The 144179-nt window shown below is 35.9% G+C and overlaps 4 protein-coding genes across 9 annotated transcripts in view; 2 read left to right on the forward strand and 2 right to left on the reverse strand.

Annotated features, from left to right (window-relative positions):
- The window catches only part of LOC106086991 (uncharacterized), a 176036-nt gene extending 125363 nt beyond the window's left edge, over positions 1-50673 (forward strand). For 2 of the 4 annotated variants that reach the window (XM_059370560.1, XM_059370561.1), the window contains exons 8-15: positions 9082-9177; positions 35506-35655; positions 35768-35844; positions 36198-36509; positions 39077-39171; positions 39305-39393; positions 39832-40148; positions 42924-50673. In XM_059370560.1, coding sequence (XP_059226543.1) covers positions 9082-9177; positions 35506-35655; positions 35768-35844; positions 36198-36509; positions 39077-39171; positions 39305-39393; positions 39832-40148; positions 42924-43059 — 1272 coding nt within the window. In that variant the 3' untranslated portion in view covers positions 43060-50673. The remainder of the gene's footprint in view (positions 1-9081; positions 9178-35505; positions 35656-35767; positions 35845-36197; positions 36510-39076; positions 39172-39304; positions 39394-39831; positions 40149-42923) is intronic. The other 2 variants (XM_059370562.1, XM_059370563.1) reach the window with 1 other exon arrangement.
- Positions 50674-57983: 7310 nt separating this feature from the next.
- LOC106086989 (uncharacterized) lies at positions 57984-66292 on the reverse strand. 3 transcript variants are annotated; one of them, XM_059370319.1, is made up of 8 exons: positions 65989-66292; positions 64975-65934; positions 64790-64912; positions 62344-62562; positions 62053-62271; positions 58574-58699; positions 58463-58506; positions 57984-58345 (listed from the first exon to the last, which is right to left on the reverse strand). In XM_059370319.1, the coding sequence occupies exons 1-8, from the start codon at positions 66175-66177 to the stop codon at positions 58114-58116; spliced, it is 2112 nt and encodes a 703-aa protein (XP_059226302.1). In that variant the 5' UTR covers positions 66178-66292; the 3' UTR covers positions 57984-58113. The 3 variants fall into 3 exon arrangements, with proteins under 3 accessions (XP_059226302.1, XP_059226303.1, XP_059226304.1); XM_059370320.1 differs by having other exon boundaries at positions 58256-58345; positions 58429-58506; XM_059370321.1 differs by having other exon boundaries at positions 58258-58345; positions 58426-58506.
- Positions 66293-70783: 4491 nt separating this feature from the next.
- On the forward strand, positions 70784-79900 carry LOC106086993 (large ribosomal subunit protein uL14). Its single transcript, XM_013251856.2, has 4 exons — positions 70784-70891; positions 71044-71127; positions 71201-71328; positions 79641-79900. Exons 1-4 carry the CDS (start codon positions 70879-70881, stop codon positions 79836-79838), a joined length of 423 nt encoding a protein of 140 aa, XP_013107310.1. The 5' UTR covers positions 70784-70878; the 3' UTR covers positions 79839-79900.
- Positions 79901-79981: 81 nt separating this feature from the next.
- Positions 79982-102838, reverse strand: LOC106086992 (inactivation-no-after-potential D protein). Its single transcript, XM_013251855.2, has 12 exons — positions 102579-102838; positions 97375-97445; positions 97199-97288; positions 95444-95645; positions 93205-93374; positions 93033-93123; positions 87080-87435; positions 86852-87004; positions 86009-86080; positions 85691-85921; positions 80365-80661; positions 79982-80296 (listed from the first exon to the last, which is right to left on the reverse strand). Exons 1-12 carry the CDS (start codon positions 102604-102606, stop codon positions 80108-80110), a joined length of 1950 nt encoding a protein of 649 aa, XP_013107309.1. The 5' UTR covers positions 102607-102838; the 3' UTR covers positions 79982-80107.
- Positions 102839-144179: the final 41341 nt, after the last annotated feature.

Raw genomic sequence — 144179 nt, forward strand, 5'->3', positions numbered from 1 at the left:
CGAATATATATAATGAGAGCTATATCCAAATCTAAACCGATTTTTCAAATTACAGTAGGTTGCAAAAATTTATGTGCCAAATTGGAAGACGATCGGATGAAAATTGCGACATGTAGTTTGTATACAAATTAACATGGACAGACCGACAGACGACAGACGGATAGACAGACAGCCAGGCAGACAGGCAGACGGACACATCCAAATCATATGATAAAGTGATTCTGAGTCGATCGGTGTACTTATTAATGGGCCTATCTTTCTTCCTTCTGGGTGTTACAAACAAATGCACTAAGTTATAATGCCCTATACCACAGTGGTGGTGAAGGGTATGCAAATTTTTGATTCCATTTGGAAACCCAGCTAAGTGGGGAATTGCGCCCTCTAGAGGCTCAAGAAGTCAAATCGGGAGATCTGTTTTTTATATCAGCTATATCAAAACAAAAAAAAAATGGAGGCCACCCTGGCGCAGAGGTTAGAATGTCCACTTTTGACACTGAACGACTGGGTTCAAATCCTGGCGAGAACATCAGGAAACAAGTAAAAGTTCGGCCGGACTGAATTTTATATACCCTCCACCATGAATCGCATATGTCGGGTTCTTTTCCCGGTATCTCTTTTCAGGCAAATAAAGGATAAAAGAAAATAATTTCTATGCTACTGGAAATATATCAAGCTTTGGTCCGATTTGGACCATAGCATAGAAAAGAGTGCCAGTCCTTTTACAGACTCACTTAAACAATTTGAAGTCCATTGTGATACCACAGTAGCGACAGACCAAGGCTTCTGGCGGGAATCGACCGCTGCAATGGTAATCCAATCACGCTACCAACTCGGCTACCAGGGCGCCCCCATAATCGAATTTAATGTTGGAGACCATCGTAGAAGTCGTTGTGTAAAATTTCAGCCAAGTCGAATGAGAATTGCGTCCTTTAGGGGCTCAAGAAGTAAAATAGGGAGATCGATTTATATGGGAGCTGTATCAGGCTATAGACCGATTTTGACACCATATTTGACACGTATGTTGAAGGTCATGGGAGAAGCCGTTATAGAAAATTTCAGCCAAATTTGATAATAATTGCACCCTCTAGAGTGTCAAGAAGTCAAGATCACAGATCTGTTTATATGGTTTTTGGACCGATTTAAACCATACTTATCACAGTCATAAAAAAAACACATCATGCTAAATTTCAGCCAAATCGGATCGGATCCCGAATTGGATTCAAGAGGGTTCAAAAAGTCAAGTTTCAAAATCGGTTTATATGGGGTCTATATCAAAGCATGGACCGATTTGAACCATACTTAGTACAGTTTTTGGAAGTCATAACACAACATGTCATGACAAATTTCAACCAAATCGGATAGGAATTGCGCCATCTACAGGCTTAAGAAGTCAAGACCCCAGATCGGTTTACATGACAGTTAGATCAGGTTATACACCGATTTCAACCATACTTAGCACAGTTGTTGAAAATCGTACCAAAACATCTCATGCTAAACTTCGGATAGGAATTGCGCCCTCTAGAGGCTCAAGAAGTCAATGATTCAAGATCGAATTATATGGCAGCTATATCAGGTTATGGGCCGATTTGAACCATACTTAGCACAGTTATTGGAGGTCATAACGAAACACATCGTATAAAAATTCAGCCAAATCGGATAATAATTGCGCCCTCTAGAGGCTCAAGGAGTCAAGATTCATGATCGGTTCATATAACAACTATATCTAAACATGGACCGATATGGCCCATTTACAATTCCAACTGACGTTAATAAATTATAATCGTGCAAAATTTCAAGCGCCTAGCTTTACTCCTTCGAAAGTAAGCTTGAATTCGACAGACGTACTGACGGACAGACGGACTGACATGGCTAGATCGACTTAAAATGTCATGACGATCAAGAATATAAAGGGTGATTTTTTTGAGGTTAGGATTTTCATGCATTAGTATTTGACAGATCACGTGGGATTTCAGACATGGTGTCAAAGAGAAAGATGCTCAGTATGCTTTGACATTTCATCATGAATAGACTTACTAACGAGCAACGCTTGCAAATCATTGAATTTTATTACCAAAATCAGTGTTCGGTTCGAAATGTGTTCAAATTTTGACAAATTTTGTTCAGCGATGAGGCTCATTTCTGGTTGAATGGCTACGTAAATAAGCAAAATTGCCGCATTTGGAGTGAAGAGCAACCAGAAGCCGTTCAAGAACTGCCCATGCATCCCGAAAAATGCACTGTTTGGTGTGGTTTGTACGCTGGTGGAATCATTGGACCGTATTTTTTCAAAGATGCTGTTGGACGCAACGTTACGGTGAATGAACACATTTCGAACCGAACACTGATTTTGGTAATAAAATTCAATGATTTGCAAGCGTTGCTCGTTAGTAAGTCTATTCATGATGAAATGTCAAAGCATACTGAGCATCTTTCTCTTTGACACCATGTCTGAAATCCCACGTGATCTGTCAAATACTAATGCATGAAAATCCTAACCTCAAAAAAATCACCCTTTATATTGGGTTGCCCAAAAAGTAATTGCGGATTTTTTAAAAGAAAGTAAATGCATTTTTAATAAAACTTAGAATGAACTTTAATCAAATATACTTTTTTTACACTTTTTTTCTAAAGCATGCTAAAAGTAACAGCTGATAACTGACATAAGAAAGAATGCAATTACAGAGTCACAAGCTGTGAAAAATTTTGTCAGCGCCGACTATATGAAAAATCCGCAATTATTTTTTGGGCAACCCAATACTTTATGGGATCTTCGGCACATATTTCAAGGTGTTACAAACAGAATGAAGAATTTAATATACCCCCATCCTATAGTGGAGGGTTTAAGAAAAATGTCCACCTATGACGCTGAACGCCTGGGATCACAGCCTGGCGAGAATACCAGAAAGAAATTTTCAGCGGTGGTTATCCTCTCCTAATGCTGGCGACATTAAGATGTACTGTGCCATGTTAAAAATTCTCCCCAAAGAGGTGCCGCATGCCGTTTAGACTCGACCATCATTGAGCTTATAATTTGAATTAGACAGCACACAGTGATATATGAGAAGTTTGCCCCAGTTCCTTCATGGAATATTTATGAGCAAATTTGCATATCAAAACATTGACCGATTTGGCAGGTCTGTTAAATATGACAGCAAAACTTTACGTGAACATTTCTGCCAAATCCTATAATAATTACGCCCTCAAAGAGTCAAATCTGAAGATCGGTTTATATGGCAGCTGAATCAGGTAATGGACCGATTTGGACCAACTTGCCTATGTTAACAAAAATCATAACACAACACCATGTGCAAAATTTCAGCCAAATGCAACAATAATTGCACCTTTTAGAGGCTCAAAAAGTGCAAACGGGATATCGGCTTTTATGGCAGCTGTATCCAAACATGGGCCGTTTTGGCCCATTTACACTAACAAGAAATATTTGTGCAAAATTTCTAGCTTTACACTTTCGAAAGATAACGTGCTTTAAGCAGCAACACAACGGATGGACGAACGTGGCTAAATTGACTTAGAATGTCAAGACGTGATGTTTTTTAATTTACATTTTTATAATGTATTTTTGGATTTTTTTTATAAAAATCGCTCGATTATTCTGCAAATATTTAAAATTTTTTATATAACGTATAGGAATGCGCCCCATGTAAAAAAAAATCAAATACCGTACGATTTTTTGACCGAAAGCTCCACAAATGAAGAACATTTTCACGCTTCACGCTTGTTTGTTTTGATATTTTCCAATTGTTTGATAAGTCAGAACGCGCCACAGGGGAAAAAATTTAATCAGTAAGTGTTTCTAAGCCTATCACAATACTTAAAGTTTTATTGTTGTTCTCCATATACCCCTATGGGGAAAATTTTCATTTCAGACTTCAGGTGTTATTTCATGAGACCAAACTTTATTGCGCCACTTTAGCTTTTGTTTATTATATTAGCAAAAAGTAATTGATACAGATAATCTGCGAACTATAGATGGGTCTTTGTCAAATTTTATTACGAAATATAATAACTTTTTTCATGTGTGCAGCAGTTCTTATCATTTTTGATTTTTCCCAAAAAGTAATTGATACAGATGAACTGTGAACCCCTGATGACTTTGTGGCAAATTTATTTCCGAAATACTATAATAATCTTCCCTGTGTGTGCAGAAGTTCTTATCATTGTTTATTTAATTCAGGAAATTTTCCAAAAATTTAATGAAACTGAAAAACAGTAAACAAGTGATAACCTTTTTGTCAAATTGGTTTTTTGAATAGACAAACTTTGACCATGAATATGGTGTTTAATACTTCTTATAGGAAATAATTTTTTTTAATTTTTCAAGTTTTTTGCCTGTTAGGGCAAGATCATTAAAAATTACAAATTTTTGTTTGTTTCTCTTTCGAGACGAGCTCAATGATCGGAGATGCAAATGGCTTACCTTTTCCATTTGCATCTCCCATCATTGAGCTTGTCTCGAAAGAGAAAAAAACAAAAATTGAAAAAATGTAATGATCTCGCCCCAACAGTTGTATTGATGGCTTCAACTGTTGATCTTCCCCTAACAGGCAAAAAACTTGAAAAATGAAAAATTCGGCAGATTTAGGCCAGGATTCGAATCTGGGCACATGAAGCAACAGCGAGAGCCATTGCCGTTGTCTTAGCATTCGAGGCCATCAATACAACTTCCAACAGATGAACAAAATCATGTGTAGTATGGAAGAAGTGTAATTTGTCACAGAAAGAATGTCTGTCATTACACACAGATACATGCATTGGGAAAAGTACAGCTAATAGACAGAGTTGTCGAGTGTGGTTAATGTGGTAATTGTATCATAGATGCGTTTTCGCTATTAATACGTTTCAAATGCAACATACCAACGCACGGGCCTTGAAGCCATCACACCTAATATGGTTGAAAAGTCTTCTAACCAAAGACGAAACGCGTCCCATAGTGGTTGGTGTGTGTTGATATTTTTTTTTATTTCAAAACTTGTTTATAAAAATTGCAAAATATAATTGATGCTGATAAACTGTGACCCAATAATGACTCCAAGTCAGTTTTTTTGGAACATATAAATCTTTTCCACATGTGTGCTAGTGCTCTTTAACATAATTTCTTTTTTTTAATTTCAAAAATTTTGAGAAAAGTGATTGTTATTGACAATCTAAAAATCACTGACGTCTTTATGTCATATGTCGCCTTAGAATACATAAATCTTTTCCCAAGTGTGCAAGCCCAAAAGGTTATTGATAAGGCTAGGCAGTAAACAACTAAGGATTACATTATTTTCACAAAATTTGTAAATTTTTTCCCTGGGTGCCATTGTTTACATCAAAACTTAAAACTTTAATAAAGTAATAGATTTTAGGAAACTATAAAATATTCAATCTTTAGTGGTAGATTAGCTTCTTAATAATGTATTCCATGTCTATGTGTGCAAGCGGATTTTTTTACTATAAAAAAAAATTTAAATTTTAATAGAAGAAAAAAAATTTTTTTTTTTACCAATGAAACTTTGTGAAGTCTCGTTATGACCAATCCATAGTTAAGAGGATCTTTCATTAGCCTAGCTTAAACTTTTAGCATATCCCTATTTTCAAGGACTATGCCATAGCATATTATATAGGGTGACTGATATAATATCATAAACAGCTTTCTTCGCTTTACACCAAAGGTGTTAAATTGTTCAATTTCCAATTATACCAACTTTTATTTTTTTACTTCAAAAATCCTAAAAAAAAGTTATCATTAAACTTTTTCACTCATTCACCACCATGTTTTAATCCAAGAACATTTTTAGTTTTAATATAAAGCAGGTTTTTTCTCAAAAATTTTTTTTTTATCGTTTAATTTCTTTGATTTTAGAGATAGTTTTAAGTTCATTTACTGGCTTCTTTTTCGATAGCAACAAACAGAAAGAGAGCAATCCATTACATAAAGAAGAAGTTATACAAAAATGTCATTTGAAAACAAATTATAACACTTAATTGCAAATTAATACAACAAAAATTAAACAAAAAAAAACACACACACTCAGAAACCCAAACCGGGGAAAAAAGAGATTCATGATTTTGTTTTTCAAAAAAAAAAAAAAAAAATGGAAATAACCCACAGAGGTTACCAGATATGAACATTTGTTTGTAAGCTTGATTTAAAGCCATTAAAAATTGCTTATAAAACTATCTACAACAATGCTGCCTTATAAATTACCGACGCTTTTATTGCTAATTTTCACTATTTTTTTTTTCATATTTAACAACAATTCAAAATTTGCCTTTATCAACGAGTTTTATCAAATTTGCCCTTTCATCAGATTCAAAGTATCATCCATGGTGTGGCCTATGACCCTGTCTTCTTGAAACTAAAAATCAACTCAATCTTTTAATTTAAGCAAAATGTCAGTACTGACCCAAAAATCTTAGGTAACTAATTTTGGCTCCCAACTCTAGCTTACCTGCCTTTGTACTTAAATGAAAATTGCAAAAATTCCCATCCAATTTATGGTTGAGACTCAGTGGTGGCCCCAGGCTGCACTTCCTTAACTTTTTTTGCAACCCAACCCATCTCTACACCTTTTTCCCATACTGAGGCCCCATTATCAGACTATGGCCTTGTCGCTTCCTTCATTTAGATCCGAAAGCACACTTTCTTTCGTATCATGAAACCTGATAGGGGTTTTATAAACACCCTATTTGAGGTAAGAGTGGCAGTTCTTTACAGACTCACTTAGACAATTTTAAGTCCATTGTGATACCACAGTAGCGACAGACCAAGGCTTCTGCCGGGAATCGAACCCACGACCCCTTCACTGGTAATCCAAGCACGCTACCAACTCGGCTACCGGGGCGCCCTACACCCTATTCTTTTTTAATAGCAAAAACAATTAGCAATTGGACCTCAAATTATACCAGACTGCTAAACTGCAAGGCCATCGTAGCGCAGAGGTTAGCATGTCGGCCTACGACGCTGAACGCCTGGATTCGGCTCCAGGCGAGACCCTCAATACAATTTTGCCAATGAACATTCCACTAAGGAACAGGGGCAAACTTCTCACATATCAATGAGTGCAGACGGATTCAAGTTTAAGCTCGATGATAAGGGGCCTCCTTTTTATAGCCGAGTCCGAACGGCGTGCCACAATGCGACACCTCTTTGGAGAGAAGTTTTACATGGCAGCGTCACAGGCGGACATGGTAATCTCTGCGCTACGGTGGTCTCCTATGTATATAGGAGATACACCTAAATCTGAGCAGATTTTTTCAAGTTTGAGTGAGTGACTGGCAGACAGACAGATGGACGGACAGACAGACAGATAGACAGATGGACGGGCAGACAGACAGACAGACGAACAGACAGGCAAACAGACAGACGAACAGACAGACGGACAGGCAGATAGACAGACAGATGGACAGACATATGGACAGACAGACGGACGGACAGACAGACGGACAGACAGACGGACAGACAGACGGACAGACAGACGGACAGACAGACGGACAGACAGACGGACGGACAACGGACCGACAGACAGATGAATAGACAGACGAACGGACAAACAGACAGACGGACAGACAGACGCACAGACAGACGGAAAGACGGACGGACAACGGACAGGCAGACATGTCAGCAGGTAGAGCATCTTCATGACTACATGAGTTCACTACTTATAATTTCTGAGTTTAGATGCATCCCAAACTGGCCGAAAATTAGTCGAATGATTTATGATTATTTTTGCGAAAGTAGATTTTCCATTATTTAACACAAAAAATCAAAATTTCCCACACACCTCCCATTGAGGAACAGCGGGAAAACGTATCTTATCTCAACGAGTAGTGCCCAAATCAATTTGTAACTTAATATTCGAATCAAAGCTATGTGACTCATAGCGACTCCTCTTTGTAGGGAATTTTTACTTCGGCTAAAGACCTCAGAAACAGCATAGGCATTATTTCCAAAGGGGTAACCTCGGAAGAAAGATGTTTCCCATGGGGATTTGAAACCTAGTCATAGTCGGGCATGCTGACTAATGCACCCTATAAATCAAATAATTCGTCTTATCATCGGGCCATTTGTATTTCAACCATAACAGTTTTACTTTATGCATATTCTTCAAAACTATTAGAAGTACATGTTGCGTATACGTAACAAAACGAGAAAAATAACGTCATTACTTATACGTACCATGGTACAAATAATTCTATGCAATTTAAAGCCTAGATGGGCAACACACACAACCGCACATGGGAACATACAACCGCGGGCATAGAAAAAAACGAACAGAGCACACGGACAGTGTAAGCATCTCATTTGCTTTTGTTCGGTCGACGCATTATTGTTATTTTACATAGCATTGTTGTTATTTTACACATGGTTGATTGGTCGGGATTTACTATCCCTCATATAGAAACAATTAAATATTATCAGTAAGAAAGAATTATTATTTCAAGTAAAAAAGAAATCTAACACCATTATTCCCAAAACTTAGAGTAGATTTGAAAAAGGTTTATTTGACAGATTTCCTCTCTAAAACTGTCTAGTAAACCTATTTGAAGGCTGCATTAAGTTTTGTGATCCTTTAAAGTTAAGTGTAAAATTCCATTTGCAATGTCGATTCATTGATGAATCTCACCTGGCAATTGGTCCAATTTCTCTTACTCATGAATCTCCTTTTCCAAGGTTTTGGTCATAATATTATTATTCTGAGTTTAAGCAGAACTATCAAAACTATTTGTTTCATTTCGCCATTGGTTTTCATTTTTTTTTGCGTTATGTTGTTTAAACGTAAAACTGTATTTAAAACTGTGTTTGTGAGAATTTTCTATCCTTATTCCCCGCCCCCCGCTCCACCCACATATCTATTTTAATAAACCATTTATATATATATATATACGTATATTCGATAATGTTTCATTTTTTTCTAAATGAATGTGTGTAACATTTTTTAAAACAAATCTAAAACAAACCTAATATAAATTTTATAAAAAAAATTAATTAACCACCAAACCAAAAAAAAAAAAAAAACAAAAAAACATTTAGTTGTGATCAGGGCTTTTAAAAATAAAATCAAATCATTATGGTTCTAGATTCTGCAGAATCTACAGAAAAAAAGTGCTGATCGAAGAGGGAGAATGCACAGAAAAGACAAAGATGGCATAACTAAAAGCAACCTAATTTTAAAGGTAACCCAACAAAACAAATTCAAATCAAATTCAAACAAAACTACTTCATTTCAAATCAATTTAAAAAAAAAAACCCAAAAAATATATATACAATTTTTTTCTTTGAAAAATTAAACAGAAACAAAACAAAAACAACAATTTCTTGTGTTTAGTTTACTTTAATTTGATTTTTTTAAATATTGTCATTTTGTTTCAACTTTTAAGTTTTTTAAAGTTTTGTTTTGTTGTACATTTGTGTGACATTACTTGATTGAATATTGTGAATGATTAATTAATTGCTAACTGATTGATTGATTGATATGATATATTGATAATGATTGAGTAACCTATAATGATTCACAATACATACTTACAACAACAACAACATATTAACCAAAAAAGTAACAGGAATGATATAAATTCAATAACATGTTCACCACGTCCCAATGTGTGATTTCTCGTTAAATTAATTTCCAAAAAAAATAGGTTTCATTTTGTTTTTGTTTTTAAAAACAAAAACTTATATAAAAGGTAGATTTCTATCCCACTTTTAATTTTTTTTAACATAATATTGTTTTAAAATCTTTTAAATATTTTTTTTTTTAATACTTTTTTTTTAAATTTTTTTTTAATATTTTTTTTTAATATTTTTTTTATTTTTTTTATTTTTTTTTAATTTTTTTTATTTATTTTTTTATCTATTAAAATGATATTTTAATTTCTATTGATAACGTAATTTCTTTCATTAACTCTCTCACCAGATTTTACTTATTTAAACTTTAAAACAAATCTTTATACATATGGATTTTATTTTGTAAATTTTTTTATATATTTTGATTTTTCTTTTATTTCCAATAAGTTTTATTTTGTAAAATTTTTTTGACTTGATTGTTGTTTAATTTCTTTTAATAAAATTATTTCATATAGTTTTAATTTTAAGTTAATTTTTTTTTAATTATTAAGTGGATTTTTAAAATATATATTTTATTTGTAGTAAAATTTTTTGTTTTATTTTTTAATCAGTTTTATAAACTTTCTTAATTTATTATAAAGACAGACAGGCAGACGGACAGACAGACAGACGGACAGACAGACGGACAGACAAGCAGACGGACAGACGGACAGACAGACAGACAAACGGACAGACAAACGGACAGACAGACGGACAGACAGACGGACGGACAGACAGACGGACAGACAGACGGACAGACAGACGGACTGACAGACGGACTGACAGACGGACAGACAGACGGACAGACGGTTGGACAGACAGACAGGCGGACGGACAGACAGACGGGAAGACAGACGGACAGACAGACGGACAGACAGACGGACAGACAGACAGACGGACAGACAGACGGACAGACAGACGGACAGACGGACAGACAGACGGACAGACGGACAGACGGACAGACGGACAGACAGACAGACAGACGGACAGACAGACGGACAGACAGACGGACAGACAGACAGACGGACAGACAGACAGACGGACAGACAGACAGACGGACAGACAGACGGACAGACAGACGGACAGACAGACGGACAGACAGACGGACAGACAGACGGACAGACAGACGGACAGACAGACGGACAGACAGACGGACAGACAGACGGACAGACAGACAAACGGACATATGGACAGGCAGACAGACGGACAGACAGAAGGACAGACAGACAGAAGGACAGACAGACAGAAGGACAGACAGACAGAAGGACAGACAGAAGGACAGACAGAAGGACAGACAGAAGGACAGACAGACCGACAGACAGATGGAAGACAGACGGGCAAACAGACGGACGGACAGGTAGACAGACGAAATTCTTAAATTAACTGTAACAATTTAGTTATTAATTTGTTATTTTTAATAATAAGTTAAAACAGACACAACGACAGACGGACAGACAGACGGATAGACAGACACACAAACGGACAGAGAGACAGACGGACAGACAGACAAACGAACAGAGAGACGGACAGACAGACGGGCAGACAGATGGAAGACAGACAGACGGACAAACAGACGGACGGACAAGTAGACAGACGAACTTCTTAAATTAACTGTAACAATTTAGTTATAAATTTTTAATATTAAATAAATTTTTTTTTGAATTATAACTATTATTTTTAATAAATATTTTTTTTATTTCTTTATATATTTTGATTACTTTTTTTAATTAAAAAAAAACATTTTTTTTGACTTGATTGCTATATAACTTCTATTAATAAAATTATTTTATATGGTTTTTAGTATTTCGATAAATTGTTTAAGTTATAACGTATATTATTCCCTCCACCATAGGATGGGGGTGTACTAATCTCGTCATTCTGTTTGTAACTACTCGAAATATTCGTCTGAGGCCCCATAAAGTATATATATTCTTCATCGTCGCGACGTTTTATGTCGATCTAGCCATGTCCGTCCGTCTGTCTGTCGAAAGCAAGCTAACTTTCGAAGGAGTAAAGCTAGCCGCTTGAAATTTTGCCCAAATACTTCTTATTAAAGTAGGTCACTTGGGATTGTAAATGGGTCATATCGGTCCATGTTTTGATATAGCTGCCATATAAAACGATCTTGGGTCTTGACTTCTTTAGCCTCTAGAGGGCGCAATTCCTATCCGATTGGAATGAAATTTTGCACGACGTGTTTCACTATGACTTCCAACAACTGTCCTTAATTAGATTCAAAACGGTCTATAACCTGATATAGCTGTCATATAAACCGATCTGAGGACTTGACTTCTTGAGCCGCTAGAGGGCGTAATTCTTATCCGATTGGATGAAATTTTATAGCTACCATATAAACCGATCTTGGGTCTTGACTTCTTGAGCCTCTAGAGGGCGCAATTCTTATCCGATTTGGCTTCAATTTTGTACGACGTATCCTCTCATGACCATCAACATACGTGTTTATTATGGTATGAATCGGGCTATACCCTGATACAGCTCCCATATAAATCCATTTCTCTATTTCACTTCTTGAGCCCCCAAAGTGCGCAATTCTTATTTGAATTGGCTGACATTATACAGGTCTCCCACATATAATTTAATTGTGGTCCAAACCGAACCATATCTTGATATTGCTCTAATAGCAGAGCAAATTTTTTCTTTTATCCTTTTTTTGTCTAAGAAGAGATGCCGGGAAAAGAACTCGATAAATGCGTTCCGTGGTGGAAGGTATATAAGATTTGGCCCTTTTACTTGTTTTTAATATATATTTTATTGATATTAAAATTTTTTAATTGTTTATTTTTATTGTTTTATACGTTTTTTTAAACTTTCTTTATTGACTTTAAAGCGAATTAAAACACTATAAAGTTATTTTTTATTTTTTTAAGGGAACTTTTTAAATTAATTGTAACAAATTAATTAATTATTTTTTATTTTTATTATTAAGATAAATTTTTGGAATTTCTACATATATTTTTAATAAATACTTTATTTGTAGTAATTAAAGTAACAAAAAATTTTTTTTTATTTTTAGTTATTTTAATCCGTTTTTTTAACTTTCTTAATAATATATTTTGTTGATTATGCTTTGATTATAGAGTATATAGACTTACAACAAATGTATTTTCATTTCTTAAGGGAGCATTCTTAAATTTTTTGTAACAATTTCGTTATAAATTTTTTTTTCTATTAATAAAAATTAATTTTTAATTTTATTTTAGGAAAAATTATGCAAAATTAAATTTTTATAACCTTAACAAACCCAAAAAAATTTTTTTTTTAAATCAAAAGATTATTAACAAAATATATATCAAATCATATTTAAAGCTAATAAAATATTTTTATATCCTTAAAAAATACTTAAAAATTTTTTTCACAAATATTAAAAAGAAAAAACAAAATATATATCAAAATCTTTTTAAACTTTCAAAATAATAGTATATTTCCTTCCAAAAATATTTTTTTTCAATAATTCTTAAAATATTTTTCACATCATATATAATTTTAAAGATATATACTACAAAATTAAAATATAAAAACAAAAATGTCAATATTTTCATAAAAATACTTTTGTTTATTTTTTTAATATTTTGCCCTTCCGTAGGTGATTTTTTACTTAATTAAATTTCATAAACTAAATTTATTTAAAATTAATCAATTTTAAAAAAAAAATTATTTATATAATTTAAAACACTTAAAAAATATATGAAAATTTACATTTTTAAACATATATAATATTATTTTTTTTTTTAATTTATATTTAAATTTAATTTCCAACAAAATTTTCACTCATTTTTTTAAACATAGTACTACATTTGTTTAAATATTTTGTTAAATAAATTGTGTTTAATATTAAAAGAAGTTTTTTTTTTAAATAAATAAATTAAAAAAATAATTAAATAATTCAAAAATTAATCTTATTTAAATTCATTAATTAATTTTTAATATTTATAAAACTAAAAAACAACAATATTTAAAAAGTATATAAATTTAAATCAATAAAAAAAAAAGTTTTTTAATATTAAAAAATAATAACCATGCGAGTTAAAACAAATAAAAGCGTTTAAGGTTCGGCTGAGCCGAATCTTATATATCCTCGACAATGGACAGCATTTGTCAAGTTCTTTTGACGACTCAAAATGGAAAAACTAAAAAGGGATAATGGGGAGTCATAACGAGAAATCGCAATGGATTTTTATATGCTTAGATAGAAATTCGGCCCTCCTGAGGCTCAAGATGTATCTTCGGGACATCGTTTCATATGGAAGCTATATAAGGTTTTGGTGGAGGCCAACGTGGCGCAGAGGTAAGCATTTCCGCCTATGACGCTGAGCGCCTGGGTTCAAATCCCGGAGTGAACATCAGAAAATTTTTAGCGGATGTTATCTCCTTAATAAAAAGAAACAAGTAAAAAGGCATTAAGTTCGGCCACGCCAAACTTTAGATACCCAGTACCCATCGGGTATATATGTAAACCACCATTCGTCAAAATCCTGTGAATAATGCACACCTTATGCCTCATAGCAGCTATATCGAAATATGTTCCGATTTGGATCAAATACTAATAAGTACAAGTAATTGTTGAATTGTGTATAACAAAATATTGGTCTTTTTAGTACCATCTGAACCACGTACGACGCGGATGTGGAAAAGCCTAACATAAGTCACTGTATCAAATTTCAGTGAAATCGTCTTTTATGAGGGCCAACACTTTAAATCGAGATAACGGTCTATATGGAAGCTATATCCAAATCTGGACCGATCTGAGCCAAATTGAATAAATATATCGAGGGGTTTAATTTAACTCACTGTCCCAAATTTCGAAGACATCGGACAATAAATACGCCTTTTATGGGCCCAAAACCTTAAATCGCGAGATCGGTCTATATGGCAGCTATATTCAAATCTGAACCGATCTGGGCCAAATTGAAGAAGGATGTCCAAGAGCATAACACAACTCACTATCCCAAATTTCGGAGACATCGGACAATAAAAGCCCCTTTTATGGGCCCAAAACCTTAAATCGCGAGATCGGTCTATATGCTATATTCAAATCTGAACCGATCTGGGCCAAATTGAAGAAGGATGTCGGTGGGCATAACACAACTCACTGTCCCAAATTTTGGCGACATCGGACAATAAAAGCCCCTTTTATGGGCCCAAACCTTATATCGCGAGATGGGTCCATATGGCAGCTATATTCAAATCTGAACCGATCTGGGCCAAATTGAAGAAGGATGTCGAAGGGCCTAACACAACTCACTGTCCCAAATTTCGGCGACATCGGACAATAAATGCACATTTTATGGTCCCAAATCCTTAAATCGAGGGATCAGTTATATGGCAGCTATATCCATATCTTTCTAAAGCAAGCTAAAAGTAACAGCTGATAACTGACAGAAGAAAGAATGCAATAACAGAGTCACAAGCTGTGAAAAAATTTGTCAACGCCGACTATATGAAAAATCCGCAATTACTTTTTGGGCAACCCAATATATCAGATTATAGACAATTGTTGGAAGTCGTAACAGAACACCGCATGTAAAATTTCAGCCAAATCGGACAAAAATTGCGGCTTGTAAGGGCCCAAGAAGTAAAATCGGGAGATCGCTTTATATGGGAGCTATATCAGGTTGTAGACCAATATGAACCGTACTTGGCACAGTTATTGGAAGTCGTAACAAAACACTACATGCTCAATTTCAGTCAAATCGGACAAATATTGCGGCTTGTTAGGACTCAAGAAGTCAAATCGGGTGATCGGATTATATAGAGGCTATATCAGAATAGGGAGCGATTTGGATCGTACTTGGTGCAGTTGTTGGAAGTCCTAACAAAACACTATATGGAAAATTTCAGCCAAATAGGACAAAAATTGCGGCTTGTAAGAGCTCAAGAAGTCAAATCGGGTGATCGGATTATATGGAGGCTATATCGGGATAGGGACCGATTTGAATCGTACTTGGCGCAGTTGTTGGAAATAATAACAGAACACTATATGCAAGGGCTCAGGAAGTCAAATTGGGAGATCGGTCCTAGACCAATTTAGACCATAGTTAACACAGTTGTTGGAAATCATAACGGAACACTTTGTGCAAAATTCCAGCCAAATCGGGCAAAAAATCGGACAAGAAGTCAAATCGGGAGATCGGTTTATATGGGAGCTATATCTAAATCTTAGCCGATATGGCACATTTGCAATCCCCAGGACCTGCATCAATAGTAAGCATCTGTGGAAAATTTCAAGCAACTAGCTTGAAGCGTTCGCCCTTCTATGGTGATTTCGACAGACGGACGGACGGGTGGACATGGCTAGATCGAATCAGAACGTCGATCTAGAATATATATATACTTTATGGGGTCTAAGACGAATATTTGGAGGTGTTACAAACGGAATGACTTGATTAGTATACCTCCATCCTATGGTGGCGAATATAAATAATTATTTTTCTTAACTCTTAATATAAAAAAAAAATAAAAATAAATATATTTAATATTTTATAAAATTAAAAATTTATTAAAAAAAACAACAAAAATTTAAAAATTATTGAAATGTTTGGAATTAGAAAAAATATTTTTAAATTTTAATTTTTGTTTTTTTCTAATTATGCATTAACCTTAATTTTTATTTTTAAAAGTTTTACTTTAATTTCTTTTTTATTTTAAAGTAATTTACCTTCACTTAGCTATAATTTGAGTCATTTTAAGTTTAACTTTAGTCCAACTTTGATTTATATTAATTTTTTTTTCGTAATTTTTAAATTAAATTTTTTTTTAAATTTGTCGAAATTTATTTTTTACTTTACTTTATTTTTATTTCTTTTCAATTTAGATTTATTATAACTTTTATTATTTTAATTACTTACATTTTTTTTAATAATAATTAAAAATTATTTTTTTTTTCATTTTAATTTCAATTTTAATCATAGTGTTAAATTTATTAATAGTTCAAAAATTTTATTATTTAATAATAAACAATTCAAAAACTTTATTCTTTTTTAACTCAATACAAAAATTATTTACATTTTATTTTTTTTTTTTTTATTAAATAAACTTAATTTAATTTTATTTTTCATTGAAATTATACTTTTAATTTTAAATTAAATATTAATTTATTTTTAAAAGCAATTTTATTAATTAATTATTTAGAACTGTTAGTTTCTTATCCAATATTAATAACTTAAAACAAATTTTTAATATGTTTGTATTTCTATTTCAACTTTTATTTTTTATAATTATTTTTTTGGTTTTTCTTTGGATTTTTTGTTAATATTACAACTGATTGTTTGATAGATTTTTTTATTATAATTTTTTTAGACTATTTTTTTCTTATTTTTGAACAATTTCCATTTTCTACCCACTTGTTGCCTAGGCTTTCATTTCTGTTTTTTTTAAATAAAATTTTTTTAAATACAACCAAATATCAGAGCCTGCATTCCTTTTTTGTATTTTGATTTTTCTTGTTGCCTTTTTGGCTAAACAAAAACCACACTTATTTTACAACTCTTTCAACTTAACCATAAAAAAAAAGCTTTCAACAGCAATAAAATGCAATCAATACAACTTTTTTCTAATCACTTTTCAAAACTCCTCAGAACTACAACTTTTTTTAACAAACTAAAATTTTTGATTGAATACTTGAAATTTGTTTTGTTTGAATCTATCGATTTACGCTAAAAGCTCCAAAAAAAAATCAAAAACTTAGTCAATTGGCATTGTTTCACACCCACTCTTACATACAATCACATACCATTTCCAAGGCTTAGCACCTTCTCCACCGGCCTTGGAAAAAAGGTAACAGAGGCAAAGCCATTGACTGAGTACACTAAACTTGGGCCCCATCACTCCCCCTATCAAAAGGAGAAGTGGTGCGACCTCTTTTTAGTGTTTTAATATTATTTTGCTTTTGTTACACGTTTTTCTTTGTCAAATCTAATAATAATTAAGATAATGCGCTTATATCACCGTCTTAATGCAATGCAATAACAATTGTTAATGGGTGTAAGGTGGTGTTGCCCACCAGCCCCCTCTCCACGGTGGGAGGTGCGAGCTGGTGGCCAACACCCATGTGCCATCATATTAACAATGATCCTAACAATGAACCGCAAAGACGCTATACAAGAAAAGTGTGCTTGGTTTCTTTTTCGATTTTTCTCAATGCACTTTTGATGTTTGTTTATAAACGACAGGGGGTCTTCACGATTTGTTGCACCACAGCCTTTGCTTGCCGTTACAGCCAGGATGGCAAATCCAATCCCAAAGGATTTGCCGCCCCCTGTGCGCCGACCATGCAAGAGTTCACAAATTTTTCCTCACCTACAAATGCTGAACACCCCTAACGCTTTTTATTAACAAATATGTTTACAATTCTGCCCAAAACAGCAACCACAAAAAAAAAGAATTTTTAATTAATTCAAATTCCAAAAAAAAGCACTGACATCAAATTAAATGTTTCTCCTAAATGCATGCCAGAACCAACCATTCGGGTTTGCACCGCCACACACACAACGTATTTTGGGCGTTAGTGTGTGTGTGTGTGTGTGTGCGTGAGAGAGAAAGTTTTTTTTTTATTAAATTAAAAGAAAAAACTCCCGTTTTTAGGCATTAAGGACTTAAATTTATATCCACCTAGAGTTCCATAGGCCCCTAAAATTGGCTTTATAAAGCTTACGACCCAATCTTAGTTAATATTACCTTTTAATTATATTTTATAGCCAGGCTTAATCATTTTATTTTTCTAGTCTTATAAGTCCAATCTTTTTTTTTCAAAAAGAAACACACAAAATTACCTCAGTTTAGTCCATTCATTTTATACTTATATGTATCCTTAGTAAACCAATCACCTTATTAACTTATGCTTATTTCATGACCCATTCATTTAGTGATGATTTATAAAAATCACAATTTGAAACTAATGCAAAAAAACACCAAGAAGGAGCATTAACAACACATCATTTCTAATAACATTTTTAGAGGATCGAAACTAAAACAACAACAAAAATTTAAGATTTATTTTCTTTCGTTTATAGCTAATTAAATGTCATATTCAATCAATTATTAATATAGACTATGCAGATAAATAAATTTTTTCAAATTCTATTGAAAAATGTTTGCATACTTTTAGGGTCAAACAAATATTTTCCGCAGACATTTCAAAATGTTTGTATAATATACATATTGTGCTTTAGCAGATATTAGGTCTGTTCGCGTAATTTTCCAGTAAAAATTTGCAGGAGAGTAAACACAGCTTTAACCCTCTTTTGCTATTTATTTGATTTTAATTTAGCTGTTCGATTCTGCAAATTTCTGCTGGGGAAAAACCTCCAGCAGAAATTTGCAAGCTCTCATTTACCAAACTCTCAAAATTATGCTCGCTCTCCAGCTCTCTTCTGCTGACAAATTGTATAAATTTGCAAAAAAATTTAGTTGCGCGAACACACATATTGTATGCACAGTATTTTAGTGCCGCGCACAAAAAATTGCTATTTTCTAAAAATGAGGCCAAAACTGTTGGATACCTTGAAAGGGCTATGAATCAAAAACATATTACATTTGGTAAAAATTTTTAAAAATTCATATTAATTTTTGGCAAGCTTAACTGGAAGCAATTTTAACCTAAAACTAAGTCAAACTTAAATCAGAATTCAAAATTGTTGCATACCTTCAAGGGGCTATGAATCGAAAACATTAAACTTGATGAACCATTTAAAAAATTCACATTAATTTTTCGCAAGTTTAACTAGAAGCAATTTTAAACTAAAACTAAGGCTACTTTGACAATGCTGCATACTTCTAAGGGCTTATGAATTTATCTATTTATTTACTTTAGAAAAAATATTATATGAAATGCGATAAAAAAAAATTGATAAGGGAATATAAGGTGCATTATTGGCCGGTTTAATTTTTCTACATTATTGCACAATATGGGAGGCAGGAAAAAATATTGGTTAGAATTAACCATCATATTATTCGACGATACTGCATACTTTTAGGAGACACGAAAATTTTTTGCATATAACATTTTAACAAGCAAGCTAGTGTCTAGTTCGGCAGAGCCTAACCTCAAACAACCAAAAAAAAATCTCATAAAAAATACTAATATTTCAGTCTCTCTCCTAATATGAAGCCATGATCACCAATTCCTTCCACATTCAAGTGAAATTACACCGAATAAAGAGAAACATGAATACGAAAAAAGGCCTTAAAAATTGAAGGGATATTTTAGAAAGAATTAAAAAAAATAAAAAAAGTAAGAGCGTGCTAAGTTCGGTCGGTCCGAATCTTATATACCCTTCACCATGGATCCCATTTGTCGAGTTCTTTAAGCGGCATCTCTTTTTAGGCATTTGGAGCTATATATTAATTGACTATAATTTAATTGAATGCTGAAGACCGTAGTAGATGTCATTGGGCAATATTTCAGTCCATTCGTATAAGAATTGCGCCTTGTAGGGGCTCAAGAAGCATATTCAGGAGATCGGTTTATTTGGGAGCTGTATCAGGCTATAGACCGATTAAGACCATATAAGACACGTATGTTGAAGGTCATGGGAGAAGCCTTTGTACAAAATTTCACTCAAATCCGATGAGAATTGCGCCCTCTAGAGGCCTAAGAAGTGAAGATCTCAAATCGGTTTACATGGCAGCTATATCATGTTATGTACCGATTTAAACAATACTAAGCACACATGTTGCAAGTTATAACAGAACACTATATGCAAAATTTCAGCCAAATAGGATAACAATTGCTCCCTCTAGTAGCTCAAGAAATCAAGATCCAAGATCGGTTTATATGGCAGCTATATCAGATTATGAAACGATTTGAACCATACTTAAAAGAGTTGTTGGAAATTATAACAAAATACCTCAAGCAAAATTTCAGCCGGATCGGATAAGAATTGCGTCCTCTAGACGCTCAAGAAATCAAGATCCAAGATCGGTTTATATGGCAGCTGTATCAGGTTATAGACCAATTTGAACCATACTTAGCACAGTCATTGAAAGTCATAAAAAATACTTCATGCAAACTTTCAGGGAAATGGAATGGAAATTGCGCCCTCTATAGGCTCAAGAAGTCAAGATCCCAGATCAGTTTATATGGCAGCTATATCAAGTTATGGCCCTATTTGAACCATATTTAACAAAGTTATTGGAAGTCATAGCAAACCACCTCATGTAAAATTTCAGCAAAATCGGATAAAAATTGCGCCCTCTAGTGGCCAAATCGGTCCATGTTTTGATATAGCTGCCATATAAACCGATCTTGGCTCTTGACTTCTTGAGCCTCTAGAGTGCGCAATTCTAATCCGATTTCATTGAAATTTTGCCCGTAGAGTTTTGATATCACTTCCAACAACTGTGTTATGCTTGATTCAAATCGGTTCATAATCTGGTATAGGTGTAATATAAACCGATATTGGATCTTGATTTCATGAGCCCATAGAGCGCGCAATTCCCCTCTGATTGGGCTAACATTTTGCATGAGGTATTTTGTTATGACTTCCAATAGCTGTGCTAAGTATGGCGCAAATCGGTCTATAACCTGATATAGCTGCCATATAAACTTATCTGGGATCTTGACTTCTGGAGCCTCTAGAGGTTGCAATTCTCATCCGATTTGGAAGACATTTTGTACAACGGCTTCTCTCATGACCTTCAACATACGTGTCTTATATGGTCTGAATCAATCAATAGCTTGATATACCTTCCATGTAAGCCGATCTCCCGATTTTGCTTCTTGAGCCCTTACAAAGAGCAATTCTTATCGGAGTGAACTGACATTTTCAACGATGACTTCTATAATGTTCCGCATTCAATTCATTTATGGTCCGAATCGGACTATAACTTGATATAGCTCCGATAGCAAAAACAGTTCTTATTCAATGTTCTGTATTTGACTAAAAAGAGATACTGCGCATAAAAGAGAAATGCGATCCATGGTGGAGGGTATATATGATTCGGCCCGGCCGAAATTAGCACGATCTTACTTGTTTTTTTTTTTAATGTTATTAAAAAGGGGTACTTTTGCATTTATGAAATGACTAAGCATTTCGTTAAATAATGGAGTGCCACAACATTCGTAGGGCGAGAAGAAAACCCACTTTTCAACTATTTTCGATAGCATGGTCCTCTCGGACTTTGATAGCCCCTTTATCTACACGTTTCAAATCATGAAACGTCTCAGAATGCCTTTTTATTCGTTTATGTCCAAAAAATAATCCTACGGAATCAAAAATATGGACCACCCTATATAGTAGTAATATGATCATGCGGAATTTAAAACATGCCTTGTTTGACCACAATAACAGCAGGAGCGGGAAGCAATCCGCATATGTCTACCTATTTTATACAGTAGTTTTAAGTCTCGCCTATTTGTATTGGAAATGGTGTGTTACGATATCTCCATGGATGTGTCAATTGAATAAAATTTGTTTTAGGACAATTGATTAGGACTCACAAAGTAAAGAGGCCCTCAAAAATATCATCTAGCTTACTTTAAGAAAACATACTAAAACTAAATATTGAAATGCGAATTTTGATAGAGAAATATTTAACAAAAATACACACTTTTCTTTCTAACATTTCAAACTTTGCAGGATTTTAATCTCTTTCATAATCAAACGTTGAAATATCGTATTGCGTTTAAAGCCACAAAAATGTATAAACTGACAAGTCTATTAATGATTTTTTAATGATTTAAAAGGAATAAAAAAATCTATACTAAACCTAGTTAAACTTTTAACAGAGATTACTTCATTTCGAGTTTATTTTGCAATTTATTGAAGACTAGAAATGAACTAAACCTCAAATTTTGGTCAAACAAAAACAACATTATAGTAATACTATTATCGGTCAAACATTATGCATAATCCATATATCTTTTATGATTGAATTTAATTTAACTGCATTATAGATAAATCTAATTAAGCGAAGGTCCTAACAGCTCATCCTTGCCTAATAACATACTATTAATATTTAAATATGTTTACTATCGATAACTCTTTTATTGGCTATATCGAATATCGACTTAATGAATCTGCTGCTTGATAGCTTTATCAAAATAAATGTCAACTAATCGCTACAGAATTATGAGCTGTTCCATAACCTTTTTATCGGCGGATGGAGTTGTTAAAAACCCGATAACTCATTAATCCTAAAATTTTAACAATCACTTAATTTATTTATTATTTGCTACTCTGTTATAAACGCAATACATCGAAATGTCAACTAATCGATATAGAATTATGAGCTGCTCAATAACTTTTTTTTTATCGGCGGATGGAATTGTTGGAAACCCGATAACTTTATGGAAACCTTTGTCATCAGTCACTTGATATATTTGATCGATATCTTATCATCTACTAACTGATAGTATTATTGATTATTGATAATTTTGTTGGATTTTAGAAAATGTGCAATTATTAAATGATTGGTTATAGGTAAATCAATCAACCTAATATCAAGTTATCTATATACATATAGCTATCGGTAACTCAATAACTATTTTATTGACTGGTAGAGTTATAGGCTGCGGCTAGAGTCATCAGTTCATCTATTGGGTTGCCCAAAAAGTAATTGCGGATTTTTCATATAGTCGGCGTTGACAAATTTTTTCACAGCTTGTGACACTGTAATTGCATTCTTTCTTCTGTCAGTTATCAGCTGTTACTTTTAGCTGGCTTTAGAAAAAAAGTATATTTGATTAAAGTTCATTCTAAGTTTTATTAGAAATGCATTTACTTTCTTTTAAAATATCCGCAATTACTTGTTGGGCAACCCAATATATAAAGCTACCATCCAATCGATATAGAGTTCTCAGTTTAGTATCGGCTATTCTATTATAACTGTGATATTTCACAGTCTACTAACAGACAGCATTATTATTAATAATTTTGTTGGATTTTAGAAAATGTGCAATTATTTATCACCTGATCGGTTATATATATATAATCAACCTAATATCAGGTTATCTATATTCGAGTATATAGTTATCGGTAATTCAATAACTTAGTTATCGGCTGTTATAGGCTGCGGCTAGAGTCATCAGTTCATCGATATAAAAATATCAGCAAATCGGTATAGAGTTCTCGGCTAACATTCGATGAACATCCGATAAAAAAAAATAAAGACCATCCGATAACAAAATTATCAACCAGCATTAAACTCATTATCGATTTCCAGCTTGTTGATAATTTTGTTATCGGATGTCCTATATCTCTTTTATCAGATGTTGGAAAACCTTATTGTCAAATGCCCGATGACTTTATCTATGTATCGTTAACTCAATAACTCTGCCTGAGTTATCAACTCATCGATATGAAGTTATCAGCTAATCAATAAAGAGTTCTCAGTTTGACGGTAACTTTGTTATCGGATGTCCGATAAATTAATTATCGAATTTCTGATAACTATATTTTTTATAACCGATTACTATTTTCTCGGACGTCCGAAAATTATGCTATTGGGCGACCGAGATCTTTGTTGGTGTCCGATATACAATTACTGCAATATTGTTTTTTTATATAATATACATGTTATTGATTTCGCTATTACAGCTATAATATATCGATAACAACATTTTCTATAACCATAATTTTACTTCAATACTCTTTAGGTTACAGGCAAATGTTTCGTAGGTTGGTCAATAAATGTAATATGAGCTACAAGATTACTTTGCTGTCGACAACACGATAACTTTTCTTGAAAGCAATAACACGATAACATTGATATCGACAACGCTATACCATTGCTGTCGACAAAGCGATAACATTGCTATTGACAACGCGATAACATTTTTATCGCCAACACTATAACATTGCTATTGACAACGCGATGAAATTTTTACCAACAATGCGATAATATTTTTATCGAGAACATGAGAACATTTATATCGACAACCCGATAACATTTGTGTCAATTTATTTTCTTTGGCCCTTAAAAAAAATTGCTAACCTGTTCCAGGCCATCTAATTGTATTCTCGAGAACAAAACTTTCCCAATATTTACTGAGTTATATTTTAGGACTGTGTATAGTGGAACACATGATTAATCGTTTTTAAGTATCTATTATCGAATCATATCGATAAGTTATTAGTGCAACTTTGTATAAAATATTAGTCGCTGACTATCAGCAAACTGATAACTTTATTGTCGCTTCCTTTTTTATAGGATTTTTTAAACATCCTACAATTAGCTCAGTTGTGTGGTCATAAATCCAATATTGGTAACTCAAAACTTTAATATCGGATGGGGGCAGTAAATCTGAAATTTTGTTATTGGCTTGTCAATAACTTTTACATCGGCTTGTCTATAACTTTATTGTCGGGGTTTCAAGAACTTTTTTTATTGGTTTTCGTTAACTTTTTAACATGTTGGTTAATAAACACATTAATATTAGATAGCTTTATCATCGATAACTCTATAAAATTTCATATGTTATCAGCATTTCGATAACTTAGTTATCGCTATGTCAAAGACTTTGTTAACCGGGGTTTGATAACTTTGTTATCGGGCTTTCGAAAACTTTGTTTTTGGGTTTTCGATAATTTCGCTATCGGGGTTTTCATAACTTCCTTATTGACTTGCCAATAACTTTGTTATCGGCTTATCCATTATTTTTTATCAGCTTGTCTACAACTTTCCTGTAGGGTTTTCAAGAACTTTGTTACCGGGTTTTCAAGTACTTTTTTTATAGGTTTTTATTGACTTTTTACTTGCTGGTTAATAAACATATTAGTTTTATATAAATTTATCATCGATAACTCTATATTACCAGCATATCGATAACATTGTTATGGGTATGTCAATACCATTGTTATCGGGGTTTTGATTGTTTTGTTACAAGTATTTCGATCATTTTGTTATTGAAGTTTCGATAACTTTGTAATAGAAGTTTCGATAACTTTTGATAGAAGTTTGGATAACTTTCGATAGAAGTTTGGATAACTTTATTATCGGTGTTGCGATAAGTTTGTTTCGATATTTTTGCTATCGAGGTTTTCGGCAACTTTGTTATCGGTGTTTCCACAACTTTGTTATCGGTGTTTCCACAACTTTGTTATCGGAGTTTCGATAACTTTGTTATCAGGGTTTCGATAATTTTGTTATCAGAGTTTCGATAACTTTGTTATAGGACTTTCTTATCGGCTTGCCAATAACTTTGTTATCGGCTTATCAATAACTTTGTTATCGGCTTATCAATAACTTTGTTATCGGCGTGCCAATAACTTTATAATCGGCTTGCTAATAACTTTGTAATCGGCTTGCTAATAACTTTGCTATCGGCGTACCAACAACTTTGTTATCGGCGTATCAATAACTTTGTTATCGGCTTGCCAATAACTTTGTTATCGGCTTATCCATAATTTTTTATTGGTTTGTCTATTACTTTACTGTCGAGTTTTCAAAAACTTTGTTATCGGTGTGTCAGGAACTTTTTGTTATCGGTTTTTCATCAACTTTTTACCTGCTGGTTAATAAACAAATTAGTTTTAGATAGCTTTATCATTGATAACTCTATTATATGCCATGTTTTATCAACTTTTCTATTTTAACTGCTATATGTCGATAAGTATAACCAATTATAAAGCCATGAGTTATCGATACCGTTTACCCATTTATGGATTTATAAACTAATCAAACTTAAGCCTTTTGTACAAAATATTTTTGAAAATATAAATTATCATGATGACTTGTTCAGTTTAAAATTTCCCCTCTATTGATTATGAAACTATATGAACAATAATAATAATCAAATTTTTCCTTTAACAAATTTTGAAGAAGAACGACGTAAGGTATGCGCATTAAGTAGGCTCCACTGTATTTGATAATAATATTTAATTTATTTATGTGTTTGGTTTTTTATTTCAAATATTGAAAGCTTTTTTTAATTTTTGGTTAATTTAAGCAAAATGTAAAAAAAACCGAAACTTACTACTAATATCTAAATGATGCTTCGTTTTCTGTTTGATTTTTATAAATAAATTTTTTTACCTTTCTATCTCTTTGCACTTGGAACAAATTTTAAATTAATACAAAATAATATTCAAAGAAACTTTTGTAAAATCTGATATGGAATAAAAATTCCAATAAACGAAGAAAAGAAGAAAAAAAAAGAAGTAGTACAAAAGACGATGGTGTCTATGGCAAAAACTGTAATTGTAATTCTTAGAAAAACAAAAACGAACAACAAAAACAAAAAACACACTATACAAAACAGAAACTAACTAACCATATACTTTGTAAATAGCTTACGATTTCGACGGTAATCGAATATATAGAGCACCTATATATATATTTTTTTTTGTCTTTAAACTTTTTCTTAAGACGATTTTTTTTTTCGTTGATTTTTAGTTTTTCTTTTAGTTTTATATAGATTCATATAGAAATTGTTGTAATTCTGTATAATGAAATTAATTGAAACAAAAACCGCTACAACTGGCAAGTGAAAACCCCTCTTTAAAACGAAAAAGTCTTGTAAAACTTATGAAAAAAAAAAAAAAGAAAACACTTTTTTGTATTCTCACTTGTTTTCAATGTATTTTGAAGCAATCGAAAAAAAAAATCATACTCTGATCAAAAAAAAAGTGAAACAACAGTAAGCAACCATTAATAGATTGTGCAGAATCGATGAATTGAATTAATTAATTTTGTAATAACACTTTTGTGTTGAATAAAAACAAGCTTAGAGCTAAACTAAAACCAATTTTAGAGCAAGACCCATCTAGGGGTCTGAAACGTACGTTTTTTGAACGATTAGTAGTAGCCTTGAACTTTAGAACTCTCTTTTGATTTGGTAGATTCTTGGGTTCTTGTTTATAAACTTTTCTTTTCTTTTTATTCATTCTTTTTGTTGTAGTTATTATAAGATTTTTATTTCTTCAATATTTTATTTTTACTATGTAATATTAGTGTATGTATATGTTGTCCCTCAAAAACTTACTATGCAGTCTATACTATAGAGCACCAACTCTCTTTTTTATATACAAAAATAAAAAAAAAACCAAACAAGGGTTCTTTAAACCCTTTAACCAAAAAATTTACAACTTTTTAAGCAATCATAACTTTTAACTAAAAATCCTATCCTTCTGAACTCTATCTTGCTAATAAATAATAAAAATGAGAAGAAAAAAAAAGAACTGAAAAATGCCAACTCTGGCATTTAAATGGCTTAAAACAAATCAACCAAAGCAAAAACAAATTATTTTGTATTAATTGTTTAATTGTTCCCACCCTTCCCCCCTCAAACTACAAACAAACAAAAAACCATAGAAAAATCAACAAATGACTCATTTTTCCAAAAAAAAACCTAACAATGCCGTAGTTTAAGCTGTAGCATTGATCTTAACAATGACAGGCAAACAGCAACAACCATAGAAAAAATAAAACAAAACCAAAAACCTAGATGTCTGTTAAGAATTGTGAGTTGTAAATGTTTAGCGGCTAGTTGTTGTATTATAACCAATACTAACTAATTAATAGTTTAAAATCAGTTTTACTGTTATCAGTTTCAATTTTGTTGAAATGTGAAAATTCTTTTTTTTCCTTATTTTTTGGTTGTTAAATTTAAATTGAAAAAAAGAAACAAGTACAAAAAAATTGCAATTAATGGTATGCTTTGTTTTATAACAAAAAATGAAAAAAAAACAAACGTTCTAACCCCAAAAAAAAACAAAAAAGTTTTTTGGCCTGGTTTCAGTTACTCAACTCAACTCAGTTTCCGTTTCCTGTTTCTTGCGTTCCGTTTCCCCTGTGTTTACAGTTTCTGTTGGTGTTTGTATTCCATGTTTGTTTGTTTGCATATGTTTCTGTATATGTCTTTCTGTTTATTTTACAACAACAACTTTTTTGTAAGTGGCAGCGTCTAATATTTGTTGTAAAATTGCAAATAAAAAAAACCCAATTGTTTTTGATATCCTTTGTTTTTTTATGAAATTTTGGTGGTTTTTCATGTTATATTTTTGGTATTCTTTTTTGGGTATGTTATGTTTTTTTAATTAATTTTATTTTATTTTTATTTACATGTATATGTCTCTACAACAAAAAAAAAACAAAAATTTGTTTCAAACACTAATGAATTTACTTGGTGTTGTGTTTTTGTTGTTTTTATTATTATTATTACAATGAACCCCAATAATTTTATGTTACTACAACTTTATGTACTTACTTCCCCCCTTCTTTGTTACACTCACACAAAAATCGCTTTAAAGTGTATATTACCCTTTTTTACCAAATCTCGGCTATGTATTTCAAAAACCAGGAGAAGAAGAGAGAAAAGAGTCAACCAAAAAATCGATGTTTAAGGTCCTAAAGGGGAAAAAATATGGAATGATAAAAAAATATTGGAATTTTTTTTTAAATAAAAAAAAAATTGTTAAACATATGGAAAAAAACTTTTATAAAATTTTTGCCAAACAACAATAGTTTGACATTGGAGCAAATTGTCCTAGAAACAAAAAAAAAAAACAAGAAATTTTCCCATTAAAACATTTTTTATGGTTTGCCAGAGGCAAGGTTCACCAGAGGCAAGGTTCGCCAGAGACAAGGTTCGCCAGAGGCAAGGTTCGCCAGAGGCAAGGTTCGCCAGAGGCAAGGTTCGCCAGAGGCAAGATTCGCCAGAGGCAAGGTTCGCCAGAGGCAAGGTTCGCCAGAGGCAAGGTTCGCCAGAGGCTAGGTTCGCCAGAGGCAAGGTTCGCCAGAGCCAAGGTCCGCCAGAGGCAAGGTCCACCAGAGGCAAGGTCCACCAGAGGTATGGTTCGGCAGAGGCAAGGTCCGCCAGAGGCAAGGTTCGCCGGAAGCAAGGTTCGCCGGAGGCAAGGTTCGCCGGAGGCAAGGTTCGCCGGAGGCAAGGTTCGCCACAGAAAATTATTTGATCAAGGACTGAGAGAGTGAAATATTGGTTTTATAGATTTTTATACCCTCCACCATAGGATGGGGGTATACTGATTTTGCCATTTTGTTTGTAACTCCTCGAAATATTCGTTTAAGACCCCATAAAGTATATATATTCTTCATCGTCATGACATTTTAAGTCGATCTAGCCATGTCCGTCCGTCTGTCCGTTCGTCCGTCTGTGTGTCGCAAGCACGCAATCTTTCGAAGGAGTAAAGCTAACCGCTTCAAATTTTGCACAAATACCTCTTATTAGTGTAGATCAATTGGGATTGTAAATGGGCTATATCGATCCACGTTTTGAGATAGCTGCCATATAAACCGATCTGGGATCTTGACTTCTTGAGCCGCTAGAGGGCGCAATTATTATCCGATTTGGCTGATATTTTGCTTTTTAGGCATTTTTAGGCAGACGCTGATCGTCTGGCGAATCTTGGCGAGAAAATCGAAACAAATTTTTAGCAGTGGTTATGCCCTCCTAATGCTGGCGACATTTGTAAGGCACTATGCCATTTGAAACATGCAAACAAGTGTTTAGTTTGGCAGTGCCCAATCATATACAGACAAAAAATCTCAAAAAAGACTGATTTTTAGTCCCTCTCCTAAAATGGCGCCACGATCACCACACCAGTTCCTTCACCATTCAAGTGACATTACACCGACTCAAGAGAAACATGAATACGAAAAAGGATCTGGATGCTGGAATACAGCTCACCAGAGGCAAGGTTTGCCACAGAAAATTATTTGATCTAGAACTTAGGGAGTGAAATGTTCAGAGGCGAACGGTAGGTCGATTTTGGGAGCGGACACACCCTAATACACGTTTAAACACTGGTGTTTGCCAGCCAGTAGGGGTAGGAGTAGTAGTGTACTTCGCCAATGCATACTATTTGCGGCCGTCGTAGGTGACATGGGAGGTTGGATAGAAAATCAAAACAAGTTTTCAGCGGTGTTATCCACTACATGTCATACTTCGGCACGTCGTTCGCACAGGGCTATAAAATGCAGACCCCTTACCATTGAGTTTAAAACATGAATCGGACAGCACTCATTGATCTGTGAGAAGTTTGCCCCTGTTCCCAAATGCAATATTTATGGTCACATTTGCGTTTGCAAGGTAAGTGACAAAAAGTTACACCCTAATATACGGTAGGCAACGCATTTTGTTGGCTAAGAGGCGCATCCTAATACTCGGCACTGTTCGGGCTCACTTGGGGCCACGACACGAGGAGGCAAGAGGGCACTCCGTTGGTAAACTGAGATTCGTGCACTGGGAACAGATGAGTTGCAAGGAGACACACCCCAATACACGGTTCGATACACTAATTGACGTCTAGGAGGCACACCCTAATACATGGCCTTGTTCGGGATCAATGGGGATGATGGGACCACGAAGCGAGAGGGCACTCCGTTTATACAAATCGAAGTTTTGAGTGCGATGGCAAGGAGGCACACCCTAATATACCGTACAATACGCGAGTTGGTGGCTAGGAAGTACATCGTACACTGCACTGGGGGGTTCACTGGGGCACGAGGAGACTAGGGAGTGCGCACCGGCATGAGAGTGGCAAGGAGTAAATTAGTACTTACTTTACTTTAATTGTCTATGACAGAACATTTGTTCCACTACCCTCACGTAGAATTGTTTTCCAAGAGCCTAATTTTCTTCGCTCATTTTTTGTAATATCTGATACCGTGTTTCGACATGTCTCTCACCACTTGATCTTTCAATCGGGCTTTCGGTCGTCTCGGTTTGCGTGTACCACCGTGTTTGCCTCCAATAGACTTCTTTGCTGAAGCTTCTTCATCCATTCTGACAACATAACCTAGCCAACGCAGCAGTTGTATTTTGATACATGCAACTATGCTACCGTCATCATACAGCCCATACAACTTGTGGTTCATACGACACCTATTTTATCCATTAACGCAAACTGGTCCATATATTTTACGAAGAATCTTTCTCTCAAATACTCCAAGTACTGCCTCATCTGCTTTCACAATTACCCATGCCTCACAACCAAATTGCAACACGGGTAATATCAGTGCCTTGTATAGTGTAATCTTCGTCTGTCGAGAGGTGGCCTTGTTTCTAAACTGCTTACATAGTCCAAAGTAGCATGTGTTTGCCAGTATTATTCTTCGTTTTATCTCAAAACTGGTGTCATTCGGTTTTGCCTAAGAAGAGATGCCTAATATAATTAGGCCCCTGTTCCTCAATGGAATGTTTGGGGGAAATTTGTTGTTGTTTTGTGAGTAAGTTAGTGATAAAAGTGATTAGTTATTAATTTGAGACAGCTTAGACGAAGGAACCTTCGAATCTAGATAGGAGGAGAATTAATGTGAAAGTCAAGCGGATGAAAGGAGAAGGTAGTGCGATGAGTACCGACTCACTGGGGCTCCATCCTGGCAGGTAGTCGACAGGTAGGTAAGGGGAGTAGGAGTACAGTGCTTAGGTCTCCTCCCTTTGGTAGTGAGAAGGGGCGAGGTGGAGAGTTTTCATCTAGTAGTGGTGCAGCTGGCGATGGTGCAGCTTGTATCAGGGCACCTAATGTGGTGTCAGTTGTTGGTAAGTTGTCAGCTGATAATGGTAGGGTGGTTGATGGCGCCGCTGAGGTGTCCGAAGTTGCCTGTGGCGTAGTGGTTGGCGCTGCTACTGTTGGTGGTTTGCTGTTGGTATGAACGAATGCTCTCAGACTCTTAAAAGAGGGGGTGGTAGAGAGAATAGGTCTAGGATTGGTTATTTAAAGGCGCCAATAGCTCGACTCGTCACATCGAGCATCATAGGCACTCAGTATTCAAGCAAGATCCAGCACCACCAGGACTTCAACTGAGACTCACCACTCAATACTGCTGATGGTGGAGCTCCTTCATACCCGGTAACTCCACAACTAAGTTTATTGTGATAGCGATTATCCGTTATCCCATTATCCCGTGTCCCGTGGCAGTGATGGTGAAGGAAGTGGCCGACGATCTCGTTGATTTGGTGTACGATGCGGATGTTGGTAGTATGATGGCTAAGAAAGTAGTAAAGCCTGCTGGAATTTATGAAGGGCTTCCCATGCGACTTATATGAGAAACCCGGATGAAGGGAATCCTTGGTGCATAAGAGTCTCTGCTCGCTCGCGGCGTTTTGCTGGGTGCTGACAGTGTGGTTGGGCGTCCTAGTGTACAGTCGGTGCATTTTGCCCCTGATGCCGCAAGCACCCGCACGTTTGTTGTCCCCGCACACCCTGCTGCTATGGCTGGTTACTATGTGCCGATTACGAAGCCAATAGAAAGGTGGTCAGTTATAAAGAAGGGGAAGGCGTTTTCGATGTCCGCAGTGGTAGTGACGAAGGTGGTAGATGAGGTTGATCCCATACTTCGTCTGAGGGTTCCCTCTGACTCGAGATGGTGGGGCGGTGATTCGCACTCCCTCAGTTGCTGAGAGGTAGAAGAAGCAACGAGAAGTTCACTGAGGTTATGCTGGAGGCAGTAGGCAGGTCAAGCTTGTTACGTAAGTTGTGGTTCAGAGAGTTCATAGCGGAGTTGTATGAGATGAACCTGAAGGTGGCTTTGAATGCTTAGGTGTTCCGAAAATCCTTCCGTCTAGCCAATGCGCTGTAGGAGCGTGAGGGTGGGGCCGTATAATCGGAAGTTGGCGCACAGGCCTGTCGAGGTGGGAGTTAATGTGAAATAGATCCGTTTTATGATTGACGCAGAGTTCTCGTGTCACAGCTGTATGTCCTTCGACCTCAGGGTGCGGGAATGATTTATCGAGGAGAAGGTTCGCCGTCGGTGGGGAATGGTTGGGTATTTGGTATCTGCTGTCCTAACCCAGTGAGATGTAGGAACTAATCCAGTGATATACAGGAACTGCGGGCTTAAAATTCTACCGGCGGTTCATATGATAATCTCCACTGCGTGTCCGATTTATACGGGTTTGGCGACTTGGGCGAAGGTTAGGCATTATCATGGACGTTAAATGGTATCAACTTAATTTCCAGAGATCCAGAGCGATTATTACAGAGTTTGGTCATGTCAAGCGTAGCACTGGTTGCTGGGTCGCGCTGATACAGGAACCGTATGTCGTAGATGGTGTCGTTATAAAATTACAGGGACAGATGAGAGTCTAAATTGACAGCGGCGGTTCAAATGCAAATGTTTCCCATGAACATTCTATTAAGGAACTGGGGTAAACTTCTCACTTGTCAATAAATGCTGTCCGATTTAAGTTTAAGCTCACTGACAGGGGCCTCCTTTTTATAGCTGAGTCCAAACGGCGTGTCGCAGTGCGAAAACTCTTTGTGAAGAAGTTTATACTTTGCTTCCATACCAAATAGTACAGTACCCCACAAAAGTCGCCAGCATAAGGAGGAGATAAACACCGCAGAAAATTTTTTCAGAGGTTCTCGTTAGAATTCGAGCCCAGGCGTTCAGCGTAGACGAACATTTTAATAGAGCTGGCAAACTATTGATAATCGCAACATTCGATATTTTCTATAGTTTTAATAATAAATATCGATACTATCGATAACTTCTCATCGCATATAATTCAAACGAAAATTAGAAGTTAAAATCAGGAAATTAATTTATATAGAAGCAATATCAATGCACAGACCAATTAAAATCAAGTTTAATAAAGTCAGTTGGAAGTCGTAAGAGAAATCATTGTACAAAATGTTAGTCTAATCGGATGAAAATTGCGCCCTCTATAGGCGCAATATATGTTAAAGGATACATTCAGTGTCGGATTGCTTATTTTTGTTTAGTTTTACAAAAATTTGACTTTTGCGATAATATCTATCGGAAAAATATCGATAGATATTCAGTCAAAAAATTAAATATCGATAGTGCAATCGATATTTTGACTGCTCTACATGTTAACGTCGGCGCTACGGTGGCCAATGGGGGTGACTCTGCTACAATTGTAAATGATAGCCACATTGGCTGTATGGTGGTTAGATATAGCCAGTAGGAGTTTCTGCATTTGTGCAGAAGGGTGGTGTAGGAACATGTTTTTGGCTAGCATAAGCCATAATCCAATTGATATTAGGGCCACTGCCAGGGATCTAGGGATTATGGTTAGTACTAAGTGGTCGAGGTGCTGAAAAAATCGTGACGTGAACTGGGACCTTTATTCGGCGTATCTTAGGGAGCCAGCATCGGTATTGTCTTTAGGTTACCTTAAAGCGCTGATGAAAGATGACCAGATTCTTATGATAGACAAATGGATGAGTGCAGTGAATAATGTAGTACCGAGTAGTTCACGCGGTGGACCCGTGAGCATTAAACAACGCGGCGGAATGTCAGGCATCTGAGAAGGAGATTCCAAAGAACCGGAAATTTCAATTCGGAAAATCTTGTCTCACGCTGACAAGACAACCTTAGCAATCTGAAAACGTAGAAGCGACTGTTGATTAGGAGTAAGGAAGTTCACTTAATCAGATTTGTACTAGACAACAGAGATGAGCCATGGGGTGAGGTATACCGCATGGTGGGCAATAGGCAGGATTGGGTGGTTTGCAATTTTCTCCGCACTTTTCAAAGTTTCATCGTTCAATCGTTGAAATTTGATTTTTTCGGTAGGCCTTCAGACATTTTAAAATTTTTTATTTTATTTTAAAAAAGTGTAAAAAAAGTATATTTGATTAAAGTTCATTCTAAGTTTTATTAAAAATGCATTTACTTTCTTTTAAAAAATCCGCAATTACTTTTTAGCAACCCAATAGTTCTCAAACACTTTTGTCCTGTAACCCCTATGGTCCTTAACATTGAAATTGAAAAAGCTATAACTAAGCTACTCAAATATGCCATATATAAATATTTTAGAATCCAATTACAAATTTTCTCTAAAAAATCTCCTTATTTTGGAATACATTGCCGAGTGTGTAAATGTTTTATGAAGAAAAAAAAACAATAATCAATCATCCTAGTTAAAACCATGCACATTTTCTCGAAACTCGATATCATTGGACTCTCTTTGTTTTTTTCTTTTCTTTTATTTCAAAATATGTTTTTTACAGTTTCTGAATATGGCTTCGGTCTTTATGAGAATTTTCAATTTGATATGTATGATGTTGTTAATCGGTCATTGGAGTGGTTGTTTACAATTTTTAGTGCCAATGTTACAAGGTTTTCCCTCGAACTCATGGGTATCGATAAATGAATTACAGGTACAAACTAGATATGCATACAAAAAACAATAATGCCCCTTTAAAACTTGCACAACAAAAAATATCGAATAAAATATTAACCATAATTCAATTTTGTTTTCCACACCTCAAGGAGTCATATTGGCTGGAACAATATTCATGGGCTTTGTTTAAAGCCATGTCACATATGCTATGCATAGGTTACGGCAGGTAAGTAAGCCATTGTGCGCTTAAGCTGCTATTACACGATAAGACATGTCATATGTGTGTGATACATACGAAAAATTTAATATATTAAATGGATTTTGGAATAAATATGCGACTTTATCGATTAAATCGAGCTTTTATTTCATCGAACATAGCTGTAGACACATTTCTACAAAAAAAAGTATAGTACATATGAGAATAAATGCCGATTATTCGTATTTGACGTATATAAAACAAGTATAATGAATACAGAATGTGACAGCTCTGTGACAGCATGTCTGATGGTGTAGTAGGAGCTTTAACTAACATTTCATCATGTGTCAACTGACGCTGTTTGTTTTTGTGATTCTTTTTAGATTTCCGCCCCAATCGCTAACCGATATGTGGTTAACAATGTTATCTATGATATCGGGTGCTACATGTTATGCTCTGTTCCTGGGTCATGCTACGAATCTCATCCAGAGTTTAGATTCGAGTAGGCGTCAATATCGTGAAAAGGTCAAACAAGTCGAAGAGTATATGGCATATCGTAAGCTACCACGCGATATGCGTCAACGAATCACAGAATATTTCGAACATCGTTATCAGGGTAAATTCTTCGATGAAGAGTGTATTCTAGGCGAATTGAGCGAAAAACTAAGAGAGGATGTTATCAATTACAATTGTAGGTAAGTTTCAAACAAAGAACAAGTAAAAGCGTGCTAAGATCGGCAGGGCCGAATCTTGGGTACCCACCACCATGGATTCTTCTAAAAATTTATGCAAACAAAATTGAGTTGAGGGTATAATTTAATTCTACATACCAAACCAAACTTCTGTCAGCAAGAATTAAAGCTTCTAGAAACCGAACAAGGATAATCGAGAGACCGGCATATATGCGAGCGCTTTATCAGGATAAAGACTGATTTGGACCGTACTTGGCACAGTAGTTGGAATTTGTAACGAAACACCGCATGCTTGATTTCTGCAAAATCGGTCAAATATTGCCGCTTGTTACGACTCGACAGATCGGTTTATATGGGAGCTATATCAGGTTATAGACAGATTTGGTCCGTACTTGGCACAGTTGTTGGAAGCCATAACAGAACGCTATGTGCAAAATTTCAACCAAATCGGACAAAAATTTCGGCTTTTAAGGACTCAAGATGTCAAAACGGAAGATCGGTTTATATGGGAGCTATATCAGGTTATATACCGATTTGGACCGTACTTGGCACAGCAAAATTTCTGCCAAATTGGATAAAAATTGTGGTTTGTTAAGGCTCAAGAAATCAAATCGGAAGATCGGCTTTATAGGAGCTATATCCAAATCTGAACCGATATGGCCCATTTGCAATTCCCAACGACCTATATCAATATTGAGAGTGATAATAACCCATATTGCAATGGTCAACAGATACGTCCTATTTGGGGGTGTTATGGGGGTGGGAAGGCCCGAATTTTGTTATCAGATTCGTTCTCTACTTCCAAATACCATTCTTTTGAGCCCCATATTGCCATGGTCGGAAAATTTGTCTCCTTCGACGTTTTTTTGGTGGAGGGGCGACTCCCCAAACACTTGTTCCCAAATTTGGATATCAGATTCGTTTTCTACTCTCAAATATCTTATATTTGAGCCCTATATTGCCATAGTCTATAAATATGTTCGATTTAGGAGTGTTTTGGGGCTAGGGTGGTACTCCAAACACTTTTTCCTAAAATTGGATATCGCATACGTTTTCTACTCTTAAATATCTTACATTTGAATACCATATTGTCGTGATTGGTCTATATATATATTCAGCGGGTTTTGGGTGTGGGGCCCCCCATCCCAAATTTGGATACCAAATTTTGGTTTTAGGTTACTATAAGAGGTCACACAAAATTTCGCTTAAATCGCAACACCCTTCTACGAGATCTGGTGTTTTTGAAAATTAGTGTAAGGGGGAGAGTCCGCCCCACGGAATTCCTGACATAAATATATCCGGATTTGTTTCGTTATCTAAAGCGCACAACATGCTGATTGTATGATTGTACGCTCTTATTCAACCTAAACTAATTTAGTACATCAGAAAGCTGCTAAGAGTTGAGTAGTTCACTACCGAACTACTTCAGTTAAATGGGTCACTGCAATGAACGAAGTTAAGTATTGGGTTTCCCAAAAAGTAATTGCGGATTTTTCATATAGTCGGCATTGACAAATTTTTTCACAGCTTGTAACTCTGTAATTGCATTCTTTCTTCTGTCAGTTATCAGCTGTTACTTTCAGCTTGCTTTAGAAAAAAAGTGTAAAAAAAGTATATTTGATTAAAGTTCATTCTAAGTTTTATTAAAAATGCATTTACTTTCTTTTAAAAAATACGCAATTACTTTTTGGGCAACCTAATAGTTGGCACCGTCAGCCCAATCAGTCATCATCAGTTTTTAATCTGGCTCAGTAATCACTTGCTGTCGTTTCATTCATTTTGTACGGCCCTCTTTTGGTGTACCATTCAGCTAACCCCATGTCTACTGCACTAAGGAGATGGTACTGGTGGCACTTGCACGATTTTCTATCAACCATTATAAAATTTTATTCAAATCGAGTTTTATTCTTAAATTGCTATTTTGTTTATTACTTCATTTGTAATCAGAGCCTTAAATGTTTGACTTGGGAGGAGACGAGGTTAATGATATTGACAGCTCACTGAATGAACTGAACTATAGAACTATCCAAAGGAGTTAGTTAACTTATTGAACTAACATAAAGACCTAGTACGCTGCCTGAATGAACTAGCTCAGTAAGCTGAACTCAGGGGCCAGTTCAATGCAAATGCAAATATTGTCCATGAACATTCCACTAAGGAACACGGGGCAAACTTCTCACATATCAATGAGTGCTGTCCGATTCAAGTTTAAGCTCAATGATAAGGGACCTCCTTTTTATAGCCGAGTCCGAACGCAGTGCGACATCTCTTTGGAGAGAAGTTTTAGGAGCATTAGGAGGGGAAAACCACCACTGAAATGTTTTCTGATGGTCTCGCCAGGTTTCATACCCAGGCGTTCAGTGTCATAGGCGGACATGTTAATATCTGCGATACGGTGGTTTCAAATAGTTAGGCAGCCAGTTCAATATTTAGGTTAGTAAAAACTTTAGGTGTTGCTCTTGGCTTGCTTGTGGATGCCGTTTTATAACCTTAGGTATCTTCTCTGACTTATATACACTTGTAACATACACATACTAATTTTAATTGTACTTCTTATATTCCTTCTTTAGATCTCTCGTTGCGTCAGTGCCTTTTTTTGCAAATGCTGACTCCAATTTCGTTTCCGATGTCGTTACAAAACTAAAATACGAAGTATTTCAACCAGGTAAGCTATATGTTAAGCCTTCATACAACCATGGTAACACCTCAAGAACCACACGTCATCCTTTAAACGATGACATAACTCGAAAAACTCCCAAACAAAAGTTCATCAAATAAATTTGTTTACAACTTTTCAGGTGATATTATTATAAAGGAAGGTACTATTGGTACAAAGATGTATTTTATACAAGAAGGAGTGGTGGATATTGTAATGGCAAATGGAGAGGTAAGTATTAACCCAAAAACTCAAGAAAATTTATGCTTTCGCATCACTAACAACGAAGTCCTGAGGAGAGTGAATGCAGACCGACAATTAGTTAAAACAATCAAAACTGGGAAAATTACAAATCTAAGGCATATAATGAGAAACTATAAATACCGATTCATACAAACAATAGCTAAAGCAAAGATTGGAGGAAAATCCGCCAGAGGCTAAAAGAAAAACCTAATGTATCAAAAATATTTAAGACTGGACCAGCTATCAAGACGATATAATCTTACCTAGAGCCGCGAGACATCGAGAACTCTGGAATCATAGTTTTAATTAATTTGAAAAGAAAATGCTTATCGCTTATATCCGAATAACGGATGGGCAAATAAATGGAGAAGATGTCCTCTAACTTCCTCGATATAATTTTCTCTTCTTCTCTCTCTCTCTTGCCAGGTGGCGACATCATTATCCGATGGCTCATACTTTGGAGAGATTTGTCTGCTAACGAATGCCCGGCGTGTGGCCAGTGTGCGAGCCGAAACTTATTGTAATCTCTTCTCCCTTAGTGTGGATCACTTCAATTGTGTGCTAGACCAATATCCACTAATGCGTAAGACAATGGAAACGGTGGCAGCGGAGCGTCTCAATAAGATTGGCAAAAACCCGAATATAATGCAACAGAAGGATGAACAATTAAGCAATCCAGAATCAAATCAAATTACAGCAGTGGTGAATGCTTTGGCGGCGGAAGCCGATGATTGTAAAGATGAGTAAGTAAATAAGAAAAAAAAAACCAAAAACTAGGACAAGACCCATAAGAGGGGTTAAAAATTTAAAATTTCGTAAAAACATGTTATTAAGGTATCTGGGGTGAATTTGCATATATCAATGACTAGCATATGCCCCGATGGTACATGCAATATTAAGGTGTCACTGTATCGTAATTTAAATAACTTTAGCCAAATCCATAAAGAAAGTAAATTTTTGAAAATTTTTGGGCTTAAATATACGAATTAAAAAAACTCTAGTCGACCGATATACACTGTCAAGGTGTGAGTGTATCGCAATTTTTAGATCTTTAGCTCAATCCGTAAATAAAGTATCATTTTGTACGTTTTAGTACCTGAAAGTTCCAAAAAAAAAATTATATTTATCCGGTTCATACTGCCAAGATGTACCTGTATACCAAATTTCACAGCTATAGCTCAGTCTGTAAAGAAAGTAGTATTTTGAACGTTTTATTGGGTTGCCCAAAAAGTAATTGCGGATTTTTCATATAGTCGGCGTTGACAAATTTTTTCACAGCTTGTGACTCTGTAATTGCATTCTTTCTTCTGTCAGTTATCAGCTGTTACTTTTAGCTTGCTTTAGAAAAAAAGTGTAAAAAAGTATATTTGATTAAAGTTTATTCTAAGTTTTATTAAAAATGCATTTACTTTCTTTTAAAAAATCCGCAATTACGTTTTGGGCAACCCAATAGTACCAAAATGAACGATTGTCAAAAAAGATCTTCTAGCCGTTCGGTACATAGTGCCAAGATCTACCTGTATTCCAAATTTCAGAGCTGTAGCTCAATCCGTAAAGAAGGTACTATTTTTTACGTTTTAGTACCAAAATGTACGAATATGAACAAAATGTTCCATTCGCCCGGTACATACTGCAAAGATGTGCTTGTATCCCAAATTTCAGAGCTGTAGCTCAATCTATAAAGAAAGTACCAAATAGCACCAATTACAGTACTTAAGTACGTTTTCTTCCACTACTGGTACGATTTCAACATTTGGTAAAATTTATCATATTTTTGTCAAGACTACGATAATTTTTACCAAATTATTTAATTTTACACACCTCCTTTCACTGCAATAGTAAATAAGCTATTTCGCACTATTTAGTACTTTTTAGTACCAAAATGTACGATTTGTGAAAAACCGAGTCAGCCAAAATATAAATTTCATGGTAAATGTCAGAGCTCTACTTCAATCCGTAAAGAAAGTACGAAATGGTAACAAATACAGTACTATCATTCATATTTTTATACCCAAAACCATAGGATGGGGTCATACTAATCTGGTCATTCCATTTGTAACACCTAGAAATATTGATCTGGGACCCCATAAGGTATATATATTCTTGATCGTCTCGACATTCTGGGTCGATTTAGCCATGTCCGTCCGTCCATCGGTATGACGAAATCACGATTGCTGTCGAACACATAAAGCTAGCCGCTTGAAATTTTGCACAGATACTTAGTATTGATGTAGGCCGTTGGAGATTGTAAATGGGTCATATGGGTTAAGATTTGGATTTAGCTCCCATATAAACCGATCTCCCGATTTGGCTTTTTGAGCCCCTCGAAGCCGCATTTTTTGTCCGATTTGGCTAAAATTTTGCATGTGGTATTCAGTTATGACTTTCAACAACTTTGCCAAGTACGGTTCAAATCGGTCAAGAACCTGATATAGCTCCCATATAAACCGATCTCCCGATTTTACTTCTTTATCCCCTGGAAGCCGCAATTTTTTTACCGATTAGGCTGAAATTTTGCCAACTACGGTTCAAATCGGTCTTTATCCAGATTTAGCTCTCATATTTTAGCAGAATCCATGGTGAAGGGGTTCCAAGATACGGCCCGGCCCGAATCTTTTAACTACATAGATATGCAAATTTGCCTATTCCATTTAGGAACAGGGGCAGACTTCTTACATATCAATGAGAGCAGTCCGTTAATAGCTGAGTCCGAACGTCGTGCCGCAGTGCGACACCTCTTTCGGGAGAAGTTTTCACATGGCAAAGCACATTACAAATATTGCAAGCATTAGGAGGAGATAACCACCGCTGAAAAATTTTCTGAAGTTCTCGCCAGAATTTGAACCCATGCGTTCAACGTCATAGGCAGACATGCTAACCTCTGCAGTGCGGTGACTTCCATCAATTATATGACACTTTCTTTATATTGTCAAGTCTGATCGGAGTGTCGCTGAGAAACACCTCTTTATAGAGACATTTCATAAGGCTGAAGGTGCGGCTATTCCTTCTGTGTTATCTCCATGATGAGTGGCCGCCATTTTATAACTGAGTTCGAACAGCTATCAGTTTTACTTGTCTGTAGACCTCCCACATGTCACCAGCGCCCAGTGGAATGTAATCGAAAAAAAAACTATTGAAAAATCTGTCATTTCAAAACGGGCACAATTATCTGTGAAATGTTGTATAGTTAGAGCTAAAGTGTTACCGATATTTTAGAACCCTAAATGTTGCGGGGACTCTTCGTAGGCCTTTGAAGTAGGCTTCAAAATTTATTGTAAATTCAAAAATTTTGTTTTGTTTTGTTTTAATACGATCCCACTGTGCAGTTTTAGTAAGAGATTACCCAGCACTTAAAAAATGTTCTGATGTGTTCGCCAGAATTCGAACCCATCGTCAAATAGAGACAGCTGCTGAGTTCCATTAAAGAACCCCCATAAACCCTTGTAGATCTGACTACTCTCAACCATTATTAACAATTTTCTCACAATTAATTTCCTACTTCTATTTGTTTTTTCCAGCGACATAGATGCCAAAGAGAATTTATTACATGGGTCCATGTCAAGCATAACGGAGCCCATACAGACCATACGTGAAGGCTTACCCCGTCCTAGAAGTGGTGAATTTCGTGCTTTATTCGAAGGCAATACTCCATGACACTGAGAAAAGCTTTCGTCGGCCTCCACACCCACGCTACAATTGCATCATTATCACAAGCAATTGTTGGCTATCAGTAGTTGTGGTGTGCGCAGAGCTACACTGTGAAAAAATTCCAATATTCGCACACCATCTTCTCTCACCAACTATACTAATTTTGACATTTATTTTCAATTCAACATTCATTGCGCGATCATTATTTTAGGATAAAAAAAACCCACAACAACTACTCAACAACAAAAAAAAACACAAAACAACATCATTAGCCATCATCAGCCGCAGCAGCAAAAAAGCATTAGTGAAACCAACAACAAAACTAAAACAAAACGCAGCAAAAAGTAACAAAAAAAAAACATGTTTATATTAAAAAAAAACAAAAACAAAGCCTCATTAGCTACTAAGCAGCCTGAAAAGAAAACCTATTAACAACTACAACAGAAAATCTATCAAAAAAATAATTAAAAAAAAAAACTACTAAAAACAAAAAAATGGGGAAATTATAGCCATTGACTGAGGGGGATTTTTGCAATCCCAGTAGGAATTTATTTTCCCTAAAAAATTGGAAAAATTCTCAAAAAAGGTAAAAATTTAAAATTCAAAAATAGCAAATTTAGAGATAAATTTAAAATTTAACATTTTAAATCTTGCCCCCAACAATGTTCAAAATTAAAAAAAAAATTAAAAACTGCTGAAGAATTTATGACTAAATTCTAAAAACAGCCCTTTTTGGACCCAGAAAATTTCTTCTGAAATATTTGGAAAATTTACCCCAGTTCACCAAAATATACCCCAAAACTAATTTAGCCCAAATTAGAAAAAGTTTATATTTTGTAGAGACACAAAATGTTCTTAAAATCATAATTGGAAATTTTATTAAAAAAGACTAAAAAAGCCAACGATAGAAAAATTTTAAAACTTTATTTTAGCCCACGAAGGTATTTTTATGACCTACATCACCACTGTTTTATAGGATAATCGGTTGCAACGGCGAGTAACCTAACCTAATCAACCGAGAACTGATCCATTTCCAGGGTGACCACTGAGCAGTATGCATCCCCTTTCACCACCTTTGCCGTAATCGCTTTCTTGGCTGTTTTCCCAAAAGCGTTAAAGCGTCGCTAGTGGACCTTACTCTGCGATAGCTGTAATCTAACACTCCATGCAGAAAATGGTGTTCAAACCCCTAACGACTCGAAATAGCCTTTTTGCAGGAATTTAAGACAACTCCCATTCCCAAAATGTTGGATTAAAAGTTTAATTCCTTGTTACTTTTTAGTTTTTAGACCGATGACTTGTTTAGGTGTATGTCTGTAGTGGCATGGGGCAGATTAATATCTGCACCCTCTTTTTAACCTAACCTAACCTCATTCCTTGTCCAGCTAAACACCCAACATTGTTTTGTGCTTTCAGAAAACGAAACTCCCTTTCCTCCCAAGGAAACAGATACTGGTAGTATCTGTTTCCGCGGGTGATTCTTATAAAACCTGCTTTGAAGTACGTGGAAGTTTGAGCCTTTCCGAAATCACCATATCGTCATCATAGGGAAAAAGATATGGATACAAAATTAAAAATGGTGAAAAATTCGATAAAAAAATCGAAAAATTAAAAATGGTAAAAAAGTCGATAAAAAATCTAAAAAATAAATGTGGGGCAAAATTCTATAAAAAATCTTAAAAAATGAAAAATGGTGAAAATTCGATAAAAAATGGAAAGAAAATTAAAAACGGCGGAAAAATCGATAAAAAAATGGAAAAAAAAATTAAAAATGGTGAAATATTCGATAGAAACTACAAATTTATAAAAAGGATAGGAAAAATCGATAGACCAATGACAATTGCTGTAATCGACAATGATGAATATGTTGATTTTTTAAGGCTGCTCTATTTAAATAGATTTCCAGGGCACTGCAGAACTGGATAGTTATCGATATCAAGCGAAACCACCCGATAACTTGTGGGTATTTTGAATAGTACTAAAATAAAACAGGACAGTTAAATGATTTTTAAAGTTGCTTAACAAAACTAATCGATAAGTTTTTTATTTAATTAAAGAAAATTAATACGAAAGAAATCGAAAAAATTAAATATGGCAAACAATCGATAAAAAATGGAAAATTTGATAGACAAAATTAAGTTAATATTCCCACAATAACGGCGTGTCCTTTCAAAGGCTTTAATTTTTCGTTTTTAAGGCTTGCGGACCTAGGCATTTTCTTTTCGATTGCATTTTAAAAAAACCAATGAAAACTGCTGTTATCGATAACAATGAATATGTTGCTTTGTTTATGCTATATCTGCCCTATCTTATTGTATTGTAGTTCTATACATTTAAAGTCAAATTTACTAGATAGATTTCAAGGGCAAAGTTGTACTCCATAGTTATCGATATCATGCGATAACACTCCATAACTATTGAGTATTTTGAAAAGTACTAAAGTAAAACAGGACAATTATGGGATTTTTAAAAGTTACTTGACAAAACTAATCGATAATTTTTTTTATGGAAAACAGTTAATACGAAAGAAATCGAAAAAATTAAAAAAGGCAAAACAATCGATAAAAAGGTCGTTAATTCGAAAGACAAGACTAAGTTGAGGTAACCATATTAACGGGGTTTCCCTTCTAAAGCTCTAATTTTTCGGTTTTATCCCTGTGGACCAAGGCATTTCTTTTCTGATAGCATTTTAAAGGAGCTTTGACAAACTCTGCAAACGATAACTAAGAATGTGATGAATTGTTTATCCCATATCTGTTATCTTATTGCAGTTCTATACATTGAAAGTCAAATAGATTTCAAGGGCAAAGCTGTACTCCATAATTATCGATATCATGCGATAACAATCGATAACTTGTGGGTATTTTGAATAGTACCGAAATAAAACAGGATAATTAAAGGACTTTTAAAAGTTACTTGACAATACTAATCGATTAGTTTTTTTTAACGAAAGTAAGTTAGTACGAAAGAAATCGAAAGAATTAAAAATGGCAAAATAATCGATAAATAATCGCAAATTCGAATGACAAGACTAAGTTTATATGACCACATTAACAGGGTTTCCTTTCTAAAGCTTTAATTATTCGTTTCTATCCTTGCGGACCAATATCTTTTTAAAAGAGCATTGACAAACTCTGTAATCGATAACAATGAATGTGTTGATTTGTTTATCCCATATTTGTTCTATCTTTTTGAAGTTCTATACATTGAAAGTCAAATGTACTAGACAGATTTCCAGGGCAAAACTGTATTGGAAAGTTATCGATATCATGCGATAACACCCGATAACTTGTGAGTGTTTTGAATAGTTCTACAATAAAACAGGGCAATTGAAGGATTTCAATAACAAAAATTCATCGATAAGGATTTTAAGGATAAAAAATGTTTTTGAAGTTAAAAATTTAAACGATAATAATATTTAAATTGGACAAAACAGTTGAATTTTGAGCTGTTCAGCCATCTCATAGAGATGCAGTCAGAAGGCTATACAACTTTTTTGAGAGCCACCCTATAGCTGTCTAACACAAAAATTTCTTTCATATTTAAAAATAAAAATTAACTCGTACTGTTGAGAGTTTTGCAGAAAATGCCATCGAACTCTTTTTTTATTATTCAATGAAAAATTATTTAAAACTTCCCCTCCAGTCTAAGGTTACAATTTCCCCTAAATAAGCATTAACAAGCGTATAGAATAACTTAACACCAAAACAATTCTAGTGGTTGCATTATAAAACAACAACAAAAAAATACATTTTATGTTCGTCAAAATGCAAAAAGCAAAATATCCACAATCAAAAAATTTGAAAAATATCCTTAAGCCTTTCCCAAACAAAAACAAAACAAAAAAAAACAATAGACAAACGAAATAGAGATTTTTAAGACCCATAGAAATCCCAAATTTAAGTTAATTTTTCAAAAACCAAACTCTTATAACCGAAAGAAAATCGCAATCAATGTCCCTACTAACAAGCCCACAGCAACTCTCCCCGACAAACAAAATAGGCATTGATTTGAAGCGGTTGCCTGAAAAATGGCCAGTTAATCATTATAGGAGCTAGGCTAGGCAAGGGTTAAGACTTTAAACCATTCGCTCAAAAACTCAAAACTGAATATCTGGTCAAGTTTCAGCTGACACCAAGGCAACAACAACAAGGTCCTCAAATAATTTAATAACAAACAAAAAATATTTTTCAGCTCCGCAAACTGTGATGACTTAAGTATAAGAAAAACCAAAAAAAAAAAAAATTAAGAAAAAACGAACATTATTACAAGAAAAGAAAAACAAAAAAAAACAAATGAAAAAAAATCAACAAACACTCATACTGAAGACAAAAAAACCATGACAAAAGAAAGATGATCATGAAGATGATGAAAGGCATCAAACTAAAAACTGAGCAAATTAAATAACTAAATTATATAGAGATAAAGTCACATGACAGTCATTCACAACAACAAAAGCAAATCACTAAAAGGTCCCTTACCCTAGCCCCCAGTCCTTAAGCTGACCTACAAATCCCGCCAATATCCCCACAAAACTAAAAACAACAGTTAAATTATTGAACAGCAGTTGTCATCTTTGTTTTTTGTTTTTAATTTTTCTTAAATAGGAATGAATTTTATTAATTTAATTTGTTGTTTCTTTTGTAGGATTAAATCTAAGTTGTAATTAGTAATTCTTTAATTATTACAATAATAATGTAATTATTTATATATAATTATGATTAAAAAGCAAACAAACTTAGTAGAAAACCAAAATTAATACAAAATACAAGACAAAAAACAAGAAAGAAAAAACACAGCATAAGAAAAATTAGTAAACCATATATTATTAATAGCGAATTTTTAGAACGATTACCGACATTTTTAGAACAGGTAGATTGAATCTTTTTTCGAAATTTTCTCTAATTTTCATATATACGCGTGCATACAAATTAACAGAAATAGAATGAAACACCTTAATTGACTCTTTGTTTATAAAGAGTAGTCTACTCATTTGAATTAGAGTTCCTTAGCCTCATTTCAATAGAACTAAAAAAACGAATTTAACAAAAACTTTCCTTAGCTCTATCTTAAATTTCTCTCTCTCGTTCTCTCATTTTCAATTACACCTTTCCCTTTTATTAATTTTATGTACTATTTAATTAAATATTTTATGTTTTTAGCAACTATTTTTAAAAATAAAACTAATACGTAATAAAAAAAATGATTTTAGTTTAAAAGCTAATTCCCTTGAAATACATTATTTTAAATAATTTATCTTTATTAGTATATGACTTGCAAACCAACCCATAAATTTTGGGCCACCATTTTAGATTTTATCATGTTTTGTATGGAGATTCTGCTTTAAATCGGAAATATTTCATATTACGGATCTTAAAGAAATTTTGAACGAATTTTTAATTCCATTGCAAATTTTAAAAATTGCGATAAATTTTGAAAATTGCGATAAATTTGAAAATTTCGATAAATTTTGAAAATTGCGATATATTTTGAAAATTTCGATAAATTTCGAAAATTGCAATAAATTTTGAAAACTTCGATAAATTTTGAAAATTGCGATAAATTTTTGAAAATTGCGATAAATTTTGAAATTGTCGATAAATTTTTAAAATGTCGATAGATTTTGAAATTTCAATAAATTTTGAAAATTTTGAAAATTTCGATTAATTTTTAATATTTCGATAATATTCAAAATTTCGATAAATTTTTAATATTTCAATAAATTTTCAATAATTTTGAAAATTTCGATAAATTTTGAAAATTTCTAAAAATTTCTAAAAATTTTGAAAATTTCTACAAATTTTGAAAATTTCTACAAATTTTGAAAATTTCTACAAATTTTGAAAATTTCTACAAATTTAAAAAATTTCGATAAAATTTTAAATTTCAATAAATTTTTAAAATTTTGATTAATTTTTAATATTTCGATAAATTTGAAAATTTCGAAAAATTTCCATAAATTTTAGAAATTTTAATAAATTTTGAAAATTTTGATAAATTATGAAAATTTCAATTTTCAATTATGAAAATTTCAATAAATCTATAAAATTTTGATAAATTTGGATAATTTCGATAAATTTTGAATATTTCGATTCATTTTGAAAATTTTGATCAATTTTGAAAATTTCGATCTATTTTGAAAATTTCGATATATTTAAAAAATTTCGATATATTTAAAAAATTTCGAAAAATTTTGATATCAGAAGGGGAGGCGGACCCTCCCCCTTACCCAATTTTCAAAAACACCACATCTCGAAGATGGGTGCACCGATTAAAGAAAAATTTCGAATGCCACCTTATGGTACCCTAAAAACGCGAAATTGGTACAAAATTTCGGAGTCAAATAACTTGGGGGGACGCCTCATCCTAAAACCCACCCGAACGGACATTTGGATCAATTTTGAAAATTTCGATAAATTTAAAAAATTTGGAAATATTTTAAAAATTTCGATATATTTAGAAATTTTTAAAAATTTCGATAAATTTAGAAAATTTCGATAAATTTGATATCAGAAGGGGAGGCGGACCCTCATCCTCCTCGCTCTATGGGAAACCTAATGGCATTTCTGTAGAAACGTTGGAGTCACTCTATCCACCAGTTTGGTGAGTCTAAGGTCGTGGCTCTGGATATCTCCTTGGCATTTGATAGGGTCTGGCACAGTGCACTTTTATCAAAGCTTGTCGCTATTGGAGTCGGACATAACTTCGTTCGATTTACATCGAGCTTTTTCTGAGATCGCACAATACGAGTTGTTGAAGACGGGTTCTCATCCGATGAGTATAAATTGACCGTAGGTGTCCCAGAAGGCCCTGTCCTTTCCCCTGCCCTTTTTCTTATTTTTATTGAGAATCTATTGGGTCAGACTTCGAATCCAGTCTACCCATTTGCCGATGACAGTAGCCTGTATCATTCATATTCATTCGATCATGGGCCCAGTCCTCAATAGATTGTGGACAATCGTCAATATCTAACGACTGTATAGATATTTAGCAGTCAGATGCTCTTGATGTTCTGTCAAAACATGTATACGAACAGAAAATTTTTAAATTTTGGAAAATTTGATAGGCTTTGATTTTGCTTCTATTTAGAATAGAAAGCAAATAGAAAACCTTTTAAAAAATTTAAGGCATATGTGATGTGTGGTAATGTGTGCGATATCAAAGCTTCTCATCAGTCCAATCATCCCCAAAAATTTTAAAAAATTTTGAAATTTTAGAAATTTTGTATTATTAAAATTTGCACCCTCCTTCCAACCTATCGTAACCTAATTTAAACTGTAGAATATTTTGAAATTTTAGAAAATTTGGAATTTTTAGAGAGTTTTAAAATGTTAAAAATTTAGAAATATTTCAATATTTTTCAAGTTAGAAAATTTTTCAAATATAAAAAAAAATTTTCATTTTTTAAAAAACTTAAAATTTTTATTTTTTAGCATAATTTTTAAAATTTTGAAACTTTAAAAATGTTGAAATTTGAAATTTAAGAACAATTTTTAAAATTTAGAAAAAATTTTAAAAATTTGAATAATTTTTAAATTATGAAAAACTTAAATTCTAAAGTTTTTTATTTTAGAAAATTTAAAAATTGTTAAGTTTTAAAAAATTGTAAAATTTTAAAAAAATTTTAGGAAATTTTAAAAAAATTTTTAAATTTTAGAAAATTGCAAAATTTTAAAGAATTTTGAAATTTTAGAAAATTGTAAAATTTTAAAAAATTTTGAAATTTTAGAAATTGTAAAATTTTAAAAAAATTTGAAATTTTAGAATATGTAATTTTAAAAAATTTTGAAATATAAATTTTAGAAAATTTTCAAATTAAAAAAAAAAACTAATAATTTTTAAACATTTTTTTTTTACCTTCACAAAAAATTATTGTTAAACAATAATTTCGCGACTTTTTTAAATTTTTAGAAAATTTTTAAATTTTAAAAATTTTTTACATTTTAGAAAATTTTTAAATTTTAGAACCCTTTTTAATATTAGAAAATTTTTAAATTATGCGATAGAAAATTTTGAAACTCTAGAAAATTTTGAAAATTTTAAAATATTTTTAAAATTTTAAAAAATTTTAAAACTTTAGAAAAATTTTTTCTTTATATTTTTTCAACATTTTCCATGATAACATTTTCAGGTAAGGTTTGATTGGCAGTCTATTTTTTTTTTGTAATAAAGCCACTTTGACAACTTTGGGATATTGTGAAGGACCAACATTTTCTACGTAAAAATGTGGCGGAATATTTCATTAAAAATAACTTTTTTGTAAAATTAGTTTTCATGATTTTTTTTTCAAAATTTTCAATAAATTTTTCCAACAATTTTTTTGTTTGCGTGGAACGCAGCAAACAAAAAATATTAAAAAAAGAATTTTCAGTTTTTTTTAATTTAAAATAAATTCATTATTTGCAAAAATTTAACTCAAAAAAAACTTTCTTTCAATATTTAAAAAATTTAATAAATTTTATATTTAAAGCAAAATTAAAAAATTGAGTGAAAATTAGTTTTCATTAAAAATTTGCTAACCAAAGACGAAACGCGTCCCATAGTGTTTGGTGTGTGTTGCTACATTTGGCTTTCCTTTTCCATTTGCATCTTCGATCATTCAGCTTGCCTCGACAGAGAAAAAAACAAAAATTTGCAAAATTTAGAATATTTTGACAAGGGAATTTTTTTTTATAACCATTTATGAAAACAGTTTGAAATCAGACCCATATAGGCAATTTAAGGCTATTGTTATATAACTGTGGCGACGAACCATAGTCTCTAGTAGGATAAGATCCCAGGATACCCGCATTCGTTATAAACGGCTTCAAGTCAGCTAACTTTGGGAACGGCTTTTAAAATAACTTTATAAACTTTTTATTAATTTTTTTTAATATATAAAATCGAAAAAACCCTCTTGTATATGTTGTTGGCTGTTACAGCAGACATATTTCCAGAATCTCCTTACAATTGCATTTCAGAGTGTATATTATAGAGATCGTCTCGTAAGAGAAACAAACAAAAATTTGTAAAATTTTATGATCTTCGCCCTAACAGGCAAAAACAACTTGAGAAAAAAATATATAAGGTGGCTAAAAAATTTTTTGCATAACATTTATAATACAAACTAATTTTCTTTTCGATTTTTTTACTTGATGTTTGCTATAACAGCAAACTTTTTTGTTGGTTTGCCTTTTTTTTATTTTTTTGCTATATTTTTTATCTCCACCCTAAATGCCCCTTCCTCCTCAAACAAAATGCAGGTTTTCAGTCTGATATTATAAGGCGTTACACTTTTTTTTAAAGAAAAACAGGGAAAACTTCATAATGAGCTCTTTTAGCATTCTACCAATTGTAGAAAAAACAAACCAAAATATTATAACGTCTCAATAATATCTGTATTTCAAACTCCTATAATAGAAAACTTATTTCCTTCCAACCTACTAATCCCTTGACAAAAAAAGTACCTTCCAACTACTCCCCCAATCCAAGCCTCTTCACTAGAACTCTCTCATGTTACTATAACCAAGAAAATTAAAATAAACAAACAAAAAACGAAACCAATAATAAACTAGCCCTCCTATAAACATTTTACAAAAAAACAACATAAATTTCCTAAAACAAAAAGAAAACTGAAAAAAAAGAGAATAAAGAAAATTATTTTCATGGAAAAACAACATATATATACAACAAGAACTAACATTTTTAGAAAATGAAAACCAAAAAAAAAAAAACTCCACAAAAAAATCGCATACAACACACACACACTAAAAAATCATTAACCAATAAAATAAAATAATACAAATGTTTAATAAAAAAAGAACAAAACATGCATATATGGAAATATATATAGAGAAACCAAACCAACTATTCATTGTTACAAACTGCAAAGAAAATATATAAAAAAAAAACATAAAAAACCAAAAAGCATGACACATTTGTTTTTAGTACACATTGTAGAAAAAAGCGGCAACTTAAAAAATGTTATAAAAAATATTGAAAAAATACCAAAAAAAAACAAACTTAGGAAACAAAACACACAATTACCAAAAAGAAAAAAAAAAGAAAAGAAAATGTATCAAAAGTAACAAACCTAAAAATGCAGAACTAAACCTATATAGCGAAACATACAAAAAACAACTGACATCTTATAGAAAACATTAAAAACAAGAAAAAGTTAAAAAAAAATTATTATTTAACTCACATCTAATTTAAAGAATTTTAATTTTATTTATTATCTTTTATATATATACAAAAAAAAGAAAAACAAAAACCAACAACATATACAACTATAACGACGAATAGTTTAAATTGTTTAACTCGTTATTATATACATACAAAATAAATAAGTATATATTTTATAAATTTTAATTTTAGTACTAGTTTAGTTTTTCACTCTTAGTTCTTAGCCATCTTTGTATTTGTACCAAAATAAAGTTTTTTTTAATAGTAACCTTTTTTATATTCTTCTCCTTTTGTTTATAACTAGTTATATAGAATTAGTTTTTTTTTTAATTTTCTTACCAATTCTTTTTTTTTTTGTATATTTCTTTTTCTTTTTTAGCTAAGCAAATGGTCTTTTTATTGAAATGCAAACAAACACAACAAACAAATGATTTAAAATAAAGTATTTAAATTATAATACCAATGACAAATGAACAACAACAAACAAAACAGAAAACTGCAAGTTGTATTTGTTCGAATTGTAAGCAAAAACAACAACAACAACAACAACAACAACAACAATACAAAAGAAACCAAAATGAAAACAAAAATGTAAAAAATATCTTGTATTTTATTACACGTAAACTAATAAAAAAAAACCAGAAGGACAGCGTTTGCCTTATAAAATAAACAAAAAATATCAATCAATTGCTAAAAGGAAATTTTTTAAGAAAAATAGTACAACAAAAAGGTAAGTCGTAAATTGGCACAAAAACAAGTGAAGGTGTCCAAAGTTCAGCCGGAATCCGAATCTTATATACTCTCCACCATGGAACGCCTTTGTCGGGTTCTTTTCCCGGTATCTCGTTTAAGACAAACAAGTAAAAGCGTGCTAAGTTCGGCCGGGCCGAATCTTATATACCCCCTACCAAGGATCGCATTTGTCGAGTTCTTTTCCCGGCATCTCTTCTTAAACATAAAAAGGATATAAGAAAAGATTTGCTTTGCTATTAGAGCGATATCAAGATATGGTCCGGTTTGGACCACAATTAAATTATATGGTTGCCCAAAAAGTAATTGCGGATTTTTTTAAAAAGAAAGTAAATGCATTTTTAATAAAACTTAGAATGAACTTTAATCAAATATATAATTGCCATTTTGTTCGATAACCTTTTGCCATCTTCCTGGCAAATTTAGTATTCCACGCTCATAGAACTTCTGGCCTTTATCTGCAAAAAACTGAACCAAGTGCGATTTTATAGCCTCATCATTGCCGAAAGTTTTACCATTTAAGGAGTTCTGCAAAGATCGAAATAAATGGTAGTCTGATGGTGCAAGGGCAGGGTTATATGGTGGATGCATCAAAAGTTCCCAGCCAAGCTCACTCAGTTTTTGGCGAGTGACCATAGATGTGTGCGGTCTAGCGTTGTCCTGGTGGAATATGACACCTTTACGATTGACCAATTCTGGTCGCTTCTCCTTGATGGCTGTATTCAATTTGTCCAATTTTTGACAGTAAACATCCGAATTAATCGTTTCGTTCCTTGGAAGCAGCTCAAAATATACCACACCCTTCCAATCCCACCAAACAGACAGCATAACCTTCTTTTGGTGGATATCAGCCTATGAAGTGGTTTGAGCTGGTTCACCATGCTTGGACCATGATCGTTTTCGACTAACGTTGTTGTAAACAATCCATTTTTCATCTCCAGTTATGATTCGTTTTAAAAACGGATCGAATTCATTGCGTTTAAGGTGCATATCACAAGCGGTGATTCGGTTTGTGAAATTAATTTCTTTCAATACATGTGGTACCCATATTAAAATTGACGCCAAACAAACAAATGTAAACAAAATTTCGCGCAAGCTAAAAGTAACAGCTGATAACTGACAGAAGAAAGAATGCAATTACAGAGTCACAAGCCGTTGAAAAAATTTGTCAACGCCGACTATATTAAAGGGTGATTTTTTTGAGGTTAGGATTTTCATGCATTAGTATTTGACAGATCACGTGGGATTTCAGACATGGTGTCAAAGAGAAAGATGCTCAGTATGCTTTGACATTTCATCATGAATAGACTTACTAACGAGCAACGCTTGCAAATCATTGAATTTTATTACCAAAATCAGTGTTCGGTTCGAAATGTGTTCATTCACCGTAACGTTGCGTCCAACAGCATCTTTGAAAAAATACGGTCCAATGATTCCACCAGCGTACAAACCACACCAAACAGTGCATTTTTCGGGATGCATGGGCAGTTCTTGAACGGCTTCTGGTTGCTCTTCACTCCAAATGCGGCAATTTTGCTTATTTACGTAGCCATTCAACCAGAAATGAGCCTCATCGCTGAACGGTGAATGAACACATTTCGAACCGAACACTGATTTTGGTAATAAAATTCAATGATTTGCAAGCGTTGCTCGTTAGTAAGTCTATTCATGATGAAATGTCAAAGCATACTGAGCATCTTTCTCTTTGACACCATGTCTGAAATCCCACGTGATCTGTCAAATACTAATGCATGAAAATCCTAACCTCAAAAAATTCACCCTTTACTACTAAATATATTACCGACAATTACTTTTTGGGCAACCCAAAATTTCAGGCAAATCGGATAAGAATTGCGCACTCTAGAGGCTCAAGAATTCAAGATCCCCAGATCTGTTTATACGACACCTATATCAGGTTATGAACCGATTTGAATCATACTTAGCGCAGTTGTTGAATATCATAACAAAACACGTCGTGCAAAATTTCATTCCAATCGGATAAGAATTGCGCCCTCTAGAGGCTTAAGAAGTCAAGACCCAATATCGGTTTATATGGCAGCTATATCAGGTTATGGACGGATTTGAAGCATACTTAGCACAGTTGTTGGATATCATAACAAAACACGTCGTGCAAAATTTCATTCCAATCGGATAAGAATTGCGCCCTCTAGAGGCTCAAGAAGTCAAGACCCAAGATCGGTTTATATGGCAGCTATATCAGTGTATGGACCGATTTGAACCATACTTGGCACAGTTGTTGGATATCAAAACAAAATACTTCGTGCAAAAATTCATTCCAATCGGATAAGAATTGCGCACTCTAGAGGCTCAAGAAGTCAAGACCCAAGATCGGTTTATATGGCAGCTATATCAAAACATGGACCGATATGGCCCATTTACAATACCAACCGACCTACACTAAGAAGAAGTATTTGTGCAAAATTTCAAGCTGCTAGCTTTACCCCTATGAAGTTAGCGTGCTTTCGACATACAGACGGACGGACATGGCTAGATCGACATAAAATGTCGCGACGATCAAAAATATATATACTTTATGGGGTCTCAGACAAATATTTCGAGTAGTTACAAAAAGGATGACGAAATTAGTATACCCCCGATCCTATGGTGGAGAGTATAAAAATGGAGGAAAGATTAACTTATGCCAGGAGCCAGGATGTAAACAAATGTTTTTTTTTTGCCCAGCTGACGCGTAGAGTTGCCAGTGTGTATGTCATTTGCCATTGCGTAGGGCGAATTACTACACTGGCTGAGATTGTTGTTGGGCGGCTGTACGAAGATAAAGCGGTTTTCATTCATATAAACTAACCGCTCCAAATACAAGTAATTTAAGAGAAGTTATCTAAAGGTTACGAATGTTCTAAAACCAGAGTTAATGCAATAAAATCAATATGGCTATTGACTCAAGATGGCTAATTTTGAGTGAGAACGAGGTAATAAAAGAGGTTTAATCAAGCATTTTGGAGTCAGTGGAGAAGTAAAGTGCGTGATATCATAACTAAGATTCGCGTATTTGGTAATAAATAAAAAAAAAATTACAAGTTGTAAAAAAAGGGAATATTCCCGCGGGTGTTTTGTGTATTAAAGGAAGTCGTTTTGCTGTTTAATCAACACTGTGGAAAATAAATAAAGACACCGAAGAAGATAAAAATAAAGACTCCTAGCCGACAGGAGGCAATGCTTATTTTGGTGCAAGTGGCTGAGTTAAGCCCAAGTGTCATTTCCCCCATTTGGAAACCCATGTTGAACGGTGATTCCCGCAAACGCTACCGTTTTCATCTGGCTTTTAAAAGCTAGACCGCTTTTTATTTTATTGTGCCCATAAAGAGACGGGAGAGAAAATCAAGTCCCATTGCATCCAGACCTAGCAGTTTGGTTGGATGAAAAATCGTTGGTCAATACTAATCCAGAGTTGGACAATTGTTGCAGCTAGGTTGCCCAAATTAGGGTAACTCTCCCAATTAGTTTATGGAAAGCGGAAGCTACGCCTGAATACGGCAAACCCATATCCAAATCCCATAGGTAGGCCAGGCTTAACCGTTTTTTTGTGCTGTTTGATTTGATTATCTTTCTTTGCAAATTCTAGTGTTCAGTTTCATGTAACAAAAAATGAAAGATCAAGAGATTAAGGCAATTGTTTCGATATTATAGTTTTGTTAAAAGCACATATAGACTAAGTTTCTTGTTAGTTATTTTGAGTAAAGACAGAAATAATAAAACGAATATCGTTTTTGACTGTAAATACCTTATTCACCATAATCCATTCCGCCTATCATTAAAGTTTTCTACTCAGTAATTATTGTCAATCAGATAATATCTCTTCTTTTTATTGAACATGTAAAAAATTGTCAATTTGTATAAAATTGAATGTCAACTTAGTCTAAAACAATAACTGAAATGCAACCAGTCGTTATAAAAAAAAAAAAAAACAGTAAAAAAAAATATTCATGTCAAACACAGAAGCCAGGATATTAAAAACCAAACTTAAAGGCCAGAAATTCACATATTTCCACTCCAAATTAGTTTATCTATAATACATTCAACAGTTTAAGTTTTCTTCTTATAAGTATGAGACCAAATATACTAAGCGGCATCAAAGCCTATTTCGACGTTTCAGCTAGTCAATCGTTAAGAGGGCTTTGTCGTAAGTTCCAAAACAATATCCGACCGAAAGGGATTATTGGTTAAGAGAAAAAATGGCAATTTACTGATGGGTTCTGGAACATTTTCCTGTATATTCAAAATAGCAGATTTGTTAACTAATATGCGATCATAGATAAGCTCGTAGTCAATGCCACGCTCTTGCAGTCCAAATAATTCCATAAAGCTTGGATATTCTCCCGATTCAAGCATAGAGAACCTATTGCAAACAGAAGACAAAAAGGGCAAAAACAAACATTTTAACAACCCAAGCTCGGAAGGAATTAAAAATGGAATTACAACATTATTAAAGGGATTATGGAACTAGCTATCTCACGTAGGAAAGTCTTCACGGGGGTGGTGTGTGCGTTTTCCATTTTTCTGTAAAAACATAAGAAAGTAAGTCTTGTAAATGTATTGAGAGGGGTGTTAAAATTGTTAAGGTTACCTGCTGAACTTTTGTATCTTGCCAATCATCATTATATAAGGCATATTTTTTCTCCACCAAGGCTTTATTGATCTGCAATACCTCCTCCTTATTTGTATCACACAGTACCATGTAGAAAACAGAATTCTATAAGGAAACAAGTAAAATGGCGTTAAGTTCGGCCAGACCGAACTTTGGATACCCACCACCTTGGGTCATAATTCGTTGAAAAATGCATAATTTATGACCCCAAAGCAGATACATCGAAATGGGGTCCGATTTGGACCAAATTCGACATGGATATTAAGTGGTCTAATAAGTACAAGTCATTGTTCAATTTTGTTAAACAAATCGATCTGAACCATATATGATACGGACGTCGAAAAGCTTAACATAAGTCACAGTGTCAAATTTCAGCGAAATCGGATTTTAAATGTACTTTTAATGGGACCAAGACTTTAAATCGAGAGATCGGTCTATATGGCCGCAATATCCAAATCTGAACCGATCTGGGCCATACAGCAGAAAGATTTCGACGGCCTAATGCGCCTTTTATGGACCCAAGACCTTAAATCGAGAGATCGATCCATATGGCAGCTATATCCAAATCTGGACCGATCTGAGCCATATATCAGAAAGATGTCGTCGGACTTAACTTAACGCACTATCCCAAATTTCGGCGACATCGGGCAATAAATGCGCCATTTATAGGTCAAAAACCTTAAGTCGAGAGATCGGTCTATATGGCAGCCATATCCAAATCTGAACCGATCTAAACCAAATTGCAGAAAGATTTCGAAGGGTCTTACACAACTCACTGTCCCAAATTTCGGCGACATCGGACAATAAATGCACCTTTTATGGGTCCAAAACCTTAAGTGAAGAGATCGGCCTATATAGCAGCTATATCCAATTTTGAACCGATCTGCGCCAAATTGAAGAAGGATGTCGACTGGCCTAACAGAACTCACTGTACCAAATTTCAGCAAAATCGGATAATTATGGGCCTAGACCCTAAATCGGCGGATCGGTCTATATGGCAGCTATATCCAAATCTGAATCAATCTGGGCCAAATTGAAGAAGAATGTCGACTGGCCTAACAGAACTCACTGTACCAAATTTCAGCAAAATCGGATAATAAATGCGGCCTTTATGGGCCTATACCCTAAATCGGCGGATCGGTCTATATGGCAGCTAAATCCAAATCTGAACCGATCTGAACAAAATTGAAGAAGAATGTCAAAGGGCCTAACTTAGCTCACTATCCCAAATTTCGGCGACATCGGACAATAAATGCGCCTTTTATGGACCCAAGACCTTAAATCGAGAGATCGGTCTATATAGCAGCTATATCCAAATCTGAACCGATATAGACCAAATTGCAGAAAGATGTCGAAGGGTCTAACACAACTCACTGTCCCAAATTTCGGCGAAATCGGACAATAAATGTGCCTTTTATGGGCCCAAAACGTTAAATCGAGAGATCGGTCTATATGGCAGCTATATTCAAATCTGGGCCATAAAGCAGAAAGTTGTCGACGGGCCTAACTTAACTCACTATCACAAATTTCGGCGACATCGGACAATAAATGCGCCCTTTATGGGTCCAAAATCTTAAATCGAGAGATCGGTCTATATGGCAGCTATATCCTAATCTGAACCGATCTAGATCAAATTGCAGAAATATATCGAAGGGCCTAACAGAACTCACTGTCTTAAATTTCGGCGTAATCGGACAATAAATGCGGCTTTTATGGGTCCAAAACCTTAAGCCGAGAGATCGGTCTATAGAGCAGCTATATCCAAATCTGAACCGATACAGACCAAATTGCAGAAAGATGTCGATGGGTCTAACACAACTCACTGTCCCAAATTTCGGCGAAATCGGACAATAAATGTGCCTTTTATGGGCCCAAAACTTTAAATCGAGAGATCGGTCTATATGGCAGCTATATTAAAATCTGGGCCATAAAGCAGAAAGATGTCGACGGGCCTAACTTAGCTCACTATCCTAAATTTCGGCGACATCGAACAATAAATGCCCCATTTATGGGTCCAAAACCTTAGTGGAGAGATCGGTCTATATGGCAGCAATATCCAAATCTGAATCGATCTGGGCCAAATTGAGGAAGGATGTCGAAGGGCCTAACACAACTCACTGTCCCAAATTTCAGCAAAATCAGATAAAAAATGTGGCTTTTATGGGCCTAAGACCCTAAATCGGCGGATCGGTCTATATGGGGCTATATCAAGATATAGTCCGATGTAGCCCATCTTCGAACTTAACCTGCTTATGGACAAAAATTGAATCTGTGCAAAGTTTCAACTCAATATCTCTATTTTTAAAGACTGCAGCGTGAATGCAACAGACAGACGGACACATCTAGATCGTCTTAGATCTTTACGCTGATCAAGAATTTATGCTTTATAGGGTCGGAAATGGGTATTTCGATGTGTTGCAAACGGAATGACAAAATGAATATACCCCCATCCTTCGGTGGTGGGTATAAAAAAAAACAAAAATTGAAACAAGTAAAAGCGTGCTAAGTTCGACCGGGCCGAATCTTATATACCCTGGATCGCATACCTTGGATCACATCTGTCTATTTCTTTTCCTGGTATCTCTTATTAGGCAAACATATGATAAAAGACAAGAAGCCAAGATCCCAGATCGTTTTTTATGGCAGCTATATATGGTTATGGACCAATTTGAACCATATTTGGCACAGTTGTTGGAAGTCATAATAAAGTTTCAGCCAAATTGGATAGGAATTGCGCCCTCTAGTCGGTCAAGAAGTCTAGATTCAAGATCGGTTTATATGGCAGCTATATCAGGTTATGGACCGATTTGAGCCATACTTGGCACCGTTGTTGGAAGTCATAACGAAATACGTCATGCGAAATTTCAGCCAAATCAGAAGGAAATTGCGCCCTCTAGAGGCTCAAGAAGTCAAAATCCCAGATCGGTTTATATGACAGCTATGTCAGGTTATGGACCGATTTGAACCATAATTAGCACAGTTGTTAGAATCTATAACAAAACATCTCATGCAAAATTTCAGCCAAATCGGATAAGAATTGCTTCCTCTAATGGCTCAAGAAGTCAAGATCCAAGATCGGTTTACATGGCAGCTATATCAAAGCATGGACCGATATGGCCCATTTACAATCTTAACCGACCTACACTTCTAGGAAGTATTTGTGCAAAATTTCAACCGAAAAGCTTTACTCTTTCGAAAGTTAGCATGCTTTCCACAGACAGACGGACGGAAGGACGGACGGACATGGCTAGATCGACTTAAAATATCATGACGATCAAGAATAGAAATACTTTATGGGGTCTTAGACGAATATTTCGAAGAGTTACAAACAGAATGACGAAATTACTATACCCCCCTTCCTATGGTGGAGGGTATAAAAATCAACAAAGTTGCCCTGAACATTTGAATTTTTCAAAAGAAATGTGTTGTTCACAAATCGTTCCCTTATCTGCGATTACCTCTTTATCGATTTCTGTTATCTTGGCATAGATCATCAGTTCCGAGACCATTGATAGAAAATATAAGGTAGCTTCATGGCTCCAATGCAAGCCACGTGGAATAATGTGCGACAAGCAGCCTCTTAAAGCTTGTGCGGGCAATTGCGAAAAGCAGGTGCATAAATATTTAACATCACAAATATCGACTTCGCATACGGTGCCATAATCGACGAAGGACACCTAAAAATGATTAAGAAAATATTTAAAATATTCCCAAAATTAAATGATAACACCTTTTTAACAAAACTTTACCTTCACTGTATTGTTGACGGGCGGGGCCACAATTTCCCCTCTATGCCACATGCCATTGAACAAGGCAGCACATATCTGTCCGGGATTAAGACACGCTATAGGTATTCTCAATTCATTTTGATTTAGATCATTATAATAACGTTCGATTTGATGCATTAAAGTATCCAACTCGTGCTGATCTTTGTGTATGTGAAACCAAAATCTAAAGGGGTTATGAATCTGTAACAAAAAAAGGGAAATATGTCAATGATCAAGTGGCAAGTCCTATGTATTTCTACCAAATTTAAAAAAAAAATCATTTATGGAACTATCTGACAGAGAGTGGTGATTAACAGTTAGTGTTGGAGTTCATAGGATAGGATGGGTTGGAGAACACGCGACTACCAACATTAGGTATATTATGTTCGCCGTAGAATTTCACGGTTGAAGACAGCAGAAACAAAGCGAGCATAGACATGGATTTCGTAGTAGTTTGTATAGCAGCAAAACTCCTTGGCATGCCATCACCGCACACATTTGCCGTGCTCTAGGATGTTTCTTGTGACACTAGATCTATCGAAAGCATTCGATACGGTCACCCATGCCAAACTTTATGAGGACATCACCAATACGTCCCTCCAGCCAGGCCTGAAACGCCGGATCAAGAATTATCTGTGTGGTTGTTGTAGCCACTTGTCTATATGTGGAGGTGGCGATCCTCATCTAGTTCCTATAGGTGAGCAAGCTCGTTCCGGTCCAAAGGACCGCTCGTCACGGGAACACCATGGCAATTGGTTATTTATAGGCGCCAACAACTCGCCTTGTCATAAGCACTCAGTATTTATGCAAGTGTCGGCGCCACTCGGCCTTTAACTGAGACTCTCGGCTGCATACCGCTGATTGTTCGCGACTGCAATTGCAGCTACTCCGTATGGAACATTCCACTATCCGCAAACTGCGGACGCTCCCGGAAGCTCCCAGCTAAGCTTCTCGTGATAACAATGAACATTACACAGATCAGAGCTCAAAGTTTCAGCCTGTGTGGTGCTCATAGTTATACCGTATCGGGACCAGTCGTTTGTGGATTTGAGAGATAAGAAGTCGAGACCCCGTAGAGTGAAACAGGGAGTTCTCCAAGGTGGCACTATTTAACATCTACATACCCTCTTTTTCGTCCCCGTCCCCCCCACAGCATTGAGTTTGTATCACATGCGGACGATTGTACGATCATGGCATCAGGCCCCTCTGTCAAACTCATCGATTTTGCAAATTTTTCCCATGAACATTCTACTAAGAAACAGGGGCAACCTTCTCACATGTCAATGAGTGCAGTCGGATTCAAGTTTAAACTCAATGATAAGAGGCCTCCTTTTTATAGCCGAGTCCTAACGGTGTGCCGCAGTGCGACACCACTTTGGAGAGAAGTTTTACATGGCATAGTACCTGACAAATGTTGCCAGCATTAGGAGGGGAAAACCACCGCTGCAATTTTTTTCTGGTCTCGCCAGGATTTGAACCTAGGCGTGCAACGTCGTAGGAGGACATGCTAACCTCTGCGATATGGTGGCCTCCACACCATCCGGTACTTAGTAGGGCCCATGTAGCTGTCGTTTTTCTGGGTAGGTTTTCTTCGTCATCTAGAATGGGTGTTGGGCGTCCAAAATGGACAATATTCGGTTGGTATGCTTAAAACACATTGTTCACAGCATCCTGATTAATCCAGCGCGATCATTCTATATAATTTTCTAACTTGCTTGGGAAGGATTCTAGTAGGGCGAATTGGAAGTTTGAGTGAGGATATTTAACCTTAAGGATGTTAGCTTCTTCAAGCAGTTGATCGAGTTTGCCATATGTAGGCAACTTGCGAAGGTTCTTAAGGCTGCGTTCTGGCTGATCTGCAGGTCTTTACACTGCATCTTGCTGACTTCTACGGAGCCGCGTTATTTACTATCTGTCGGGCAATCAATTTATTGGTGTTTAGGTTAGGCTGGATCAGGTCTCCCATAGTTCTCCATTATATACCCTAATTGAGCTCAAGTCTGGTATCGTATAGGCTTCCAAGTGCCAAGGGGTATCAAATACGCTTCTGTTAAGCGCGAAAGCCGGGCATTGATGTAAGAAATGTTCCAAACTTTCATCATCTTCCCCACATGCCCTACTTACACGCTGTCACTTTTCGCACCTATTCTGTATAAGTGCGCCCTTAGTCCTGTGAATTACGTTATGGCCTCCATATTTCCTCTCCTCGATTATTCAGTGATTGGGTGATCTTCTCGTATCCAATTTCGCCTAATCCTAATCTTGATATCTATGGGTTGGAAATCTAGAAATGTTTCGTCATACCCAAAGAGCTATACTCGAACTCTATTGTAACGCCAAAAGACGAACGGACCTGCATGCATAACTCGCACAACTTCTTATTTAAGCTTAGACTTATGATGTTGGTCGATTGTTTTCTTCTCCATACCTCAGAAACAAAAATTCTCATGCAATTGCCAACTGAAACATCTTCGGGTATCTCACAGGGACTAATTTTTCGGCCATAGGGAACAGTATGTTTAGGTATGTCAAGGCGAAAAACTCGACTAGTCTGAAAAGTAAAAAAACAAAATCAATAAAGAAATTTCATTACATAAAAATGACTATGCTTACGGCAGCAAATTCTGGCACAGCTTCATCAATATCTTCAACATTCTCCTCATGAATGCCCATTAACTTTTTGAAAGTGTTAACAGGACTTTCTGAACGCTTAGGAGATGTTTTTAAAGGCTTCTTTACTTCCAACTCAGTAGCACCTGTCTTGGGCTGATCCACTTGAGTATCAAGAGGATTTCGCACCCGCCGAGATTCCGAAATTAGTTTTTCCAAATTTTGCATTAGCTTGGCCTTTGGTTTTGGTGGTATAACGCCCGTTAGAGCAGCAGATGGCACGTTGGGCTTTGAATCATTAGCACAATAACCGTTGTTATGAATTTCTGGAGCAAATGAGACCGATTTCATAGAAGGTTGAGTTATATGACATGAACTGCTCATCAGGCTGGCCAGTTGCTTTGTATATTCCTGATATTTTCTATTTATATCCACGCAGCTTGCGGCTTTCTGTTGAATGCTGGGCAATGTATGCGGTTGCACTACATTACGATTGGAAGCTTGCGTTGCTATAAGCTGGGCAGCCATTTGCATCATTTGTTGCTGAATTCCATTGGGTTGTGGCAATACGTTTACAGCTGCTAATCCATTTGTTCCGTTTAGTTGAGTGTTGTTTACCGCCCCCTTGTTGTTTAGTGCTGCAGACTTTTGCATATTAGTTTGTAGATTTAAAGGAACCTCTCTTGCCGTTACTCTTCTCGTCGATACATTTCTTTTGGTAATTTCAAATGGCGACAGTTGTTGGCCGTACATGCGTTGATTTGTGCTGGCAGCTGGAGAAAACTTGTTGTTGTTGCGACCACAGCTCTGATTTCTGTACAAATTTGTGCCAACACCTTTTCCTTTAGACTTTCCTCTAGCTCTGGGTCGTGGTTTCCTTTGGGTCATAATCATTTCATGTATATGCGCTGATTTCTCATTGTTGACAAAATATACCTGAGCCGAATGGCCAGTACCGGAGACCTAAGCAAAAATACATAAATAACTTTAAAGCTAGATGGCCCAAGTGGTACTTACCAACAACGTGTCTGGTATACTTCGTAAAAATTGTTCCAAATTATTGTAGCCCAATTTTCTAAATGGTATAAAATGTCCCTCAACTTCACGAAAGTCACGGTTTAATTGATCTATTGTAATTTTATCTGGACAGGAAATTACCAGGGACTTTAGAATAGCCTTTACTTCCTTTAAAAACCCAATTTCCATTTTGGCTTTTGTTATTTTATTATTTTCCCTTTAATTTATTAAAACATAGTAAGGACGCTGCTTATTTGAACATTGCAAATTGGATTTGATCAATCAGCTGTTGTTTTGCGGTAGTTGTCATAGATGCCATACTTCTGCTCCCACTTGCGTTTAAAATGCAACTCTGCAACTCGTTTCCGTTGTAGTACATAAAGAGTTGGCAATACAACGTAAAACAATCTTAATGCGCAGTGTACACTTCATGAAGGTTGGTCACTGTAATTGTTTGGTGACAACAAAAGTGTATGGTTCACATCATGGTTCTATTAAGAAGGTTGGGTCCCTTGCCCAACAACAACGATACAGGCCTGCATTGATGGTAGCGCTAATTGCCGCTAGGTTGTCAAATGTTTGGCCACCTCTAACATATGGTTTGCCCAAAAAGTAATTGCGGATTTGTCAGATAGTCGGCGTTGACAAATTTTTTCACAGCTTGTGACTCTGTAATTGCATTCTTTCTTCTGTCAGTTATCAGCTGTTACTTTTAGCTTGCTTTAGAAAAAAAGTGTAAAAAAAGTATATTTGATTAAAGTTCATTCTAAGTTTTATTAAAAATGCATTTACTTTCTTTTAAAAAATCCGCAATTACTTTTTGGGCAACCCAATACATTCCCAGTTGTACAACAACTTAAAATCCATATGGTGAAATCGCCATCTTGTCATCAATCTGATCGTCATTTTACTAACCCAAGCAAATAAATTTGTGTGCGTGTGTGGGTGTACACGAGCTGAGTATACCCAAGAAAGAGGATAACAACAAAGAGAATGCAAACAAAAATTTGACATCTAAATACCGTCAAACCTGGCCGTCTGTTAATATGTAGCTGTTCCCGTGAGACCACCTTTTAAATTCGCCTTGAATCCTAACCAAGTATTTACCGTTCTAGTGGGATTTGGATACAACTCTGGAATTGGACAATTCCATCAGCTGGGCAAGTGGCCTAACTTCTTTAGTGAACCAAAATCCCACAAAAAGTACTCGCAAAAGTTAAAGAATTTTTCAACTTTAAAGGTTGAACTCGAGCGTAATTCTGTGTTGCCATACGTGAGGTAAGGTTTTTAGGCGTCAAAGTTAAATATTGCGCTTTGCTTTTTGGGGTTTGTTTGCCAAGTTGCATATTTTATGTGCGCGGATACACTGATAGGTTTGGGCGTCCCGGTAGCCGAGTTGGTAGCGTGCTTGCATTACCAGGGGTCGTGGGTTCGATTCCCGCCAGTAGCCTTCTGTCGCTACTGTGGTATCACAATGGACCTAAAATTGTCTAAGTGAGTCTGTAAAGGACTGCCAATCTTACCTAACCTAACCATACACTGATAGAAAAGGTACGGTACTTTGTCAATACAGTCTGGTTTTATTTTATTCACGTTTTGGCAAATATTTTTAAACCATTGACACCATTTTAAAATATTGACGCCATTATAAAATATTTTAATACGATTTATTTCTGTGAAAACGTGTTTAAATGCTCGAAAGTGGTGAAAACGGAAATAGTACAAACAAACTTGATAAAGACTCCTATGTGGTAAAGTATGCTATGTTGGTGTATTCATATGAAAAGCCAATCCCATGGTAGCCGGTTGTACATAACGGATTGACCCGATGGAGTCCTTCGTCTGCTAGGGCAGCCGCCCTAGTGAAGAACTTGAGGTCTTAGTTTATAATTTATTATTTTTTCGATATTTCGTTCGATATTTCCCACGGAAGACATCATCCAGAATACTGCTAAAAATAGAGGGACTAACGAATATACCGAATTTATTGAAATCAATATCAGTTTGGTAATAAGGATAATACCAAATCATTTTATTTTTCATCCATACCATGTGGTATTGATTTCTTATCATACGGTCATGGCGAAACAATTAAAAATCCCATTTGCACTGCTCTTTAAATCCGGATTTAATGGCTCGATCATTTGTTTTCCCTTTATAAAATCAGCTGACGAGAGCCTTAAATCCGGATTTAATGAGCAGTGTAAACGGGGTAAAAGGTGGTCTCATTTGCACAACAACAACAAATCATATGGTGCAATCCGCCATCTTGTCATCAAGCTGATCGACGGTTTGCCAACACACACAAAGAAATTTGTGTGCGTATATGGATACGTATGCGTAAATGAGCAGAGATTATGCGAGAAAGAAGATAACAACAAAGAGAATGCAAACAAAAATCTGGTATCTAAATACCGTCAAACCTGTCCGGCTTTTAACAGCTGTTCGCGTGAGATCACCTTAAATCCGCCTTGATCGTCGTTTTGTCAAAACACGCAAAAACATTAATGTGCGTGTGTGTATCAGGGATGGAATATACAACATTTCAAATAGTACTAAAAAGGTACTTCTGGGACCGAAAGGGTACTTTTTGTTTTGCATAGGTTAGGTTAGGTTGAAAAGAGGGTGCAGATATTAATCCGCCCCATGCCACTATGGACATAAACCTAAGCCAGTTATCCGCTTGTTGTGTACTCTAAATACTAAAAAAATATCTTCGAAAAAGAAAATTTTTAGTTAGGAATTCCGTGCTACTTACAAAATCCTTAATTGTTTTCAATGCTACTCTCCCAAGTTGGTTCAAGTCTGGTATTGTGTCTCCACCTAAGTGCCGGTATCTGTTAGACGCGAAAGGCGGGCAATGACAAAGGAAATGCTGCAATGTCTCATCATCTTCCCCGCATGGTATCACTTGCCGCACCGATTTTACATAAGTGAGCTCGTAGTCCTATGTGTCCCGTTATGATACCAAAAATTATACTGACCTCCTTCATTCTTCTTTTCAGTAATAGTCTCGTCTTCTCACGTCCCCGATCACCCCATAGGATTTTCGCCGTCCTACCGACTGTTTCGTTGTTCCACAGTGTTACAAGCGCATTCGTCTCCCTCGCTCTTAACTCGGACCAAGTTTATTGATAACAGTCCTCTGGCCTTCACTGCCAAAACGTTTGCCCTTTTACTCCGTTATGGTCCGGTATCCAAACGGTGCGGTTTGTGTCATCCTCAGAGATGGCTTTAATCTCCTTCATACTCTCCAAGACTGTTCGTGACCTTACCGTCCTGTTTGTTATTGCCTTTATGGCAATTTTACTGTCGGTACAGATGTTCACACTCGCGTTAGCACCACACCACAACGTGATTGCCCGGATCTCCGCCTGCAGGACCGTATTATAATCAGGCAGTGATTATAAAACGTAGCATTTGACATTATAAACGAAACAATTTTATTACCAAAAAAAAAAAGACTTGGAGGTGCGGGAGGGTCTGACGTCGGAAAACTTCAGGCATACCTTAGGGCAGGTCTGAGCAGACGGCCCTCCATGAAGTGGTGCAAGAAGTCTCTCTTACTGAAGGCGTACGCGATGGCGGCTTTCTGCATATTGAAAGGGCATTTAATAACGAGGAGGAGGCCACTGTAGCGCAGAGGTTAGCATATCCGCCAAAGACGCTGTACGCCTGCGCTCGCATCCTGGCGAGACCATCAAAAAATTTTTCATCGATGGTTTTCCCCTCCTAATGCTGGCAACATTTGTGAGGCACTAAGCCATGTAAAACTTCCCTCCAAAGAGGTGTCGCACTATGGCCGTTCGGACTCGGCTATAAAAAGGAGGCCCCTTATGATTGAGCTTAAAACTTGAATCGGACTGCACTCATTGATATGTGAGAAGTTTGCCACTGTTCCTTAGAGGAATGAGCAAAATTTGCAAAAAAAAAAAATAACGAGGAGATGAGTCGACAGTCACCGCCCCTGTGTGACTGTTTGCTACATGACAAGACTATCAAGGCGGACTTTGGAGATAAGGAAGTCAGAAAGCGGGCGATAAGTGGAATGCCTCAAGGGTGGGGTGTTCTCGGGATTCGCTTTCCCGGGAGGGAACAATGGGAAACGGTCTTTATATATAGCTCCAAGATGGAGATAGGGACCGGAGGACGATTGTATGTACTTTCGGGCAGATCTCTGTCATGAAATAATTACCGTAAACAGCAGTGTACAACAGCAGTTAACTTTGCACTAATCACTGATTTTGACAGATTGTGCACTCAATATTTTGTTGTTGGGCAACTGCCACTACCTGTTAATGAATATATCTTGACCTCTGTCATAACGGTAGCCACAAAGGAAAATCTGGGAAGGGATTTAGAGTTTTTGAAATCAGTATGGGCTACCCATTCGACCTAAACTATTACCAAATTGTGATAAATTCCACACAAAAAAATTAAAAATAGGAGAAAAGTTGTTTTCTAAAATTTTTGGGTTTGAAATTTGTTTAAACTCATCAATCTGATCAACGTTTTGTCAACACACACAGAAATTTGTGTGCGTGTATGTATACGTGTTCGTACATAAGCAGGGATAGAGAACAACAAAGAGAATGTAAACAAAAATCTGTCATCTTAATACCGTCAAACTTAGCCGGCTTTTAGCAGTTACTCGCGTGAGGCCATCTTTTTAAATCCGCCTTGCTATAAAACTAACATGTGTTCGAAATGCCAACATAACAAACAGTTCCCATGCTATTTTATTTACTCTTTCGTCTCACGTGCAAAATACAACCCTGGAATTTAAACGTTGGCAACGCCACTATGAAGTTAGCTGCAAATAGATAGCTGTCAATATTTTTTTGTTTTTTCTTTCTTTTTTGACTTCCTTTTGATTGTGAACCATCCAAAATGTCTAAGAGAGGTGATTTTATTTTCATAATAATCTAAAGAAATCGGTGCAAATTTCCTTATCAAGCAATGAAATATAAACGAACATTTCTTTAGAAATATGTGACGAATATAATTTAAGTGATATTTTGGTATTAACTATTGTTCTTCTATGCAATTGAATAGGACGTGGTGGAACTGCGGGAGGAAAATTCCGCATCTCTTTGGGCTTGCCCGTTGGTGCCGTCATGAACTGTGCTGATAATACAGGTAGGTGGTTGAGTTAATTATGGTGTTTTTCTTGGTAAATATTAAATGAAAACTGTTTTGACTGTGTTTTTAGGTGCCAAGAACTTGTATGTCATCGCTGTTCACGGTATTCGTGGTCGTTTGAATCGCTTGCCTGCCGCTGGTGTCGGTGATATGTTTGTTGCCACCGTTAAGAAGGGTAAACCAGAATTGAGAAAAAAGGTATGTAAAGTGTTGATGCGGAAGTGTAAATGGAATCTTTAGGGCTTGAAACTTGTTATTCGTTTGTTTGAGTTGAGTAATGCTGCACATGTTTTATGAAAAAAAGTCTTGCGCGCCTAACCGGCATTGATAAACATTTTTGCTGTATTAAAAGTATAAAATGGATAATTCTAAATATCTGCCAATGGTTTAACATGCCATAGTAATATGGCACAAAAGTAGTGATTTCTGCAGGCAGTTTAAAACTGGTGTGGTGTAGTGTTTTTATTCCTATATCCGAACCTTGGAACTTCGTGAGGTGCTTCTAAAGTGATTTTATTATAGTCGATAAATGCCTGAGACACTACTTCGTGACAGATGTCATCAACCTGAAGTGAATGGTTCGCATATAAGATTCAACTCATTGCCATCCAAAGGCATGGCATAGAGTATAGGTAAACAGTGTCGAAGATCTTCCCCCATGGGACGCTTCACTTATCACAAAAGTAAGCATACTTGGAGTAGACCACACAATTGGAATAAAATCCACCGCTTTAAGCCTGACCGGTGGTTGATCGTATCAAAAGCTTTCGATTATTCAAGAATTTTGCAGTTAACACCAACCCGTCACGGGATAGCTGTGAGCACCACACAGGATGGAACATGGAGGTCCGATCTGTGTGGTGTTCATTGCTGTCACGATAAGTTTAGGCGCGTCTACAGGTTGCGGATAGTGGAATGCTCCATATGGAGTAGCTGGAACGGCAGTCGCAGACAGTCATAGGTATCGAACGGTGAGTCTCAGCTAGAGGCCGGGCGGTACCGGCTCTTGCACAAATACCGAGTGCCTATGATGCACGATATTACAAGGCGGGTTATTGGCGCCATTTAAAAAAACCAATGGCCATCCTGTTCCCGTGGCGATCGGTCCTTTGGACCGGAACGAGCTTGCTCACATACAGCAGCTTGACGAGGATCGCCACCTCCACATGACAATGTGGCTACAACAAGAACAACAACCAACATTATGCTGGTGCTAAGTAGCACTTGGAAATTCTACTAAAGGCTTAGGCTGGAGTATAGCCTTTAGCTACTGGCGATAGATGTGAAGTAGTCCCAAAGGTTTCCATCTTGCTGGAATCCTTTTCTGGCTTGAATAGCGGGAGCACTGCTCATTTATAAGACATCGGCTATAATAGGTATGTCTCGAGCAGTGATGGGCACACTAACTGTTGAAAATAATAAATTGTGTAAAATCCGGATGATCAAATAAGTGAAGTAGCTTTGTGGAATAAAATCAGTGCCAAATTCTGGCCCAGAGGGCCGTAAAGGCCATTGATTACTTACCGATAACTCGTCTTTTCAAATCAAGGCACTTAGTAGTCATTCCGTTTGAAACCCCTCGAAATATTGAACTGGAACCCCATAAAGTATATATATTCTGGATGGCCTCGACATTCTGATTCGTCCGTCCGTCTGTCGAAATCACGGTAGCGGTCGAACGCGTAAAGCTAGCCGCTTGAAATTTTACAAAGATACTTAATATTGATGTAGGTTGTTGTTGTAGCAGTGTGTTGTACACTTGCCGATGAAGGACTTCATCGGGCCAATCCGGTACGTACAACCGGCTGTCATAGTATTGATTGATGTAGATCGTTGGGGATTGCAAATGGTTCAGATTTAGATATAGCTCCCATATAAACCGATCTCCCGATTTGACTTTTTGAGCCCCTGGAAGCCGCAATTTTTGTACGATTTGGCTGAAATTTTGTATGTAGTGTTCAGTTATGACTTTCAACAACTTTGCCAAGTACGGTTCAAATTGGTCAAGAACCTGATATAGCTCCCATGTAAACCGATCTCCCGATTTGACTTTTTGAGCCCCTGGAAGCCGCAATTTTTGTCCGATATGGCTGAAGATTTGCATCTAGTTCTTTGTTATTACTTCCAACAACTGTGCCAATTACAGCCCGAATCGGTGTGTAACCTGTTATAAACTCCCATATAAACCAATCTCTCTATTTGATCTCCGCAATTTTTGTACGATTTGACTGAAATATTGCATGTGGTGTTATGTTATGACTTCCAACAATTGTTCCAAGTACGGTCTAAATCGGTCCATAACCTGATATAGCTTTCATATAAACCGGTCTCTCTATCATCCTTTTTGGATTCCTAGAAGTATGTAGATTGAAAAAAATCAACTAAATTTATTTTGTATAAATTTATAGCGGTATTCATGGTGGTGGATTACCAAGATTCGGCGCTGCCGAACTTAGCACGCTTTTACTTGTTTTTAATTTGTTTTTATATTTTTTTATATTTTTTTATATTTTTTTATATTTTTTATATTTTTTTATATTTTTTTATATTTTTTTATATTTTTTTATATTTTTTTATATTTTTTTATATTTTTTTATAATTTTTTTATATTTTTTTATATTTTTTTATATTTTTTTATATTTTTTTATATTTTTTTATATTTTTTTTATATTTTTTTATATTTTTTTTATATTTTTTTATATTTTTTTTTATATTTTTTTTTATATTTTTTTTATATTTTTTTTTATATTTTTTTAATATTTTTTTATATTTTTTTTAAATTTTTTTTATATTTTTTTTTTATATTTTTTTTTTATATTTTTTTTTATATTTTTTTTTTATATTTTTTTTATATTTTTTTATATTTTTTTATATTTTTTTTTATATTTTTTTATATTTTTTAAAATTTTTAAATTTTTATATTTTTTTATATTTTTTTTATATTTTTTTTTTATATATTTTTTATATATTTTTTTATATTTTTTTTAATATTTTTTTTTTTTTATATTTTTTTAACATTTTTTTAACATTTTTTTTATATTTTTTTTATATTTTTTTTATATTTTTTTTTATATTTTTTTATATTTTTTTATATTTTTTTATATTTTTTTATTTTTTTTTTATATATATATTTTTATATATATTTTTTATTTTTTTTATATTTTTTATATTTTTTTATATATTTTTTTTGGTTTTTTTTTTATATTTTTTTATATATTTTTTTGGTTTTTTTTTTATATTTTTTTATATATTTTTTTGGTTTTTTTTTATATTTTTTTTATATTTTTTTGGTTTTTTTTTATATTTTTTTTTATTTGTTTTATATTTGTTTTATATTTTTTTTAAATTTTTTTGATATTTTTTTATATTTTTTTATATTTTTTTATTTTTTTTTTTATATTTTTTTATTTTTTTTTTTTATATTTTTTTTTATATTTTTTTATATTTTTTTTTATTTTTTTTTTATATTTTTTTATATTTTTTTTATATTTTTTTATATTTTTTTTTATATTTTTTTTATATTTTTTTTATATTTTTTTTATATTTTTTTTATATTTTTTTTATATTTTTTTATATTTTTTTTATATTTTTTTTTTTATTTTTTTATATTTTTTTTATATTTTTTTTATATTTTTTTTATATTTTTTTATATTTTTTTTATATTTTTTTTATATTTTTTTTATATTTTTTTATATATTTTTTTATATTTTATATATTTTTTTTATATTTTTTTTTATATTTTTTTATATTTTATATATTTTTTTATATTTTTTTTATATTTTTTTATATTTTTTTTTATATTTTTTTATATTTTTTTTATATTTTTGTTTTATATTTTTGTTTTATATTTTTGTTTTATATTTTTGTTTTATATTTTTGTTTTATATTTTTGTTTTATATTTTTGTTTTATATTTTTGTTTTATATTTTTGTTTTATATTTTTGTTTTATATTTTTGTTTTATATTTTTGTTTTATATTTTTGTTTTATATTTTTGTTTTATATTTTTGTTTTATATTTTTGTTTTATATTTTTTTTATATTTTTTTTTTTATATTTTTTTTTTTATATTTTTTTTTTTATATTTTTTTATATTTTTTTTATTTTTTTATTTTTTTTTTATTTTTTTATTTTGTTTTTATATATTTTTTATAAATTTTTTATTTTTTTATATATTTTTTATATATTTTTTATATTGTTTTATATATTTTTTTATATTTTTTTATATATATTTTTTTATATATATTTTTTTATATATATTTTTTTATATAAATTTTTTTATATATATTTTTTTATATTTTTTTTTATATATTTTTTTATATATTTTTTTATATATTTTTTTATATATTTTTTTATATATATTTTTTTTATATATATTTTTTTTATATATTTTTTTATATATTTTGTTTTTTTTATATTTTTTTTTAAATTTTTTTTGATATTTTTTTTATATTTTTTTTGATATTTTTTTTATATTTTTTTGTATTTTTTATATGTTTTTTTTTATTTTTTTTATATTTTTTTTGTATTTTTTTTATATTTTTTTTTTATTTATTTATTTTTTTTTTGTTTTTTTTTTTTATTTTGTTTTTTTTTTTATTTTGTTTTATTTTTTTATATTTTTTTTATATTTTTTTTATATTTTTTTTATATTTTTTTTATATTTTTTTTATATTTTTTTTATATTTTTTTTATATTTTTTTTATATTTTTTTTATATTTTTTTTATATTTTTTTTATATTTTTTTTATATTTTTTTTATATTTTTTTTATATTTTTTTTTATATTTTTTTTATATTTTTTTATATTTTTTTTTATATTTTTTTATATTTTTTTATATTTTTTTTTTATATATATATTTTTATATATATTTTTTATTTTTTTATATTTTTTTATATATTTTTTTGGTTTTTTTTTAATATTTTTTTATATATTTTTTATATATTTTTTTGGTTTTTTTTTTATATATATATTTTTATATATATTTTTTATTTTTTTTATATTTTTTATATTTTTTTATATATTTTTTTTGGTTTTTTTTTATATTTTTTTATATATTTTTTTGGTTTTTTTTTTATATTTTTTTATATATTTTTTTGGTTTTTTTTTATATTTTTTTTATATTTTTTTGGTTTTTTTTTATATTTTTATTTTATTTGTGTTATATTTGTTTTATATTTTTTTTAAATTTTTTTGATATTTTTTTATATTTTTTTATATTTTTTTATTTTTTTTTTTATATTTTTTTATTTTTTTTTTTTATATTTTTTTTTATATTTTTTTATATTTTTTTTTATTTTTTTTTTATATTTTTTTATATTTTTTTTATATTTTTTTATATTTTTTTTTATATTTTTTTTATATTTTTTTTATATTTTTTTTATATTTTTTTTATATTTTTTTTATATTTTTTTATATTTTTTTTATATTTTTTTTTATATTTTTTTATATTTTTTTTATATTTTTTTTATATTTTTTTTATATTTTTTTATATTTTTTTTATATTTTTTTTATATTTTTTTATATATTTTTTTATATTTTATATATTTTTTTTATATTTTTTTTTATATTTTTTTATATTTTATATATTTTTTTATATTTTTTTTATATTTTTTTATATTTTTTTTTATATTTTTTTTATATTTTTGTTTTATATTTTTGTTTTATATTTTTGTTTTATATTTTTGTTTTATATTTTTGTTTTATATTTTTGTTTTATATTTTTGTTTTATATTTTTGTTTTATATTTTTGTTTTATATTTTTGTTTTATATTTTTGTTTTATATTTTTGTTTTATATTTTTGTTTTATATTTTTTTTATATTTTTTTTTTTATATTTTTTTTTTATATTTTTTTATATTTTTTTTATTTTTTTATTTTTTTTTTATTTTTTTATTTTGTTTTTATATATTTTTTATAAATTTTTTATTTTTTTATATATTTTTTATATATTTTTTATATTGTTTTATATATTTTTTTATATTTTTTTATATATATTTTTTTATATATATTTTTTTATATATATTTTTTTATATAAATTTTTTTATATATATTTTTTTATATTTTTTTTTATATATTTTTTTATATATTTTTTTATATATTTTTTTATATATTTTTTTATATATATTTTTTTTATATATATTTTTTTTATATATTTTTTTATATATTTTGTTTTTTTTATATTTTTTTTTAAATTTTTTTTGATATTTTTTTTATATTTTTTTTGATATTTTTTTTATATTTTTTTGTATTTTTTATATGTTTTTTTTATTTTTTTTATATTTTTTTTGTATTTTTTTTATATTTTTTTTTTATTTATTTATTTTTTTTTTGTTTTTTTTTTTTATTTTGTTTTTTTTTTTATTTTGTTTTATTTTTTTATATTTTTTTTATATTTTTTTTATATTTTTTTTATATTTTTTTTATATTTTTTTTATATTTTTTTTATATTTTTTTTATATTTTTTTTTATATTTTTTTTATATTTTTTTATATTTTTTTTTATATTTTTTTATATTTTTTTATATTTTTTTTTTATATATATATTTTTATATATATTTTTTATTTTTTTATATTTTTTTATATATTTTTTTGGTTTTTTTTTAATATTTTTTTATATATTTTTTATATATTTTTTTGGTTTTTTTTTTATATTTTTTTTTATTTGTTTTATATTTGTTTTATATTTTTTTATATTTTTTTTAAATTTTTTTGATATTTTTTTATATTTTTTTATATATTTTTATATTTTTTTTATATTTTTTTTATATTTTTTTTATATTTTTTTTATATTTTTTTATATTTTTTTATATATTTTTTATATATTTTTTGATATTTTTTTATATTTTTTTTATATTTTTTAATATTTTTTAATATTTTTTTTTATATTTTTTTTATATTTTTTATATATTTTTTGATATTTTTTTATATTTTTTTTATATTTTTTAATATTTTTTAATATTTTTTTTTATATTATATTATATTATATATTTTTATATTATATTATATTTTTTTATATTTTTTTATATATTTTTTATATATTTTTTGATATTTTTTTATATTTTTTTATATTTTTTTTATATTTTTTAATATTTTTTAATATTTTTTTTTAAATTTTTTTGATATTTTTTATATATTTTTTGATATTTTTTTATATTTTTTTTATATTTTTTAATATTTTTTAATATTTTTTTTTATATTTTTTTTATATTTTTTATATATTTTTTGATATTTTTTTATATTTTTTTTTATATTTTTTAATATTTTTTTTTATATTTTTTTTATATTTTTTTTTATATTTTTTATATTTTTTATATTTTTTTATATTTTTTTTTATATTTTTTTATATATTTTTATATATTTTTATATTTTTTTTTTATATTTTTTTTTTATATTTTTTTTTATATTTTTTTTTATATTTTTTTTTATATTTTTTTTATATTTTTTTATATTTTTTTTTATATTTTTTTATATTTTTTTTATATTTTTTTTATATTTTTTTATATTTTTTTTTATATTTTTTTATATTTTTTTTTATATTTTTTTTTATATTTTTTTATATTTTTTTTATATTTTTTTTATATTTTTTTATATTTTTTTTATATTTTTTTTATATTTTTTTGATATATTTTTTTATATTTTATATATTTTTTTATATTTTTTTTTATATTTTTTTATATTTTATATATTTTTTTTTATATTTTTTTATATTTTTTTTATATTTTTTTATATTTTTTTTATATTTTTGTTTTATATTTTTGTTTTATATTTTTGTTTTATATTTTTGTTTTATATTTTTGTTTTATATTTTTGTTTTATATTTTTGTTTTATATTTTTGTTTTATATTTTTGTTTTATATTTTTGTTTTATATTTTTTTTTATATTTTTTTTTTATATTTTTTTTTTATATTTTTTTATATTTTTTTTATTTTTTTATTTTTTTTTTATTTTTTTATTTTGTTTTTATATATTTTTTATAAATTTTTTATTTTTTTATATATTTTTTATATATTTTTTATATATTTTTTATATATTTTTTATATTTTTTTATATATTTTTTTATATTTTTTTATATATATTTTTTTATATATATTTTTTTATATATATTTTTTTATATAAATTTTTTTATATATATTTTTTTATATATTTTTTTATATATTTTTTTATATTTTTTTATATATATTTTTTTTATATATTTTTTATATATTTTGTTTTTTTTATATTTTTTTTTAAATTTTTTTGATATTTTTTTTATATTTTTTATATGTTTTTTATATGTTTTTTATATGTTTTTTATATGTTTTTTATATGTTTTTTTTATTTTTTTTATATTTTTTTTGTATTTTTTTTATATTTTTTTTTATTTATTTATTTTTTATTTTGTTTTATTTTTTTATATTTTTTTTATATTTTTTTTATATTTTTTTTATTTTTTTTTTATATATTTTTTTTAATATTGTTTTGTGCCTTTATACCCTATTCTATAATTATGTGTTTTTGTTTTCTATTTCCAGGTAATGCCGGCTGTGGTGATTCGTCAGAGAAAACCGTTCAGAAGGAGGGATGGCGTCTTTATATACTTTGAGGACAATGCGGGGGTGATAGTGAATAATAAGGGTGAAATGAAAGGTTCCGCCATCACTGGTCCCGTTGCTAAGGAATGCGCTGACTTGTGGCCCCGTATTGCATCCAACGCCAGTTCAATTGCTTAAAATTCATGGTTTTTTTTAATATGATGAAGAATTAATAAAATAAGAGACCACAAAAAACAAAACGCAGTGTCCAACTTTACATTTTTTATTATTACTGATTCGAAGAGGTTTTTAGTTTAGAGATTACAAAAAAACGACACGTATTGTCTTTACATTTCTTACAGTTTTATTGTTCAGAAATTTTTAGTTGAAATTATAATTTAAAATTCATTTTTGGGAGGAGTAATGTAAAAGAGTTTGCTTTCATCCATCAATTCCAATTAACCAACTCACTTCGCCGCTTCCGTACGCACTGTGGGCTTAGGTCTGGTCACTTCTAAGGAGATTTTGCCTGTGGCCCCCTTGAATAGGGCATAGCAAATTTCAAATGTACAACCTTCAAGGGACTCACCATTGAATTTTGTTATAATATCGCCACGTTGTAGTTTATTATCAATTTCGGAATAGCCAGAGGGGACCTAATATGGAAAACAAAATTTCGTATAAATAATCCTAAAGGTTTAGTATTAAAATTGCCAATACTAACAATTTCAGATATTGTGCATCCTTTCTCATTGGGTGCTAGTGAAAGGCCGAAATCTTTTCCTGCTTTTTTCGTTATATCCACTTTAATGGTTTCAACTTCGACGGGATCCGCTCGATATACCTGTATGGTCAAGAGATTTTCATAACAGGTGTGGAATACCTGATGCACTTTGAGGGTTGTCATCGATGTACAATCCATTTGTTTGCCTTGCACCTCAATAACGTGATCGAATATCTGAACTCGATTGTCGGCTGCTATCGCACCCTCTGGGTAAATGTGAGTAATCACACAGCCAGTCTGAAAAGCAAGAAAACAAGCAGAATAAGAATTTAAACAATACCAATAAAAAGATTTAAAATTATGAAAGGAATTATTGTAGAAGCTAAATTCACGAATTGTAGATTTTCGATATATTTGAAACAGCAGGTAATCGAATTCACGATTAGCCGTTATGATTTGAATTTCACAAATAATCGACATTGTTTTTTTTTGTCTTGCTTAATTAAAACACTTGTTGTTGTAGCAGTGTGTTGTACACTGAGGCGGCAGTCCTTGCCGATGAAGGAATCCATCGGGTCAATCCGGTACGTACAACCGACTGCCATGGGATTGTTGTTGTTGTAGCAGTTTGTTGTGTTCTATCTTTCGTCTGCTTGATTCTGTTAAGTGTCCAGATCCAGGAACTCTGCGATTAAGATGGGGTGCGTCCAGAGGAATCTGGGTCTGAGTCGAGTGGGTCTGGTTGGGCAGTTAAACAGGTGGCGTGTGTGTGCGACATACATCTTGCACCTCGGCATCAATCCTTGCTCTGTTGTTGTTGTATCAGTTTATTGTGTTCTATCTATCGTCTGCTTGATCTCTGTGGGAATTGAGGCGGCTGCATCTGCCGGAACGTAATTGAGCCAGAACCACTCTGGTTGGCCGGGGGAGGTCGATTTCTTCGGGTGCAATGGGTGGCGGTCGTTCTCCAAGGACTACATTCACCCGGTAGCCAATTACCGCGTCTGCTTGATCTAGAGGTACTCACTTGTAGCGCAGAACCTCACGCTCTAGATCGTGTAGATCTACCTTAAGGCTTCTGGGCGGTGGGTATCTATCCACAAGATGATGATTTGGATGGTTTCTGCGATAACAGCCCAAAAGGTATTGCTTAGACAGCATGTAGTTATGTCTTCGCACTGGTAGGATCTTTGTCTCCTGATGGAGGTGGTCCACATGAGAAATGAGGAGACATCCCGTCGCAGTTCGGAGGGCGGCATTCTGACAGATCTGAATATTATTCCACTGCGTGTCACAAAGCTGACGAGACCACACTGGCGCTGCATAATTTACCACAGACCGGCCAATTGCCTTGGTCAACAAGGTTTCTTTGTCTGCACCCCAAGTGCTGCCAGCGAGTGACTTGAGGACCTTGTTTCTACTTTTGACTTTGTTGCAGATTGCTGTGGCATGTGGGGAGAAAGTGTAGGAGCTGTCAAATGTGACGCCAAGTATTTTGGGACACTTGATGGTCGGAATCATTTCTCCATCGACCATCACAGTCAGCTCAGTATTCACCTCACGCGTATTTGTAGTGAACAGTGTGGCAAGATTTGGTGGCGGATATCTTCAGATTTCTTGCAGCGAAATATGAGGCAAGCTCGTTGAGGTAGACGTTCAACCTATCGCAGATGTCATCAATGGGTGGGGGGCCTGATGCCATGATCGTACAATCGTCCGCATATGATACGATCTCTATGCCGTCTGGAGGGGGTGGAATGGAGGATAGGTAGAGGTTAAACAGAGCCAGAGATATCACCCCACCTTGGGGAACTCCCTGTTTCACTTTACGGTTCATCGACATCTTATCCCTAATTTCCACAAATGACTGGCGACCACACAGATAATGCGCGACCCAGCGTTTCAAGCCTGGCTGGAGGGACGTGTTGGGGATATTCTCAAATAGTTTGGCATGGCTGACCGTGTCGAATTTCTTCGATAGACCCAGTGCCACGAGGGTCGTACTGTCACATGGCCTGGGCTGATTGAAGCCACGGCAAAACGTCCGGCGCTCAGAGGTTATGAAGTCAGGTGGTTGGTCGATGGTGAGAATTATGCGGTGATGGCATGCAAAGCAGTTGTTGTGCTATACAGTCTTCGAAAACCATGGTGATGCTCGGCGAATGGAAATTCTCCTACTAGGCTCGGGAGAAATAGTGCCTCGAGCGTCTTGGCTACTGGTAAGAGAAGGAAGATGGGTCTGTACGACTCCCTCAAACCCGGATCCTTTCCAGGCTTCAGTAGCGGGATCACTCTGCCCATCTTCCAGACATCGGGAATCGGGAGAGTGTTCAAAGATAGATTGAGGACAGAAGTGAGTAACTTACTACTCCAGGTAAATCCAGATTCTTCAGAACCAGTGTAGAGATTCCGTTCGGGCCCAACGCCTTGGTTGATTTTGCGTCAGGGCTGGAATTCGTAACTTCCCCCAGTGTAAATTGTGATGGCTGTCCATGGGCTTAGAGACCACGGATACGGTGAAAGGCTCTCCTCCTTGCCCTGCACAATAAATTGACGGTTGAACAACCTGTCGCTTTTCTTCGGATCAGTCACGGTAATTTCGCCAAAAGTGACTGAGGTACTGTCATCTTGTCTACTGGGGTTCGAGAGTGACTTAACAGTAGACCACAGCTTGCCTAAATCGGTGCCTTAGTTACATTGCTCTCAGTGTTCCAGCCAAAAATTCCGCTTATGTTCGTTGACTACCGTGTTTATTTCCATATTCAGTTCGCTGATTCTGGAGTTAGTGGGGTCCGTCTGCGAGTACCACTGCCTGCGCCGGGAAATTGGGCCGAACTTGGGGTATTCGACCGCTTGGTATAAAGCGAGCGGATGCTGCGTAAAAGATGTCTCAGAATTGTCTCTCGGCAACTAGCACATTCGAGGGGGGTGTCAGTTCACTGAAACGGCGATTGGTGTACTCTCTAAAGCTAGCCCAATCGGCCATCTTTTGATTGATAAACGTCCGGCGCTCAGAGGTTATGAAATCAGGTGGTTGGTCGATGGTGAGAATTGTGGGGCGGTGGTCGGATCCTAAAGAAATGACTCAGGAGATCAGGGAATGCAATGGAAATGTCTAGCGGGCTGCTGCAACTCCACGTAATCCTAGTGGGGGCATCCTCATTCACCGCGCAAAACTTGGAGTCTTCAATCTGCTCTGCCAAAGCTATGCCCCGCTGGTCGCATTAAAGTCTCCTAGAACCAGACAATTATGGACAGACAGTAGCCCACTTACGTCGGGCTTGTAAGCTTGGCCATTAGCTGGGTCACAGCTACCAATCAGCGGTATGTACACGTTGTATAGCTCTATCTCGGCTGTACCGGACTTGACTGCTATCCCCATGCACTACATGTTGGGGTTACCAGTGCCAGGCGCAGGCAAGATGTGGCTATACTGCACGGAATGGTGTATCACGAAGGCCTATCCCCCACCTTCATTCCTTAAGCGATGCTCACGTAGCACATTGTTTCCGTGACAACTGTGCAAGCTGCAGGAGTTGGTCAGCTTTGTCTCCTGGATCGCTGCAACCAATATGTGCATCCGACTCATAAAATCCACAATCTTGTCGATCTTGCCTCAGAGACCGTTCCAATTCCGTTGCAAAAATGATGCACTTCCCGGCACTGGCCTGGCAATATTGGGGCTGGGATGCTGCTGTTGCGTATATTGCCGCACGAGAGAGGTCGGATGGGTCACATAGTCTGACGACAAGGACGCAGAAGACGACTACGCTTGTGACCCACTACGGTCTATATTCGCACAGCACCTTGCACCACATTCAGTGTGACTATAGTCCCGTAGTTATGTAAGGCCAGAGCAAGATGGGAAATGTACCCACTCCATGCACCGCTTACATCTTACCGAGACCGACCGATGATGGAGACGGTTCTGACAAACCGAAAAGAACCAGGGTCCGGGGTTATTTTCAATCCTGGCCAGAAGCGTGCGGAGAAGGCAATCCGAGATATGCCTCTCCCATGACGAAAAATGGACGAACACGTGCACTGAGGCGGCAGCCCTTGCCAATGATGATTCCATTCAACCGGCTGTCATTATTATCTGTTATCGCATGATATCGATAACTATCCAGTACAAGTTTGCACTGAAATTCTATCCAGTTGGTCTGATTTTAGTATAATCCAGTTCAGACTGGATAATACGATAATACGAAGAGTAGTTGGAGACCGTCGAGAACCTTTTCACTGTCATGCAGTAGCGAGGAGAAGTTACATATGAACTGATCTTCCGATTAGTCTTCCACAGTCACAAAAAGCTTGCATTTTTATATATTTTTGACAGAATTCATGTTGGTGGGTAACCATGATTCGGCCCAGCCGAACTTTATGCGTTTTTCTTGTTTTTATATCCACCACCATAGGAGGGGGTTATACTAATCTAGTCATTCCGTTTGTAACACCTCGAAATATTCGTCTAAAACCCCATAAATTATATATATTCTTGATCGTCTCGACGTTCTGAATCGATCTAGCCATGTCCGTTCGTCTGTCTGTCAAAATCACGATAGAGGTCGAACGCTAAAGCTGGCCGCTTGAAATTTGGCACAGATACTTAATATCGATGTAGGTAGTTGGGGATTGCAAATGGGCCATATCGGTTCAGATTTAGATATAGCTCCCATATAAACCGATATCCTGATTTAACTTCTTGAGCCCTTGGAAGCCGATATTTATGTCCGATTTGACTGAAATTTAGCATGTAGTGTTTTATTATAACTTCCAACAACTGTGGCAGGTACGGCCAAAATCGGTCTATAACCTGATATAGTTCCCATATAAACCGATCTCTCGATTTGACTTCTTGACCCTTTACAAGCCGAAATTTTTGTTCGATTTGGCTGAAATATTGGATGTAGTGTTTGGCTATGACTTCCAACAACTGTTTCAAGTACGGTCCAAATCGGTCTATAACCTGATATAGCTCCCATATAAACCGATCGCCCGATTTGACTTCTTGAGCCCTTACAAACTGCAATTTTTTCCGATTTGGCTGAAATTTCGCATGTAGTGGTTTGTTATGACTTCCAACAAAATCGGTTTATAACCTGATGTAGCTCCTAAGTAAACCGGTCTCTCGATCATCCTTGTTCGGTTCCTAGAAGCTTTAATTTTTGCTGGTTTGACAGAAGTTTTGTATGTAGAATAAAATTATGCCCTACAACTTAATTTATTGTGTATAAATTTTTAGCAGGATCTATGGTGGTGGGTTCCCAAGATTCGACCCAGCCGAAATTTATGTCTTTTTCTTGTTTTTCGATATTTCACTCACCTTAACGTGATTATTTTTACCACCAACCACTATAACACCCAATGGTTTCTTTTCAATTTTCATTTCGAGTACCATCTTCTGATTTGGTTTAACTTGCACTGTGGCTGGATCAATCTTTTCTGGTTCTTTTGGTTTTTCTTCTTCCTTGGGCTTGTCTTCTTTCTTTTCTTCTTTAAGGGTTATCACCAATAAGTTGACCAGGCCCTCGGCTCTTTTTAACAAAGCCACTGCCTAAGATTGGACAAAAGCAAAGATATGAACATATGTATTAACCACTAATAGATGCAAGAGGTCAGTGGAGGTTTTTGTCTGCTTTACCTCGTCATAGGTAGATTCCAGGGTTACATCTTTATTGACGGCCAACAGCATGTCACCGACTTTGATGCCAGCCTAGGAAGAAAAGAATACAAAATAAATGAGATAAATAAAATCTAAGTATTAAGGAGTAAAAATTGGATTAAATTTGAAGGGACCAAACTTTGGTATAACCCAAGGCGGATTTAAAAAGGTGGTCTCACTCGAACAGCTGTTAACAGCCGGCCTGGTTTGACGGTATTAAGATATGTCAGATTTTTGTTTTCATTCCCTTTGTTGTTATGTGAGAAAGATTCTCGCATATTCTCTGCTCATGTACCAAGATATATATTTACAGGTAGTGACAGTTGCCCAACAGTAAAATATTGAGTACACTATCTGTCAAAATCAGTGATTAGTGCACCTCTGATTTTGTGTATGTTACTAGTTCGCGTCATTTTTCGTTGTTTGCGTGTGTTATGATTCTTAACTATAATACACACACACAACCAAAACTCGTTCGTGCACTTAACGAGAAAACATTATCCTCAGCTATTTACGGTACACTACTTGGTAATTATGTCATGTCATGTTGGCACACATATACACACACGTACACAAACAATTTTGTGCATGTTGGGAAAACGTCGATCAGCTGATGACAAGATAGCGCATTGCTCTATACGGTTTGTAGTTGTTGCAAAAATGAGACCACCTTTAATTGTTTTGGCATGGGTATAACCAATATTAAGCCCCGTTTACACTGCTCATTAAATCTGGATTTAAGGCTCTCGTCAGCTGCTTTTATAAAGCCAAAACGGATGATCGAGCCCTTAAATCAGTGACATTTCCCAAGAAATTACTTACAGCTTCAGCATTTGAACCTTCACGTAAATCCGATATGAATATGCCATTGCCCACTTCAACGTGTTTACCATAGATAATCATTATGCCAATGAAGCCCTCTTTTTTCACCGCTACCGTTCGTGATTTCGGGAACTGTTCTAATAGGAATTTGGTCTAAAAAGAGAGAAAGAGAGGATAATATTAATAAAATGCTAATCTATAGGGCTTTGAAGACTTTTCCCAACTTACATCATCAATTTTCGGTGGAAATTTTTTGACCGGCGTCACGCCCATACCCTCATCGCCAGGTTTTCTTCGGGATGTAATCAAAACCACTCTCTCCGACAAGATATTTTTGAAGACCACCGAAGCATTTAAATGGCAGCGATTTCTCAGCACGGTACCATTAACTTCTAGAATCTCATCGCCTGGTTTAACGTCGAGCGATGCTAACAGGCCTTCAGGATCAATGCCAGCAATAAAGCAAGCCATACGCTGACGATCGGAATGACCGGCCAAAGCTAAACCCATGGGTACATTGGGTGGTCGCATTAGTTCGACGCGACGTACATCTCTTACCATGTTGTAGCGTTTGTTAATTTTAGCTAAAAAAACGAAAAACGAAGGCATATTGATTAGGCGGGTTTCCATTTATTTTGATGGAGTGGAAGTTAGATATTGCGATGCAGAAACATTTATACAGTACTTGCTGTTTTTAGTACTGTATAGTGCACATTACGATTAATCGCATGATATCGATAACTATCCAGCATAACTTTGCGTTAAGGCAGGCAAACTGTCGATAATCGTAAAATTCGATATTTTTAACAATAAATATCGATAGTATCGATACAATCGTTAATTTTCCATCACCTATATATCAAACGGAAGTGAGAAGAAATAAGTAAAAGCATGTTAAGTTCGGCTGGACCGAATCCTATATAACTTGCACGATGGATCGCAATTGTCGGATTCTTTTCCCGGTATCTCTTCTTAGGCAAACAAAGGATAAAAGAAAAGAATTGTTATGTTATTGGAGCTATATCAAGTTATGGTCCGATTCAAAGCATAATTGAATTGAATGTTGGAGACCATAGTAAAAGCCATTGTGTACAATTTCAGGCAATTCGGATAAGAATTGCCCCCTTTAGGGACTCAAGAAGTAAAATAGGGAGATCGGTTTATAGGGGAGATGTATCAGGTTATAGACCGATTCAGACCATATTTGACATGTATGTTGGACTTCATGGGAGAAGTCGTTGCACAAAATTTCAGCCAAATTGGATAAAAATTTTGCCCTCTAGTGGCTCAAAAAATCAAGATTCAAGATCGGTTTATATGGCAGCTATTTCAGGATATCAACCGATTTGAACCATACTTAGTACATTTGTTGGAAGTCATGGCGAAACACCTCATGCAAAATTTCAGCCAATTCGGATGAGAATTGCGTCCTCCAGTGGCTCAAGAAGTCAAGATCCAAGATCGTTTTATATGACAACTACATCAGGTTATGGAACTATTGCAACCATACTAAGCACAGTTGTCGAAAATCATAAAAAACACCTCAGGCAAAATTCAGCCAAATCGGATAAGAATTGCGCCCTGTAATGGCTCATGAAGTCAAGATCCAAGATCGGTTTATATGGCAGCTATATCAAAACATGGACCGATATGGCCCATTTACAATCCCAACTGACCTACACTAATAGGAAGTGTTTGTGCAAAATTTCAACCATCCAGCTTTAGTCCTTCGAAAAATAGTGTGCTTTCAACAGACAGACGAACGGACAGGGCTAGATTGACTTAAAATGTCATGACGACCAAGAATATATATACTTTATGGGGTTTTAGACGAATATTTCGAGGTGTTACAAAAAGAATGACGAAATTAGTATACTCCCATCCTATGGTGGAGGGTAAACAAATCAGGATATCGATTTATATATATATGTATAAAAACAAATTTATTCAAGTCAGTTGGAAGTCATAAAAAAATTATTGTACAAAATTTTAGTCCTATCGGATCGAAATTGCGCCCTCTATAGGCGTAATGTATTTTATATAATACATTTAGTGTCAGATCTCTTATTATACCCACCACCGAAGGATGGGGGTATATTGATTTTGTCATTCCGTTTAAAACACATCGAAATATCCATTTCCGACCCTATAAAGTATATATATTCTTGATCAGCTTAAAAATCTAAGACGATCTAGCCATGTCCGCCCGTCTGTCTGTTGAAATCACTCTACAGTCTTTAAAAATAGAGATATTGAGCTGAAACCTTGCTGAGATTCTGTTTTTGCCCATAAGCAGGTTAAGTTCGAAGATGGGCTATATCGGACTATATCTTGATATAGCCCCCATATAGACCGATCGGTCGATTTAGGGTCTTAGGGCCATAAAAGCCACATTTATTATCCGATTTCGCTGAAATTCGGGATAGTGAGTTGTGTTTGGCCACGCGATATCCTTCTCCAATTTGGCGCAGATCGGTCAAGATTTGGATATAGCTGCCATATAGACCGATCTCTCGATTTAGGGTTTTTAGTGCATAAAAGACGCATTTATTGTCCGATGTCGCCGAAATTTGAGACAGTAAGTTGTTTTGGGCCCCTCGACATCTTTCTGCAATATGGTACAGTTCGGTCCAGATTTGGATATAGCTGCCATACAGACCGATCTGTCGGTTTAAAGTTTTGGGCCTATAAAAGTTGCAGTTATTGTCCGATTTCGCTGAAATTTGGGACAGTGAGTTAAGTCAAGCCACTCAATATACTTCTGCAATATGGCAGATCGGTCCAGATTTGGATATAGCTGCCATATAGACCGATCTCTCGATTTAAGGTTTTGGGCCCATAAAAGGCGCATTTATTGTCCGATGTCTTCGAAATTTGGGACAGTGAGTTAAATTAAACCCCTCGATATATTTATTCAATTTGGCTCAGATCGGTCCAGATTTGGATATAGCTTCCATATAGACCGTTATCTCGATTTAAAGTCTTGGGCCCATAAAAGGCGCATTTGTTGCCCGATTTCGCTGAAATTTTGGATAGCGAGTTGTTCTAAGCTCCTCGACATCCCTGCAAAATACAGCCCAAATCGGTCCAGATTTGGATATATCTGCCATATTTACCGATCTTCCGATTTAAGGTTTTAGGACCATAAAACGTGAGATTATTAACCGATTTTGCAGAAATAAGGCACAATGTGTTGCGTTAGGCCCCCCGACATTCGCACCAAGTATGGTTAAAATCGGTCTATATTTCGATATAACTGTCTTATGGATCGATCTCTCAATTTAAGGCCTTTGGCCCATAATAGGCACATTTGTTGTCCGATTTCACTGAAATTTGGGACAGCGAATTGTATTGGGTTGCCCAAAAAGTAATTGCGGATTTTTCATATAGTCGGCGTTGATAAATTTTTTCATAGCTTGTGACTCTGTAATTGCATTCTTTCTTCTGTCAGTTATCAGCTGTTACTTTTAGCTTGCTTTAGAAAAAAAGTGTAAAAAAGTATATTTGATTAAAGTTCATTCTAAGTTTTATTAAAAATGCATTTACTTTCTTTTAAAAAATCCGCAATTACTTTTTGGGCAACTACTTTACTTTAGGCCACTCAATATCCCAGTTCAGTACGGCCCAGATTGATCCAGATTTGAATATAGCTGCCATATGGAACGATCTTCCGATTTAAGTTCTTAGGACCATAACAGCACGTCATTATTGTCTCTGGGAGAAAAAGGGGTTAAAGTGATCGTATACTGATGGCGTGGCAATTGCGGTTTCGGGAAAGTTTCCCAGCACTCTAAGAGATATACTTCAGGAAGATCTATGTGCAACAGCGAAGTGGGCTACCGAAAGTGGTCTAGGTAAAAATTCGTGCAAGACAGAAGTAGTTGCCTACAGTACTGATACAACTTGCCTGTATCAGCAGGAGATACAAGTTGTGGCACCTGTCTCCTTGGGAGGTGAGAACGATTTATTTACAGAAAGCGCAAAATACCTGGGTGTTTTGCTGGACAGGAAATAGAACTTCAAATCCAACATTTTGGAAAGGGCAAGAAAGGTAACTCTTGCCATATACACCTGCAAGAAAGCCATTGGCAAATGTTGGGGGTTTAGACCATACGTCATGTACTGGGTATATACTGCAGTTGTAAGACCTACAATGCTATATGGTGTTGTGGTCTGGTGGACGGCGCTTCAAAAGTCCATCTACTGTTCAATTCTCAACCGGATTCAAAGGATGGCTTGTTTGTGCATCACAGCGCACTGAGAATGACACCATCTGATGCACTGAATTTAATGCTACATCTAATAACTCTGGACATTGTGGCTAGACAAATTGTAGCGACCACTGCCGTGAGGTTAAGGGAGCTTTCTCATTGGTCATGTGCTGGCTACTGGCCCTACCTGAGCTGCTTTTTTATAAAAAGTATTGTACCACTATTCCTGATAGAAACTTTTGGAACTACGATATACCTGCTAATAGAATTTGCATAGACTTCTGTACGGATGATTCCAAAATAGTCGACCACGTGGGCTTTGGGATGTACTATAAAGATTTAGAGCTGGTCATATGGAGAAGGTTACCCGACGACTGCAGTGTGTATCAAGCGCAGATCCTTGGAAGTAAGCAAGTGGTGGAATGGCTAAGATATAATGTCATTACGACAATTGGCCATTAAATCCCTGGGGAACGTATTTCTGAACACAAAAACCGCCCTCGACTATCGCAGATCTCTCAACGAGATGGCTGAACAGTTCAAAATTCACCTGTTATGGGTGCCGGGCCACAGAGATATCCCAGGGAATTGTAAAGCGGACGTGCTTGCGAGACTAGGAATTACCCTACACATTCCAGGGATAGTGGAATCGGTGGGTATACCTCTAGCGACTTGTATGCTAAGTTATCAGGACCAGACCCGAAGAACAACGAATGATAGATGGTCACAAAGAGGGGGCTGTGAGCATTCAAAAACTATGTGGCCTAATCTAGACTTGAAGAGGTCTGCCGTTTTGCTGTCACTGGCTAGAACAGACGTCTCAGTCATTGTGTCGTCTCAGCCATGACAGGTCACAGTCTAATCGGAAAACATGCTGACAGACTGTAGGTTGCCAGCAACGACTTTTGGAGAAGCTGTGAGGACATCGAAGAAGAAGTGACTGTAGAAAACCTTCTGTATGTGTGTCCCGCTCTGGCAGTCAGACGGAGTTTCGCTTTAGGTTCTCATTTCTTTGCGAACCTGTCTGATTTAGCGTATGTGAACATTCGCTATTCAGATTTTTAAAGTAATTTTGGGCTTTTTAAAACGATCTGGATAGTTCAACGGTAGGAACTAGAAGGCATCTTCCTTCTTCTGTTACTGTGGTATCACAATCGATGATAACGTCTAAGTAAGATTGATGGCAGACTGCCACTTAAACCCAACCTAACCTAAGAGCAAGTTTATTATTCGATTTCGTTGAAATTTTACACAGTGGGCTGTTTTAGACTCTTCGATATTCGTGTTCAATATGAATAAATTGGGTTGCCCAAAAAGTAATTGCGGATTTTTTTAAAGAAAGTAAATGCATTTTTAATAAAACTTAGAATGAACTTTAATCGAATATACTTTTTTTACACATTTTTTCTAAAGCATGCTAAAAGTAACAGCTGATAACTGACAGAAGAAAGAATGCAATTACAGAGTCACAAGTTGTGAAAAAATTTGTCAACGCCGACTATATGAAAAATCCGCAATTACTTTTTGGGCAACCTAGCTGCCACATAGACCGATCTCCCGATTTAAGATCTTGGACCTATAAAAGGGCATTTATTGTCCGATTTCGCTGAAATTTGGCACAATTTGCCCTGTTAAGCTCTTCGATATCCGTGTCCGATATGGTTCATATCGGTCAATATTTGGACGTAGGTGCCATATAAATATACCGATCTCCAGATTTAAGATCTTTGGCCCATAAAAGTTGATTTTTTTAACCAAGGAATATAATGAGTTGTATTAGACCTTTTTACTGCCTTCCTGAATAAGATGGAGAGCGGACTATATTTGTATAGCTGCAATGGATTCATAAATGATACATTTTTCATCGAATTATGAAGAAATGTGGTTAACATCCTAGGTGGTGGGCATCCAAAGTTCGGCCCGGCCGAAATTAATACCTTTTTACTTGCTTTACACTCATTGCCACTTACCCATTGTGTAGCCAAATTCATCTGGCGTTTCCTTATCACGAGCCTTTTCCTGATTGTTTAGTTTACAATTACCGGCTGAAGCACGATCGATCTGAAATTAAGCAAGACATCGATTGATTATTGCCAATAAAATGTTCTGAATTTCCATTTTTTCGAAAACTTTGCAACCTACCTCTATGCCCGCTTCAGTTCTTATGCGGCCAGTCATATCACGTTCATCATCTTCGTCGTCATCGTTGTTAGCTGCAGATTTCTTCATGGACATGTTACTGCTGTAGTTGGAATTTTTAAGCATCGAATTAACATTTGGAGGCTTGGGAGCTGGAGCCTGTTTGATGGAAGCTGCAAACGAAAGGATAGTGAGATCAAGAAATTCAGCAGAAAATATTTATGACCAAATGGTATTGAAGTAATACCAGATGGTTGAAAAAATTCGTTATGGTTGCCTGTTATGGCATTGTTTTCATATATCCTTTATTAATCTCCCAAAGGGAAGATACACGGGCCATGAGAATGAATATCACTAGAATGACAGGTTTTTGTTGGTCACTGAAAAGAAATTGCCAGACGTACAAGCGGAGTGGACACAGATACCACACCATTGGCGCACATTTCAGGTGCCTGGTTAGGACCCCATCATCAGCGCCATAGTGTTCACTGAGCTTTCCGTTTGCCGGCTCACAGTTCAGGGCTTTCTTGTTGCTGGTGTTTAAGCTTAGAATACAAAATTGTGTTAATTCTTTCTTAGAGTGACCTTCAAACTATTTTTAACTTCACTAGTGTTTTTCTAGGGTCAACGTGATTGGTTCATTTCCACCAATGCTTGCCAATAATATGAATAAATTAATACCAGCAGGTATTGCCCAAGTACTGTTTTTTTCTTCTATCAGTATTAGAGATGTGCACGAGAATGATTTTTCGTTAACGCTTACGCATGCTCACGAAGCAAAAGATTTATTCACGCACGACTTTTTAATGGAGACTCACGTTCACGCACGCTCACCCACGACTTACGAAAAAATCACGACTCACGACAATCCCATGGCAGCCGGTTGCACGTACCGGATTGACCCGATGGATTGCTCCATCGGCAAGGGCTGCCGCCTCAGTGTACAACACACTGCTACAACAACAAAAACGACAACAAACAAATAAATTTTGCCCATGAACATACCACAAAGGAACAGAGGCAAACTACTCACATATCAATGAGTGCAGTCCGATTCAAGTTTAAGCTCAATAATAAGGGGCCTCCTTTTTTATAGCCGAGTCCGAACGGCGTGCCCCAGAGCGACACCTCTTTGGAGAGAAGTTTTACATGGCATAGTACCTCACAAATGTTGCCAGCATTAGGAGGGGCAAACCACCGCTGAAAATTTTTTCTGATAATCTCGCCAGGATTCGAACCCAGGCGTTCAGCGTCATAGGCGGACATGCTAACCTCTGCGTTACGGTGGCCTCCAACAACAACAACAACGACTCACGAGAAAAATCACGACTGACGAAAAACTTGTGAATCACGGTTGAAAAAATATTTTCCCATCAAGCGAATAATAATTTTTTCTGCAAACGTTAGCGAAAAGATGGGGAAAATAGGCGAAAAAGTTGTACCTTTCTAAAGAGTGATTTTATACCATTATCCTTTTGGCAACACAGGTTTAAACAGCTCACGCACGTTTCGTGTTTTGTTTCACTGTCAAACATCTTCAGTTTGGTCCATAATTTTACCATGAATCGTCTTACAAACGAACAAATCTTGCAAAATGCGTGCTCTGTTAAGAAAGTTCATCGCGCGCTTCCTCCATTTTACGACGAAGCTCATTTTTGCCTCTATGGGTACGTAAATAAGTAGAATGTTCGATTTTGGAGTGAAGACCAGCCAGAAGTATTGCAAGAGCTACCAATGCATCTAGAAAAAGTCACAGTTTGGTGCGATTCATAGGCTGGTGGCATCATTGGACCGTACTTCTTCAATGATAATGCCAATCGTAACGTAACTGTGAGTGGTGAGCGCTACCGTGAGATGATATTCAACTTTTTTTGCCCAAAAAGCAAGACCTTGACTTGCATGACATGTGGTTTCAACAAGATGCACGATGACGTGATTAGATTTGGAAACGACTCACGTGTCCAAATCACGTGACACGACTCACGTGCACATCTCTAATCTGTATATGTGTTTACATTTTTCGATAAAGATTGTTATTAGTTGCAAAGCTCAAAGCTTGTTCGCCTGTGAAGCTGAACGCGTAGTTTCTTCTAAAAGAGGAATTATGGACCATGGATTTCGAATTCGGATTGTTGGTCGATGGATATCTATTTTGAAACACTGTGCGCTATCGGCGCAGACTATGTTTGTTACTGGATATCTTATTTTTTGGTATTAATTGGCATTTGTTGACAAAACTCACCCTGGAATTTATTTTTATTGGCAGCAAACCCATTTTCCACAGGTTTAGTTTCAGACTTTTCTGGCTTATCCGCCTTCTCGTGTTCGAATGTTTGTATTTCCAAATTGATAACAATGCCGGCATCTTTTATGAGTAAAATAACTTCCTGTTCAGTGGCATTTCGTACATCATTATTATTGATCGTTAATATGCGATCACCAACCTGCGTTAATAAAGTTTAATTATAATTAATACACTGAGAAAAAATTTGAGTTTTATAAACATTGAAGTTAGAAATTTTCAAAAATGCTCGCTTTCCAATCAAAAAGTTTTTTATACCCTTCACCATAGGATGGGGGTATACTAATTTCGTCATTCTGTTTGTAACTGCTCGAAATATTCGTCTGAGTCCATGTTTTGATATAGCTGCCATATAAATCGATCTTGGGTCTTGACATCTTGAGCCTCTAGAGGGCGCAATTCTTATCCGATTGGAATGAAATTTTGCACGACGTGTTTTGTTATGATATCCAACAACTGTGCCAAGTATGGTTCAAATCGGTTCATAACCTGATATAGCTGCCATATAAACCGATCTTGGGTCTTGACTTCTTGAGCCTCTAGAGGGCGCAATTCTTATCCGATTGGAATGAAATTTTGCGCAACGTGTTTTGTTATGATATTTAACAACTGTGCTAAGTATGGTTCAAATCGGTTCATAACCTGATATAGCTGCCATATAAACCGATCTTGGGTCTTGACATCTTGAGCCTCTAGAGGGCGCAATTCTTATACGATTGGAGTGAAATTTTGCACAACGTGTTTTGTTTGATTTCTAACAACTGTGCCAGGTATGGTTCAAATCGGTTCATAACTTGATATAGCTGCCATATAAACCGATCTTGGGTCTTGACATCTTGAGGCTCTAGAGGGCGCAATTCCTATCCGATTTGGCTGAAATTTTGCACAACGTATTTTATTATGACTTTCAACAACTGTGCCAAGTATGGCTCAAATTGGTTCATAACTTGATATAGCTGCCATATAAACCGATCTTGGGTCTTGACATCTTGAGCCTCTAGAGGGCGCAATTCCTATCCGATTTGGCTGAAATTTTGCACAACGTATTTTATTATGACTTTCAACAACTGTGCCAAGTATGGCTCAAATCGGTCCATAACCTGATATAGCTGTCATATTGTATAATCAGATCTGAGGACTTCTTGAGCTCTAGAGGGCGCAATTCCTATCCGATTTGGCTGAAATTTTGCATAACGTATTTTATTATGACTTTCAACAACTGTGCCAAATAAGGTTCAAATCGCTTCATAACATGATATAGCTGCCATATAACCGATCTGGGATCTTGACTTCTTGAGTCTCTAGAGGTCGCAATAAATGAAATGACCATAAATATACGTGTTTATTATGGCCTGAATTGGTCTATAGTCTGATACAGCTCCCATATAAATCGATCTCTCTATTTTACTTCTTGAGCCCCCAAAGGGCGCATTGCTTATTCGAATTGGCTGAAATTTTACACAGGTCTCCAACATATAATTTAATTGTGGTCCGAACCGGACCATATCTTGATATCGCTCTAATAGCAGAGCAAATCTTTTCTTTTTTCTTTTTTTTTGCCTAAGAAGAGATGCCGGGAAAAGAACTCGACAAATGCGATCCATGGTGGAGGATATATAAGATTCGGCCCGGCCGAACTTAGCACGCTTGTATTGTTTTAGTTCAAATAACTTAAAGTATCAAATTATGGCTCACCTTTAATTTTCCACATAACTGTGCCGGACTGTCGGGTACTATGCCTTTAATGAAAATGCCATTTGTTTTTGTATTGGGTGAATCTTTTATCTGAAAATAAACGAATTATATTAATAATAAAATTTTATATAGCTTTTTGACTAAACTGCAATATTTGTGAATGTCAAGATACTTACTTCACCTCTTACTATGCTAATGCCAAAGGACTTTTTCCCCGTTTTATCTAAAGCCACTGTATGAACATGACCTGGAATGAAGGAAAGTAGAAAATTTTACTGAATCTGGTGTTTATTTTAGGCTTAAAGAGTCAATAATACAGGGTTTAAATTTTATCAAGCCAAAGTAAATAACCCTTTACCACGAATTATTTACTAAATTGTATGTATATAACCCTAAAGCTATTTAACCGTATTTCATTTTAGAACCATATCCGACATGAGGTTAGGGATCTGGGAGGGCACCTCCAAGAACCGTCTAGAGGACATATAGCCTGATAATTGAAATTTTGGGTTAAGGGTCCGTGGTTTCAGCCCATCTCAAAAAAACACGGCATTGGCAAAATTAATCACGACGCACAGTGGGATAAATAAGTGGAAATAAGTTTTCCATTTTGAAACGCATGATGAATTTATACATGGTTATAGCAGAGATTTTAACCAGGACTCGGGAGATCATTGGTGGACCTTCAAAGTTGATGACCTCTCGGCGCTACAACACTTTGTTCGGGCTGAAAAGTGTTCAAAAAAACCCAACAAGAAACAGATTTGTGCAGGATATCTGGAATAGCGTTCAAGAAATTCTATTATTTTTATACCCACCAACCACCATATACTTATGGGGGTATACTTATCTTGTCATTCCGTTTGTAACACCTCGAAAAATTCGTCTAAGACCCCATATAGTATATATATACTTAATATAATATTGGGGAGTGCAAATGGGCCATATCGGTTCAGATTTGATTATAGCTCCCATATAAACCGATCTCCCGATTTGACTGGTTGAGCCCCTGGAAGCCGCATTTTTTGTCCGATTTGGCTGAAATTTTGCATGTAGTGTTGCGTTGTGACTTCCAATGTGTCAAGTGCGGTCCGAATCAGTCTATAACCTGATATAGCTCCCATATAATCCGATCTCCCAAGTCACAATTTTTGTCCGATTTGGCTGAACTTTGCATGTAATGTTCTGTTATGGTTTCCAACAACTGGGCCAGGTTCGGTTCAAATCGGTTTATAACCTGATATAGGTCCCATATAAACCGTTCTCCCGATTTGACTTCTCGAGCCCTGGAAGCCGCAGTTTTTGTCCGATTTGGCTGAAACCTTGCATGTTGTGTTCTGTTATGAATTCCAACAATTCTGTGCCAAGTACGGTCGAAATCGGTCTATAACCTGATATAGCTGTCATATAAACCGATTTTCCGATTTGAATTCTTGAGTCCTTACATTTTTTTCAGATTTGGCTGAAATTTTGCATGTAGTGTTCTGTTTTGACTTCCAACAAATATGGTAAGTACGGTCTGAATCGGTCGATAACCTGATATAGCTCCCATGTAAACCGATCTCCCGATTTACCTTCTTGAGTCCATACAAATCGCAATTTTTGTCCGATTTGGCTGAAACTGACCATATAGTGTTCTGGTATGGCTTTCAACAACTGTGCCAAGTACGGTCCGAATCGGTCCATAACCTAATATATTGTAGCTCCCATATAAACCGATCTCCCGATATGACTTCTTGAGTCCTTACAAGCTGCAACTTTTGTCCGATTTGGCTGAAACTTTGCATGCGTTGTTCTGTTACGACTTCTAACAATTGTGCCAAATACAGTCCAAATCAGTCTATAACCTGATATAGATCTAATGTAAAGCGGCATTTCGATCCTCCGAATGCTTTTACTTGTTTGTTGAGTTTTTGATCGGGTCAAATCGGACTATATTTAGATATAGCTGCTATATAGACCGATCTGCCGATAAAAGGTCTAATACCAATAATTGCTTTACTTTTTATCCAATTTCGCTAAATTTGAAACATTGAGTTGTTTTAGGCCTCCCGATATCTGACACCAATATGGTTCAGATCGGACTATATTTGGATATAGCTGCCATATAGACCGATCTCCCGATAAAGGGTCTGAAGCCCATAAAAGCTATAAATTGTATCCGATTTCGATGAAATTTGAAAAAGCGAATAATTTTATGTTTCCCGACGTCTTAATCAAATATGGTACATATCGGACTATATTTAGATATAGCTGCCATACAGACTGATCTGCCGATAAGGGGTCTAAGGCCCATAAAAGCTTTTTTTTTATCCGATTTCAATGAAATTTGAAAAAGTGAGTAGTTTTAGGACTCTCAACATCCGAACAAAATATGGTTCAGATCGGACTAAATTAGATATAGCTGCCATATAGACCGATCTGCCGATAAGGGTTCGGAAGCCCATAAAAGCTTTTTTTTTATCCGATTTCGATGAAATTTGAAACATTGAGTTGTTTTGAGCGTCCCGATAATCGACCTTAATATGGTTCAGTTCGGACTATATTTAGATATAGCTGCCATATAGACCGATCTGCCGATAAAAGGTCTGAAGCCTACAAATGCTTTATTTATACCCTGCACCACCACTGTGGTACAGGGTATTATAGATTTATGCATTTGTTTGCAACGCTAAGAAGGATAAGAGCTAGACCCAGTGATTCGATTTAGCTATGTCCGTCTGTCTGTCTGTCCATGTATTCTTGTAATTATGGTCCAGGTCGCATTTGTTGTCCGATTATCACAAAGTTTTGCATAAGTGTCTTCTTTGGTCCCAGGACGAACGCTATTTATTTTGAAAAAATCGGTTCAGATTTAGATATAGCATCAATATATATCTATCATCCGATGTGCCCTTTTAAGGCTGTAGAAGCCACAATTTTGGTCCGATCCTTACAAAATTTGGCACAAAGTGTTTTTTTTAATAACCCAAAATGCTTGGAAAATGTTATTGAAATCTGATCAGATTTAGATATAGCTCCCATATATATCATTCATCCGATATGCCCTTTTAAAGCTGTAGGAGCCGCAATTTTAGTGCGATCTCTACCAAATTTGGCTCGAAATGTTTCGTGTGATGTCCCAATGTGTGTGCAAAATTTCATCTAAATCGGTTCAAATTTAGATACAGCTCCCATATATAACTTTCGTCCGATTTGACCTATTAAGGCTGTAGAAGGCACAATTTTGGTCCGATCTTTACAAAATTTGGCACGAAGTGCTTTTTGTGACGTCCCAATATGTGTGCATCATCATAATCGGATCAGATTTATATATAGCTCCCATGTATATCTTTTTTCCGATATGGCCTTTTAAGGCTGTAGAAGCCACAATTTTGGTCCGATCTTTACAAAATTTGGCATGAACCGTTTTATTCAACGTTCTCATATGTGTGCAAATGTGTCCATAAAAATTGGTCCAGATTTAGATATAGCTCTCATATATATTTTTCATCCGATATGGCCTTTTAAGGCTGTAGAAGCCACAATTTTGGTCCGATCTCTACAAAATTTCTCATGAGATGATTTAATTGACATCCCAATACGTGAGCAAAATTTCATCGAAATCGATTTATCTTTTATGCGTTTCGACTTTTAAGGCTGTAGAAGCCACAATTTTCGTACCATCGTAAGAAAATCGTATAAGGTTCTATTCGATATTTCAATAGGTATGCAAAATTAAAGTCTGACTAAATTTGGATATAAGTGCGTATTGTAAGGTGGTGTGGGGTATTATATAGCCGGCTCCGCCCGACTTTTGCCCTTTCTTACTGGTTTTCATCCGATTTCGCTGAAATTTGAAACAGTGAATTGTTTTAAGTCTCCGGACACCCGCCCAGATCAGATCGAACTATATTTTGGATATAGCTGCCATATAGACCAATCTTCCAATTTAGGGTCTTAATCCCATAACAAGCACATTTATTGTCTGAGAATGTTAGTCAGTGTATATGACTTCTCGGGACCTGAATAAAGTATGATCGAGATCGGCTCCTATTAAGATATAACTATGAATATTGGGTTGCCCAAAAAGTAATTGCGGATTTTTCATATAGTCGGCGTTGACAAATTTTTTCAACGGCTTGTGACTCTGTAATTGCATTCTTTCTTCTGTCAGTTATCAGCTGTTACTTTTAGCTTGCTTTAGAAAAAAAGTGTAAAAAAAGTATATTTGATTAAAGTTCATTCTAAGTTTTATTAAAAATGCATTTCCGTTCTTTTAAAAAATCCGCAATTACTTTTTGGGCAACCCAATAGTAGTGGAGTTGTAATAAAATCCTTGATTAATTTGGTCCAGATTTATAGATGCCATTAGAACGAACTCTCGATTTAAAATCATGACCCTATAAAAAGCGCATTTATTATCTGATTTCGTTGAAATTTTGACGCAGTGACTTATTTTAGGCTTTTCGACATCCGTGTCCTATATAGTTCAGATCGGTTTTTATTTGGATATAGCTGCCAAAAAGTCCAATATTTTGTTCTACAACAGTGACTTATATATTTTAGACCACTCACTGCCGTATGCATAATTTATTCACTTTTCACCGGATTGTGACGAAAGGGGGTTTACACATATACCCAAGGTGGTGGGTATCCTAAGAACGGCCCGGCCGAACTTAATGCCTTTTTTCTGGTTTTTAGTTGATTTATTTTTGTATTTTCAATTAAAAAAATATATTTTTTTATTTTTTGATTTTTATACCGATGTAATATCATGATGGCACTTTCTAAGTCATGTCCATGTGTGTGACCAAAGAACAGGAGACAACTTTTCATCAGATATCAATAGACGTAATAAGCTACCACTCGGTTAAGATTTAAAAATTCAAATAATATTAGACACATTTTTTAAATCGATTTTTCTATAGCTTATAGTTTAGTCAGATTTTTCACATATAGCCCCGAAGAACAAATTGTCACATTCCAATTTTTACGATTATCACTAGATCTCATTTATAAAGGAAATCTTATCACATGCAGCTATATTTTTCGATATAGTCCGATTCGGCCGATATTCATAAAAATGGCCTTCGATAAATTTTTTTTCGAATTTTAAATAGTTAAAATTTTTAAAATTTTGTGTCTCTCTCTCTCTTTTGTTTAATGAGTTTTAGTTTTGTTTATTCAATTAGGGAAACATTTCCTCATATAAGCAAATTGATGATTATATCACTTTTTGAAATCCATTTTTATTAAAATTTTTACAAATATTTTTCAACTTGGACGATCACCAATATTTTTTTTTTAAGAAATAAGCTCTTTTTTTGTTGCTATAAATTAAGATCTTACATAAACACTTTAGTTAATTAGCCAATCCTTGAGGCCATAAGAAACTCACCACCGCTTGTTGAATTTAATTGCACCATATTTATGGCTTTACGGCTTTAAATTTTGATTAAAAATTTTTTTTCTCTGTTAACAAAATGGTTGCAGCCAATTAAAAACCAATTTATATGGAGTTATTTTTTTTAATTATTGGCTATTGGGATTTGCTAGTATGCTATGGCTGAAGTAGCCATTCACTAAGACCGCGATCCGTTTCCCCAGAAGTTCGACAGCAAACTAATTTGCCAAGTGGCCTTTCCCTGGCCACTCAAAAAGACTAAAAAGACTTATTTTGTTTTCCCGTATTGCATTGCATTTTCCTCATGTGTTGGCCTAACAGAAAATCTGTTAGAAATAAATATCGATTGTTGATATAATCCCTTGGAATGGAACAAGCGAGCAGGCTAGCAATGCTTAAGGGCCGTATAGCTGGCTAGCTTGCTAGCTGACTGCCCATGGGGCATAACGTGCCTCTTTCAGTGCGCCTAAGAGCTCTAAAGGTTATTTAAGTTATTTGGTAATCGAATCTAATGAATTTTAGCGCCCACACACACACACACACACCCACACACTTTAGCATAATTGATTGTCTGTTGTTATTTTTGGGTGCATAAGAGACGACCACAAGCCCAAACATACCTAAGGAATTCCAAAAACAAACTGCAAAATGCGTTTCGAAATTAAAATTGCTGAAAATTCAAAAGTTTGTTTGGCAGTGACGTTTGTGCGTTTCGTTTGTTGGTCTCAGGGCGAGCCTCAATTGCCTTTGCATTAAGGTCAAATGCTGATGATTCGTTGAATGTCTACTACCATCATGCAACACAACGGAGGGCACTAAACGCACACAAGTCAATAGACCCCCGGCCAAAGGAAGCCCCACAAGTTAGAGGCTTTGGTGGTATTTTTTTTTATTTTGTTTCTATTCCAATGACCGCTACGATATGGAATTGAACAGGTTATGCGTTTGGTTAGATGATATAGGTAGTGATGGCCGGATTGACCGGAAATGACAAATGAATAGGAACAACTCTTAGTGGAGAAAGTTAGTCAGTATACTATGAGAAATCATTTTCAGATTTAAAAGTCAGCTAAATCGGATACGAATTTTCTTGAAGAGGGGCTGGCGAAAAGGGGCAACTATTGGGTTGCCCAAAAAGTAATTGCGGATTTTTTAAAAGAAAGTAAATGCATTTTTAAAAAAAAACTTAGAATGAACTTTAATCAAATATACTTTTTTTACACTTTTTTTCTAAAGCAAGCTAAAAGTAACAACTGATAACTGACAGAAGAAAGAATGCAATTACAGAGTCACAAGCTGTGAAAATGAAAAATGCGCAATTACTTTTTGGGCAACCCAATATATCTAAACCTGTTCCATTCCAGTCTATTAACAATTCTAACTGACCAAAGGCGAAAATAACTGCCAAAACCACAAACATTTTGTCATTCGATTCCTTCGTTGATATGGAGATCTACGATTGACTGAAAGTAGAGTTTTACTTCCTTGAGATTTTAAAAACTTTTCATAAATTCCGTATGGGCATCCCTACCAAACTACATACTGACTTAAAAGAAAGTGAAAGGGAATATTGGTCACCCATATCAGAGTGTTGATATTGGTTTGAGCTTTTCAAATGTAGTGACTACTTGCAAAGACGTAGTAGAAGACAAAAAACCCTCACATTCTGGTGACATGAAACTAAGGCCATTTGTGCATCCGGCCTTTAGTTGCTCACAAAAGAATGTTGATGAAAACATAAGGGTAGATTCCTTAAAATAACAGGGTGGTGCAATATATGCAAACTGCAAATTTTGCCCATGAACATTCCACTAAGGAACAGGGGCAAACTTCTCTCATAGCAATGAGTGCAGTCCGATTCAAGTTTAAGCTCAATGATAAGGGGCCTCCTTTTTATAGCCGAGTCCGAACGGCGTGCCGCAGTGCGACACCTCATTGGAGAGAAGTTTTACATGGCGTAGTATCTCACAAATGTTGCCAGCAGTAGGAGGGGAAAACCACCGCAAAAATTTTTTTCTGATGGTCTCGCCAAGATTCGAACCCAGGCGTTCAGCGTCATAGGCGGACATGCTAACCTCTGCGCTACGGTGGCCTCCTACAACCCACAGAGCATCAGCATGTTTTCCGATCAGACAGTGACCAGTCATGACGTACAATTTTTTTTCTGATAGACTCGCCAGGATTTGAACCCAGGCGTTCAGCATTATAGGCAGACATGCTAACCTCTGCGCTATGGTGGCCTCACTCACAATATAGATAGGAGATATTTAACAAGATATCGGATAATAATTATGCCCTCTAGAGGCTCATGAAGCCAAGATTTCAGATCGTTTTATATGACAGCTATATCAGGTTGTGGACTGATTTTAACCATACTTAGTACTGTTGTTGAAAGTCATAAGGGAACACGTCATGCCAAATTTTAGCCAAAGCGGACCGAATTTGAGCCCTCTAGAGGCTCAAGAAATAAAATAGAGAGATGGGTTTATATGGAAGCTGTATCAGGCTATAGACCGATTCAGACCATATTGAACAGGTATGTTGAAGAGAGAGAAGCCGTTTTGCAAAATTTCAGCCAAATCGGATAATAATTACGCCCTCTAGAGGCTCAAGAAGTCAATATCCCAGATCGGGTTATACGACAGCCGTATCAGTTTATGGACCGATTTGAACCATACTTAGTACAGTTTGTTGAAAGTCATAACGGAACATGTCATGCCAAATTGCGCCCTCTAGAGGCTCAAGAAGTCAAGATCCAAGATCGGTTTATATGGCAGCTATATCAAAACATGGACCGATATGGCCCATTTACAATCCCAACCGACCTACACCAATAGGAAGTGTGCAAAATTTCCAGCGGTTAGCTTTACTCCTTCGAAAGTTAGCCTGTTTTCGACTGACAGACGGACGGACATGGCTAGGTTTAATTAAAATGTCATATCGATCAAGAATATATGTACTTTATGGTGTCTTAGACGAATATTTCGAGGAGTTACAAACAGAATGACGAAATTAGTATATCCCCATTCTATGATGGAGGGTATAACAAGTAAAAATGTGCTAAGTTCGGCCGGGCCGAATCTTGGGAACCCATCACCATGGATTCTGCTAAAATATGGGAGCTATATCTGGTTATAGACAGTTTTGGGCCGTACTTGGCACAGTTGTTGAGACGCATAACATAAAATTTCAGCCAAATGGCAGCTTGTAGGGCTCAAAAAGTCAAATGTGGGAGCTATATCAGGTTATAGACCGATTTGGAGCTATTTGGATATCAGATTCGTATTATAATCCCAAATACCTTTATTTGTTGTTTGTGGGTGTTTTAGGGAAGGGGTAGACCCCCAATACCTTACATTTCAGCCCCACATTGACGTGGTTGGCAAATATACCAGATTTAGGGGTGTTTTGGGAAGTGGAGTGGTCCCCCAAACATCTCAAATACCTTTCATTTAAACCCCTTATTGTAAAAATCATCAAATATGTCCGGTTTGGGGTATGGGCCCTAAAAGACCCAAAATTGTCATGGTGAGCAAATACGTCCTATTTGGGCATTGTTATGGGGGTGGGATGTTCCCTAGTTTTGCCCCATCCCCCAAATCACCCCCGGTTTCGGGGTGGTTTGGGGGAATCAATTCGAAAATGCGGACGAATGTAGCGTCCGTCACGCGGAATTCACCCACATAAGATACTAGCCAAACCGGGCCCGCTCGGCTGCGCCTTCTTTAACTCTCTAATATCTTTTTAGGGAGGGTACACTTTGCCCCGAATGCGGATATCGAATTCGTGCCATTCTAACCTATGACGCTGAACGCATTCGAATCCTGGCTAGACCATCGGACAAATCGATGTTTATCGCGTCTTAATGTTGGCGACATTTGCGCGGTACAATGCTATGCATGGTCATTTAAAAAATTTTCCCAAAGAGATGTCGCACTGTGGAACGCCGTTCGGACTCGGCTATAAAAAAGGTCGCTTATCATGGAGTTTAAACTTGAATCGGAAAGCACTCATTAATGTGTGCGAATTTGCCCCTTCTCGATTCCTGGTGGTAATGTTCTTCCTTAGGGTAATGTTCTCATTAGGGGAGGAATGGCGCCTCAGACATTTCGACTCAAATATGGATATGAAATTCGTGCTGCACTTCCATATCCCTTTAATTTGAGCCCCATATTGCCATAGCCCGTAAATATGACCCGTTTGGAGGGTGTTTTGGGGCTGGGGTGGCTACCGGCACTTTGAACTGAAAATAGATTCAAATTCGTTCTTTATTCCCAACGGAAATGAAGTTCCCCATACCCAAGACACTTGCCCCCAAAATTGGAAATTTTCAAAATTCGTTTTCTACTCTAAAATACCTTTCATTTGAGTCCCTTATTGTCATAATTGGTTAAATAAACCATTTGACATATCCTTAGGAGTAAAAGTGCCACCTAGACTTGAAAGCAAATTTTACAAATTTTAATGTCTTATTCGTAATCCACCCCCAAATACCTTTCATTTGAGTCCCATATAGCCATGATTGGCTAATGTGCCCATTTGGGGGTATTTGGGGGTGGGCGACCTCCTATTACTAGGCCCTATTGTCCAATATCTTTTATTTGAGTCCCATATAGCCATGATCGGCTAATCTGCCCATTTGGGGGTATTTGAGGGTGGGCGACCTCCCATTACTTGGCCATATTGTCCAATACCTTTCATTTGATTGATTTGACTTTCGAATGTGGGTGGCTTTTTGGGATAAGGGGGAGGGTCCGCCACCACCCAATATTTCAAAATTATATAGCCTATGTTTCCTTGCAGGCAAACGTACACAATATATGAAAATTTTAAGAAAATCGGTTCCCCGTCCCCCTTATGATACCGAAAAATTATTTAGCCTATGTTTTCTTGCACACCAACCTACACAATATGCGAGAAAAATCCGTTATGCCGTTTTTCAGTCTATGCGGAACAAACAAACCGAGTCCCATATATCCGTGATTGGCTAATGTGCCCATTTTGGGCGTTTTTATAGGGGTGGGGTGACCCCCTATACTTCGACATGAATCCATATATGCCAGATTCGTTATCTACTCCCGCATACTTTTCATTTGCTACCCATATCGGTCCACTTTGGATTTTGGGTGGTGTTTTTGAGGTAACGGTGGAGGGTCCGCCCCCTTCCGTTATCAATAAATTATAAAGCCTATTCCTACTTCCTGACCATATTCGTAATCTACTCCCGAATACCTTTCATTTATAGTCCCATATTGTCGTGATCGTCAAATAAACCTATTTTAAGGGGTTTTGGGGCTGGGGCGGCCCCCCAGGTACTTGGACCCAACTTTTATTATGAAATTCGTACTTTACTCTTGACTAGCTTTCATTTGAATCCCATAGTGTTCCGATCGGTCCACTTTTATTTTTGGGTAGTACTTTTGGGATAGAGGGGAGGGTCCGCCCCCTCCCGATATCAAAAAATTATATAGCCTTTGTTTCCTTCCAGACCAACCTACACAGTCTGTGAAAATTTCAAAGTAATCGATAGAGCAGTTTTTGAGTCTATACGGAACAAACAAACAAACCGACAAACAAACATACAAGCAAACAAACACAAACAAACAAATTGAATTTTATATATAAGATGATCTTGTACTGGTGTTACACAGGTGACATGTAGTGCATGTTCTAAACATGTAACAGTGCCTCTATACGGTCTACTTGTAATTCAGCATTGTGCATTGACTTAAGTATGGACATAGCACCGCAATTGCATTAGACCAATGTCTTTTACATAAATACTAAGTTTCCTTGTTTATTTGTTTTAAAATACAAGCCTTTATTTTGTTGTGTTCTCAGTGTTTCTTTACTGCCCTTTTAAACGCTGACGTACTAGTGTTTATTGATTAGTACAGATTTAAATATAACCCACAATATGCTTGTGGACATGCCACTTTCTATTACATTCATATCGGTTTTATATTTAGTATCAATCGATTGAAAGATAATTAGGTTTAGAATACAATCCAACATTTTTCGTGTTATTAATAAAGACAAAAGTCTTTCGTTGAGCATGCAAATATCTTTGAAAGTTAGGTTAGGTTTAAGTGGCAGCCTACCATTAGACTGACTCGGACGTTTTCGTTCATTGTGATACCACGGGAACAGAAGAAGAAAAACCATCCAGATAGCTTTAAAAAGCCCAACAACTTGCGAATGTTCACATACGCTAAATCAGAGTAGTTCTCAAAGATATGAGAATCTAAAAGGGAACTCCTACTGACTATCTGTGCGGGACACACACAGAACAGATGTTCTATAGACTCTTCATCAGCAGAAGTCGTTACTTGCAACCCACAGACCAAATGCAAATTTTGCCCATGAAAATTTCACTAAGGAACAAGGGCAAACTTCTCGCATATCAATGAGTGCAGTCCGATTCAAGTTTAAGCTCAATGATAAGGGGCCACCTTTTTATAGCCGAGTCCGAACGGCGTGCCGCAGTGCGACACATCTTTGGAGAGAAGTTTTACATGGCATAGTCTTTCACAAATGTTGCCAGCATTAGGAGGGGAAAACCACCGCTAAAAATTTTTTTCTGATGGTCTCGCCAGTATTCGAACCCAGGCGTTCAGCGTCATAGGCGGACATGCTAACCTCTGCGCTACGGTGGCCTCCTACAACCCACAGACCATCAGCATGTTTTCCGATCAGACAGTGGCCAGTCTTGACGTACAAAATGACTGAGACCTCGGTTCTAGCCAGCGATAGGAAAGTGGTAGACCTCCTCAAGTGTAGATTAGGCCACATAATTTTGGAGTGTTCACAAACCGCACTCTGTGACCATCTGCCTTTCGTAGTCCTTCGGGCCTGATCCTTAAGACTTTGCTTAGTTGGGATATCTCTGTAGCTTGGCTCCCATAATAGGTGAATTTTGAACTGTTCAGTCATTACGTTGAGAGAAATGTGACAGTTGAGGGCGGTTTTTGAAGTCAGAAATATGTTCACAAAAATTTTATGATTGCGGACTGTCTGAGATGATATTTATGCCAATCGTCGTTATGGCACTATATCTTCGCCATTCAACCAATTCTTTAATTGCTAGGATTGCCACTTGATACACACTACAGTGGACCATAACTGGTCGCAGCTATTCGTCCAGCCCCAATGTCCAGAGGCAATAGGTGTATCATTAAATTCAGTGCATCAGATGGTGTTGTCCTCAATGCGTCTGTGATGAACAAACAAGACATCCTATGGATACGGCTGCGTATTGAACACTAGGTGGACTTTTGTCCACCAGACTACAACACCATAACAAAGAAGACATCCTATGGATGCGGCTGTGTATTGAACAGTAGGTGGACTCTTGTCCACCAGACTACAACACCATAACAAAGAAGACATCCTACGGATGCGGCTACGTATTGTACAGTAGGTGGACTTTTGTTCACCAGACTACAACATCATAACAAAGAAGACATTCTATGGATGCGGCTGCGTATTGTACAGTAGGTGGACTTTTGTCCACCAGACTACAACACCCGTCCACCAGATTACAACACCATGCATGACACGCGGGTTAAGCCCCCCCAAATTTTGCCAATGGCTCTCTTACAGGTTTTGAGGCCACATTTGCCTTTCTTCTCCTTTTGAAGATGTTTGAATTAAAGTTCAATTTCCTGTCCAGCAAAACACCCAGGCATTGAGCGCTTTCAGTAAATGGAACGTTGTCTCCTCCCAAGGATATAGGTACCAGTGTGGGTAGCTTGTATCTCCTGCTGAAAAGTAGAACTTCTCTCTCTGAGACGAATTGACGTTTAGACCATTTTCAGTAGCCCACCTCGTTGTAGTATGTAGGACTTCATGAAGTATATGTCTAAGACTGCGGCGAAACTTTCCATTAACCGCAACAGTCACACCATCTGAATACGCGACTACTTTTACACTTTTTTCTTCCAGAGACAAAAATAATATATTGCTATTGGCTGTATTCCAGAGTAGAGGAGACAGTATATCTCCATGAGGTGCTACTCTGCTGACGATCTACAGATCCCAAGCCAGCTGTAATGCACCTTTTATCAAGTAAGTTATTAATAAACTTTCTTATGGTAGTGTTGATGCTTAGAAACTCTAGCTCCTTCATGATTGACGTCGGTTTGACATTATTGTAAACACCTCCAATGCCAAGAAATACTGCCATTGTATATTCCTTGACAGCGAGAGATACCTCTATATAGGCGACTAGATCGTGAAGAGCTGTTTCAGTGTACCTGGCCTTACCGAGATAGGCAATCTCCAGAAAATGTTGCCCTAAGATATGTTTTATCAACTTTTCTAGAGTCTTCAGTATAAAGGATGACAGACTAATGGGACAAACATCTTTCGTCTTTGTGTGGTAAGGTTTTGCTGATTTCGGAATGAAAATGACCTTTGTGTCCCTCCATCCAACAGGTATATACGTCATGCTGATATCAGCGGAGTATATGACACTAACCAAAGGAGTTAGTCTATCGGACACAGCTTGTTATTTGACCGGTGAGACATCATCAAGGCGTAGCGACTTAAAGGAGTGGAAAATTTTTTATGATCCAAAAGATTTACGACTTATACACTCATACTACAATAACCTCCGACCAATGCATATCAGTGACAACCTCTTCTGGCGCCACGTTGGCCGTTAGAGAGATTCACTGGAAATGTGTATCAACGAGTAGTTCTAGTTGTCCATACATTAACTGGCTTCTGAATGTATGCCACCATAATAGGTTTCGAGGATAGGATCTTTCTTAGCCCAGAGTCCTGAGATGTATCCTCCACGGAGATGTAGAATTCCAACCAGGATTTGTGTTCACATGGCATAGTACATCACAAATATCGGTAACATTAGAAGCACCGCTGACTAATCTTTTTCTGATGTTCTCGCCAGAGTTCGAATCCAGTCGCTCAGGGTCATAGCCGAACATGTTAATCTTTGCGCTAGAGTGGGTTACAAAATGGAGATAAAGATAAATGTTGAACTCCCATGAGAATCGTACTTCAAATAAGTTTGTAAAACCATTTGCAAATGCATTTAAAGCTCTTTTATTAAAGCATAAAAAAAATTTATTTGGTCTAGTCCAAGTTCATATAGCACAAAACCATTATAGAATGTCAAAGATGGTGAAATAACCATTTGTTCACATTCTATTCACAACTTTCACAAGTTTTTCAATCTCAATTCAATTAATTCTCAAATGCCACTTCACACAAAGCCATCATGGTATTAAAAATATAACAACAAAGGCTGCCATCATCATAGGCAACAACTACAACAGAGAGAACAACAACAACAACGATGGCTAAACAGATAATTCAACAGAAAGAAAAGATCACAAGAATTTTTATTAAAAATGTTGCTGTAAATTATATAAACTTTATTTAATGTTAGCATTCCATAGGAAACACTCATACTCACACACACACTCGTGCAACGTACATACAATACATGGATATTCATTCATCATCGTCAAGTACAAATAGCCATATACATACACACACAAACAAATATTTGCACGGAGTCAGAGATAGCTGGCATAGCCATAGAATCCCAAACAAACTCTCACTCCCCCATGCGCTCATGACTATGACTCTGAGTGGGTGTCGGTGGGTGTTTAAGTACACACACACACACATAAACATACCTAGCTGCCTGCGTTATATCCAAGGGATACAATTGTGTCATTTTGAGCAAATCCAAATACGCAAAATACACAAAACGAAAATGTTATTTTCTTTGTTTGCCCACTCTACCGCCGACATCAACACACACCTCACCTCACCTCACCTCACCCCACCCTACCCATCACCAATCCACAACAACTCAAAACAATCTGGCCATGTAGGGAGTGAGTGGCAATATTTCTGTTTGTATGCTTGTTTACTTCAATAGTGTGGATTGTTCCATGCCCTCCATACCATATCGGCAGATTATTAGCAATTTTAATACAAACACAATACAAATACAAATAGTCATAGAAACTACACTTCAATATTTATTTTCAAGTAGTACAAGAGTGAATGAGAATTCCGAACTACTTTTAGTATGAATGTGTATGTATGTATGCATGCAGGGAGTGTAGCTGCTCCTCCTCACTCATGCTGCCTGTGCATGGCCCAAAAGAAAAATGGCAAGCCAACGTACATACCTACTATCTTCCCACATTTATATTACCTCGGCAAAATATACGTATGTACATATATGTATATTCATACAATGTATGTGTGGTTCTGTGTATACAAATGTACAAGTCAAAAAAACATTCACATTGATTGTGTTTAGTGTTCTTTTACAAAACAGCAGCATTCATGGAGGTAGTGGTGAGGGTAACCATTATTACAGAAAACATGTAAGAATTTATTTCATTATAGAATTTTCATAATGTATATTTTTTATATAAAAACTTCATAATGAAATTTTCATTAAAAAAAAAGTTGTTGATAAAAATGTGACTAAAAAAATATCATAATGAAAATTTTACTAAAAAATTTTTAAAATGAAAATTTTAGCTTAAAACTTTTATAATGCAAATTTAACAAAAAAGTTTTCATAATGAACATTTTATAAAAAAGTTTATATTATGAAATTTTTATTAAAAAATTTTTATAATGAAATTTTTACTAAAAAATTTTTATAATGAATTTTTTACTACAAAATTTTCATAATAAAATTTTTACTAAAAATTTTCATAATGAAATTTTTACCATTAAATTTTCATAATGAAAATTTTACTAAACAATTTTCACTGTGGGAATTTTGCTAAAATATGTTCATAATGAAAATGTTAGTAAAAGATTTTCATAATGAGAATTTTACTAAAAAATTGTAAGAATGAAAATTTTATTTAAAGATTTTCATAGTGGAAATTTTACCAAAACATTTTCATAACGTTTTCACTGTGGGAATTTTGCTAAAATATGTTCATAATGAAAATTTTACAATAAATGTTCATAATAAAAATTTTGCAAACAATGCTCATAATAAAAATTTTACAAAAAAATGTTCATAATGAAAATTTTACTGAAAAATGTTCATAATGACAATTTTAATAAAAAAATTTTATAATGACAATTTTAATAAAAAAGTTTCATAATGAAATTTTACTGAAAAATTTTCATAATGAAATTTAATAAAAAAAGATTTTCGTAATGAAAATTTTACTAAAAATGTTTCATAATGAAAATTTTACTAAAAAGTTTTCATAATGAAAATTTTACTAAAAAATTTTTATAATAAAAAATTAACTAAAAAATGTTCATAATAAAAAATTTACTAAAAAATGTTCATAATGAAAAATTTACTAAAAAATATTCATAATAAAAAATTTAGTAAAAAAATGTTTATTAAAAAATTTTACAAAAATTTTTTAAAAATTTTACTAAAATATTTTTATACTTATTTTTTAATGAAAATTAAAAAAATTTACTAAAAATTTTTCAAAAAAATTTTCGTAATCGGTTCTTTATATTGCACGTCAGACATCAAAAAATTAAAAATTTCACTGCATCGAAATCGAAATTTTATTTGGAAAACTTAAAATGGCTGTATCTCCCTAACTATGTGACCTAGAAAACCAATTAAAAATCGAAATTTCACTTGGAACATTTAAAATGGCTGTATCTCCTAAACTTTGCGTCCTAGACCGAAATGAGCCTTAATTCGTTAAGCCATGTCCATGGTTAAGGTCCAGTGGTTATACCACGTATCTTCTTCGATCTGATGTTGTCTTCGGGCAGCGATCCACTATACAGGAACCACAGAAAGACCAACTGGAACCGCTATGCGGAGAGCGTTGAAGCAAAGCTTCGAACCAAAGCACCTTGCTTACTGATACAAAGGAGTTTGAATTGACAGCGAATCTGTTGACAAGAATCATGTTTCGCAGTTATGAAGTGAACAGCCTTTTGACAATCCGGGTAAGTGATCGCAATCTGTTTGTTGGAACGGGGACTTGAGGAGATGTAGACAGAGTCCGAGGAGGCTCTATAATAGGGCAAACAAAACCAAGCTGCGTGCAGCCGGGGGCCGTTAAACAAGTGTAAAATATGTAAAGGAGACTGAAAATCCCCCTGCTACCCATAAAATGCCTGTCGTGTCCCGTTTCGATGCCTTCCCCTTCTGTTTCGATTGTGGCAGGGGGATTTTCAGTCTCCTGCCATCCCCTAGACTTTATCGATGGGGTCGATTGTTCCTCAGGCAAGTGTTCAGCAACAATTGCTGCGTCGTCTCCTGATTCTCCAATCCCACCGCTTCTATAGACCTTCAGTTTCAACTTGTTAGCTCCAGGTTCCGCAGATTACTAAGAGATGAGCTACTGGCTGCTACGCACTTCCCGGGGTGCTCGGACGTGACCGGTGGGTCAATTAAACAGGATGATGTCGGTATCCCTCTGACACGACACAGTGCCGAGTTACTGTCTGTGGTTGAGGACATGATAACGGAGAGGAAGATAGTCTGGGCGGTTAGTTCGTTAGAATCGTACAAGCCAACGGGACCGGACCGATTGTCATACGTCTCTTTGAAATGAGGTTGGGGTGGTTTTTTATCCCGAAAGCGGGGAAACCAAGCCATTCTGTACCCACAGAATGGCTTGGTTTCCCAATAATTCTTGGCCAATAATTCTTTAATCTTATATTTTGAAGTCTTTGGAGAGACTAATTGGCATACATGGTTACAAGAGGGTTGAAAAGAGGGTGCAGATGTTAATCCGCCCCATGCAACTATGGACATACACCTAAGCCAGTAATCGGGTTGTTGTGCGCTCTAAATACTAAAAAAAATATTAGAGACGATCCTTTTTATCAGGAGGAGAAAGCTGGATGTTGGTAATGGACCTGTCCAGGATTGGAGCTACCGCTCTTTTCGGAGGCCAAGTACTTGGGCCAATTCTCACTTATGGTTGTCTGGTGTGGCACAAAGCTCTGGACAACTGTGCCCATCGTAGGATGATTGAGAAGGTATAGGGTACCGCGGCAGTGCTAATCTCTGGAGCAGGGAGTAGTGCTTCGAGGGAGGCGCTAAATGCCATTCTCGATCTTATGACTTTGTACCTATATGATGGGTGTGTGGCAACAAAGAGCTCAATGGGACTAAGGGAGTCAGGTACCGGGTGCTCCTCTAATTTAGGCTATTCTTCTTTTCTGTGAGGGGATTTTGATGCTGCCTAGTGCCATGCTATATGTGGCGCTATTGATTATATGGCAGGAGATTCTTTTTTTGTGGATGGGTTGGGAATTATTTCCTGTCTTGGTATTGTTCTGAGGTGCATGTTCCAAATTCAACGTGGTGAGGAAGATGGATTTCACACAACACACAAAGGCGTCAGCAAGTATGCCATGGAAAGCAAGGTGAAAGTTTTAAGCAAAACCAAGATTTTTCCGTGAAGAAATGAGGGGTCTTCCACAGGGAGGAGAAGAAGGTATTTTTGGTAGCTATATCCAAATATGGATCGATCTGAACCATATGCGACACGGATGTCGAAAAGCCTTACATAGGGCACTGTGTCAAATTTCATCGAAATCGCATTATGGGCCGTTTATGGACCCATGACTTTAAATCGAGATATCGGTCTATATGGCAGCTATATTCAAATCTGGACCGATCTGAGTCAAATTGAAGAAGGTTGCAGAAAACCCTAACAAAATTTCGGCTAAATCGGACAATAAATGCGCCTTTTATGGGCCCAAGACCTTAAATCGAGAGATCGATCTATAAGGCAGTTATATCGAAATTTGGACCGATCTAGGCCATATTGAAGAAGGATGTCGAGTGTCCTAACACAATTCACTGTCCCAATTTTCGGCGAAATCGGATAATAAATGCGCTTTTTATGGGCCTAAGACTTTAAATCAAGAGATCGGTCTATATGGCAGCTTTATCCAAATCTGCACCGATCTGGGCCAAATCGAAGAAGGTGTCGAAGGGCCACATTTTGGTAAAATCGGACAATAAATGCGCCTCTTATGAACCCAAGACCTTAAATCAAGAGATCATTCTATATGGCAGCTATATCCAAATCTGGACCGATCGGGGCCAAATTAAAGAAGGATGTCAAGCGGCCTAACACAACTCACTGTTTAAAATTTCAGCAAAATCGGCTAATAAATGTGGCTTTTACAGACCTTAGACCTTAAATCGGCGGATCGGTCTATATGGGGGCCATATCAATATATAGTCCGATAAAGCCCAAAAAATCTGTGGAAAGTTCCAGCTCAATATCTCTAATTTTAAAGATTGTAGCGTGATTTCCACAGATAGACGGACGGACATGGCTAGATCGGAATGACAAAATGAATATACCCCCATCCTTCGGTGGTGAGTATAAAAACATAAGCATCGGCATTTCTAATAATTTTTGTTTTTGTCTGCTGAATGAGAGAGCAGACATGACTGCTGGTTTAGCAAAAATATCCGTCTCTCATTTCAACTAACAAAATTTGCATTTGCCATATTTGCATAGCAAAAAGTTTTCATTTTTAGTGACTTGGCGACAACTCTGCTTTTCATTGTTCACCAAAGACTGGAAATCACTTGAGCCAACTAGCTACAACAACAACAACAACAAATGAAATAACAGAAATGGATATAAACAAGTATTGTTGTAGCCCCAAAAATTCTAATGGGGAAAGCTATGCAATGGCTCCCCCTTTGTGTTAAGTAACTACAAGCAACCCTACATACACACATACATACAAACATTGATTCTCGTATTTACCACCAACAGCAAGAGCAACGACAGCCGCCTGTCCGCCATGGAGAGACAAAACGGCTACGATGGCTTGCTGATGCTGTTATTGACAGCAACCATGTTGTTATTTGTTCTTATGAAGAAGGGTGACAAAGAGAAAAACAGCATATGCCAGGCAAGGGAGCGAGTATCCAAAAATCAAAAACTTCCCCCAAAATATATCCTCTGTGAAGTAAAGATTCTGCTCATGTTTGAGTAAAATTTTTGGCTATTCAAACGTTTGTGTTGCTGCGTGCTCCTGTGAGTCATACCGAAAAAAGGGGGCGGTGATTTTATTTTGAATGTTTGTTTCAGCTTTGGCAACGCCTTTTGTGAGTATAATTCTCCCGTTACCTGTATGACGTTGAGTACTAAAGAGTATTATATGTCTATCTCTTTCTTTTACAAAGTAAGTGACAGCAGCCAACGAGTTGAGTCTCTTTTCTTTCCTTGTTTATTTGAACATGGGGAAACAAAACAATGGCAATATGAGTGTGGGAGTGAAGGCAGTCGTAGGCTGATAGAGTGGGAGAGTGAGAGCGAGTGTAGGGGGGCAATGCTAGTTTCATTTACCGGTCGGGTATAACTTAATCGTTTAAACAATTGTGTTGATTTCCATAGCAGAGACATTCGTTGCTGATTTTTATTATTTCTTGTTTTTGTTTTCTGTGTTTTTTTTTTCGTTGAGCAAAGACCAAAGTCATTTTTTCGTTTGTTTTACTTCAATAAAAACATGACTAATATTAAGGTTTATACTATTTGGCAGTACATGCCTACAATCATACACAAATGCATACATAGATACATAGTTGGTGTTTATTTTATTTTCCTATCGGTGTCCGTGGCTAGGTAAGTGGGTAGCAAGTGAAAGGGTTGTCGTGTTCGTATTAAAACACCAAATTTGTAACAATTTTAGTTATTACGGTCTTAAACATTGGGTGTACATTGGCTTATATACTATGTTATGCATATCTTAATCTAAACCGCTTGTAATGAAACTAAGTAGAGGTGTTCATAGTGTAAGTAAGAGTGCACTGAAAGAAAAAATACGTTGCGTCATTATCATATACAGGTGTTGTTGAAAATATTATTAACATGACAACGAGAGTTGTCAATTTTATGCACAAAGTGTTGTGAACATCATCCCTACAAAATGTGTATGTGGCAGGACGTTTGTTAACATGTGGTAGAGAGTTTGTAGAGATACAATTAGGGGATGGATGAAACATAGGTTCTTTTCTCGAAAACAAAAAACAACTTTTTGCAATCTTTAAAAAATTGTGCACTAGACGTGGTCAGAATGTGGACGGCTGTGGACAGTTTAGCACGTTTTGTTCACTAGAAAAACTGATTTTAGGTCCCAAAGACGACTTTAGACTAATCAATGAGTCGACATTTTGTGTAAAAAAGTCCAAACTGACTTTCATTGATTAAAACCTCCCTCTTTGTATATTCTAAATACAAAGAAATGATTATCTCTTGAAGGCAAAAATAATTTAGGAAAATCTGTTAATTTTTGAGAAAAAGTCGAAAAGTCAAAAAGTTGACTTTTGCCATTTTGATAAAAGTCGGAAAATTCGTCTTAACTTGGTATCCCTAACTGATTTATGAACATTTGTGGTTAATCTGATAACATTCGTCTATTGTTTCACTTTAAGAAACCAAAGTGATTAATTTAATAGAGGCAGAGAGCAAACCTCCGCTATAAGGTCGCCCCGTAGCCGCGTTGGTAGCTTTCTCAGATTATCAGTGCAGGGTTTCTATTCCCATTAGAGGCCCGGTCTGTCGCTACTGGTATCAGAATGGACTATATTAGTCTAAAATTTCGTTTACACTGCTCAATAAAGATAAATACGTCTTTCTTTCTGATGATGGTTGAGCCAATAAAATAGTTTTTAATGATCATTGTAAAAGTTGTTTAACTGAGTCTAATCTATCCTAAACATTTTTATTCGGATTTCAACATATTCAAAGTATGTATTGGGTTGCCCAAAAAGTAATTGCGGATTTTTCATATAGTCGGCGTTGACAAATTTTTTCACAGCTTGTGACTCTGTAATTGCATTCTTTCTTCCGTCAGTTATCAGCTGTTACTTTAAGCTTGCTTTAGAAAAAAAGTGTAAAAAAAGTATATTTGATTAAAGTTCATTCTAAGTTTAATTAAAAATGCATTTACTTTCTTTTAAAAAATCCGCAATTACTTTTTGGGCAACCCAATAGTAATCTCTTTCTTACATGTCGAACCAGCCCGTGACTTTGCAAATGCAAATATTGCTCACGAACATTCCACAAAGGAACAGGGGCAAACTTCTCACACATCAATGAGTGCAGTCCGATTTAAGTTTTAAGCTCAATGATAAGGGACCTCCTTTTTATAGGAGGAGAAGTTACTTCTCTCTTTGGAGAGAAGTTTTAAATGGCATAGTACCTCACAAATGTTGCCAGCATTAGGAGGGGAAAACCACCGCTGGCGTTCAGCGTCATAGGGGGACATACTAACCTCTTGTAATGAACAGTGGTACCCGTGACTTTACAATCTTAAATATTATTGTCTGTGGCACAAAAGTCCGGGAAGAAATTCACACTCTTCGATTTTCCATTAAACCTATATCGTCGTATGCACTCTCTGATCGTCTGCATTTCCGCTTGTAAGACTGTGTTATAGTCAAGCAGTCCGTGCCAAAACTTGGTTTCTGGGTCTAGACGCCTCTCTCTCCCTTAGTGTCTTTCGCTGGATGTCCTACTCTTGATCATGGTATCCTATGTACTCTCCATGGTATGAATTAGAAAGGATGTAAGATTTTCAGGTCTATAGAACTTTGGTGTTGCATAACTGGCCTTGCCGGGTTTGAACACTACCCTTGCTTCCCGTCAGAATTTCGTGATATCAGCCAATCCAGGACCTGGTTCTTCGCGGCCTAACTTCGAACACTTGGGTTTTGCTACTCTGGTCATTTTATAGCGAAGTCCTCTTAGGACGGGCCTTGTTATCAAGTCTGTCAATCAATCATTCAGCGGCTTTCTAAGGCTCATTTCCAACAACCATGTATTTTCGAAAGAAAGCCGTTATTACCTTTGAAATTTTGAAATTTTGCAAGCATTGTAATTAAAAACATTTCCGAAATTGTTGTCACTTGTGGGTGGCAACACTGATTGTTTGGCAAAACGTCAATTGTTGGCTGTTCGTTGCCTCCCATGTGCTGAGAGAGCCTATTGGGAGGTGGTGTTGCCCGCTAACACTGGGTATGAGTGTCGGGTGGCTTTTTTCATGTTTATATGACTAAAGGAAATTATTTTATTTAAGGGTATTTGTGTATTATTCTTATTTAACTTGGGCAAAGAGTAAATTTTGAAAACCTTTTACGGGTTTTGAGGTTTGAGATTGTTTTAATTACACAATCATGTAATTACAAACAGGCTACACGCATACATACATAACATTTTTGAGAATGGTTGAATCTTTTGTGCCAATTGTTTGAGAGGGTGATTGTGTGACAGAGTGAGAGGATGTTCGTTCATACCTCTGCACATACATACCAGTGTATACGTATTTTTTAATTAAGTATTACGAGTATATGGTGGTGGTGGTGCTGCAGCTACCATCGTCGACGTTGGCAAATCCGAGTCGCGTTCTTATACATACACATGTGTTTGTGTAGTTTCCATGGATAATGCATGTGAATGTGAATGAGTGACTCCAAGTATGTGTATAATGTCACCACAAGGACAAGCAAATTATTTTAGTGACAAGTATCGCATAATAAATCACCACACTTTAAGATGCTGTGATTAGCAATTAAATGAAAATGTTTGCAAAAAAAATTTAATTTTGAGTTGTTGACTAATAAAAGTGATTGTGTGAGGCCTGGCAATTAATGAATGATTTTGGTAGAAGAATGAAATGTAGTGATAAAAGATTTTGTTGAAAAAATAAGTACAAATTGGTAGGTATTCAACCAATATGAACGATAACTGAGACTATATTACAACTGGACGGTGAAAGAGGATGATCCCAAACAAAATTATGAGTGAGTGGCTGCGGCGATTCAAAAGATATTCGTATTGTGTCACCAAGTCTATTTAGGTTTTGACCAACCTCTTGTTAAATCTGTGCAGTTACCGACCACCCATAAACCGCACCAAACTGTGACTTTTTCCGGATGCATTGGTAGTGTTGCCAGAAAGATAATACCTAACAAATCACTCTTTATTTATGTCATGGAATCCGCAATTTATCCACCTCTACCTTAGCATATGGTTTGTCCAGTCTCTAAGGACCCGGTCCGCCCGATACTGGTCTAAGGATTGGATCAATATGACGGTCCGAAAATTACCCAAAATCATTAGCTGGACTGATATTCCGCCAAGGACTATATAAGCTCGGTATAAAAACGTAGCATTGATTAGAGCATCCCGTTGGACATCTTACAGACCCACTCTGCAGTGTAGGGTATTCATGAATTCCGTTCTTAACATCCACAAAATTATACTTCTTATCACTAGAATGGAATTCTAGCTCGTAAAGTTTGAAAGTGGGGTTATTCCTCTTGTGGAAGTAAGGAGTATTTGGTTAGTAAGAAGTTCACCATGATCCTTAACCTTGAGGATCTTGGTTAGTTTAGGTTGAACGGAGGGTGCGATATTAATCCGCCCCATGCCACTATGGACATACACCTAAGCCAGTAATCGGCTTGTTGTGCGCTCTAAAAACTATAAAGTAACCTCTAAAAAAAAAATTTGAAGTTAGGAATTCCGTGCTACTTACAAAATCCTTAATTGTTTTCAATATCAATCCCCTAAGTTGCTTCGTGTCTGATATTGTGTCTCCACCTAAGTACCGGTATCTGTTATACGCGAAAGCCGGGCAATGTCAAAGGAAATGCTCCAACGTCTCATCATCTTACCCGCATGCTCTACACATGCTTGCCGGTCACTTGCCGCACCGATTTTACATAAGTGAGCTCGTAGTCCTATGTGTCCCGTTATGATACCAACAGCTATACTGACCTCCTCTGGCTTCCTTTCAGTAATATCCTCGTCTTCTCACAATTTGTATTCCCCCATAGGATTTTCGCCGTCCTATCGATCGTTTCTCTGTTCTCCAATGTTGCATGCTCACTCGTCGCCCACTCCCTTAACTCGGACTACGTCGACCCGAAAGGCTTCGGGTTAACCAAGTTTATTGACGGCAGTCCTCTGGCCTTCACCGCCAAATCGTTTGCCCTTTCATTTCCCCTTACTCCAGGCCCCTGGCGCGGCACCCAAACGATGCGGATTTTCCCATCTTCAGAGAAGGCGTTAATCTCCTTCTTACACTGCAGGACTGTTCGTGACCTTACCGTCCTGGTTGTAATTGACCTTATGGCAATTTTACTGTCGGTACAGATGTTCACACTAGACGTCCTCAAACACCACGCCACTTCACGCATTCCGAGATCGCCCGGATCTCCGCCTGCAATACCTTATTATGGTCAGGCCGTCTAAAACAGATGTCAGTCCCTGGGTTTTTAATATAAACCCCCTGGCCCACTATGTCCTCTAGCTTTGATCCATCCGTGTAACATGACCTTCCAGATGGCAGTACTGGGGTTCTGTCAATCCAAGACTGTGCCGATGGCAGCAGTGCCTCGCACTCGACCTTAAGTGTCGTCTTAGGTATCCGATCGTAAACCTCTTCCCTTCCTTCCAGGTTTTCTATCGTCGTCTCTATTATACCGCGAAGGTATTAGCTGCTCTCATACTCAATCTATTCTCCCATCGCCTTATGTCTCAATGCCGCAGTGGCTGCCTCACACCTTATCTGTATGTCAATGGGTCGGGTATCTATTGTAGAATAGTCTCCAGTGCTATAGCGGGCGTGGTCCGGAAGTAGTAACTGCAGCCTTTGAAAGAATCGAAAGCGAATCAGTGAAAATGGCCCTGATAGTAAATGGAGAAAAAACGAAATGGGTGGTAACACCTCTCAAAACGCCCTGTACAACTGATCAGCTGAAGAAAATGGGGAAGGTTGGGAACCACAACTTTGAGATGGTCAGCAAATTTATCAACCACGGCACCGCCGTAACCGAAACGAAGGACTCCAGTTTTGAAATAAAGCGAAGAATAATACTGGCAAACATATGCTACTTTGGATTAAGTTGGCAGTTTAGAAACAAGGCCACCTCTCGACAGACGAAGACTACACTTTACAAGACACTGATACTACCCGTGCTGTTATATGGTTCTGAAGCATGGGTACTTGTGAAAGCAGATGAGACAGTGCTTGGAGTATTTGAGAGAAAGATTCTTCGAGCTGTATGACAACGATAGCACTGACACTAATTCTACCCTAGTTGTTGTATGGGTACTTTTGAAAGTAGACGAGGCAGTGCTTGGAGTGTTTGAAAGACAGATTCTTCTTAAAATATATGGATCAGTTTGCGTTAATGGAGAATATGGGCGTCGTATGAACCAAGAGCTATATGACGACGCTAGCATAGTTACCCGTATCAAAATATAATAATTGCGTTGGCTAAATCATGTTGTCAAAACGGATGAAGAAGCTCCCGCTAAGAAGTCTTTTGAAGGCAAACGGTGGCATACGCAAACCGAACGACCAAAAGTCCTGGCAGAGGATAGCTGTGAGCACCACAGAGGCTGGAACATTGCGGTCTGATCTGTGAGGTGTTAGCTTAGCTGCGAGGTACTGGGCGCGCCCATAGGTTGCGGATAGTGGAATGCTTCATCAGCGGTATCGAGCGGAGAGTCTCAGTGAGAGGTCGAACGGCACCGGCTCTTGCACAAATACTGAGTGCCTATGATGCTCGATATGACAAGGCGAGTTAATGGCGCCACCCTGTTCCTGCGGGGATCGAAATGAGCTTGCTACCTCCACATGAAAATGTGGCTAAAACAACAACAACAACCAAAATCCCGATGGAAAGATCAAGTGGTGGGAGACACCTCGAAACTTGGTGTCATAGATTTTAGAAGGAGCGCAGAAGATCGAGGCCCTTGGAACGCTATTCTACTTTAGGTTAGTGGAACAAATGGTCTGTCAAAGCCAATTAAAGTAAAAAAAAGTTCGGCCGGGCCGAACTTTGGATACCCACCACCTCGGGTATATATGTAAACCATCTTTCATCAAAATTCGGTGAAAATTTCATACCTTATTCTCATATACATCATACCGATCGAAAAGCCGAACATATGTCACTGTGTCTAATTTCAGTGAAATCGGATTATAAATGCGCCTTTTATGGGACTAAGACTTTAAATCGAGATATCGGTCTACATGGCAGCTATATCCAAATCTGTACCGATTTGGGCCAAGTTGCATAAACATGTCGAAGAGCCTAACACTAAGCACTGTCCCAAATTTCGGCGAAATCGGACAATAAATGCCTCTTTTATGGGCCCTAAACCTTAAATCCAGAGATCGGTCTATATGGCAGCTATATTCAAATCTGGACCGATCTGAGCAAAATTGAAGAAGGACGTCGAAGAGCCTAACCAAACTCACTGTCTCAAATTTCAGCGACATCGGACAATAAATGCGTCTTTTATGGCCCCAAAACCTAAAACCTAGATATCGGTCTATATGGCTGCTATATCCAAATCTGGACCGATCTGTGCGATATTGCAGAAGTATGTCAAGGGGCTTAACTTAACTCACTGTTCCAAATTTCGGGGACATCGGGCAATAAATGAGCATTTTATGGGCCCAAAACCATAAATCAAGAAATCGGTCTATATGGCAGCTATATCCAAATTTGAACCGATCTGAACCAAATTGAAGAAATATGTCAAAGGGCCTAACACATCTCACTGTCCCAAATTTCAGCAAAATCGGATAATGAATGTGGCTATTATGGGCCTTACACCATAAATCGGAGGATCGATCTATATGGCAGCTATATCCAAATCTGGACCGATCTGAGCCAAATTAACGAAGGATGTCGATGGGCCTTAGACAATTCACTGCCCCGAATTTCATCAAAATCGGATAATAAATGTGGCTTTTGTGGCCCTAAGACCCTAAACCGGAGGATCGGTCTATATGGCAGCTATATCCAAATCTGAACCGATCTGGACCAAATTAAAGAAACATGTCAAAGGGCCTAAGACAACTCACTGTCCCAAATTTCAGCGAAATCGGACCATAAATGTGGCTTTTATGGGCCTTAGACCCTAAATCGGAGGATCGGTCTATATGGCAGCTGTATCCAAATCTGGACCGATCTGAGCCAAATTGACAAAGGATGTCGAAGGGCCTAACACAACTCACTGTCCCAAATTTCAACAAAATCGGACTTAACCATCTTCGAACTTAACCTGCTTATGGACAAAAAAGAATCTGTGCAAAATTTCAGCTCAATATCTCTATTTTTGAAGACTGTAGCGTGATTTCAACAGACAGACGGACGGACATGGCTAGATCGTCTTAGATTTTTACGCTGATCAAGAATATATATACTTTATAGGGTCGGAAATGGATATTTCGATGTGTTGCAAACGGAATGACAAAATGAATATACCCCCATCCTTTGGTGGTGGGTATAATAAAGTAATGAGCACCGTTGCTGGGGCCTACTACGGTATATTCTTTACTTTTCTTTTATATTTCTCTGCATTTTTCCTACCACATTATTTATAAACATCGCCAAGGTTAAGACCAGTTTCATAAAAAACTCTGCCTCCCATACCCTTCCATGTTATTACATTTTAATGAAAATATTATAAATGCAATAAATGTCATTTATGTCCTTTGTGTTTTTGTGGCCTTAGGCCTGAGTATATATTTACGCCAGGCGTCTGTTGCTTTAACGTTTTCCTAATCTATTTGATTAAGGATTAAACACTCTTCCCGGTAGAGAATCGTACTCATCTGGAAAGCGCACAGATTGTTGTCATTTTGTCTGTTGCCTTAATCGCATTAGAGAAGTAGAAAAAGAGACTTGCCAAATACTGTCAACTTCTGCCCAAGCCACTACTGTGTATGGTGCTACCATTCATTCAAAAATTTAATTTAACAAATTTTACATGACAGCATTAAGAGACAAAATCTATAGCCCAAAGCAATAATAAACAAATAAAATTTGTAAAAGTACCACGATGACTATAAGGATGATGAGAATGTACGGGGATGTTGTTCCGTATAAAACAAGGAACTCTATGTTGAGGGGTTGTTGACACTGAAGTAATAAAAAGGAACTTGTGAAAGATGATGATGTTGATGTGATGGCAAAGACAGCGATATTTCAATAAAATTATGCAGGAGTCCTCCAAATGTGTTATTGAACTAAGTTGGAAAACGAGGTTGGTATTGTAATTGGAAGACCATGGCTTCCAACATAATAGATGAAACATAGTAACGCTCAACATAGAGCGAGAGTGCGCCCCAATATCAAATGCAAATTTGCTAAATTTTGCCCATGAACATTCCACTAAGGAACAGGGGCAAACTTCCCACAGGGGCAAACTTCTCACACATCAATGAGTGCAATCCAATTCAAGTTTAAGCTCAATGATAAGGGGCCTCCTTTTTATAGCCGAGTCCGAACGGCGTGCCGCAGTGCGACACCAGCATTAGGAGGGAATAACCACATCTATTTTTTTCTGATGGTCTTGTCAGGATTCGAACCCAGGACATGGTGACACCATCAAAAAATTTAAAATTTCATTAAAAATCCATTAGAAATGGAAATTTCACTTGCAAAACTTAAAATGGCTGTATCTCCTAAACTAAGCGTCATAGAGGGAAATGGGCCTTAATTCGTCACACCATCAAAAAATTTAAAATTTCATTGAAAATCCATTAGAAATCAAAATATTCTTGCAAAACTTAAAATGGCTGTATCTCCTAAAATATACGTCCTAGAGGGAAATGGGCCTTAATTCGTGACACCATCAAAAAATTTTAAATTTCATTGAAAATCCATTAGAAATCGAAATTTTACTTGCAAAACTTAAAATGGCTGTATCTCCTAAACTAAGCGTCCTAGAGGGAAATGGGCCTTAATTCGTGACACCATTAAAAAATTAAAAATTTCATTGAAAATCCATTAGAAATCGAAATTTCAGTTGGAAAATTTAAAATGGCTGTATCTCCTAAACTATGCGTCTTAGAGGGAAATGGGCCTTAATTCGTGACACCATCAAAAAATTAAAAATTTCATTCAAAATTCATTAGAAATGGAAATTTCAGTTGGAAAACTTAAAATGGCTGTATCTCCTAAACTATGCGTCCTAGAGGGAAATTCGTGACACTTTCAAAAAATTTAAAATTTCATTGCCATGGGAGCCACCTGTTGTTGGCAATGGTTTATCCAGTCTCTAAGAACCCGTTACTGGTCTAAGGATTGGATCAGAGTATCAGAACGATTTTAATAGCATGGGCTGGGCAGCAGTAGTATTCTCTCTCGCCTTTGTCTTCCGTCAGGGCATAAGCAGACCGTCTGCCGAAATTACAATAGCGGTCAAACGAATTAAGGTATCCGCTTGAATTTTTGCACAGATACTTAATATTGATGTAGGTCACCGTAGATTACAAATTGACCATATCGGTTCAGATTTAGATATAGCTCCCATATAAACCGATTTGCCGATTATACGTCTTGAGCCCCTGGGAGCCCCAATTTTTGTTTGATTTGGCTAAAATTTTGCAAATAGTGTTCTGCTACGACTTCCAACAACTATGCCAGGTACAGTGCAAATAGGTTTATAACCTGAAATGCCTCCAATTTTAACCGGTCTCTCGATTATCCATGTTCGACAACAGTTTGGTTTGATAGCAGTTTAGTATGAAGAATAAAATTATGCCCTTCAACTAAATTTAGTTTGAATAAATGTTTAGCAGAATCCATGGTGGTGGGTTCCCAAGATTCGGCCCGGCTATACTTAATGCCTTTTTACTTGTTTATTTTAAGTTTCCCATTTAAAATTTTTAGACCCTCCACCATAAGATGGGGGTATACTAATTTCGTCATTCTGTTTGTAACACTTCGAAATATGCGTCTAAGACCCCATAAATCGTCATGTCATTTTATGTCGATCTAGCCATGCCCGTCCGTCTGTCCGTCCGTCCGTCTGTCTGTCGAAAGTAAGCTAACTTTCGAAGGAGTAAAGCTAGCCGCTTAAAATTTTGCGCAAATACATTTTATTAGTGTAGGTCGGTTGGTATTGTAAATGCGCAAAATAGGTCCATGTTTTGATATAGCTGCCATATAACCCGATCTTGGGTCTTGACTTCTTGAGCCTCTGGAGGGCGCAATTCTTATCCGATTTAATTGAAATTTTGCACGTAGTGTTTTAGTAGCACTTCCAACCACAACGCTAAGTATGGTTTAAATCGGTCCATGTTTTGATCGGACTATAACTTGATATAGCTCCAATAGCATAACAGTTCTTGTTCAATATTCTTTGTTTGTCTAAAAAGAGATACCGCACGTAGAACTCGACAAATGCGATCAATGGTGGAGGGTATATAAGATTCGGCCCGGTCGAACTTAGCACGCTCTTACTTGTTATATTTCAGTTTTTCTTTCCCAAATTCCCTAGCTCCCCTCCTCGTAGTTTATTTATCCTTTCGGATATTATTCATATCTGACCCTTTTGTATTTACATTTTGTAGTGTTATTTATGTATGTTTGGAATCCCAAACAACTTTTACACAAATATTGTAAAATTTTCAAAAGCTTTTCTTTGGCCCAACTCAAGTGTCCATAAGCCGAAGTAAAGCAATACTATTGCCGCACACAAACACACGCACACACACAAGCAATATACTCTCAACTCATTGTGTATATTCTTTCATACAGGATGCAGTAATCACAAGTACTTGTGCTTGAGAATTGCCTACTAATATGAGAAATATCCACTCATGTAAACACAAGTGCTAGAACTCTATAAAGGAGAGCAAGACGAGAGCGAGAGAGAGAGAGAGAAAAGTTTTAGTGTCAACGGGATTATTTATGAATGATTTTTTGTCATTCATCCAAATGGCAAAAACTCAAATAAATTCGTTTTTGCTGTTATTGTTGTTGTTCTTCTTCTTCCTCTAGGATGTGACGAACATCATGGAAATGTAGAAAGTTTTTCAACAACAAAATTTATAAGTGAAAAGGCCACACAACAACTTAAGCTGCTGTGCTCTAATACGCCATACGGATGAGAATAAAGATGAGGACCCTTATAGTTTGATAAAAGCTAAAGAGGGGGGTTGATGGGGAGAGTTGCCATATTGGTGATTGAATTGAAAACGGTAGTTGGATTTATGTGGGAGTTATAGAAGGTTCAACAGCAATGTCGGGAGTCATAAGAGAATTCTTTGTGCCAAATTTCACGTGAATCTATGCACAAATGACGATATTATTGCGGTATTAGTCCAAATCGGACGAACATATATATAGGAGATATTTCCAAATCTGTATCGATTTCGACCGCTTGTTTTGTGATAGCCGTAGAAAAAAGCGTAGTGCAAAGTTTTGAGAAGATTGGTTGATGCATGCGCTTGCAATGGCTCTAGAAGTTGAAATCGGGCGATAAATATATATGGGAGCTATATTTGTATCTGAACTGATTTAACTCAAATTCACAAGTAATGTGTAGACTTATGGGAGACTCCCTTGTGGCAAATTTCGTGAGAATCGGTCCACAAATGAGGATACTATTGCAGTATAAGTCCAAATCGGACGAGCTATATCCACATTCGAACCGAAACCAATTTCAATAGGCTTTGTCTCTAGGCTAAACAAGTAAAAAGGCGTTAAGTTCGGCCGGTCCGAACTTTGGATACCCACCACCTCGGGTATATATGTAAACCACCTTTTATCAAAATCCGGTGAAAATTGCATACCTTATGTTCCATAGCAGTTATATCAAAATATTATCCGATTTGGACCAAATACTAATAAGTACAAGTCATTGTTCAATTGTGTGTAACAAAATATTGGTCTTTTTAGAAGCTACATCTAAAAATAAACCAATCTGAACCATATACGATACGGATGTCGAAAAGCCTAACATAAGTCACTGTGTCAAATTTCAGTGAAATCGGATTATAAAGGCGCCTTTTATGGGGCCAAGACTTTAAATCGAGATATCGGTCTAAATGGCAGCTATATTCAAATCTGAACCGATTTGGGCCAAGTTGCAGAAAAATGCCGAAGAGCCTAACACAACGCACTGTCCCAAATTTCAGCGAAATTGGACAATAAATGCGCCATTTAAGGACCCAAAACCTTAAATCGAGAGATCGGTCTATATGGCAGCTATATCGAAATCCGGACCGATATGGGGCAAATTGAAGAAGAATGTCGAAGAGCCTAAAACAACTCACTGTCTTAAATTTCAGCAAAATCGGACAATAAATGCGCCTTTTATGGCCCCAAAACCTAAAACCGAGAGATCGACCTATATGGTAGCTATATCCAAATCCGGACTGATCTGTGCCATATGACGGATGTATGTCAAGGGGCTTAACTTAACTCACTGTGCCAAATTTCGGCGACATCGGACATTAAATGCGCCTTTTATGGGCCCAAAACCTTAAATCGAGAGATCGGTCTATAAGGCAGCTATATCCAAATCTGGACCGATCTTCGAAGGGCCTTATACAACTCACTGTCTCAAGTTTCAGCAAAATCGGATAATAAATCTGGCTTTTATGGGCCTAAGACCCTAAATCGGAGGATCGGTCTATATGGCAGCTATATCCAAATCTGGACCGATCTGAGCCAAATTGACGAAGGATGTCGAAGGGACTAACACAACTCACTGTCTTGAATTTCAGCAAAATCGGATAATAAATGTGGCTTTTATGGGCCTAAGACCCTAAATCGGCCAATCGGTCTATATGGGGGCTATATCAAGATATGCCTCGATATAGCCTATCTTCGCACTTAACCTGCCTATGGACAAAATGCAAAATTTCAGCTCAATATCTTTATTTTTAAAGACTGTAGCAAGATTTCAACAGACAGACGGACGGACATGTCTAGATCGTCTTAGATTTTTACGATCATCAAGAATATATATAATTTATAGGGTTGGAAATGGATATTTCGATGTGTTTCAAACGGAATGACAAAATGAAAATACCCCCATCCTTAGGTGGTGGGTAAAAAAAAAACGCTTGCATCAAATTTGAAAACAATCAGATGAAAATGATGATATAAAAATCTTGTGGCAACACTGTTTTTGCTATCTCAACATGATGGAATGAGTGCCAGCACACACACACACACATAACGCTGCCAACAAAATTTTGTTTTGAAGTTTTGTTGCTCTATGGTCTGGGTCGTTTTTATGGATGGTTGAATGAATGAACGAACGAACGAGCGAGCGAATGGATATATTTGATGAGTTTGAGGTAAATCCAATATTCAAATAAAACGCCACGATGACATGTTCTTAACAAAAACGAAAAATAAAATCATTGAGCATACTCAGCCAACATTTTCCACTTCCCAGCCACTCCACTTCACTACAAGCACAAAAACAGCCAACGAAACGAACATTTATTTGCTTAAACGATGTCATTGTCTAAATTGAGTTTTAATGTTGACAACAACAGCAACAACCATATTCTAATCCCTCACTATGGCCTCGGTGCTTGAGATTTGGGTGGTAGTGTTGTGGTGGCAATAAAGGCCGCCACTGCTTGCTACCTATCATCCGGCTGACTGGGAAAGTGGTTTAAAATTCATTCAGCGTATAATTGACCGAAAATGTTTTTAACGCTTTTGTCTTGTTTAAACAATTTAAACAGAGATAGTGAAGGGTGGTGCAGGAGGAGGAGGAGGTGACGGAGGCAAAGAAGGGCCAGAAACGCTCAACTGTTGATAAATTCCGGAAATTGGTTATGGGGGTGCCTTTATTTACTTTAGTTGGATATTATCCACAGATTTACTGATTACAAGTCGTTCTAATTGCAAAATATTGATGTGCGCCTTTTGTTATGTCATAGCTGGGGAGGTTTCAAAGGAATTGGGAGATTGTTTATATGCCTTTCACCCGAACGTGCCAACATCAAGAAGGTGGCTTGTAAATCATATGGTGAATGAAAGAGCCAAAAAAAATAGCAAATACAAGTAGGAAGTCGGCCTAAACTGAAATTAAGGCCAATATTTTTTGAGTTCGTAAACTATGACAAGTAAAAGAGTGCTCCGAATCTTTTCCAGTTTACACCAAATGAACTTAGTTGCAGGTCATAGTTGTAAAAAATACGAATAAAAATTGGGGCTTCCAAAGGTTCAAGATGCCAAATTGGGAGTTCGGCCCATAAGGTCTCACTTAAGCAGACTATTTGGACCAAACCTGTCACGACTGTTAGGAGCGTAATAAAAATTGCGGCTCAAAACGGGACTAAATAGGAGAAGCACCGCGAAAGAGGCGTTGAATATCACCTGGGGCAGGAGTCTACATTGAGTTCTTTGGAATCAGGGAATCTTAAAGGCTTTGGGAATCTTATAGGTCTGCTGAAGTCGCTAGGAGTTACCCTGCCCTGGTTGGAATGGGGTTTCCGGATAATCCTGGTATGGTCTATCATATCGAGGGCATGGAGGTAGGTCAGGGTGGTCTTTATTCCCAAGACAGGAAAAAAACACAGCACGACGAAATATCACAGGTCCATTAGTTTGTCAACGTTTCTACTCAAAACACTGGAAAGACTGATAGACCTGAAAGTGAGGAAGTGGCTGACGCCAGAAAATATCAGTGGGGCACAACAGGCATGCCTCAAAGGCAAGTCGGTGGAGGCGGCCCTGAATGGTACGAGAGGTTGTGTAACGACGAGTTTCCTCCGTTTGCTGGGGTGACGCTCGCTGAGGAAGGGAGAGAAAAATTGCGAGATCGCGGAAATAACCGAGGGAATCATTCACGGTTGCGAAATCACGGAAATTACCGAAGTGGCACGGGTGGAATGGGTGGTCTGCGTAAGCACACTAAAGGTTGCGAGATCACGGGAATCACTGAAGTATCATGGGCGGAACGAATGACCTGCGTAATTTCAGCCAAATCGGATAAAAATCGCGGTTTGTAAGGGCTCAAGAAGTCAAATCGGGAGATCGGTTTATATGGGAGCTATATCAGCTTCTTGGCCGATTTGAACCGTACTTGGCACAGTTGTCGAAAGTCATAGCAGAACACTATGTACAAAATTTCAGCCAAATCGAATGAAAATTGAGGCTTCCAGGGGCTCAAGAAGACAAATCGGGAGATCGGTTTAATGGGAGCTATATCCGGTTCTTGACCGATTTAGGCTGTAATTGTCACAGTTAGTGGAAGTCATAGCAGAACATTATGTGCAAAATTTCAGCCAAATCGGAGGAAAATTAAGGCTTCCAGGGCTCAAGAAGACAAATCTGGAGATCGGTTTATATGGGAGTTATATCAGGTTCTTGACCGATTTGAACCGTACTTAGCACAGTTGTTGAAAGTCATAACAGAACACTTTGTGCAAAATTTTAGCCAAATCGTACAAAAAATGAGGCTTCCTGGGGCTCAAGAAGACAAATCCGGAGATCGGTTTATATGGCAGCTATATCCAAATCTGAACCGTTATGGCCCACTTGCAATCCCCAATGACCTACATCAATATTAAGTATCTGTGCAAATTTTCAAGCTGCTAGCCATACGCGTTCGACCGCTGTCGTGATTTCGATAGACGGACGGACATGGCTAGATCGAATTAGAATGTCGAGAGGATCCAAAATATATATACTTTATGGGGTCACAGATCAATATTTCGAGGTGTTACAAACGGAATGACTAGATAAGTATACCCCCATCCTATGGCGGTGGGTATAATAATTAAAATACAAACTTAGTAAACAAGGGTACATTTTTAAAGGATGCCATGGTGGAGGTTATCCAAGATTCCGCCTGGCCGAACTTAGCACGCTCTTACTTGGTTTTGCCGTTGTATATGTTTTTGTACGTGTAAAGACTAAAAGAAATAGCATGAGTGTAGGTTTGGGTAGTGCAGGGTTGCCATACTGCAGGTCGATCTAGCAATGTGCCTCCGTCTGTCTGTCTGCGGAAAGCATGCTAACTTTCGAAGGAGTACAGCTAAGCGTTTGTAATCTTGAACAAATACTTCCTTCTAGAGTAGGTCCGTTGGGAGTTGAAATTTTGAACCATAGCATCTACTATGGTCTCCAACATTCAAACCAAGTATGGCTGTAATCGATTCATAACCTAGTATAGCATCATAGCATATCAATAATTTTTATCCATTATCCTTCGTTTGCCTATAGACAGATAACGTTCAAAGAATTTGACAAATGCGATCCTTATTGGAGGGGTATATAATATTCGGCTCAGCCGAACTTAGGATGCTTTTTAATTTTTTAAGAGCTATAGGAAAGTCTTTCACATTCACCATTCGGATCATATTGGAGACGTATGTTAAACGTCATGGGTGAAGCAGTTGTACAAACTTTTGCCAAATCGTATGAGAATTGCGCCCTCTCGAGGTTCAAGAAGTCAAGATACCAGATCGATTTAAACGACAGCTATATCAGGTTATGTACCGATTTACGCCATGCTAAGCACAGTTGTTGGATGTCATAACAAAACACTTCATGCAAACTTTCAGCCAAATCGAATGAGAATTGCTCCCTCTAGCGGCTCAAGATGTCAAGATCCAAGATCGATTTATATGGCAGCTATACCAGGTTATAAACCGATTTGAACCGTACTTAATACAGTTGTTGCAAGTCATAACAAAACACCTCATGCAAAATTTCAGCCAAATCGGATAAGAATTGCGCCCTCCAAAAATCTGAAGACTTCAAGACCCAAGACCGGTTTATATGGCAGCTATATCAGGTTATGAACTGATTTGAACTATACTTAGCACAGTTGTTGAAAATGATACCACATGAATACCAAATGAAAAAAACACCACGTGCAAAATTTTGGTGAAATCGGACGAGAAATGCGCCCTCTAGAGGCTCTAGAAGTCAAGACCCAAGATCGGTTTATATGGCCCAATATGTCCCATTTACAATCCCAACAGAACTACACTTATTAGAAGTATTCGTGCAAAATTTCAAGTGGCTAGCTTTACTCTTTCGAAAGTTTGCGTGCTTTCGACAGACAGACGGACGGATATGGCTAGATCGATTTAAAATGTCATGACGATCAAGAATATATATAGACTTTATGGGGTCTTAGACGCATATTTCGAGGTGTTACAAACAGAAAGTCGAAATTAGTATACCCCCATAAAAACACATAAAATTCAGAAAAATACATGAAATCTTTATTTGGATCAGTAGTACGGTCCATATATTTGAATATTTGAAGATTATTTCATGCAAATGTTGGCCGTGATTCAAAATGGTCCATCCGCTTAGTCCAATTTTGGCATACTCTCTCAAACATTTCGGCCGGTATCTCACGAATAAATGATTCAATGTTGTCTTACAATGCGTCAATTGAAGCGCCCATGTCTGTATGGATCAGGGCTGCGGAGTCGAAGTCGGACTATTGAGCCAGAATCGGAGTTTGGTTCGGAGTTGAACACGCCGCTCTTCCGACTCAAAACCGCTCTCCGACTTCCACTTAGAATCTGACCGGGGTTCGAAGTCGAGGACTAGACTCCGCAGCCCTCGTATAGTTATGAGCTTTAACATGGTCCATTAAATCGCACGATCTAGGCGGCCAATTGACCGGACCCGAACGTAAAATAAAATGTTCGCCTAACTCGCCTCTCAATAAGTCCATTCTTGTCCATGTGGCACCGTCTTGTTGGAACCACATGTCAAGCTCTTGCAATTTGGGCAAAAAAAAGTTGGATATCATCTCACGGTAGCACTCACCATTCACGTTACGATTAGCATCATCTTTGAAGAAGTACGGTCCAATGATGCCGCCAGCACATACACCGCACCAAACTGCGAACTTTTGTGGATGCATTGGTAGCTCTTGCAAAGATACTGGCTGATCTTCACTCCAAAATCGACAATTCTGCTTATTTATGCACCCATTGAGCCAAAAATTCAACTGACCATAAATACATCAATTGAAGCGGGCTTGCCTGTATAGACATGAGCCTTAACATCGCCCCACAAAAAAATAGTCTAAAGGCGTTACATCGCTCGATCTAGGCGGCCAATTGACCGGTCCCGAATGTGAACAAAAATATTCACCGAACTCGCCTCTCAATAAGGCCATTGTTACGCGTGCTATGTGGCACCGTCTTGTTGGAACCACATGTCATGCAAGTCAAGCTCTAGCATTTTGGGGAAAAAAAGTTGTATATCATCTCACGGTAGAGCACACCATTCACAGTTACGTCATCTTTCAAGAAGTACGGTCCAATGATGCCGCCAGCACATACACCGCACCAAACTGCGAACTTTTGTGGATGCATTGGTAGCTCTTGCCATCCTCCTGGCTAATCTTCACTCCAAAATCGACAATTCTGTTATTTATGCACCCATTGAGCCAAAAATTCACCTGACCATAAATGCGTCAATTGAAGCGGGCTTGCCTGTATAGACATGAGCCTTAACATCGCCCCGCAAAAAATAGTCTAAAGGCGTTAAATCGCACGATCTAGGCGGCCAATTGACCGGTCCCAAATGTGAACAAAAATATTCACCGAACTTGCCCCTCAATAAGGCCATTGTTACGCGTGCTATGTGTCATTTGGCACCGTCTTGTTGGAATCACATGTCATGCAAGTCAATCTCTTGCATTTTGGGGGAAAAACAATTGCATATCATCTAACGGTAGAGCACACCATTCACAGTTACGTTACGATCCGCATCATCTTTGAAGAAGTACAGTCCAATGATGCCACCAGCCCATAAACCGCATCAAACTGTGACTTTTTCTGAATGCATTGGTAGCTCTTGCCATGCTCCTGGCTAATCTTTACTCCAAAATTGACAATTCTGCTTATTTATGCACCCATTGAGCCAAAAATCAGACTGACCATAAAATGGAAGAAGCGCGCGGTGAACTTTCTTAACAGAGCACGCATTTTGACAATGAAATTCAATAATTTGCAAGCGTTGTTCGTTTGTAAGACGATACATGGCTAAATTGTAGACCAAACTACAGATGTTTGACAGTGGAACAAAACACAAAACTTGCGTAAGCTGTTTAAACCAGAGTTGCAAAAAGATAATAGCTAAAAAATCACCCTTTACTTGTTCATTACATGTTTGTCATGTATTTTATGTATGTTAACTCATTTCTGAATAACTTTCCTAAACCAATCTATCAACTTATTAATTTTTCCTTTCTAGGCCGACTAGAGGCGTCTGGGGCTTAAAAGTTCCTTTTTGCCATGGACAAAAAGCACGTTTCCCACAAAACAGCACAGTTTATTGACAAACAACTCAAAAGAAAGGCAACAACATGCCAAGGTTTTTAATGAAAGACTTTCCGTTCTAAATGGAAATTTGTAATCAACAACGTTATGCCAAAACTAAGAGACTACTCATAAAGGGGGCAAGCCAGCTGAGCGCGACAGGAGATAAGAGTGTTTGACGATATTTCTAATTGAAATCTTAAAAAAGCAATATTGTCAACATCAAGCACACGTGTCAGACGGTAAATTTCATTTGATTTCATCATAGCCCAAGTGTCATTCACGCCGTACATATCATCATCGTCATCAAATTTTCACTTTTCACACAGAGGGAAAATGGCAACAAAAATGGTGTTGCAATTTACACTTAGCATGGAAAAGGATGGAGGCAGAGACATAAAAGGGAGGAGTAAAAATATCTATTGTAGTTGCTTGAAACAGCAACGAGTCTATGACAACCCCCACCCCTCCCCAAAAAAAAGGACATAACCAGGAAACCAACAATTAATGAATGTTTCAACTAAACACCTCCTTCCCTCCTCGTCGTTGTATTCGACGTGTGCTGTTGCTTGTTTTCAATCTAAGCTTTAGCCCAAGCTCTTGCTTAAGCAGAAAATGTTGGAATTTCATTAATGCACCGCTATGCCGTCCTGCATTTGCACAATCAATTTTTGCGACATCAAAGTGTAATGCTGTTGTTTGATTGTAGTTGTTATTGTTGTGAGTGTGTGTCGCCTGTCGCCGTGTTGACATTATTTCGATTTAACACTGTTTGCATTGTCTATCCGCAAATCTCAAATGGTGTCAACACAAGCAAATGCATAGTGATTTTGGAATGTGCGGTTGATGCAAATCATGTGCCATAGTGCTCTGGGAATATTTGCCGCAATCGGTTCTGGCTGTTCCAAGGGCTTAGGGAAATTAAAAGTAAATAAGAATTTGAAATCGAAAAAAATTGAAAAAAATTAAAAACTTTGACACAAATTACATTTTAAGATATTTTTTTATATAAAAGTCAAGTTTTTTAAGAAAATCAAATTTCTATGAATCACTCTCATCGATCAACGCTATAACTATAACACCTTACTCAGTCTGGCCACTATTTTCACCGCGTGCCCAGGATTTGCATATACTCCGTAAGCCTGTCAGGAGGCCAAAGGCTATGATAGCCAAGCCCGACAGGACAAGTTATGCGACACCAAAGGCCTACAGACCTATAAGCCTTTCGTCCTTTCTACTCAAAGCCATGGAACGTGTTATGGATACCATGATAAAGAGTAGGACATCCAGTAAACTACTGAAATACAAACAGCTTGCCTATGTCAAGGAAAGTCTGGTGGAGACTGTCCTGCATGAGGTTGTGCATAAAATAGATGAATCTTTCGATGCCAAAACGTGGACATAGGCGGTATGCATTGACATCGAGGGGGATTTTAACAATGTGTGGACCAATGCAGCGATCTAATCCTTAGATCAGTTCCGGGTGGACTGTGCCCTTAGAGATTGGATAAATCATATGGTAAGGAACAGATGGAGAAATTGTGGGTCTCATGGCTTAACTAAAAGGGAGAAAGTGGCACAAGGCACACCATGGGGGGGGGGGGGGGGGGGGGCATTTTGTTGCCACTCCTATGGGTGACCACCATAAATGACCTATTACGGATGCTGACTGAGGAGGGATTTGAACCCGTCTACGCTACGTAGACGATGTTATAATATTGTGTTGCCCAAAAAGTAATTGCGGATTTTTTAAAAGAAAGTAAATGCATTTTTAATAAAACTTAGAATGAACTTTAATCAAATATTCTTTTTTTACACTTTTTTTCTAAAGCAAGCTAAAACTAGCAGCTGATAACTGACAGAAGAAAGAATGCAATTACAGAGTCACAAGCTGTGAAAAAATTTGTCAACGTCGACTAAATGAAAAATCCGCAATTACTTTTTGGGCAACCCAATAATTCTGAAGGATCCGAACCAGCTATGCAGAAGGACCGAAAGTGTCTTCCATATGACATATGACTGGGTTAGACCCAGAGGTCTCAATGTTAACCCAGAGAAGCCTGAAATTTGCCAGTTCACGAGGAAGACGAAGATGGGCCAATTTAGAGCACCACGTTTCCTCAATAAGACGACTTCGATATTTGACAAGGTCAAATGCTTAGGTGTGATCTTGAACAGGAAACTGAATTGGAAGTGTCACATTCAGGAGTGTACTGAGAAGGCTCACAGATGTTGGGCACTATGTAGACGGACCGTAGGCTCGAAATGAGACCTGCATCTGAGGATAGTCCACTGACTCTGGGAGAGTGATTAGACCAATACTTACTTACGCCTCCCCTTTACACTAATTATGAGAAACGCCAGATCTCGGAGATGGTTGGCGCGATTTCCCCGAATTTTTGTGTGCTCTCTTAAAGTAACCTAAAAACAAAAAATTGGAGTCCAAATTTTGGATAGGGTACCTAGGGGAGCCGCCCCACCCCCCAAACCTACTAAATATATATTGACCATTCAAGACAATATGGGACTCAAATTAAAGATATTTAATAGTAGAAAAGTACCAAGTGTCGGACCAAGTGCTAAGGGGACCACCCCTTCCCCCAAAACTCCCTTAAATCGGATATATTTAGCGACAATGGCAATATGGGACTCAAATGAATAGTATTTGCGAGTAGATTACGAATTTAATGTTCAAATGTGGGACCAAGTTTCTGGGGGTCCACCCCTTCCCCAAAAGATTCCCCAAAGGGGACAAATTTACGACCATAGCAATATGGGGCTCAAATGAAAAGGCTTTGGGAGTAAGGCACGAATCTGATACCAATATTCGGGAAAAAGTGTTTATGGGCCACCCCAACCCCATAAAACCACCCAAATAGGACGTATTTGCTGACTATTGCAATATGGGGCTCAAATTAGAGATATTTTAGAGTAGAACAAGAATCTGATATATATTTTCAGGGCAATGTCATTGAGTGGTGGCCCCATTCCTCAAAACAGACTCCAAAAACGGTCATGTTTCTCGGCTATGGAAATATGAGGCTAAAATGAAAGGTTATTGGGAATAGACTACGAATGTGTAGGACGTATTTGCTCACCATGGCAATTCGGGTCTTAAAGAAAGTGGAGCTCGATATTGATAGTTTTTAGGGCCCATACCCCAAACCGGACATATTTGTTGACTTTTGCAGTAAGGGGTTTAAATAAAAGGTATTTGAGATTTGCAATCGTATTTGATATTCAATTTTGAGGCTAATGGCAATATGGGGTTCAAATAAATGATATTTGAGAGTAGAGCAAGATGCTGATATATTTCCAGGGCTAAGTGTTTGGGCGACCACCTCACTCCACAAAACATCCCTAAATCGGACATATATACCGACCATGTCAATGTGGGGCTCAAGTGAAAGGTATTAAGGAGTAGAGCACGAAATTGATACCCACTTTCGAAACTAATTTTTTGGGTGTCTACCCTTTCCCCAAAAACAACCTACAAACAGCAATTATTTACTGACCGACGCAATATGGGGCTCAAATAAAGGTATTTGGGAGTATATACGAATCTGATATCCAAAAGTGGGCCCGTGTATTTGGGGCACCGCCCCTTCCCTCAAAACACCCACCAAATAGTAAAAATTTACCGACCTTGGTAATATGTGGCTCAAATGAAAGGTATTTGAGATTTAAAAATGAATTTAATAAACAATTTTGGGGCCAAGTGTTTGGGGGACGCCTCATCCCATAAACTCCCCTTAAAACCAATGGCAATATGGGGTTTAAAAAATGAAATTTTTAAGGATATATATGTCTACCGATCTTGGCAATTTTGGGCTCAAATGAAAGGTATTTGGGAGTAGGGCACGAAATTCATATCCACTTACGGGACCGACCACGTTTCTGGGGGCCCACACCAACCTCTTAACCCACCAACCACCACCATGGGGTAAATACCCCACTACCAAAATCCATATGAGAATATCGGGCTCCATTAAAGTCTTTTAAGCTTAAATAAGTCTTTAAACTTAAATGACCATAAACCATCCGAGCGAATTCATAGACGAATAATGATCATGTGGAATATAGATGTAGGCATTTATATTATTATACTGTTTCTCAACCTATTGTATATACACATACTATGGTTGCCCAAAAAGTAATTGCGGATTTTTTAAAAGAAAGTAAATGCATTTTTAATAAAACTTAGAATGAATTTTAATCAAATATATTTTTTTACACTTTTTTTCTAAAGCAAGCTAAAAGTAACAGCTGATAACTGACAGAAGAAAGAATGCAATTACAGAGTCACAAGCTGTGAAAAAAATTGTCAACGCCGACTATATGAAAAATCCGCAATTACTTTTTGGGCAACCCAATATTTTCTTAGCATGGTATTCCACTCAAAGCTCTTTAATTGACAAAAATAAATATTTAAAGGATAATTTTGTTCCATATAAAGTAAAATAAGGCGCTGCGGAGCGGGCCCTGTCCAGCTAGTAGCTTCCATATAAACCTATCTCCTGATTTGACTTCTTGAGCTCCTGGATTTTTGTCGGATTTGGCTGAAATTTTGTATGTAGTGTTTTGCTATGACTTCCAACAACTGTGCCAAGTACGATTCAAATCGTCCTATAACCTGATATAGCTCCCATGTAAATCGATCTCCCGATTTGACTTCTTGAGGCCTTACAAGTCGCAATTTTTGTCCGTTTTAACTGAAATATTGCATGTAGTGTTTTGTTATGATTTCCAAGGACTATGTCTAGTACGGTTCAAATCGGTCTATAACCAGAGATAGCTCCCATATAATCCGATCTTCCAATTTGACTTCTTGAGGCCCTGGAAGCCGCAATTTTTGTTAACCAATTCTCTCGAAATTTGGTAGGAAGGGGTTTCTCATGACTCTAGACATTACTGGTGGATTTCATAGAAATCGGTTCAGATTTGGATATATTGGGTTGCCCAAAAAGTAATTGCGGATTTTTCATATAGTCGGCGTTGACAAATTTTTTCACAGCTTGTGACTCTGTAATTGCATTCTTTCTTCTGTCAGTTATCAGCTGTTACTTTTAGCTTGCTTTAGAAAAAAGTGTAAAAAACATAGTATTCTAAGTTTTATTAAAAATGAATTTACTTTCTTTTAAAAAATCCGCAATTACTTTTTGGGCAACCCAATAGCTACCATATATGAACGGCTGCAAGCGCATTTATTGACTAATCATGGCAAAATTTTGTACAACGCTTTCCTCGATGACTACCACAATATCTATAGCTCTCATATATATGTGTGTCAGATTTTGGGTAATTTGCAATAATGTTGTCATTTTCCAACTGTAGTTATTACAGTTTGAACATATATGCTCGAAACTTGATACGGATAGTTTAATAACCCATCTGAAAACAATCGCCGAGGTCCATCAAAATTGGTTCAGAATTGGATATAGCTTTCTCATTGGACATACAGGGTAGGTGTAAGGTATTATATAGTCGGCACCGCCCGACTTTTGTCTCTCCTTACTGGGTTTTTACTAGTTTGTTCTGTTCTATTCCACTGTGCTTTGGAGCATTTCCTATATCATTGCCCGGTTTCACGGCTAAGAGATACCGGAACTAAGGTGGGAGTGTTATGGAAACAATTATGGATTTTGTTGGTTAGGTTAGGCAAGAGTGGCAGTTCTTTACATACTTACTTGGACAATTTTAAGTACATTGTGATACCACAGTCAATCAAAATTGGTTCAAAATTGGATATAGCTCTCACATTTTACATACAGGGTAGGTGAAAAGTATTATACAGTCGGTACCGCCCGACTTTTGTCTCTCCTTACTGTTTTTTTCTAATTTTTTCGGTTCTATCCCACTGTGCATTGGAGCATTTCCTATATCATTGCCCGGTTTTCACGGCTAACAGACACCGGAACTAAGGTGGGAGTGTTATGGAAACAATTATGGATTTTGTAGGTTAGGTTAGGTAAGAGTGGCATTCCTTTACAGACTCACTTAGACAATTTAAAGTCCATTGTGATACCACAGACCAGCGACAGACCAAGGCTTCTGGCGGAAATCGAACCCACGACCCCTGTACTGGTAAACCAAGCACGCTACCAACTCGGCTACCGGTTTAGGTGTATGTCTATAGTGGCATGGGGCGGATTAATATCCACACCCTGTTTTCAACCTAACCCAACCTAACCTACTCAGTCTATGATCTACCGGATTTGCGCTTCTAGTATTGTATTGGTCAGGTAGGCGTAAACAGAATTAGCTTTGTGTTCAATTTTTAGTGAAAGCTAAGTTTTTCCCAAAAGTTTCACTTTTTGGCATCCCTAATAAAACTTGAGTTAATCGCCAAGGAGTTGTAATATCATTGAAAACAAATTGTTCCTTTTTGTTTAAGGACGTGTGGCAAGATAAGCGTGGCAAGCGACGACATCATGAAATGAGAGAATAAGCCCTGTCCTGTACGACATAATTGAAACATATCGTACGAGTACTAGGACAATTACAAGTGTTTGAAGATGGTGTTATTGATAACACTCTTTA

This window comes from Stomoxys calcitrans, chromosome 5 (genome assembly GCF_963082655.1).
Source record: "Stomoxys calcitrans chromosome 5, idStoCalc2.1, whole genome shotgun sequence".
Taxonomy (NCBI): domain Eukaryota; kingdom Metazoa; phylum Arthropoda; class Insecta; order Diptera; family Muscidae; genus Stomoxys; species Stomoxys calcitrans.

Excerpts from the sequence above, each read along its gene's own strand:
- LOC106086989 (XM_059370319.1), bottom strand. The coding sequence starts at position 66,177 with ATGGAAATTGGGTTTTTAAAGGAAGTAAAGGCTATTCTAAAGTCCCTG. Across the intron at positions 64,913-64,974 it reads CTGTGCCAGAATTTGCTGCC|ACTAGTCGAGTTTTTCGCCT; the intron begins GTAAGCATAGTC and ends TTTACTTTTCAG. Across the intron at positions 62,563-64,789 it reads TGAGAATTTTTGTTTCTGAG|ATTCATAACCCCTTTAGATT; the intron begins GTATGGAGAAGA and ends TTTTTGTTACAG.
- LOC106086993 (XM_013251856.2), top strand. Across the intron at positions 71,128-71,200 it reads GAACTGTGCTGATAATACAG|GTGCCAAGAACTTGTATGTC; the intron begins GTAGGTGGTTGA and ends CTGTGTTTTTAG. Across the intron at positions 71,329-79,640 it reads AACCAGAATTGAGAAAAAAG|GTAATGCCGGCTGTGGTGAT; the intron begins GTATGTAAAGTG and ends TTCTATTTCCAG.
- LOC106086992 (XM_013251855.2), bottom strand. The coding sequence starts at position 102,606 with ATGGTGCAATTAAATTCAACAAGCGGTG. Across the intron at positions 97,289-97,374 it reads TTAGCATAGTAAGAGGTGAA|ATAAAAGATTCACCCAATAC; the intron begins GTAAGTATCTTG and ends GTTTATTTTCAG. Across the intron at positions 80,297-80,364 it reads GATGCACAATATCTGAAATT|GTCCCCTCTGGCTATTCCGA; the intron begins GTTAGTATTGGC and ends TTTCCATATTAG.